This window comes from Ascaphus truei, unplaced genomic scaffold (genome assembly GCF_040206685.1).
Source record: "Ascaphus truei isolate aAscTru1 unplaced genomic scaffold, aAscTru1.hap1 HAP1_SCAFFOLD_325, whole genome shotgun sequence".
NCBI classification, from domain to species: domain Eukaryota; kingdom Metazoa; phylum Chordata; class Amphibia; order Anura; family Ascaphidae; genus Ascaphus; species Ascaphus truei.
This window is the reverse complement of record NW_027456235.1, coordinates 113,329-257,507: the sequence shown is the minus strand read 5'-3', so window position 1 is coordinate 257,507 and position 144,179 is coordinate 113,329. Positions and strand designations below refer to the sequence as shown.

Here is a 144,179-nt window from a genome sequence, read left to right as displayed (position 1 = left end):
CAAGTATAGGGAGGACCTGCGTATATTGAGGACCTGCATATAGGAATGACCTGCGTATAGGGAGTGCCTGCACATAGGGAGGACCTGCATATAGGGAGGACCTGCGTATAGGGCACACCTGCCTTCATTTCAGAAAGACAAATACCAATGGTCATTGTTGACTGCATGGAGCAAAGGTTTTGTCGCTGGCCCCTTCGCTTTTAGGAACCCTCTAACTACCTGCCCAATAGACCAGTAGATGCCACTAGAAGGAGGTACAACCGAATGAGGATGCTAAGGGGATTCAGACTCGACCGATGTAGCCCAATCTGAACAGCCACGTCCCACAACTCGCTTATAGATCCAGCCAACCAGAGCCATGACACCAGACACCCTACGTGCATAGAACCCAAATCCTGACAAAGGGGTCCGACCAATAAGCCGGCACACGTCCTCCATGTTACAGACAGGCCTCCTTTGAAATCTTCTCCTCACACACATTAACCATGGCAGAGTACAGCTATTTTATATTAGGGTCTTTTTTATCATTCATTCCCACTTCCAAACCAGACTTGTTTGCTAGTGGCATGGTTAAATGTATACAACAAAAAACAGACAAAGATGCCCAAAGCTACATCCAATGTGACAAAAATACACAGTGCAAAACCTAAATATTCTCTTGAAAAAGGGTCTTTTAGTTCAATCCTTTGGCCAAAGCATCTTAAGATTACTAGTCAACGTCAAGGCATGACCGATAGCAGGTCCTAACACTCCCTGGGTTAAAATTCTTATTTACAGGCATACCCCGCATTAACGTACGCAATGGGACCGGAGCATGTATGTAAAGCGAAAATGTACTTAAAGTGAAGCACTACCTTTTCCCCACTTATCGATGCATGTACTGTACTGCAATCGTCCTATTCGTGCATAACTGATGTAAATAACGCATGTGTAACAGGCTCTATAGTCTCCCCGCTTGCGCACAGCTTCGGTACAGGTAGGGAGCCGGTATTGCTGTTCAGAACGTGATGACAGGCGCATGCGTGAGCTGCCGTTTGCCTATTGGGCGATATGTACTTACTCGCGAGTGTACTTAAAGTGAGTGTACTTAAAGCGGGGTATGCCTGTACCTGTATAATTACAGGAAAAATGATCAGCATTGGATCTGTTGTAACCTGGCAAAATTAAACTGACCAATATTTTGTACTATTTCGTACTATTTCGTAGATCAAGCTGTGTATGTTCATTCTGTAAATAAATCACAATCTCTGAGGAAATTCCTGAGCTTATCAGTGCAGAGATTCAATGTATTCATACACTTACAGATCTGCTAGGTGAGTCTACCTTACAAGCTGACTCCATAGCACCCTCCACTCTATGTACTTCTATTGATGAAGATTGGCTGGAACTGCTTGAGGAGCCAGCCCTCATGGGTATCACACATACTTCACTTAAACCCAAATCCCTGTTTTATCCTTATCATTCCAAGGGTTCTTATATTGACACCTTTACTACTCTTGTACTTAAAGATTTTGAACAACTCTGTGTTGATTCTCCATTTATTAAGAACAATCTCAGTACAGGTGAAAACAGGGCTTTGGGTGAACTTCAAGCACTGGAGCACATCATTATCAGACAAGCCAACAAGGGAGGAGGAATTGTTCTCCAGGATCGAGATGTTTATATCAATGAAGCTATATGCCTCTTGTCGGACTCTGGTCCTTATAGTGCTCTAGTGTCTGATCCTACATCTTTATTCCAATCTCAACTCTGTTCCTTATTGAAACAGGGTTTAGTTGATAAGATTCTTAACAAGGATGAATTTAAATATCTTTATACTGTATCTCTCATCCACGTATCCCCATTTTCTACCATCTGCCCAAGGTACACAAGAGCCTTGCCAACCCTCCAGGTAGGCCCATCATTTCAGGGGTGGAGTCAATGAAATCTGGGGTGTCCAGATATGTGGACCTCTTTCTACAACCTTATGTGGTCAAATTACGTTCGTATCTTCGATCCACCCTACATGTCATTGATGCCATCTCGTCCATTGTGTGGCACCTACATACAGATGGTCCACCTGTGACGTACAATCTTTGTACACATGTATAGATCACACTAAGGGTCTAAGGGCGGTTGAGCACTTTTTATGTTCGGACAGTTCACTCCTTCCTATTCAATGTACTTTTTTACTCAACATTATTGAATTCATACTCAAAAACAATAATTTTCTTTTTCGAGACACCTTCTACCTCCAAACTTGTGGAACGGCCATGGGTACCAGGTTTGCCCCCAGTTATGCGAACCTCTTTCTGGGGTTCTGGGAGTACCATTACATCTGGTCCAATGCAGTTCTGGGGGCCAGCCTAGTATTCCATGGTCGTTATATCGACGATTTGTTGATTATCTGGGATGGAGATGAAGAGTGTCTCCACATGGCTTTTGATGGATTTAACACCAATGATCTTGGGCTCGTCTTCACACAACTAACACATGAGTCCATTTTAAAGAGGTAGCAGTTAACGGATATTTACATGCTAACAGCAATCACCATCCTAAATGGCTCAGCAATATTCCGCTGAGCCAGTTTAGCAGATTAAGACGTAACTGCTCCTCTGATCTCATCTTTGAAGAACAGTCAGGCAAACTTATCACCCAGTTTGTCGAGAAAGGATATGACTGTGACCAAGTCCAAGAATCATTTAATAAAGTTAGAGCCATGACTAGAATTGAGTTGTTAAATAAATCAAGAGTGAATTGTTCGAACACACGGGCCAGGGAAAATGGGGATACCAAACCATCAATAATTCAGTTAAATTCCTCACTAAATACAGTGGTTATTCTAACAGAATCACTGAAATTCTTAATCGGCATTGGAAAGTGTTGTTGTGTGATCCCCATTTTAGTAAATATCTCACACCTAGGGCACCTGTGGTTTTTGTAAAAGCTCCAATGTTAAAAACCAACTAGCCCCTAGTCGCATGAGAGAGGTTCTCTCTATCATTGACCCCTGTTTGCCCCCCTCTGGTATTTTCAAATGCGGTAGGTCTAGATGCATAACTTGTTGGCATCTTACCACCGGTAATTCCTTTGCCTCCTCCTCCAATGGTTCAATCCACTCTATTAAGAGTAGGATTGACTGTCTTACCACACATGTGGTTTATGCTCTATCCTGTGCCTGTAAGATTCAGTACATAGGATGCACTAAACGCTCCCTTTGCACTAGATTTCTTGAACATCGACAAGCTATTATTAAGGGAGCCCTCACACATAGTGTCCCTCGACACTTTTCTACAGTACACTCTAAGGACCCCTCTAGTCTCACAATTACAGGCCTTGAATCTGTCCCCAGCTCCAAATTAGGTGGAGACAGATTCAAAACATTGTGCATTCGTGAGTCCTACTGGATCTACGGTTTGGGTATGTTGACCCCACTCGGACTCAACGAGTGCATAGACATGAGCATTCTGGTTTAACCATTGTTCTCTCTGCTCTCAGTTTCTCCTTCTGCAATTCATTTTAGTTATCATTCATATTTTTTTGTAATTATTTATTTTCAATGTTGATTATTGTTGTTTCCACTCAGAACGCAGTGCTGCATCCAATTATGATTGGTTTTCTTTATGTAACCATTTGAGCTATATCATTATTTTTGTTTTTAACCATATCAATATAATCTCTGGGGTCTTTTTCCAAATCCTTAAACACTCCACGATTGACCAACCTTATTCAGTCCTCACTTCTCCTTCACTCCCCTCACCTTTTCCCTCAACTCCCCCCCACCTCCCCTTCCCCCTTTCCCTTGCCCCTTGCCCCCCTCCCGTTTCTCTTCCTTTCTCTACTTTTCCTTTCCCTCACCTCTCTCTATCCTCGTTCATTATTTATTATTTATTGGTCTGTGAACTTGTATAATGTTGAATTGTCTGTTTTATACATCAATTTAGTCAACTTAAATTTAATGAACTTATACCCATCCCAGTTCTCTTGATGTTGGTCAGCTGTGGAGTGTTCAGACATCTGTATATATATATGTATGTATGTATGTATGTATGTATGTATATATATATATATATGGAAAAAAGAACAAAAAAGAAACAGGCGCACACCTAGTGCATTACCACAATAAAAATGTATTGGATGAACATAAAATCTAACAAATGGCCACTCACAAGGATACAGCAAATAAAAGCATGTATGAGATAGGCTCTCATGTGCCTTGCAGCTCAGTCACCAGCGTCCGTCCGCAATCAGTGGCGTCGTCACGTGGATCAGCCTCGCGAACCGGAACCGGAAGAGGGGTCTTTCACCTTCAGTGCTCCACCAAATCGGTCCCTCCGGGAAACAGGCACCCCAGATGTATAATAGTACAAGGTAGCAAGCCGGGAGAGCAGCACACGGGAGCCAAGAGTTCTCAGTCAACCTGCATCAGTGTTTGTGGGCAAATGGCGGCCGGACTCTAGCCACGCCCTACGCGTTTCGTCATCAAATGGCGACTTCTTCAGGGGCCCCTGAAGAAGTCGCCATTTGATGACGAAACGCGTAGGGCGTGGCTAGAGTCCGGCCGCCATTTGCCCACAAACACTGATGCAGGTTGACTGAGAACTCTTGGCTCCCGTGTGCTGCTCTCCCGGCTTGCTACCTTGTACTATTATACATCTGGGGTGCCTGTTTCCCGGAGGGACCGATTTGGTGGAGCACTGAAGGTGAAAGACCCCTCTTCCGGTTCCGGTTCGCGAGGCTGATCCACGTGACGACGCCACTGATTGCGGACGGACGCTGGTGACTGAGCTGCAAGGCACATGAGAGCCTATCTCATACATGCTTTTATTTGCTGTATCCTTGTGAGTGGCCATTTGTTAGATTTTATGTTCATCCAATACATTTTTATTGTGGTAATGCACTAGGTGTGCGCCTGTTTCTTTTTTGTTCTTTTTTCCAGATATCACTAGGGACTGGTGATCCCTTTGAAACGGGCTGCAAGAAACCAAGGACATTTCCACTGGAACAGGACTTTATGTATTGAAGGTTTTTTATTATATTTTTATCTTTTGACAATTTTTTCTATATATTTTTTATTAATAAATACATTTTTTATATTTTTTATATTTTTTCCTTTAGGGTTTTTTGTCAGGAGATTGCATTGCCATTTGTTTATTTTAAAAGTTTTATCATAGTGTACTAGCCCTATCTAGCTGCCCCTTCAAGCCTATCCAATTAGCTATTGTCTCTCCCACTAGTAATTTATAATTAATATTTATAATTAACTGGTTATTTAGCGGCGCTACTTCATATTGTTTTTTGTTATATATATATATATATATATATATATATATATATATATATATATATATATATGTATGTATGTATGTATGTATGTATATATATATGTATATATATATATATATATATATATATATATATATATATATATATATATATATATATATATATATTGTATATGTATTTTGTTTGCATAATATCTGTTTAACATCATTATCTGTGTTTATTATGGTCCCTTCTTTGTACTAGTATTGTATAATGTTATTAGGATTGTGGGACTATCTCTGATCACACTTTGACTATTTGCAGCTGTTTGTGCCTTGGATTGCCTACTATTGCTCTATATAATCTGGCCTCCGCTGCTTTGGTCTCTCCTTGAGAAAGTCACTGAGTGTGACGAAATGTGTAGGCGTGTGACGTCAGCACGTGGTGACGCGCGAATCACAGGCAGAGCTTGGCCAGTTAGGAACTTCATGTGTGATTACAGGAAAGCTCTGCAGACTCTCAGTTACCCCCTCCTCTTGCTCCTTGTGGCGCCACCATTGGCGTGAGGTACACTGATTTGCAGTACTTACCAACCTGCTACTGGGGACGTGGGGAGGATCACCTTACCATCAGAGGAGGATGCTGCACTCTACAGTTTGGAGTGTCCTATGATTGGTGCTATTACCATCTCTACATCTGAGGGTTCTGTGGACTGTTCTTCCCTTACACTGACTGCAATATCCACTGGTCCTGGCCACCTGTTTGATATACATCTGCGATGACCCGCTGCTGTTACAGATTGTCTCAAATGATTGATTTTTCTTCCAATGTGAGTATAGGTCCTGGTGACTACTCACAATTTTATTAAAGATTCCTATATTTTACAGTATTATGCTATGGAGTTGGCGCTTCTCTTTCTTTGTTTTTTCACAATTTATTTTAGCTCACATTTTGTTCAATCAAAGGATCTGGGAATTTATGTGTTAAAAGTTCTGGTCTCCCGTGACAATCGGGGGCTTCCACAACAGGTATAATAACTCCAGAGACCAAGTCAAAGTTTGGGGGAGCCTTTTCCATGTTGTCAGTAAAGGGCTTGGCCAGGGTACTGTAATGGGGGAGGGGAGGGACTTCTTATAGTAGTCAACCATCCTCGGCTACCAGAGGATGATCTCTACTTGAAATGGCTATGGCTTGAACTGCGTTCTGCCCACACAGTGTCCTTGGTTGAGGACCTTGGCCATGTTGAGCTGACATTTGGTGGCTTTGCGGGTCAACTTAGCCTCTCTGATCCAGTCTAGTACCACAGTTACATGCCGCAGGTGCTCTTCCACATTCATCTAGACACCTCCAGGTTATCCAAATATGCTCTGGCATACCCCTGCCTCCTTTTCAGCATCTTATTCACATGGCACTGGAAAGTGGCCAGAGCATTCTTCATCCAATATGGCATTAGGTAGAACTTGTATAAGCCATTTGGGGTACCTAGCGCTGACTTTTTCTGCGACTCTGGGATCAGGGGGATCTTCCAGTACCCCTGGCTGAGATCCAAGGTTCATCAGGCACTTTGCCACTATAAGCTCATCTAGGAGCCCATCCATGTGGGGCATGGGGAACAAATCAATTTTGGTCTGCCATTAGTTCACAGAGAATGGGGTGGTTCCATCTTTTGTGGGAACCAGGTCTACCGGCGATACCCAGGGACTCAGGGTGATTACCCCTAGAACCAGAATGTCGTCAGTATCTTTCTCGATACATTGTTGTACCTTGGTAGAAACCCGATATACAGCTTTGCGGAGTGCGTACTGATTGCTGGTTTTGACTGAATGATCAGAGAGGTGGGTCCTGTCCAGCTTGTCCGTAATCAAGTCCTGGTACACCCCTAATATCTCTCTCACTTGTGCCTGTTGGGAAACAGTGAACAGGGTCCCTATCCCCTCCTCATCCACATATACCCCCTCCTGGGCTTCTCCAAATATATCGAGAAGAGCCTGGCTTGCCTGAACTACTGATGCTTAGCTAAACATTGAATAATATGCTGTGAGCATGTTTAGGTGGTAGGTCTGTTACCTAATCTGTTCCTCATCTAGGGCTACCACATAGTTATTGTCGATGACCCACTGGATTATCTAGTTATTGATCTGGTGAGTGGACTTCAGAACCAAGATCTGCTGCCTGGGATGACTCTTGGATATGGGCATTCAGGTCATATCAGCGCTTTTATCTGTTCTGCGATGCCCTGAGGTTATCCTGTGCAAACCACATGAGAGCCTCTAACCGCTCGCTGAGCTACATAACATTCTTAACCACTGAGGTATCACTCGTGGTGGTATCCCCCTCTCAGCCCTCATTGAACAGATTTACCCATACAGGTACAGAAGCTGAAATGGGGAGAAGACAAGGTGCTGTAGACTAGCCTCTGAGTCTCTCCCTTTGCCTTCGATGGACACCCCTAGCATCTGCTTCAGGGTGCCATCGGACCGCTCAAACAGTCCGTTCATCTGGGCATGGCAGGGACAAGTGTGATGTTGCTTAACTCTGCACTTAGCCCAGAGACATTGTAGCTGTTTTGACATGAACTGCGTCCCCTGATCGGTGAGGATCTTCTGTGGTCAGGATGTGCCTCTTCCCTGACTGACTCTGGATCATAAGGTGCCCCACAATATTGCTACCCACTGGAAAGCTTGGGGAAGGGTTCCCCAATCACCGGAAACAGGCTCAACAGTGCATTTGCTCGATGACCATGCCTGCCTAGTCACTGGCAAATGTCACCGGTGTATCAGAAGGTTGCCACCACCTGTGCTACTCCTTGCCAGTAAAATGTCTGGGTCAGGCAGGCTGCTAGCAGAATCTCACGGGCCAAGCACAGAAGTTGGACCAAGTGTGCCTGGTGGATGATAAACTGACAGGCATCTGTGTATCAGGTATCTGTTCCCTATACAGGAGCCCTTACTTTCACAGGAGCCTATCTGCCCCGAGCTCAACTGCAGACTCAGTAGCACAATGCTGCATGCCCACTTAGCTCAGGTCAGATTGCCAGACCTCCATGAAAATGTAGCTCTGCTCCGCTCTCTCATCCCTAGTCATACAGTCAGGAACGGGGAGTGGGATAGTCAGGCTGGGCTCTCCTTGGTTTACCTCTGTGGTCTCCCCCGGCACATCAGGTTGGGGTTACTCTGTTACCCTGAGAGCATCTTTGCTTTTATGGGGTGGGGAAGCAAGAGCCATCTGTTCTGCTCGCGTTTGGCTTCGAGTTACCGGGGCAGCATAAAAAAAGTGTGTGTGCCGAGCACGTGTATTGTAAGTGAATCTTTTGTCACAATTTTGTCACAGAAATTGTATCTGAGATGATGATGTTTTTAATTCAAAATCAAAACACAATTTCAGTGCCAAAACGCATAGAAGTTTGACTTAGAACGTGCATTTTAGCTATTTTTACTACTATATTTATAGTAACGGTGAATTCTTTGTGCTTGCGTTTGTGTGTGTTTGTCAGTCAGTATGTGTGTGTCAGTCAGTGTGTGTGTGGGTGTGTGTGTGCCAGTGTGTGTGTCAGTGTGTGTGTGTGTCAGTCAGTCAGTGTGTTTGTGTGTGTGTGTCAGTCATTGTGTGTGTGTGTGTGTCAGTCAGTGCTTGTGTGTGTCAGTCAGTGTCTTTCCTCCCCCTTCACTGAGGGCCTCTTCTGCCAGCAGTCACGGAATTTTGTTACAACACAAGGGATTTTTCCTATCAAAACTCTGTCGGTGCTAGCAAAGAAGTTTCACTTCCAAACATATGAGCCGTCTTAAGTCATTGGCCAACAACATGTCATTGGGCAAGCCATTTATACCTGAAACGTTCCCTGTAACTGGGGGCTCACAATAATCATAGTTGCCATGTTGTCCAGCAGACTGGCCACGGTTGTACAGCCCAGGGTCTACGGTCAGAAGTGTATAACCTAGATGTCACTCTGGGCCATACCTACAAGGGTGATGGGGTGCTCCGGATTGGCACTCTCCTTACAGTGGGCTGCGCTGGGTACAGGTGTTTTATGGCACATTGGGCCCCCCACATACACGATTGGCATGGGTAGGGGCGAGCCAGAAGAAACTCATCGGCCATGTAGACAGCTCACTTGGCAGTGGCAGGCTTGCAGTCGAGGACCAACCTTAGTACCTTGGGTACACATCTCAGCAGGAAAAGCTCCTTAATGAACAGAGACGAAAGTTCCTGACGAAGCATCTGGCGAAACGCGTAGAGTTTGCAGTGAGGGAACAAGCTCTGAAGGACTGGCAGAATTCGGGCTAAGGTCTCTTCCATTGGGAACTTCCGCCCTCAGCCGTGACGCGACAGTGGAAGTGACGCGACGGCTGTGACATACGCGGAAGAGAATCCTGAACGCTGTGAAGCTGCCTATACCTGCACCAACATACAACGAGCTACGGTTCTCTCCTCCACCTGATTTGTACATGGCGAATGTGAGTGTAATATACTCGTGTTAATTGTCTGATTAATACAATATTGGAATAGTATGCACTATTGTGGCCTTTCTTCTTATCCATACATATCCGTGCCTTGAGGGATTTCCCTGTTACCATTCAAAGGGCTCCAGTCAGAGAGAGAAGAATCTCTGACACGTGATATTTTCTGTGATCAATGTGAGTTCAATTCTATAGATTACATCTATCTGCACAGTGTTTACCATCTGCACTATATATGTTATTCTTTTTTGCATATTTTGCTACACCTGCCTGCGCTCCTCCTCATCTCCAAGAAACAATCTTTATAAAGGAGAGCTGTTGCATGAGCGAATCTCAGTGGCCGGAACAGAGAGGCAGAAGCAAAGACTTAAAAGGGGTCACAGGCAGAGGTCGCGGGCAGGCAGCGATAGTAATGAGATATTGCATAGAGAATAGAGTAAGCTAGTACAGAGGGAGGGCCAGTATAAAGAAGCACGTAGTAGCAGGAAAAGGAAGTATGTAATAGGAATATTGTGACTGGGTTAAAGAGTCACCCAAGTGTCCTAGTGACAATGAAAGTATTAAAATGGTCAGTCCCACATAGGACTAAAGTGATCCAATGCCATGGACATGTTTACTGAGTTATGTGCTCAGCCCCAAAAAGAGGGAAATAATCGTTATATAACACAGCGTGTTCATTAGGACTGGGTAGAGATATTCTCTATAACTATACAGAGCAGCATGTTCTTAATCAGTGTATAAATATTCATCGTACATATAAAGTCTGACGTATTCATTATCAGTGTATAGATACTTACCACAACTATACAGTGCTACCTGTTTATACAGTAATAGTATAAAGTATTATTGGAATAACAATATTTGGGCCAATACCTTTGAATGTCCCAGAATGGTCACAATACCCCATATGGGTTAAATTAATATTAGTATAACAAAACTTTTCCAACAAAGATGATGTCATGTTTTTATTATTAATATCCAATGATGTGTCGGATTTATCAGGGGGTTAATCAAAGTGCAAATCTCATATGAGTTAATCATTGTGATATATGAATGTTTTTATCATAATTATGTTAACAACAAATAATGTCCCTTGTCCCCACTTACATTACAATAACAACTCCGTACAAACGTACGTATGGATTCATCTGTAATTGGCCATGATGGGATTCAGTGAAGAGATCCACGTGGTCCCATACTGTATCTCTACACTGTAATAAAAGAATATAAATACGTGAGCCTTGTGAGCATTTCTACCACTCTCCATATGGGAGCAGAAGACCCGGTCATTACACCGACCATCTAAAGGCTTCCTGTAACATTGTTTAATTTCCTCTACTCTTCCCGGGGGGACATTGTTCCAGCATTGTAGGGAAATCCGCCACACATCAGGATTCAAATGTGAAACGTTTGAACGGTAACCTCTGCTGTCCTGTATCACCGACGTGGAATTGTGGTAAGTTAAGATATTCGGGGAAACAAATTAGTACAAAAATGTTTGTGCTCCAAAAGAAAATTCACTTATGTGCACACTATGTATGTATAAAATTTAACTTTTAATAGGTGTACTTAAAACATATATTACCGTAACACTAAATGTAATTAACCTTAAAAATAAATTAAATGATATGCACACATGCAACAGAGTTAGCCTCACATATATGTAGATAAGATCCAGTATATTGCAAGTGTTGGGCATTTTATTTTCACTAGCATAGCCAAATATATAACAACAGTGTAGTTGGCAGAGCTGGCTCTATTGATACTACTATCACAATCTATGGATATATTGTAGCCGCATCTCTGCCACAGCTTCTTGGCTGTTTACTTACTGTGCTAGTGATTGTAATCGCTGGTCACTCTGACTCACCTTGCCTGGTTGCACTTTGTTCAGCCTCCCAGGTTTCAGTTATAATAATATACTGGAACTTATCTACATATATGTGAGGCTAACTCTGGTGCATGTGTGCATATCATTTAATTTATTTTTAAGGTTTATTACATTTAGTGTTACGGTAATATATGTTTTAAGTACACCTATTAAAAGTTACATTTTATACTTACATAGTGTGCACATAAGTGAATTTTATTTTGGAGCACAAACATTTTTGTACTCCTTTGTTTCCCTGATTCACTTCAATTCACAGTCGCACCTATTGTTTCTGACAATTATCGATATATATGTATTATTCATCTACGTTACAATTAGTATAATTTAGTTGATCACTCCCTATCCCCCCCCCCTTTTTGCAAGTTAAGATATTTCATTTAGTGCTGGAGGTTGTACATACACATGTGGAAAACTTTCCGAAATACATGATCATTTTTGTTACCAAAATGTATTATTCCCAGAGAACAAGCTGGCAGAACTATTCAGGGGTTAAAGTTTCAAAGAAATCCCACATTTTCACCATCAAATCTCTGTTTTTCCAATTACAATATTAGCAATGGATACGCCAAGCATTTTCTCCTCTCCAGAAGAACACCATGTCCTGTCTCTGGATGGGAGTTAGTACCATTAAGTGAGATGCTTGGTGACTCTGTGACTGTGCTGCTTGGTGACTCATTGACCGTGCTGTGATTGAGGTAAATTAACAAGAACACGCTTATTAGGGTTTCAGATTTATTGAATAAGAGGGGAGGTTTACATAACAGAATTGCAGACATTGAGGGGCAGGTATCTAGGACAATGTTATTGTACATCAACCAACGTCAACTTTTTCTGGTGCCCTCCGAGTTCTCTAAACAATATGTGAGATGGAGAAAGGGCAGCAAGACATTCATAGGCGATCTCCATGTTTGTAATGCAGCAGCAGGGTGTATAATGCCATTAATGTCACATATTACTGTGTTGTTCAAAGGACAATACCTTGTTGCATATACAGTAGAGGCAACGCTTATTCTAACAAAAACCAGTGGCAATTCCCCAAAAGATCCAGGTACACCCAGGTACATTCTGAATACATGCCTTAAACTTTCCTTAAACTAGCCCCAGCATTCCTGCATTGATTAATGGCCTATCAGATTAACAGTGGGGGTCCCTGGCAGTCCCATTCAAACTGAATTGGACTGCCAGGGATCCCTGCTGTGTTAATCCTATGGGTCGTTAGTCAATGCAGAAATGCTTTAAACGTGCCTCAAACTAGCCCAGAACATACCCAGCACATACCGTGAATGTAACCCGGCTAGTTTAAAGCAAATGTTAGAATAAGCGTTGCCTCTACTGTAGCATCACATACAGAAGTCTTATTAGAGGGATGAAGATGGCCTCAGCTGGCTTTATCTCTGTCCCCCTGAGTCCATGATGGCACAATCCATTCTCAGTATATTGTATTAAACACCATATAATATGGAGACTCCCAAGATCAGCGCACGTTGTTCTGCGCAGGTTCGGGAAATTATTTTTCAGGCTAAAGATCTGGAAAATATTAAAAGTAAAAAATTTTAATATTAACAAAAGTCTCTATAATACATATTCTGTATCACTACAGATTGGTGTGAAAATTCATCTAGCTATTCTTTATATAGATGTCCAAAATTATCAGCGCACCTCGTTATATGGGAAGAAAAGTGAAAGAAAATAAGAGCACAATAGTGAAGCAAGTTAACAGCATGTAACTTGCATATATAGATGGTAAGATATGCACTTACATTTCAGTGCCTTTTCTCAGGCATATAAAGGTATCTTTTAAGCGTCTTCACCACCACGAAGTCATAAAAGATTTGAAGGGAACTTCTATTTTCAAAGCTCAGCTTTATATACAATTCAGTAATAAACTGACACAGAACAGTGTAAAACCATGGGCACAGACCAGTTCATAGTACTCCACAACCTTCTCCGGTGTCCGCGACAGCTACCGCCAATACAGTCGGCGTTCTATGTCTCTTCCGGTTCCTGGTGCATCAATGAAACTGGTTCTCCCGGCAACCCTATTCTTTATATAGAAGGTAGAAAAACGCTGGGTAGCACATTATTTATATAAAAGATATATTAATATTTCTCTGGGGTTTCAAGCATGTCCTTGGGTTTGTTTATTGTATAGATATGATACATTTAATATGATCATTTTTGATCATACATGTATTTAAAAGGAACAGATATTGTAATGTGTGTGAGATAAAATGTAATTATTTATTTATAAAATATTTTACCAGGAAGTAATACATTGAGAGTTACCTCTCGTTTTCAAGTATGTCCTGGGCAGAGTAAAACAAATAATACATGGTTACAAATACAGTTACATAAATGAACAAGGTATACATTATATACAAGACATTGCGTGCACAGTTAAAGAAAATATATATTATGGGCGTATGAAACAGTTACAGACCAGATTAAAGTGTGAGACAGCCTTATATTTGAAAGAACTTAAGCTGGTGGTGGATATGAGAGTCTCTGGTAGGTTGTTCCAGTTTTGGGGTGCACGGAAGGAGAAGGAGGAACGTCCGGATACTTTGTTGAGCCTTGGGACCATGAATAGTCTTTTGGAGTCTGATCTCAGGTGATAAAATATTAACATGTATAGATCTTTAATATACTTTATGGTAAAATACATTGGAATTTATATTTCACAGCCCATTCTACTTATTAGAACGGCTCAACCCAGATTATCACTGAAGCCAAATGTTTATATTAGTATTAAAGTAAAATGTACAGTAACCACGTATGTTTTGATGGCTACAATATGAAAAATACAAATCACTAATTCAAATGCATCAAAGCCAACAGCATCACTATATTTAATGGGATTAACTAAGGGACTGTATGTTTGGGACACTTTCTTCACCAGTTTTGCAACCTGGAGACTTTGATAAATACCCCCTCACCCCCTACATTGTACCTACCTGTAGTAATATACTTTGTTTGTTTCTATGTGAGATGTAACAATAACAGTATATTATGCACTATACGGATGTATCCTCTTTATACCATCAGGCGATGTGTGATGGGGAGAACCTGGCTACAGTCACAGAGTTCCAGCTTCTAGGATTCCAGAGATGTCACAGCCTGAAGACCATTCTATTCTGCCTGTCCCTTGTGAGTTACTTTGTGACAGTACATTGACATCTCCTGATCACTGCATTAGTGCTATCGGGGCACCAGCTGCACTCTCCCATCTACTTCTTCCTTAGAAGTCTGTCCCCATCTGACATAATACTTACCACAAATATTGTCCCTAACATGCTACATGTCATGGGTGAGGTGGAGGCTCCATATCTGCTACTGATAGCATCTCACGGTTTTACCTCTACAGAACATTAAGTGGGGAAGAGCGCTCTCTTCTTACAGTGACGTCCTATAACAGATATGTGGACATGGGTTTTAGGAAAAAAAATTGTATCAATTTTTTTATTGGGTACACACAGTAAGTACAGTACACATATGGGTGTCATGATCCCATGACCATAAAGCTTTTGGCATACTGAAAGTGTCCGCATATCTTTTTCTTTTTTCTGGGTGAAGGGGAATAACTGGGGATAGATTGGAGGGGGGAAGAGGACATACAGGGGTTTGGTGGAGGGGAGCTGTAGGGGAAGGGGGGGTTGTCTTCCAGCAGACTCGGGTTCATCTTCTTGCCTTCTTGGCTCCCTGGAGGGGGGGAAAATGTGGGGAGGGGGGTGCTTTCCTATCTCCGCGACTCTTTTCGGTTGGGGTTATTTTGTCAGCCAGGGATCCCAGGTATTCAAAAATTGGGGTACTTTTTTTTGGATGAGGGCAGTTAATTTCTCCATCAACATTACTTCATTGATCCTTCTTGTGACCGTAGCTCTAGATGGGGCTTTGGTCTGCTTCCATGCGGCCGAAATGGCACATCTGGCTGCAGTCAAAATTGACGTTATTAATTTAGACATTGGTGGGGGAAGGTCTGAGATTGGTTTGTTTAGCACCAGGGTCAGTGGGTCTAGTGGTAGGGTTAGTCCTGTGACTTGTTTTATAAGAGTCTGGATCTGTGTCCAGAATCTTTGTATCTCCGGACATGACCACCAAATATGGGCCATGTCGCCCTTTTGAGCACATCCACGCCAGCATAGGTCAATTGCGCCGGGGTAGATCTGGCTCAGTCTAATGGGAGTCAGGTACCATTGAAATAGAATTTTGTATATGTTTTCTTTTATGATTGTGCAAATTGAAGTTTTGGATGCTTGCTCCCAGATCTCCTCCCAATCTTCTGGGTCAATTGAGAGGCCTAGTTGTGCAGACCATCGTTGCATGTATCGATGGTCGGGTGGGGTGGAGGGTGACTCTAGTCCTTTGTATATCTGTGAGATCAATCCTTTTTGATAAGTCCTTTTAGTGCATAGGGATTCGAATTTGGTTAATTTGGGGAATTTGGCGGTTGGTGAGAGAGATAATAGGAAATGTCTGACCTGCATATATTTGAAAAGGTGTAAGTCTTGGATGTCTAATTTGTTTCTAATCACCTGAAACGTAGCGATCTCATCTTTTTGCAGCAGATCGGCCACCATCCTAATATTGCGACTCTGAAATTGGTTGAATTGCCTAGGGGAACACCCTGGGGGGAATTTGGGGTTCCCGAAGATGGGGGTGAGCTGTGAGGGGGATGCTAGCAGACCGTACTTCCCCTTGCTTTTAAGCCATGCTTCCCATGTGCATCTCATTGCTCCCAGGGCAAACCTTTGTGGTTTGGCCCCGCTGCCCCCAGACGGCCACATTGCCACCTGGAGAGAGAGGGGACAAGCGTAGTGAGTCTCTATCTCTAACCATGAAGCTAGGGCCGGGTCGCAATTCCAAACTACAGCCTGCTTCAACTGTGCAGCGAGATAGTATTTCGCTAAGTCGGGGACCCCCAGGCCTCCTCTGTCTCTACTCGCGAGCATCACTGATCGGGGAACTCTGGGCTTTTTATCGTTCCAGATAAATTGGAGGATTAGTGACTGCATGTTTTTAAGAGATGTTTGTGGGATCGGAATTGGGAGGGTTTGGAAGTTATATAACAGTCTTGGAAGAACGTTCATTTTTACTGCCGTCATTCTTCCAAACCATGAGATTTGGTATTTTTTCCAGATTTCAAGGTCTTTTTTAATCTGGTTAAATAAGGGAGGGTAGTTGTATTGGTATAAAGTGTTGTAAGAATTAGAGATTTTAACACCTAAGTATTTAATATAGGAGGAACTCCAGCGATATTTAAAATTAGCTTGAATGAGTTTCCAGTCCTGTTGGGGGAGGGTTAAATTGAGGGCCTCAGATTTATCCATATTTATTTTATAGTCAGATATTTGGCCAAATTGTGTCAGGTGCTGCTGGAGGTTTGGGAGGGAGGTATGGGGGGACGTTAGCGTCAATATTACATCATCTGCGAACAGTGAAATTTTGTGATCTCTATCCCCGATTTTAATTCCTTTTATGTTGGGTTCTTCCCTTATTGATGCTGCTAGGGGTTCTATTGATAGGGCAAATAGTAGGGGCGAGAGTGGGCAACCTTGTCTGGTTCTGTTTCTAATCTTTATGGGATCTGAAAATCCACCTGCTAATTTGACATATGCTGTTGGGTTATGATACAGAGCTCTCACTCCTTCCAGGAAAGGACCTGAGAATCCGAACCTCAGCATGGTTTGGTCAAGGAAGGACCACTTGATCCTGTCGAACGCCTTTTCAGCGTCGAGACTAAGGATCATTGCCCTGGACCCAGAGAGATGCACGTGGTCGATTATATCCACTATTTTGCGGGTGTTGTCGGAGGCCTGTCTTCCGGACACGAATCCTACTTGATCTATATGTATCAGCCTAGGGAGAATTGGGTTTAGCCTGTTTGCCAAGATCTTGCTGTAGATTTTGAGATCGGTATTTAACAGAGATATAGGTCGATAACTCCCACACAGGAGTGGGTCTCTACCCTCCTTATGGATGATCGCTAAATTTGCTGCTGTTATGGTGGAGGGTATCGATTCCCCCTGTAGGAATGAGTTATACATTTGGATGAGATGGGGGGACAATATCGGTTGGAACATTTTATAGTAAATGTAAGAAAAACCGTCTGGGCCCGGTGTTTTTGCTAGTTTTAGAGATTTTATAGCTTGGGAAAGTTCTTCTTGTGTTATAGGTTTGTTTAGGGTTTCTAACTCTTGGGGGGAAAGTGTGGGGAGGTTACAGTGGTCTAAATATTGAGTTATTTTGTTTATGTCTGTTGGGTCCTGGTCTAGGGGGTGGAGATTGTACAAGTCAGAGTAAAATTTCGCAAATTCTTGGGTTACTTCTTTCTCTAGATATGTAATTTGACCTTTGTCTGTCTGGATTTTTGCAATCTGAGCTTTTGCTTTGATACCTCGTAGCTTCGAGGCGAGGAGTTTGTCAGCTTTGTTGCCTTTGTCGAAGTATTTTTGCTTTGACCATCTAAGGGCTTTTTCGACTTCCTCTAGCTGTGTGTGTTTCAGGGCTGCTCTAGCTAGAGTTAGTGACTTTAGGGTCTTTTTAGACAACAGGGTTTTGTGCTGGGCTTCGAGCTGAGAGATCGTCTCTGTGAGCTCCTTTTGAAGTTTAAATTTTTGCTTTTTTTTGTACGAGGCCATGGAGATTAAGTCTCCTCTGATAGAGGCTTTGTGGGCCTCCCATAACATAGCCGGGGTTGAGACAGAGCCTTTATTAATTTTAAAGAATTCTATTAGTTTAAGGCGTATTGATTTCTCTGTGTCAGGGCAGTTAAGGAGAGAGTCATTCAGTTTCCATTTATATTGGATATGTTTAACAAAGGGGATTGTTAGGGAAAGATCAATCGGGGCGTGGTCGGACCACGTGATAGGTCCAATATTGGACTGGGAGGAGGCCTGGAAGACGTTACCAGTACCCAGAAAATAATCGATTCTCGAGTAGGACTGATGAGGGGAGGAGTAAAAAGTGTAGTCCCTTTGACCCTGGTGCTGGGCCCTCCAAATATCAATTAGTGAGTAGGTCTGCATGATTTCACGGAATTTTTTGGCTTTTTTGTGGGTTTGAGCGCTACTCGGGGAGGGGGAGGAATTTGGGCTTTTATGTTCTGGACCAGATCTGTCATTTATATGGGATGCGACCATGTTAAAATCGCCTCCAATGACCAAGGAGGAGAGGGATTGCTGGTCTAGGGCTTCTAGTATATTGGATAGAAAGAGTAATTGGTTGTCGTTGGGGGCATATATATTCACAATCGTGATCGGGGATCCAGCTAGGGTGCCTTGGATTGTTAGTGATCGTCCCTCTGGGTCCGAATATGATTTTGTTAGAACAAATGGGACTCCAGTTCTGATGAGGATAGCTACTCCTCTTTTTTTGCTATGGGAGGAGGCATAGTATGCCTGAGGAAATACACTTTTAAATGTGTTTGGGGGCGTCTGTGTGTTGAAATGGGTTTCCTGGATTAGGACTATATCTCCCTTGGAACGTTTAAGATCTGAGAGGACTAATTTCCTTTTTTTCGCAGAGTTAAGGCCTTTGGCGTTAATCGATATTAATTTAATGAAAGCCATTGTTAAGCTGTGGATGTTTCCAGGGCTTTTGACCCTGAGGCTCCTGTTCTTCCCATGTCAGGAGCGTGAGAGCGAGGGGCGGTGCTCACACATAAGTCCCCATTTAGGGGAGTCGCGGAGAGAGGGGGTGCGAAGGGGACAAGGATGGGGGGGGGGGGAAACACATAAGGGGGGGAGAACTGGGTGGGCCTTGGAGAGGCCTAAGAATGGTAGCCTTTGGCACTGGGGTAGTGGTGCGATGTGCCCCTAGGGGAACCTCCGGGCACATGGGCCCAACAGGGAGCATGATGGAGGGTCCTATGTCCTCCTTGTTTAGTATTGGGGAAACCTCCTATGTATAGAAGTGGGGCGGGGGTATTTTCTGTATTTTCAGAAAAGGAGAGGGGCTTATGCTTATCGAGGTCTGTTGTTTAACCCTTATGGTGAGATAGGTTAGGTGGAATTTAGTGAATGCATGGTTCAGCATATTTCTGAGTATGGGGGGTAAGGGGGGGAGGGGGGCGTGGGAAGGGTTAGGGTTTAGAGGGGTTGGGGATGGGTGAGAGGGTGGAGAGGGGAGGGGAGGCGTGTGTTGGGAATTAAGCATACATGAAACATTTTCAGCCATACATTGCAGAGTTTTACAGTCTTTGGGGAAATAGATCTTGCGGTCTTTTCCTTCGCCATGGGGGAGCTACGGAGGTAATATCTTGCGGAATGCAACTGTAGCCATATGCATATGGGGGGGGTGGGGAGGTGGGGGTAGGGGGGGGAAGAATGGGGGGTAGAAGGGTGAATTGGGAGGGGGGAAAGGGTGGGGGGAGATAGATAATAGGAATCATTAGGCTTGGGAGTGCACACCTTGCTTGGTGGGTTAGAGCGGTTGTTCTCTTGCCTTATGAGAATTGGGAGGGGGGGGGAGGGCATTACTTGAGTCTTGGGTTGGGGAGGGGGGGATGGACATGGGGGGGAGGGGGGGAGGGGGGAGAGAGCGGTGGGAGGGAGGGGGAAGAGGAGGGGGGGGAGCTGAGGGGGAGGGGTTGTAAGGGGGGGTGAGGTGGGGGAGGGGGGGGTCAGAATATGGGGGGGGAATATATGGGGGGGGGAGCATTTATTATGGGGGTTTTTGAGTCCTCTTCTAGTTGAGTGGTTCTTTTTGTATTTGAGATCAGTCTGTTGTTTGATGGGAGAGCGCCCTCTTGTGGCCAAGTCTGGTAAGTGTTGCTCGTTTTGTGTTTACAGTACCCGGCTGGTTTGGAGACAGTCAGTGGGTGCGGCTCGATCTCCTCTCAGTCTTTTGGGGCTGCACGATCTCCTCTCAGTCTTTTGGGGCTGCTCTCCTGCCTGCGTCCTCCGGGTAAGTCTCAGCACTCTTGATTCTCCAGCGTCTACATTTTCTCGCAGGATGAGATGAGGGGGTTAGAGCAGTACAAGGGTGGTTGGGGAGGGAAAGGGGGCGTGAGAGGGGAAGGGGAGGGGGGGTTTAGGGAGGTGAGGGGTGGTGGCTATGAGGTGCTGTATTTTCTAAGTATGCGGTATTTGAATGGGGGAGGAGAGGAGATGGGAAAGGGGTGCTGAGGAAGTAAGGGTGATTGTTGCTGCTTAATTTTGCCTTTGTGGCGCCAGGGCTCTGGTAATGGGGAGGTGGGGGGACTGAGGGGACTGAGGGGGGGAGATTAGGTTGGCAGTGGGGAGAGGGTGGGGAGGGGGAGAATGGGTGGCCGTGGGATGGGAGGGGGGTGGGTGGGGAGGGTCGTGTTCAGGGATAGGGGGGTGGCACGGTGAAAGGGGGGGGGGGGTTGGGGTGGGCCGTTTGGGGATTGGTTCTGTAGTGAGCCCCTTCGGCTTATGAGCTGCCTCCCTTTGTTTTTGTTAGGGCCATGTGTTGGTGTTGGAGCTGGTGAGTAACTTATGCTTTATTAGGGGGGGCTTACTTTACCAGGCTTCTGTTGGGTCCTGGGTTATGCACCGTCCTGCCCCTCTGCTTGCCTCGCTCCTCGAATCTCCTTCTCAGGTAAGTGAAAGCGGAGGGGGAGGAGGGGGTGGGGGTTTTTTCTCCTTCTCGGTTCGCTAGGGGGGAAGAGAAAGATGGTAAGCGGGGTCGGGAGGGTTTTAGGAAGCCTCCGGGGTGAGTATTTATTTAGAGTTGGGGGGCTAATGGTCAGGAGGGGGGAAACCTAAGGGGTGGGGGGGGGACCTAGGGCGTGGGGTTAGGAGGGGGGTGGTGAGGGGGGGGGTGAGGGCGATTGCGGGAGGGGAAGGGGGAGGGGAGAGGAAGGGGCAGCGACTGTAGCGTAGGGTTAATAGCTTGTTGAGGGGGGGGAGGAGGGCAAGTGGAGGGGGGCCTTTTCTTGGTATATCGGAGAGATAACGGGGGGGGGGCTAGGAGGCAGGTAGAAGGAGCGTTCGTCTGGCTTGGTGATTTCCTCTCAGCTGGGCTGGGCGAAGGCACGGCTTTTCTTGGGCTGTTGATTCCTTGTCTTTAAGGCCCCGACGGCGTCTTAGATGATTTCTGCAGGGCCAGGCGTTCGGAGGACCTGGAGCCGCGCTGGTGACGTGGTAAATTGGCGTATTCTTCGTCCTCATCGGGTCTTCGTCTCTGGATAGCTGGCAGGTCCAGGATCCTCAGAAAGCCGGGGGCATCGTCAATGTGGGTTATAGAATGGAGCTTACCCCCCGCCAAAACACTTTGTTTAAAGGGGAAGCCCCATCTATAACGCACATTGTGGCTTTGCAGGTGCTGTGTTAGGGGCTTCAGCTCCTGTCGGCGGAAGATCGTTATTCTTGAGAGGTCATTGTAGATTTGAATCTGCTCGCCTTGGAACGGGATTTGGTTCATTCCTCTGCTCTTCGTTATAATTTTCTCCTTCGTCGTATAGGAGTGAAAGCGGGCGATGACATCTCTCCTTCTCTTTGGGTCCTCGCGTCTTGGGCCGAGGGCTCTGTGAGCACAATCTAGCTCCATATCTTCCTTTTTTAATTGAGGGACTAGTTGCAGGAAAAGTTCTTGTAGGTAGGCCGTGAGGGCCTCGGCGGGGACCGACTCTGGGATATTCCGAAACCTTAAGTTCTGACGTCGGTCCCGGTTTTCCTGGTCCTCTAATCCGTCTTTCAGGCGGTTAATTTCCTGGTTGAGACGGTTAATCTCGTCCTCAGCCGAGGACTGTACTGCTTCCACCTCCTCAACCTTGGTTTCCAGGGTCTCTGTTCTGTGGGAGATTTCAGTAATTTCCTGATTTATTTTATTGATTGCTTTATTAACATTTTGGCTGACATCTTTTCGCAACTTTGAAAACATTTGGGACATGTAGTCCTCCAGGAAGTCCTTAGTTATAAGATGACTAGCCGTTATATTCTCCGGGAGGGGTTGCTCGCGGGCGGGAGTGCATGGCACGCTGGGGTCGGCGCCATCTTGGCTGAGCTCCTCCAGGTCTCCCGGGTGCTTCGTTGGGGTGAAGTATGCCGAGACACTCTGCATCGGCCCTTTTTTTTGCTGCTTAGCCATCCTGATTGTTAGTGTGCGTTGCCCACTCGTTTTTTCGGCGCTTCAAGGGGTTTTTATGCTCTTTCTAACACCTTATAGCGGAGGGGAATAGGGAGCTCAGAGTTAGGTGTGCATATGAGGTGACGTCACCACCGGAAGTCGGGTTTTAGGATTTTTAACACCATGGATTGCAGTTATTTTCATATACAGGTATCAGGCTCTGTTTTGGGGATCCATGATAATTGATTGTCACAATTTGATATTGTACCACTTCTGAACTTTTCTTTCCCAAACACTTGGGTTGTAGAGATGGAAACTATAATGGCATACTTTCCTGTGATACTCCTTTCTTATATATATTAATTGTGACATGTTATCTATCAGTTATTCTCACTGTTTCCAGGATTCCCTTCACCTCTGTGACACAGAAATTCTCCTGTCCCAGCCTTTCTCCTCTGACCGTTATGTTCTTATTTTATGGGACAATGATAGCTGAGTTTGTGGTACCACCCAATAAAGATTCATTGGAAGTAACCGTGTGTGCTTAGGTGACTCCATTGTTTAACTTCATCATATACATTTGGGGTAATCCAGTGGTTTGGGGAAATTTGTGTAATTGTATGAGGCAGATTGGTGAGAAGCAAACATTTAAACAGATCAGGTGTCAACATATACATCAGCATAGTACAATATGGGGGTAGGGACACAAAGTAAATTACATTGAATTTCAAATGCAATGAAACAGTAGGTAGTGAGATCCCTGATCCAAGAAGCTTACAATCTAAAAGAAATGGGAGAGTGATGACACAAGGATAAGTGGGGGCACTCAGCGTGGTATTATCCATAAATAACTAAACCAAATCAAGGAAAACATGTCCCCTCAGTCACATTGTTATTTAGTATATGTGAAGTTACGGTATTTGTCTAAACGTTTAATGGGATTTTATTAAATATCAAGTATATTATAAATTATGAAAAACAGCGCACAGCGCAATAGTGAAGTATGTAAAAAGTGTCAAAACATTTATAGGGTAATAAATCTGCGTACATCCAAGAGTTAAAAACAAGCATTCCATGTAACAAGATACGGGTTACCAATCTCTGTAGCAGGATTCGGTAGGATCGTTCACTCCACGTCCCCGGTGTTGCGATCTCTGGCTTCTAGAACCATGGGATGCACTTCAGGTAGGTGGCTACCTCTTTAGAGTGGTCTCGATCTCATTAGGTGTAGGTATGAGATCGAGACCACTCTAAAGAGGGACTTTTTCCTTACTTTTACGGAGACAAAGAGTTATCTAAAGATAATTGTAGTATGATAGATGGTAGAAATAAGTCCTTTCCTTGAACACTCAGATGTCCCTATTATCTAAGGGGTTGGAGTTGTGGTTGGCATACAGAAATGTTGGATGTGTTCAGGGTATATTGATGATGTGTCAGAAGAGATGTACAACATACAATCTCACCATAGTCACTGACTGGCATTAACATTGGTAAGAAACGTTATCTTCCGTCCTAGTGACCGAGGCAAGATTTGTAATGTTGTGTATCTTCCATGTAGTCCATAGCTACATTACACAACCTGAAGTCCAATTCTTTCTTATAGGAAGCAGTGTGTGAGCTAAATAATTTTACAGTACAGCTGTGATGTTACCCGATGAAGGACAATGAGAGGTTGGAAAGCTTGTAACATATCAACTGCCTTAATGGCGCACACACTCAGACCTAGATAACTTTCCATATATGTTGGTTTACTCTTCTTATTAACTAATACTTACTTATTAATACGGTCCAAATTATACACTACAACATACAATAAATATGGGCCTAGCCTTAGTACAGTGTGTGGATACTGTAAGATCTGGCAAATAACCCCAAAACCTACAAACACCTTCTGTACCATATGTGTAAGCCGCCACTATGGTGTTTATTGGGTTACAAATTGGAATACTCAAAGCTAGCACATTGGAATACTGAAAGCTAGCAAAATTAGCTTAATAATAGCAGCTCTGTACCAGGCCCCCAGAGATGATGGAAGGCTCTCAGGTGGAGAATGGGCATGTGTGATGAGAAAATAAGATGGCCCTCAGCCAGACAGGTACTGAGAGGTACAGAGAAACAGCTGGAAGTCGTCAGAGAAGGACAGGAATTTGACTGGAAACAACTATATATTATTGTATCTTATCAGAGCTCTCCTTATTACATATTAGGCACATACATAGCGGACTCTCCCCTCTGTACTTGAATTAGTGCATTGTATTCTGTATAACACATTGCAATAATGTGTCCTTACATTAGTGGGGGACTCCTTGTTTATTTCAGATGCCAACACACACAAGTGGAAAATAACTCTCTATGCACAAACTTTGCTCTAAAACAGCATTGAAACCTCTGTTCTCTGATGTCAAGATGTTTGCCAAATAGTATTCTTGGTTAAAAGCCTTTTTTTAAATAGTGAAGTGTTATAGAATGTGTACTTACCTTAGAAAATGTTACATTATTTGTGGTCTTTTAATGCATGAGATTTCTATCCTACAAAGAGGTTTCCATCAAATGTGACCTTAATCAATATTGTATTTGCTTAATATTTACTAGTTTTAGTAGATTTTTGCCATACACTGTATTTTGTGATATAATATTTATCTTACTTGTTCTAACCAGTCAGTGATCCTAACATTACCCTTATCGTGGTCCTGTTATCATATCTCCTGCATTCCCATTATAATGACTATTATCTGTTACTGGACACACTCCCTATAACTTCTTTCCCTTTGGCATATTGCAGGAAGAGGGAAGGATCAGATCACAATGCGTGTGGAGAACCAGACAAGAGTTACAGAATTCCTCCTCCTGGGATTTAAGGATCTTCAGAGCCTCAGGATTCCCGTCTTCTGTCTGTTTCTCGGGATTTACATTATGACATTAACTGGAAACCTCCTGATCATCGTGTTGGTGTCAACCAGTTACAAACTCCACTCTCCCATGTACTTCTTCCTGAGCCATCTATCTGTAACTGACATCATCATTACTGCAACTATTGTCCCCAACATACTCCATGGTATATTGGAAGGAGGAGCCACCATTTATTTTAATGGCTGCATTACTCAATTTTTTTTCTTTGCTGTCTCATTAACTACAGAGAGCTTCCTTCTTACAGTGATGTCTTATGACCGATATTTGGCCATATGTCACCCTTTGCGTTATACCTGCATTATGGACACCAGGCTCCAGTATCATCTAGTTTTCTGGTCTTGGTTCTTTGGATTCACAATAGCACTATTTATTGCTACCCAGCTAGGTATGTTGCAATTCTGTGGCCCCAATGTCATTGACCACGTATTCTGTGATTTTGATCCACTTCTAGAGTTGTCCTGCATCGACCCCTCCATTTTGAAACTGGAGGATCTTGTTTTCACTGTGCCGATAATCATCTTATCATTTTTCTTCATCATTGCAACTTATGTCTGTATCTTCCTCACCATCCTCAGGATCCCTTCCACCAGTGGGAGACAGAAAGCCTTCTCCACCTGCAGTTCCCACCTGACTGTTGTGTTTTCATTCTATGGAACGTTGATTATCATATATCAGGTCCCATCAAGAGGACACTCGGTCAATTTCAAAAAATTGCTGTCTTTGCTGTATATTGTGGTGACCCCATTTTTTAATCCCATAATATACAGCCTAAGAAGCCAGGAGATTAGGGCAGCCTTCAGGAAACTGGTTAGCATGAAAACTAGATAAACGTAACAAATGAAAATGCCTCATTCACAAATAAATAAATATGTCTACTTCATTTCCTGCCCATGGAGACTGTTTTGGCAGATAGAGTAAACATAAGTAATGAAAGGTTAGACATTGTTTTGGAAAATAAATGTGTACAAGGATATGATACAGGGATATACAGTATATATATATATTTCCGGCTTTATCTTCCTACAGAGAAGATTTGGATTTCCTATCACTATAGGACATTTAACCAGTTTTGTTTCATGGTTCATATTCAGTATTGAATAAGCTTAATCAAGGTTCAGGTATACACACACGTGTTTTATGTTATATTTTAATTTTGTATGCTAAGAAAAGTATAATTTTTACTTTATATTCATATATATATACTTAATATTTACTTGTATATATTTATATATATATATATATATATATATATATATATATATATATATATGTACATAGAGCTTGTTTTATCCAGTTGCATTTAAAAAAAGTTCAGATGGTTATAGTGAGACTTTTTTGCAAGGTTGATATTAGAGTAAGGCACTCAATCCTATAGGTAACTTTAAACAGTAAAGAAATTAAGGAGGATTAATATTCTCTATGGTTCCCCTGGTGTAATTAACCTGTTTGGTGATGTTTTCTCTGTGGCGTTGTAATGCTCTCGATCTTATGCGAGCAGGTGAATCAGGATATCCTTATTTATTAATCAAGCCATTACTTATAATGCACATCACCCTCTCGGTGATTCGTGCAGGGATGGTGTTATTATTCTTTACATGGTTCAGTAAGTCACTCTGCATGAGCGATGCCCTCTCGGCAAAGATTTATCCTGTATGAATGTCGCCTCTCCTCCTGCCGCGCAAGTCTTTGCGTTTTAGCTGCAATTGGATTACTGTGTCTCAGTGCAGTTGCTGTCCCTCGCAGCCTAGTCCGCTGCCGCTTGATCATTGTGTGTAAATGTAGCCTTTCCGGTTGATCACGGGCTACACAGGTCTCTGCCGTATGGAATACAGCAAACTCTGTTTGCGCCGACCACACAGCAGCGTTTCTCCGGGGTGTCTACACCAATAGGGCAGTGGTGCGGTACAGCACGGCAGCTGCTCACCGTGATCGACTTGGCCTCCACTGCTCAGGTTGTGTTACGTAGCAGCAGCTTAACAGCTGATGTCCCAGCGTTGATTGAATCTTGCGCCAATTCGAGAGACGGACATGTAATTGCTATGGGAGCTCACAAGGCCCCGGGTTCTCACCCTACGCATTTCACCTATCATAAGCTTCCTCAGGGGCACCAAATGCCAATATGTCGGATTATTAAGGAGCATTTTTGATCTCCCATGGGTTGGTCCTGGTTTTAGTAGTCAGAATAGCGTTTGAAAAAACAAAGTCCTCCAGCGCGTGGTTCTATTTCTTCATCCCCAGTTTATATGTAGGAGAGAAAAAAGAGGAATCCAACAGGTGAAACGCGTTTGATGTTTTTTGGATACTCTGAGCCACCATATCTCTGGGAGACAGTGCTTTACCCAACCAGCAAAAAGAAATCAGCAGAGTTACCAACACATGTGCAGACCAAGACCAGGAAGAGGAAACCAGGCTGTGCACAAGCCTGAGGGAGCCTCTGCATGTTGTGGGGCTAGCTGATGACTGGAAGCTGGGACAGTGACCGCACAGACATTCGCAGGAGAAGGGATCAGTGTGGAGAGACTGTACCAGAGGATACATGCTGCAAAGCCAAATCACAAAGCTTTTGTGTTTGTCCGTTTGTGAGTGCACCTTTTATCTTTATATTTTACTATGATTAAAACGTTATTATGCCATATTCTTCTCCTCTCTATTTTCAAGTCACCATTAAGAATAACCTGGAGGAGTACATCTAGTGGGAAATAAGCACAGGCATGTGTTTAGTTCTCTAGCCTCAGTTTTTTCTGTCATTTAAAGTGATACCTACTTATATTACACCACTTGTTTGTGGTATGTGTTTTCTCTCTTGTTTCTCTCCTACATACTGCTGCGACACACTTTATTCGAGCAAATACCCAGTATGTACCTGGCAGATACCTGGAATGCGCCGCTCCTCACCTCTGACAAGCCCCGGTGCATTTGCTTTCCCAGCCTGGGTTCATGCCTGGCTGATGGGCGGCTGATCTGTTAAATGATAATGATTAGGATTTAATAGGCTGCAATGCTTCGCGTGTCTACCAGATGGCATAAATTCATGAATTGTAATGCAGTATATATATATATACTGTGCAGTATTGCAGCCAGCGGGAATAAAATACTTCAATCCCTGCCTGGAAAATAACTCAATGCACTAGGGCAGAAAACAGTCACAAACCTCAATACACCCGGGTATACCCGAATTCGTGGGACTAGCCGAGCTCGAATAAAGTGTGTCGCCAGTGTATACACTGGAGATTAAGAAATAGAACCACGAGGCGCATGCGCGATGGCAAGGGAGGTAGACGCTTAGGCTAAGAGCTCCCGTCCCCGCCACGCGAAATACATAAAAACGCATAATTTTAAACACATCCACAAACTTTAAAGTGCCTAATATCGCTAGGGGAATACCCAAGGATGGCCCCACAGTCAACTAAAAAGAAGCAGACCGGCGATTTACGAAAGTACATGAGCCGGGCGGCAACGAAGGGGGCCGAGGCAGAAATGGCGCCGGGTTCCGCCGCGGGCTCTGAATCAGAGCTGGAGGAGGAGGTGGAAGACACAGCGGGCCAACTCCCGGTCAGAAGATGCGACTTCGACCGGTTATATAACAGCATGAAGTTGCTCTTCCGCGCTGAAATCCAAGAGCTAAAAAAAGAGGTTCAGGGCCTTGGTGAACGAACCGGAGCTTTAGAGGACAGTGTGAAAGCCATTACTACCACCGCGAGGAAGGCTGAGAAAAGGGCAAACCATCTCCAGGCCCAGATCACAGAACTGGCCGACAGACAGGAGGACTCCGAAAATAGAGACCGCAGGAGTAACCTCCGCATCAGAGGAATAACAGAGGACATTACAGAAATAAAGGACTTTGTCTCACGCTGGCTGTCTTCCTTATTACCGGAGGTCCCGGCGGCGGAGCTGGCAATGGACCGCTGCCACCGAGCCCTCCGGAGTCGGCCAACAACCAGTGACCAGCCGCGAGATGTAGTAGTGAGGATGCATTATTACAGCACCCGCGAGGCAGCACTGCAAAAGGCGAGAGGCCCCGAGTCCTGTAACTCTGAGGGGATCCCTCTCCAACTATACCAAGATCTATCCCCTATCACCCTGGCCCGTAGACGGAAACTGGTGCCGGTAACCAAACTGCTACGTGATCGGGCGATCAGATACAGATGGACCTTTCCATTCGGACTCCTGGTCCTGAAGAATGGGAAGGCCATCTCCATGAAGGAGCCTGAAGATGCCCCGGAGTTCCTCCGCAAACTGGGAATTGAGGACGGCCCAGCACCGGCCCCCAAGAGAGCTCAGAGCCCTACGACGGAATGGCAACAGGCCTCCAGTTCTAAAAAAAATAATGAACGGGCAGCAGAGGGAGAGGCGGACTGAAACCGGCAGTAATGGCAACTACCCTTAGTTGGCTAAAGTTGAGCCACTGTTCAAATCCCACATAAGGCCACCCTGAGAACGTCGAAAGCTGAAAACCAAGACCTAAGGATGTCGAGACTACTACACCAAAGCTAACAGATATCACAGACACTCGTAAATACTTATCGAACCTGCGAACCCAGAGGCTGAAAATCTCACGAACCCGGAAGCCGGCTGTGACACGCACACCACAGAAGATGGAGGCTCCTCGCCGCGTGGCAAGCCCTACAGCACTCACCGGATGAAGAAGGGTGAGACGCGGGAAGAGCTGACGAGAGACATCCGCTTCCTCCGACGTCCGGCGACAGAATGGCGGCAACCGGAAGGACGTCAGCGGAAATAGCAAGGCGGCCATCTTGGTAGAGGCATTTCATCCCCGGCGCCGGAAACGCAGGCTGAGAGACCCGCGACAGGCAGCATACCATTTCCGGGACAGCCGAAAGTGACTGACACCCTCATGGAAGGGACTCCGGACACGGGAGAATAAAATAAAAGTTTGAAAGAACAGCAGAACCCCTCACCCCCCCCGATACCCCATCCCTCCTACATACCCTAACCCCGCATATTACATCCTCGCACCACGATCCCCCCCCCCTCCCTCCCTTTTTTTTTTTCTTTTTTTTCTTTTTTTCTTTCTATATATATACCCCATATGCAAACTCCAGCCCACTACCTTACCTCCCCCCCCCTCCTAGGAGTCCCTAGTCATCACATTCTCCCCCCCCCTCACCTCTCTCCTTTCCCTCCCCTCCCATACTTACAACTTCCCCCCCCCCCCACACCCCATCTTCCCCACACCATATCCACACATCGCCTATCCCCCCCCCCCGGGACCCCCGAACTATCCCTCCCCATCAACCAACCCCCCCCCCTCCCCCCCATACTCCCACCTTTTTCCCCCCATACCCCCCTCCCCCCCCCACGCCACACCCACGGCACGTCCCCAACCCTCCTCCCCCCCACTCATACTACACCCTTACACACCATACCTCCACTCCACCCCCCCCCCCCTCTCTCCTCCTCCCCCACATTCCCAACCTACGCTCCCTTACCACCTAGCCCCTACCTCCCCCTTACTTACTCCCCCCCATCTCCCACCTCCCCTTCCCTCCATCCTTCCCTCCTCCCTCCGATCCCCAAGCTTTTGGTACGGGGATACAACCACTTGAAAAAACATGGACAATATGATGAATGCATATGAGTTGCTCTCTGTTGTAATAGCTTGGGGCCCTGGGCTTTAAGACCACAGCTGTAGAAAGGAGAATGAACCTGGGCATATCAGCAAGTCATAGGCGCCCCATACTCCATAGGGAGCAACACTCAGACTAGACATAACCATGCAGCATAAACACAAACTTCCCCCACCCCAAACTCCCCCCCCCCACTCCCCCTTCCCCCCGCCCCTTCCCCCCCTTCTTACTCCCTCCCCCATCCACAGCGCATCTACATAATAGGAAAGAGACTGCCAGAAATGCATGCCAAGGCATATACAGGGCGTTCCGACTACACAGATAATATAATACAGCAGGTTTACAATGAAGGGGAAAAGCACAAAATTGGTCTTCAGCGTTGAAGGTAGAAGGGCAGGAGACCTTACACTCTCACTGTCAGGGAAATGGCCCAAGTTATAGTTGTGGAAGTTTAAAGCAAAGTTTATTATGTTCTTTTTTCTGTTCAAAGGCGGGGACGGGCAGCACTACGCCCGCCATCGGCATGGGACTCCAGGCGGGACTCGGGGTGGCACCCCCGGAGAGACCCGCACAAGACCCCGCTGGGCCGGTGCATTTGGGCAGGGAGCGCTCTCTCCCTGAGAGTGGTGCAAGGACCCAGGCCGGACCCCCAGAAGGGGCAACTTTGGTGCCCATTGGGAATCAGCCCCATGGGCTTACCAAACCCTCTACGTGTTGTTGTTTTAATGTTCCTCATGTACTCCCAATATATGTTCCCTACTGTTATCCCCGTTCCCAGGCCAATAACAACCATGACCACACGGCGTGCAGCCGACGTCCCCTGACAACTCGTCAACGGGGGAACGTTTACTGGACCAGCACTACAGCGACTCGCACAAGACGCATCAATGGGTAAGGACCTCACGGTCGTTTCACACAATGTAAAGGGCTTTAATAGTCCACAAAAAAGACGTATGGCCATGACAGACTATAAACGTCTGAACCCTGACGTTATCCTCATACAGGAGACACACTTTTCCCGACGCAACTCCCCTACATACCTAGACAGCAGATACCAGACCTGGGTGGCTGCCTCCGCAAATAAGAAAAAAAGAGGAGTCGCAATCCTGTTGCACAACCGCATTTCACTAGACATAAAAACCATAAAGAAAGACGCAAACGGCCGGTTCATAATAGTGATTGGGACCATCCACGGTCAACCGATCACCATAGCAAACGTTTATGCCCCTAGCGACCGCGCAGTTTCATTTTTCGACAGATTCTTCAAGACCCTACAAACAATAGCACAGGGTGCAATAATATTAGGAGGAGACTTCAACCACACACTTGACCCACACACAGATAGATGCACCCAGGGCGGACAGAAAAATCCACAGGGTAGAGCTGCCTGGATCAGAGGCCTTAGGGCCAATAATCTGATTGATATCTGGCGTGAGCAACACCCAGAGGATAGAGAATACACATTTTACTCCCACCCACACGACAGATACAGCAGAATAGACTACCTCTTTGTGACCAACAGAATGGTTTCGCAGATCTCCCACACGGGCATCCATGATATTTCATGGTCCGATCATGCACCAGTAGAGCTGCGGTGCACCGATTTTACACTGAGCAGGCCGGGAGCGACCTGGAAACTCAATGAGTTCTTACTTAAAATCCCCGAGGTGGAACAATCAATTGGGGGAAAGATCAGGGATTACTTCAACGAGAACACGGGTAGCGTGGCGTCTCAGTCTACCCTATGGGAGGCCCATAAGGCGACATTACGAGGAGAACTCATAGGGATCGCAAGTAGACGGAAGAAAGAAAGGGAAAAAAAGATTCTTACTTTACAATCTGACCTAAAGTCCCTCTCCGCTCTACACAAACAATATAAACAAACACAGTCCCTTAGGGCTTGGCTGGACACCAAAACACAACTCAACTTACTGATGGCCTCCCGAGCTGAAAAGGAGCTGACTTGGTCCAAACGGAAATTTTATGAGCGTGCCAACAAACCAGATACCCCGCTTGCCCGCAAACTCCGAAACACGAGTAGTAATTTTCACATACAGTCAATTCGAACTAACAAAGGTGGCCTAACTTCTGACCCAAAACAAATTGTGGAAGAGTTTAAAACATTCTATGAGTCCTTATACGATGGAGCGAAGGTCTCCCATTGTGAGACCACGCGTAGGCAATTGAAGACATTCCTGAAGGAGGCAAATCTACCCAAATTGAGCAGAAAGGAAAGGGAGGCGCTACAGGTAGATTTTACAGATGAGGAAATCTCAGAGGTAGTCAAATCACTAAAGCCGTCAAAAGCCCCAGGCCCAGACGGCTTTTCTAACCTATATTACAAAAAATTCCGTAAACTGTTAGTCCCTCATCTGACTAAGTTATTTAACTCATTCTTAGAGGGTGCCCCTATACCCGGCCAAATGCTCCAAGCGTCCATCTCAGTGATCCCAAAACCAGGGAAGGACCCAGCTGATTGCAAGAGTTATCGCCCGATTTCATTGATTAATTCCGACACAAAAATTTTCTCCAAACTCTTGGCAAACCGCCTAAACACGGTTATGCCTAAGCTGGTCCACCCAGATCAAGTAGGGTTCATCTGCGGGAGGCAAGTGGCGGATAACACCAGACGGATCATAGACTTAATTGATGTGGCCCAAAAACATAATATACCGTCCATGGCTCTTAGCTTAGACGCCGAAAAAGCCTTTGACCGAATTGATTGGCCCTACCTCACAGAGACGCTTGGGGAGTTTGGGGTGGAGGGGAGAATGTTGGGCGCCATTCTAGCTCTGTATAGAGAACCAAGGGCGAAGATCAGGCACCAGGGCTTCCCCTCGGGGGAATTCCCGATACGGAGTGGCACCAGACAGGGCTGCCCCCTGTCCCCATTACTATTCGCACTATGCATCGAGCCCTTGGCGGCACATATTCGTAATAATCCAGATATAACGGGGATCCAAATTCAAGACCAGTCACATAAAGTGGCCCTGTATGCGGATGACATTATTTTAATGCTGTCAAAGCCCCTTACCTCTCTGCCAAACGTCTTCAGCTTACTAGACTCATTTAACAAGATCTCGGGGTTCAAAATTAATCAAACGAAGTCAGAAGCACTAAATTTAAACCTGCCAAAGGTCACGGCAAAACTCATAGAACTAAATTTTAACTTTAAATGGCAAGCCTCCTCTATTAAATACCTAGGGGTAAATATCACCAAAGATTATAGTGCCCTCTATAAAGCAAATTACCCCAGACTGATAAGGACACTGATGGAGGATCTCAGGCTTTGGTCGGGCTATGCAATCTCATGGATCGGCAGGATCCAAAGCCTTAAAATGAACCTCCTTCCCAGAATCTTGTACCTCTTTCAGACCCTCCCGGTACAGGTGGCCGGGGCCGACATCCTCCGTCTGCAGTCCTCCATGGTGAAGTTTGTCTGGGGTAACAAAAAACCTCGAATAAAAGCTAGTACGTTAATTCGCCCTACCCTACGAGGAGGACTTGGGGTACCTTGTTTGATGGCCTACTTCCAAGCAGCACAATTATCACAAATAGTACAGTGGCACATGCCATCGGAACTACGACGGTGGGTGGAGCTAGAAAGCATATGCTGCCTCCCTGTGGACTTGCGGGACTTAATCTGGCTCCCAAAAAGGGTCCAGAAGTCTATGCGGGTGCCGCTGAAGAGCTCGTTGGCAGTTTGGGGAGCCACCAGATATAAAAGTGCTCTCACCACCCAGCACACATATATGACCCCGTTTGTGGGGAACCCTGATTTCGCTCCGGGCATGTCAGCTGGGAACCTGGGGGCCTGGAAAAAAAAGGGCCTCACAAAGCTCCTACATCTGAAAGGTAGTCCACTATTAAAATCATTTGACCAAATTAAATCTGAAACAGGGATACCAAATTCCGAATTTTTTAGATACCTCCAGATTAGAGCTTTTTACAACAAAATCCCTAACCGCCCTAAGCGTACTAATTTTGAGCAGCTGTGTTCAAGAGGTATGGACACTACGGGACTTACTTCTACGATCTACAGAGGGGTGGTCTGTCCTATACTCACAGACGACACTAAATTAAACTACAGACGCTCATGGGAAGCCGACCTAGGGGAGACCTTAGACGACGAAGACTGGGACTCAATAGTGCTGGCGGCAGCCAAAAGCTCAATCTGCACGACCCTGAAGGAGAACGCATATAAGGTCCTAATGAGGTGGTATCTCACCCCGATACGATTAGCAAAGTTTGTTAAAGATTACCCCCCATTGTGCCCCAAACAATGTGGGGAGCCTGCAGACTTGTTGCACATGCTGTGGGGGTGCACCAAAGTGGCTCCTTTATGGGAGGAAATCAAAAATTGGCTGACGAGAATTCTCGGGTGCCCGGTCCCCTTGGACCCTTGGCTGTTCCTGCTGGGCAGGCGCAGGCGAGGGCTAAGTAGACCGGCACAAAAACTGATTGCACATTTTGCAACAGCCACGAGGTGTGAACTTGCTGCACTGTGGAAACAACCAGAACTACCCACAATTACGAAAATTCGGAACAGAATTTGGTATGTTTGCCGGATGGAGCAATTGACGAGTCTGGTCAATGACACCGGCACAAACTTTCTAAAAACTTGGGCCCCTTGGCTAGACCAATCAGACATCCCAGGGGTGAATGCCACCAATATCCTGCTCTGATAAGATGAAATGCGTTCTCCTGGGGGGAGACAGCACACACAATGACAGACCAGAATACTGGTAGGGCAGCCGTGGACGAACAGCATGACGGTGAAGGGAAAAATCCTGACCAAACAAGACGCGAAGATGGTGGTCGCAGAACACAAGCAGGAGAGGTGCTTCACTTGGCCTCCCCCCCCCCCCCCTACCCCTCCCCCCCCTCCTGGGTTCGTCTTGTCCGTCTAGTTAGTCTGTCGTTTTTATTCTTTTCATTTGCTTTTCCCCCATGATATGTCAGTACATGTACTGTTCGACTTTAAAAAAACAAAATATTGGGCTCGAAACTATCCATGTATGCTTGCGGGTTGTCAGACACTGTATGCACTGTTTCATGTCCCAATAAAAACTTTTTTGTTGAAAAAAAAAAAAGAAATAGAACCACGTGATGGAGGACTTTGTTTTTTCTACACGTCTTTAATAACCTCCTAGAACTCTAGCTGTATTGATTTTATATATATATATATATATATATATATATATATTGTTTTTTTTCACCTATTATTTGCATTTTGTGATTGGTTTGGCACCGCTTTTCTATTTTTCTTATAATAGCGTATTAGTTGCTCAAATAATTCCGGATAGAGATATCTTTAAACAAGAATCTTCAGTAAAACTATGAAGAGCAATACAAAAAGACCTCAAAGAGTGGGTGAGAGATTTGAGAAAATTCAACATGTTTCTGAAAGGGGAAAAGTCTTGCACTCTTCTCAATAAAGGGATAGTTGTTCCCTGGAGGTAAAGGTGAGGGAAATATATACAATCCACACCCCTAAAACCTCATTTGGAATGTCTATCCGAAATAATTTTCTTCAGCAAGACATAGGGCCTCATGCACTAAGCGCCGAAAAAATGCATTCGCCAAGTGTACCCTATCGGCATGATTTTGCCGATTTGCCCTCGCAGTATTCAGTAAGGGCCGAATCCCTGTCGAATCACTGCGAAAGCAAAACGCCGATGAGCCGGTGATAAAAAATCCTGGCTCCCGATAGCCTGGCGATAGGCAGTTTCTGCCGATATGTGTTTGCAGCAGAGAGAGACCCGCCGCTCTCTCTGCGCAAACATCGGCAAAATAAAAACATATCAAAACAACTTTTACTCATAGTGTACATGTGCAGGGGGTCTCCGGAGCTGAACCGCATTGGTTTCAGGTCCGGGGACCCCCTGCTTCCCGAGATACAGGCGTGACCGCGGAATGTAAACAAATCAGAGGGATACCGGCACCCCCTAAAGTGGCCTGTATCTCGGGAAGCAGGGGGTCCCCGGACCTTAAACCAAAGCGGTTCAGCTCCGGAGACCCTCTGCACATCTACACTATGAGTAAAACACACATATAAATAAAAAATCATTCCTTACCTTAGCGGCTATCCGCTATGGTAATTAAGCAGCCTTAATATATTTTTAATAATATTGTGCGGGAGCAGGGGGTCCCCTGAGCTGAACCGCATTGATTTTTGGCTCAGGGACCCCCTGCTTCCCGAGTTACAGGCCCCAGTAAGGGGCATCGGGTGCCAGTGTCGCCGCCATCTTTATAGAGCCCACGTCGCATCTTGGATGCTATAAAGATGGCGGCGACACTGGAACCGATGCCCCAAACTGGGGCCTGTAACTCAGGAAGCAGGGGGTCCCTGAGCCACAAATCAATGCGGTTCAGCTCAGGGGACCCCCTGCTTCCACACAATATTATTAAAAAACATTAATGCTGCTTCATTACCATAGCGGATAGCCGCTAAGGCAATGAAGGGGTTAAGGCATAATACAGTAATGGACACAATTACTATTATCCACAAATGGATAATAGTGCATTTGTCCATTTAAAATACATAAAGAACAATAAATACAATAAATACATATAGCACTCACCCTTGTCCGGCTGCCAAGATGAAGGCCATCCTCATCTTCATCCTGCCCATGCCCCCTCCTCTGCTGCAAAACAGAAACAAGAATAAAAACATCCAATGTAATGTCCCCTAACCCCTTCATCACCATAGCGGTTATTAACCGCTACAGTCATTAAGGTCTCCTGACAGACCTAAAGGGTACCAGCAACTTGTTTCACACAGGTTCTGGAGGCCTGTTGGTGGGTCCCGCCAAGCACCATGGCCCCCAGGTGGTCGCCGCGGGTCACTGTGGGCAACAATTGGGTCCCCACGGTAGGCCCGCGGATGTCTGAGAACCCCGGGTCAGACCCACAGGTGTCTGAGGGGCCTCGGGTTGTTCTCACGGGGGTTTGGGGACTCACAGGTGCTCACTATGGGCGCGGTGCCACTGGTTCTTCCCCGCACACTTTGGGTCCGCGGTGCCCCCACGGATGTGAGGCCACCGGTTCATCCCCGCAGGTGTCACCTGTGGACCACTCAGCCTGATACCCGTGAGATACCTGAGGATACCTCAGGAGGTCTCCAGAGGTCTCACGCAGAACCAATGAACCAAACCTGAATGTAAAATAAATAAACCTGACCTATACATTCAACCCCCCCCCAACACCTACAGTACAATAATGTGCAAAATAACTATTATCCAGATAGGGATAATAGATTATTTGCCCATCATTAAACACATTAACTAGCATATTAAAATAAATAAAGTACTACTGACCTCATCAAGAAGAAGCCCCCGTCACCAGCAAATTCCTTGTCTTTCGTTGCCCACAAAATACATAGCCTACAAATTGCAATTACATTCAGATATCAATTAACCCCTTAAACACCTTATCGGATAATAACCGCAAAGGTAATTAAGGGGTAAAGCCACACTGGCCTGATACCCACCCTTCACCCATTCATTTGTACAGTGGCTTCATAATTCAAATATATATATATATATATATATATATATAGAGAGAGAGAGAGAGAGAGAGAGAGAGAGAGAGAGAGAGAGAGAGAGAGAGAGAGAGAGATACATACACACACGATGAACCAATATACAAATAAATGTAGAAGGGTTATCAAAAACATGCTGTACTACAAATACCACTTCTCCATAAAGACACAGTACAATAAAATCAATTTCCTTAAAAAAAACTATCTCATCTTCCAATCAAAATCCTCAAATGCCAATAAAAGCCTCAAATGCCACTCAAAACATTGCATTTACATTGTATACATGATGCATACAATCTATGCACCATGTACATTCTGCAAATGAATGTTAACAATAACATATTCCAAACAAAATACCAATACATCAAAACAACTATTTAAACCAATCCAGTAACCATAAATCAATTAGCATTCATTAATTAAATCACTAAACAATTTAAATTCCATCCATAACAATTAAACAATTAACTAATTCAATCGTTGAACAGAACAAGTTATCCTCAGACACAATATAAGTACCAAAAATAATACTATATACAAAAGCAAGCCTCACCCTGACCTAAAGTACACCATACAATAGCAACAATTACATCTATCTAATTTTAAAATACATGACACACACATTTATGCATAGCAGCATAGCCAAAAACATTTTAAACACAGCAAAACAAGTATTTAAATCAACATCATTTCTTACCATAATATACGCGGGACGTGGACATACGCGGGACGTGGAAAGAACTGCAAGGAGGCTGACTGACGGAAGAACAGGCTGTGCACAAGTCTGGGCGAACCACCCGATTTTCATCCATATCCCAGCACCACCATCTTATCGACTGGGACAGACTCCACGCGTACACCTAACCATCTGGGAGGAAGTCTGGCAGAGACTGAAACTTCTGCACTCTATGCCATTTTTCAATGGTCGCTTGTGAGTTGGCAATCTATATTTTTAATCAATTTTGTTCAATAAACAGTGTTATACTATGTTTTCTCTGTTCTCTCCCTTTTCCTGAGGGTATATTAAGAAGTATATACTGCACAGAAGAGGGAATCTAGTGGTTAAATGTAAGTGTGTCTACTACATATCTCACCCATAGCACCCTACTGTGATTTAACCCTTCCTGATCGCGGTCCCTTGTTTGTTTTACATTGCATGTGTCCTGGAAATTTGAGTGAAGCACAGCGCCGGAGTATCCCCCCCCCTTTCTCCATTTGTAATACAGCATGTTTTTGATAACCCTTCTACAGTTATTTGTATATTGGTTCATCGTGTGTGTATCTCTCTCTCTCTCTCTCTCTCTCTCTCTCTCTTTCTCTATATATATATATATATATATATATATACAGTGTTCGACAATCATATACATTTACACGCCCGGGGCGAGTGGATTTAACCTCCGAGCGAGTAAATATTGGCCCAAGCAGCACACGTGTTTGTTTTTTTAAATTTTCCCTGCTCGCGCTGGCTGGAAAAAAAAAAAAAAACCTCCCCCTACCTGACAGCTGATTGTCGCGCACTCCCAGGCATTGTGGGCGTGCGGCCAGGCTCTATATGTGCCAACTCCCAACGAGCAGCCATTCTTTTCCCATGGAGGACACAGTAAGTATTATCTGTTCTTTCCCCCACCTCCCTCCCCTCCGCTCCTGCTGCCCGCAGTTATGGAGATGGTAGCGGGGATGCCCCCTCATGTCCCTGCTTCCCCCCCCGCTTCCCCCCGGTCCCGCGTCAGAGAGCGCGGCGGGTGATGGGAATGGGGATGCACCCTCATGTCCCTGCTTCCCCCCCCACTTACCCCCCCGGTCCCGCGTCAGAGAGCACAGCAGGTGATGGGAGCGGGGATGTCCCCTCAGGTCCCCGCGGGGCAGGAGATGGGCGGGTGGGGGGGGGGGAGCGTGGTGGTGCTGGTCGCGGCCTTTCCAAAAAGTGTGTAGAGAGAGAGTGAGTGTGTGTATGTGTGTGCATGGGAGAATATGTGTGTGTGTGTGTGTGTGTATATATGGGAGAGTGTGTGTGTGTTTGTGTGTGTATATATATAGGTGTGTGTGTGTGTGTGTGTATATATGGGTGTGTGTGTGTATATATATATGGGTTTGTGTGTGTGTATATATATGGGTGTGTGTATATATGGGAGTGTGTGTGTGTATATATGGGAGTGTGTGTGTGTAAATATGGGAGAGTGTGTGTGTGTAAATATGGGAGAGTGTGTGTGTGTGTGTGTGTGTGTGTGTGTGTGTGTGTGTGTGTGTGTGTGTGTGTGTGTGTGTGTGTGTGTGTGTGTGTGTGTGTGTGTGTGTGTGTGTGTGTATATGGGAGAGTGTGTGTGTGTGTGTGTGTGTGTCTGTGTATATATGGGAAAGTGTGTGTGTATGGGAGTATGTGTGTGATACCAGAGGTACCCCCTCCAATCAGTCACCCCCCCTGCCCCAATCAGTCACCCCACCTGCCCCAATCAGTCATCCCCCCTGCTCCGGTCAGTCAGTCACCCCTGCCCCGGTCAGTCACCCCTGCCCCGGTCAGTCAGTCACCCCTGCCCCGGTCAGTCAGTCACCCCGTCTCCCCTCTCTGGTCTCCCCCGTCTCCCTTCTATCTGGTCTCCCCCGTCTCGACTCTCTCTGGTCTCCCCTCTCTCTGGTCTCCCCCTTCTATTGTCTCCCCCATCTCCACTCTCTTTCTGGTCTCCCCCCTCTCTGGTCTCCCCCGTCTCCCCACTCTCTCTCTGGTCTCCCCTCCCTCTCTGGTCTCCCCCTCCCTCCCTCTCTGGTCTCCCCCTCCCTCCCTCTCTGGTCTCCCCCTCTCTCCCCCTCTCTGTATCTGGATATCTTATTTACCCTATATATCTTAACTGTCCTATACTACACCAAAGTAACTTATACTGCTTTCTTCCAGATCTGACTCAAGCTTCACATGGAAGACATCAGAATACCCCCTAACCCAGAAGACAGGTAGGGAACACCTCCCCTCCAACTTATAACATTGCGGGAATGAGGTACCTGGACATTGAGGGACTGCGGATCAGGTAAGATCCCAGGTGGGACTGCTGCTTTAGATATTGTGAAGCGGGGACGTCCAGACACTGGTTAAGGGGTTCAGGAAACTAGTCATTCACCTGTGGCTTTTATTTCTAGATCTGACATTTACACACACACGCACACACGCACACACGCACACACGCACGCACGCACGCACACACACACACACACACGGACTAATTGTAGTATAATGTAATAAATACATTTGTCAAAAAGGAATGTTGTTCTGACTAGGAATTTATTAAATGTATTTTATTTATATATTTTATTTTAAAGCGGGGTTGGGAGCGGGACTAGGTGGCGAGTAGATTTTTTGGGTGATTTGTCGAACACTATATATATATGTGTGTGTATATATATATAGTTGCATGATGAAGCTACTGTACAAATGAATGGGTGAAGGGTGGGTATCAGGCCAGTGTGGCTTAACCCCTTAATTACCTTTGCCGTTATTATCCGATAACGTGTTTAAGGGGTTAATTGATATCTGAATGTGATTGCAATGTATTGGCTATGTATTTTGTGGGCAACGAAAAACAAGGATTTTGCTGGCGACGGGGGCTTCTTATTGATGAGGTCAGTAGTACTTTATTTATTTTAATATGCTAGTTAATGTGTTTAATAATGGGCAAATAATCTATTATCCCTATCTGGATAATAGTTATTTTGCACATTATTGTACTGTAGGTGTTGGGGGGGGGGGGGGAGTGTATGTATTGAATGTATAGGTCAGGTTTATTTATTTTACATTCAGGGTTGGTTCATTGGTTCTGCGTGAGACCTCTGGAGACCACCTGAGGTATCCTCGGGTATCTCACGGGTACCAGGCTGCGTGGTCGATGAGTGACACCTGCAGGGTAGAACCGGTGGCCCCACATCTGTGGGGGCACCACGGACCCGTAGTAAGCACCCGTGAGTCCCCAGACCCCCATGAGAACCACCCGAGGCCCCTCAGACACCTGTAGGTCTGACCCGGGGCTCCCAGACATCCGCGGGCCTACCGTGGGGACCCAATTGTGGCCCAAAGTGACCCGCGGAGACCACCTGGGGGCCATGGCGCTTGGCGAGACCCACCAACAGGCCTCCAGAACCTGTATGAAACAAGTTGCTGGTACCCTGTAGGTCTGTCAGGTGACCCGTCAGGCCCACCGGGGACTCGCGTGGGGCTGGGGTATGAACCCTGTATGTAAAAGAATAAATCATGTATTTATGGGGGGGCACAGGGGGTGGGTTATGTATTTAATAAATAGAATGATGTTTATTGTGGGGCAGTGTATTGTTTTTATTGTGGGTACTGGGGGTGGGGGGAGTGGGTATTGGCCCCAAGGGTATGTGGGTAGGCCTCCCTTGTGGGTAGTGGGTGAGGGTGGTTAGGCCTCACGGGGTGAGGGGTTAGTGGGGGAGGGTATGTAGGCCTCCCGAGTGGTGGGTGAGGGTGGGTTAACCCCTTAATGACTGTAGCGGTTAATAACCGCTATGGTGATGAAGGGGTTAGGGGACATTACATTGGATGTTTTTATTCTTGTTTCTGTTTTGCAGCAGCAGAGGGGGCATGGGCAGGATGAAGATGAGGATGGCCTTCATCGTGGCAGCCAGACAACGGTGAGTGCAATATGTATTTATTGTATTTATTGTTCTTTATGTATTTAAAATGGGCACATTCACTATTATCCATTTGTGGAAAATAGTAATTGTGTCCATTACTATACTGTATGTGTTAGGGAGGGGGTTATTTATTTATAAGTATGTATGTGTTTTGACATTAATTGAGGGGGGGGCATAGAATTGGTACTGCAGGGCTGCGGGTAACACCCGAGGGCCCCCGCCGGCCTATAGTATCATTGATGTGCATATATGTGTATGTTAGGGGGGTATAGGGGTTGATTTATTTATATATATATATTTATTTATTTAGTGTGGGGCTGTTGTGTGTGTATTTTTTTATTGTGGGTAGCGGGGGTGGGTGAAGGGGGTATTAGCCCCAACGGTGGTTGCTTAGGGCTTGCGGGTGGGTAGCGGGAGGGCTTAACCCCTTCATGACAGTAGCAATACTAACCGCTATGGTCGTGAAGGGGTTAAGTGCACCCGCAACCCCCCACACAAGCCCTAAACAAGCAACAAGGGCAAAATACCCCCTTCACCCACCCCTGCTACCCACAATAAACCTGGCACGGTGGGTTAACCCCTTCATTGCCTTAGCGGTAAGCCGCTAAGGTAATGAAGTGGGCTTTACATGCATTTTTCCTGCCTCGGATGCATGCCGGGGGGCTCCGGTACTGCTCTAAGTGGGTATTAGCTCCGGAGACCCCCGGCATCAATCCCAGCCAGGAAAAAGGCCAGAATATTTCTAAGTGTCGCCCCTTGCCGATGCTAATATACCACCAACCCGCCAACTTTAAGTTGGCGGGACGGATTGCCGATAAATTCTCTTTTCGGCAGTGCCAATCAGCAGCAAAAAGCTGATCGGGGCTACCTGAATTCAGCCGAGTTCAAAAAGTGCCGATAAGCCACCTGCCGATAATTTTTTATCGGGAAGAAAAATTGCCGATTTTGGCCACTTATCGGCGCTTACTGAATCGCATAGGCTTTTTTGGCAAAAAAATGGCGAAAAAATGCTTTACCGGCGCTTTGTGCATGAGGCCCATACACTGGCGACACACTTTATTCGAGCTCGGCTAGTACCACGAATTCGGGTATACCCGGGTGTATTGAGGTTTGTGACTGTTTTCTGCCCGAGTGCATTGAGGTATTTTCCAGGCAGGGATTGAAGCATTTTATTCCCGCTGGCTGCAATACTGCACAGTATATATATATATACTGCATTACAATTCATGAATTTATGCCATCTGGTAGACACGCGAAGCATTGCAGCCTATTAAATCCTAATCATTATCATTTAACAGATCAGCCGCCCATCAGCCAGGCATGAACCCAGGCTGGGAAGGCAAACGCAACGGGGCTTGTCAGAGGTGAGGAGCGGCGCATTCCAGGTATCTGCCAGGTACATACTGGGTATTTGCTCGAATAAAGTGTGTCGGTGCAGTAGTTCTCACATTTTTCTTTCTTTCTTCTCTTTTTCCTTGCCCACTCCAGGAGTCTCAATTTGAGGCCAACCGCGGGGAAGAAGAAATCAAACATTGAAGCAGCGCACAGCCAAGGCGTTTGGTTCTGGTATTAAACCTGACCACCACGGACTCATCTAACCATTAATACTAAGTTTATTAGTATATCAGCCGTTTATTTGGCGCATGCGTGTGATGATCATTAGGCACAAAGTAACTGACTACTCTCCTGTACCCATAACAGCCGTATCCTGCTATACTCATTACACTGTAGCGATATCGATCTACATTGTTACCATATCTAATTTAGCATAGGTTGAACTTGATGGATGTACGTCTTTCAACCTCATTTACTATGTAACTATCTAGTCCCTTGGGGAGCAAGGACTGCCTTATATTCTTATTTGGTTATACTGCACTATATGTACACTTTCCCGGTAATAATGTATCGTCTTATTCTTGTGTTAGGGCTATGATGATTTTTATGATATATATATAGTAAGATTATTAATATTCTTGTGTTTTAATGCAGCGGCCCTGCCAGCAATTTCCACCCACCCGTCCCTGTTTTACGTATGTTGCTGATGACGTGGTTGTTATCATTTGAAGTTTATTATAAATTAAAAATAATATATATATATATATATATATATATATATATTATTTTTAATTTACTGTCCAGTATTTAATTACTACTGTCTAGTATATATATTAATATAAAAAAATAAAAATTAAATAACAGATAGGAAATATGAGAATAAGGACTGAAGTTCCTTGATGGAGGGGAGATAAGTCTCCCTTTTGTTACCCCTACGGGGTCAGAGTGTGGTGATGGTTGTTGCCTCTGTCGTGAGGCAGTTGGGGGGGGGGTAAGTGTGCTTATTCTTGCCAGACGGGGCTCCGTACTTGGTAAAAACCCCAGTGGGTCTGGCCTGGGAGTGGTGAGTGGGCGGGATAATTTAAACGTGACTTCCATGAGCCCATTCGTGTCAGCGGCCAGGTCACGTGGGCCTGGCTTAGGTGTACGGGTCATCGGTTCAAGGACCTTTGAGTCTTTTGTGTGAGCGCTCAGGCAGGCCTAGCGCGGACCGGTTATTTAATGGTTAAATAAAAAGCTGCGGTCTTAGTACATCCAGACCTTGTCTTGTCGATATTTGTGTGTTATCTATGTGGGGTTCTGGGTACTTGGGGTAGAGGGGAGCACCCTCGCAGCCTCCCAGCTCATGACTATAGCATTTCATCCCCACTGGATGAATACTATATATTCTACACTGAACCTACATAGTCTAGTACCCCACATACCCAACTGTCTTGTACACTGCAGTTAGTGTGTTCAGGGTATCCATACTCCGTACCTTCTCCTCTCGTTCTTTAATCACCCATACTCCTCGAGTGCATATTAACTGGGGTCCTTTCAACACCCTGTCCATAGGGTGTTTACCTTGTTATATATGTTTCTGTAATGCTTGCGCGAGCCCACAAACAAGACCTGACCCCGGCACTGAGGTGGGAAGGATTATGCCACACACCCACAATAGCGGGGGCGAGCCCAGAAGGTGGTTTTGCAGCGTTGCTGTGTCTGGGTATGAAGAAAGGGTTAATCCAATACTTGCCGGGGTCCGTGGGTAGGAGAGGTACACATAGTTGAAGTCCGTAAGCCTATGGTCTGGGGTTGGAGAGGTACTCGTAGTCGTTATCCGTAAGCCAGGGGTCAAGAGCCAGAGAGAATCCAAATGCAAAGCCAGGTCGGTACACGAGAGGTTAACTGCAGAGAACAAGACAAGACTGGGCTGGACAAGAAAGGCACACGCAAAGGCTACACAAGGTTATGCTCAGCAAGGTATCACAGGAAGAGGCAGTCCTTTATAGGAGACAGGAACCAGTAGGAGAGGGGGCGGAACGGAGGCGGAGCCTCCGCAGATGCCAAGGATAGGCTACATAAAGTTATGTTCAGCAAGGTATGACAGGAAGAGGCAGTCCTTTATAGGAGACAGGAACCAGTAGGAGAGGGGGCGGAACGGAGGCGGAGCCTCCGCAGATGCCAAGGATAGGCTGCAGGAGACAAGGGCACATAGCTAAACTTGCCACGCAGCTGGGGCTCGTTGCGTGCAGTCATGCGCGTGCACCGCGCACAGCGGAGGTGCGGGGCGTCCGAGGGGGCGACGCTATGCTCGGTGACCATGCATAAAAGCAGCGGGTGCGCGCGCGCTCTGTAACAGGAGCGGTGATGCGCGCATCAGCGGGGGGGTGGTTCTTCAGCAGCTGCTGCTGCAGTACTATAGGTAAGCGAGGAGGGAGCTCGCCGCAAGGGACGCGTTCCCCGATTCCTCACAGTTTCGAACAGCTTTTTGAGTCCTCTGGATCCCTTCCACTACTGGAAGACAGAAGACCTTTCCCACCTGCAGTTCACCCTTGGCCGTTGTACGCACCTTTTATGGGTCACTAATCGCTCTGTATGTGAAACCACCTGGAGAACGCTCATTCAAAGCAAGTAAGTTCCTACACGTTGGTAAAACGAGACAAAAAAATCCTGACACAATATCACACAGTGAATACCAGTCCTTGCTTGAAAAGAGGGGGTTCCTTTTTTTTTTTTTTATAACTTGAAATTTATTGTTTTTTGTTTGCAGTACATAGTATTACAATAATTTTTTATCTTTTAACATATTACTCACAACATAAAACTCACAGGGGAAGGGGAGGACGAGGCACGGTGTCCATTATATTTCAGTGTCGTTGACCTGATATCCATTAAAATTTGACTCACCTAACCCTATCAGAGCAAGAAGGTGGCATTGCTCACCCCCTGAATATCTGTCTGTGCTAACCACGGTAGCCAGACCTTTTGGAAATTTGGGCCAGTGTCGTTGACCAAACTCGTCAACTTTTCCATCTGGCATACAAACCAAATTCTGTTCCGAATTTTTCAATTGATGGAATTGTGTTCAGGTTCCACAATGCTGCGGTCTCGCACCTCATGGCAGTTGCAAAGTGCATGATCAATTTATTGTCCGCTCTGGACATCCCTTGTATTGGTTTGTTCAGTAGAAATAGCCATGGGTCTTGCTGTATTTCGAGGCCCAATATCCTCTGTAGACAATATCTTATTTGCTCCCATAAAGGTGCTATTTGAGGGCAGGACCACAGCATATGCAACAAGCTTCCCTACTCCCCGCACTGCTTGGGGCACAACAGGGAGTAACCGTGGATACATTTATAGTCCTTTTCTTGCAGATATTAGTTTTTCACTGGCTCCTCATAGCTGCATGGTTCTGTGAATATAAAATACAAACAAATCCATGGCGCAGTATCTTCTGAGTTGGTTGGACTCTCTCTCTCAGCTACTAACTACTTACAGCAAAGCAGCTGGAAAAGGACATTGATTGGTATCTTTCTCACTGGAGTTGGATCACTGATTGTCACGTATTCCTCCAAATTCTTAGGCTGAGTCCATAGAAGGACAGTCAGCGCTGAGCCGTGCGGACGCTCCGCGATGAGCCCCGTAATCCTCAATAAGGATGTCTTGAGAGGGGGCTCCCGCGAGCGTCCGCAGGCGTGCTGAGGCACAGGGATTTTCAGCCGACAGCAGAACCTGTTTCTGAGCGCGCTGTTGGCTGAAAACTTCCAATCGGAGCGAAGCAGCGTCAACGTCATGGCGCCGTGACGTCGACGCTTCTCGGGCTATTGGCCCAGTGACGTCAGTGCCCCGCCTCCCTCGCCTCCCGATCGCACATGCTGGCTCGTCTGCTAGTTCATGCAATCGCTCCTGATTGCGTAGACGAGCCTCAGCATGAGCGCGGAGCAGCGCTGACTGCAAAACTATGGACGCAGCCTTAATTCCCGCACTCCAAGTCACAGTACCCAAAGGATACAAAAAGTGGACATAGTGCAAATACCAAGAAGAACAATTTATTACAAAAACAACAACACACCTCAAGATGTTACACTCACACGTGCTGTCATTAGGTCACTTTGCCCCTACGTGGGACTGACCCTTTAACCCAATAAACACGTCCCTATCACTAGGTCACTTTGCCCCTACCTGGGACTGACCCTTTAACCCATTAAACACGTCCTTATCACTAGGTCACTTTGCCCCTACGTGGGACACTCCCTTTAACCCATTAAACTTGTTGATGGGGCTTATTCAACAATATGTCAATGGGAAATTTTGGCCACATAGGATTAGAATATTTTTGTATAAAATAAGCCCCTATGTAAGACTGATTCTTTAACCTGTTAAACATGTTACTGTCACTATGTCATTTAGTAGGACGGATGCTTTAACACTCAGTCTTCAGCAGGTTATTATCAATGGGTTCTGTATAGGAATGACCCTTTGCACCATGGAACATGCTACTTTAATTAGGTACCTTTGTTCCCATGTTGATTAACCTTTTAACCCATATAATATGGCCATTTAATTATGGTCACTTTGGTTCTTCTGGAGACTGACCCTTTTTCTCATTTAACATGTCACTTTCCCCCTATGTGACTGACCCTTTAACAATAGGTCACTTTACTATTATTTGTGGGTCTGACCCATTATACCAGGGGTCTCAAGCTCAGTCCTCAATGGCCATCAACAGAGCAGCTTTTATGGATATCCCTGCTTCAGCACAGGTGTCTCAGTCGGAGATTGAGCCTCTGATTGGGCCACCTGTGCTGAAGCTGGAACTGATTTAGCGACCTGTGCTGAAGCTGGGACTGATTTAGCCACCTATGCTGAAGCTGGGACCGATTGAGCCACCTGTGCTGACGCAGGGATATCCTGAAAAGCTGACCATGAGGACTGAGTTTGAAACCCCATGCATTACACCATTAAACATTTCATTTTCTGTAGGAACCTTATATCCTATATGGGACCCTATAACCCACTATACATGTCACCGGTTTAAGGTCCCTTTCATACATATTTAGACAGACATTATCTTTCCAAATAATTATTTGTACAGGTGAAATTGCAGATATGTAACTGTCAGCTTCAGAAGTAAAATCGTTGCATTGTGCCTGCTTGCTTTGAATACTCCCTGGAGCTGATACACTGGATTTCCAGGCACGACAAGGCTTAATTAAAGGGCGACTAATTGTATACACAGTAACTAGGCACATTTAGAGAAAAGATACAGCAATGAAGCGACTTGGGAACATCTCCCCAGATAATGCACGGCTGATTTCTCAGTCCTTGCATTACAAGTGTATTAAATGCAATTATTAGTATTTGCAATGTAGAGAGTTGAATACAGAAGAAAAACACACAAAAATCTGGCATATGAAGTGGTTCACAAAGCATGAAATATTATATTTTTCTTCATCTCATTTTTTTGACTCATTGTGGCAAACACCTGACAGTTTAATTAGCAAAGCACAACTAAAGTCTAAATACTCTAAAAGGGATTTTAACTCTCAGCCTGCAATATCCAGGCAACATCTCCCTATCTCCTTAATTAAGGGCACATGCTTCACTTTCTAAAGTTTGGAAAAGTGCCTTAATTGGACTCGATTTCTAATTAAACCAAATTATTTGATGACGTTGAATTTCTTGGGTATCGCCGGTGTAAAGAGACAGAAGTGTATTGTAACTTGTGAATGAGATTGCTTAAAGTTACACATATGTATCTATAACGTTATATATTTGTAAATATATTATACATTCATTGATAGATGCATTAAACAATGAAATATGAGCATCTACTACTAAACAATGTATGGATTGTAAGTGCTGTTCTATGCTATAAAAATAATAATGCATTAAACTGAAGCACAGACTGGCTATTTATTTAAATACATAAAGATTGCGTTTATTTAAGGAGAAAAGGCAGAAAAACATTAAAAATATTATATTATCAATTGTTAGTCCAAATAAAAAATGTATCACTTAATACTGAAGTAATAATTTACTCTGCACAATCACTTAATACTGAAGTAATAATTTACTCTGCAATCACTTAATACTGAAGTAATAATTTACTCTGCACAATCACTTACTACCGAAGTAATCATTTACTTTGCACAGTCACTTAATACTGAAGTAATAATTTACTCTGCAATCACTTAATACTGAAGTAATAATTTACTCTGCACAATCACTTACTACCGAAGTAATCATTTACTCTGCAATCACTTAATACTGAAGTAATAATTTACTCTGCACAATCACTTACTACCGAAGTAATCATTTACTCTGCAATCACTTAATACTGAAGTAATAATTTACTCTGCACAATCACTTACTACCGAAGTAATCATTTACTTTGCACAGTCACTTAATACTGAAGTAATAATTTACTCTGCAATCACTTAATACTGAAGTAATAATTTACTCTGCACAATCACTTAATACTGAAGTAATAATTTACTCTGCACAAACAATCACTTAATACTGAAGTAATAATTTACGCTGCACAGTCACTTAATACTGTACTGAAGTAATCTTTTACTCTGCACAATCACTTACTGTAGTGCCGACAAGTATTCTAAAACAAATCTGGGGCAATCACCAAAAAGACCCAGGAACATGCTGGTTACATGCCTGGTACATGCTGGGTACATGCTGGGTACATGCTGGGTACATGCAGGGTACATGCTGCAACATATCAGTGACATTTCTGCAGACAGACTAATGGCCCATCGGATTAACAGCGGGGGTCCCTGGCAATCCCATTCAAACTTCATGGGACTGCCATGGACCCCTGCTGTGTTAATCCGATGGGCCATTACTCTCTGCAGAAATGTCACTGAAATGTTTGCAGCATGTACCCAGCATGTACCTGGGTATGTGAGGTGTGTGTGTGTCTGTATGTGTTTGGTGGGGGGGGGGATTGATTGAAATGTAGGCCATGTTTTATTTGTTGACATACAAGGTTGGTACCTTTTTAGGTCTGCGGGGACCTATGGAGACCTCCTGAGGGCCCCCGGACACCCACGTGTACCACCTACGGACCCACGGGGACACCTGCAGGGAATAACAGGGGGCCCCACAGATGTGGTGACCCCGTGGACCTGCAGGGACCACCCGAGGGCCACAGATCCCCGTGGGCCCTCAGACACTTGTGGGGATGACCCGGGGACCCCCAGACACCCACGGGCCCATCTGTTGACCTCATTGGGGCCCATGGCACCAAGCAGGGACACCCAGAGACCCCCAGACACCTGTGGGCACCCCCCTCTGGTGCACTGTGGGGCCTGCAGACACCCGTCGGGCCCACTGGGGCCTACCGTAGGCCTGGGGTATGAATCCTGTATGTTAAAAAAATAAAGCATGGTTTTACATTATGGGAGGGCACGGGGGGTGGGTGGTGTATTGATGCTTAGTAAAAAAAAAATTATATACTTTTTATTCCTAGTGTATATGTGCAGGGGGTCTCCCGAGCAGAACCGTGTTTATTTTATGTCCCATGTCACGTGATCGGGATATCTCCATGCATTGGAGATACCGGCACCTCATAAAGGGGCCTGCATCTCGGGAAACAGGGGGGTCCCCGGACCTGAAACCAACGCGGTTCGGCTCCGGAGACCCCCTGCGCATCTACAATTGGAATAAAATGTATATTAAAAAAACATAATTTTCGGGCGAGATTTTCGCTGGCAGAGGCGGCTCTCTCTGAGCAGCTCTCTCTGCAGCAGAAAGGAATCGTCGGGTTAGGCCTTTTTCAGAGGGTCGATCCTATTGCTGGCAACTCGCTCGTTTTGGGAATTTTGCTATGACAGGTAATGAAGGCTTTCTGAAAACCGCGATAGCAACGCTCCAAAAAACGGCAATATTTTTTTATGAACCTTTACTGCATGAGGCCCTTAGAGTTAACAGAAATGAAAGAATAAAACACCCTGTACGCTTAATTTCTCCCCACTTATAACAAGCTGATCTCCGCGTGCTGAATATAAAAACCCGTAAATCTTGTTTCTCCCCATTGCTTTAATAGATGGGGTCTGCTGCGGTGAGTGAGGAATTAAGCTGCTCCATCTGCCTGAACATTAACACGAATACCGCAAGTAAAAAGATAGGTTTATCAAGTGACCTAAAAAATATATTCTACTGCGAAACAGAGAATTCTCGGCCCCCTAACCCACTAAGGTTAACAACACAAGGTTTTAAGCACCAGAACATTTTCCTCTGGACAACATTATTGGGAAGTGAAAACCAGCGAAGTAGGCAACTGCTCTGTGAGGGTGACGTATAACCACATCAAAAGTGAAGGATATATATCTTATATAGGAAATAATAGCAAATCCTGGTGTTTAAATTGGGTAAATGATGATAAAAAGCTTCAAGCAAAGCATAACAATGTAGTTACAGATTTAAACTCACTTGAACCTGTACACGACATTGGAATATACCTGCACTATGAGGGTGCGCGGTTGTCTTTTTATGAATTGACAGAACCAAGCAGACACTTACACACCTTCACTGTCACCATTTGGGACGCCAGGACTGGCCGCATGTTAACTGCCCGTTTCACTGCACCTGTGCACGCTGCCTTCTGTCTGGGGGATGATTACAACTCGATTATGATCAAGAGTTAATATAACAGTGTAGATAATGTGACCCATAGAACAGCTGCAGTGTTTTATCTACATTCTACTGATTTCTTCCAAAGCAATTGATTTATAAAATATTAACTCTTAGATATTGGACATTAACCATTGTGTGAGTTTCCCAGGGGGTTGGATGACGGATGTTATCTCTGAGTGGGGGGGGGGGGGGTCTGCTTTTCCCTAAATCTGATTTGATCAGGTATTCCCATGTATATAAGGGTATGTGCACTAGGCACTTGAGAAAAAAAAGCTCCCTATATGACACACCAAAATCCAAATGAAGATGTATTGTGTGAACGTATTAAAATGTAATATGAAGTAATCTAAAAAGAATTGGCCCTAGAAGATATAACAAATGAATAACTCCATCAAAAATTGATCTAGGTGTTGCAATTAATAGGCCTGTCTGGCCAAGTAAACCTCACAATGGGTAAATGATGTAATTGTATGCATATGATCCACCCAATTGTATTGATAATGGTGTTAAGTACAGTATGTAAATAATTCCTAACACACATCACTTAATGGTGATACTATAATAAGAGCCTCTGGCTTTCAGGCTATAATAAGAGCCTCAGAAGAGCCTCTGATGTTGTAGGTACGTCAACTGTTATATGGTTAATGATTTACTATTGATGAAGATCAACAGAGGTTACGTTGGACCTTGAAATTATGTTGGGTGACCTAGATGCCATATGCCACATGGTAGCCTCATAACGTTCTTTACTGAGTCAACAATTTGATCAGCACAAAAATGGACTTAGTGATAAACAACAAATAGCTGATCTTTAATGTACAGATGAGATTATTTGTAGCAAATCCCTGATGTAACTTACACAGATGCAGCCAGAATCATTATCCCTAGTGATAACACAATTTATCCCGTTATAATGCAGAATATCCTAGAGTTTCCATAGGAATCAATGGCAGTGATTATCATAACCCAGAGATGCTAAACTCCAGGCCTTAAAACCCCCCATCAGGTCTTCAGGATATCCCTGATTCAGCACATGTGGCTCAGTCTTCACAGGCTCTGATCCACCGGTGCCGACGAGTCACTGCTCTGTTTGGGGACATCGAGGAACATCTTGCAGACCTAGAGAAGAAAGTCCTAGAAGAGGTCACCAGACAAGAAGAAGGGATTCTACTCCCACTCTCCGATCTAATCCAGGAGCTGGGAATAGAGCTCAGCACGAGGAAATCCTTCAGATTGAGAAGCTGTGTAACATCACAGAACCATTTACCCTTCTAAAGGAGGGTCCCATTCATACTAATTGTGGAAAAGCATATTACACAGAGACAGATCCTGCTGGTGATGATCATCTGGATGAGACTAGGGTTGCAGTGATATCCAAGTGACATTCTTCCTGTACTAAAGGCCTCGAGAGGTTTCCATATGAGGGAGGCATCAGAGATAATGCTCAATGTCCATACCGCAAGTAATAATATAGATTTATCAAGGACGTAAAAGAAGCCTCTTATTCTGCAAAGGAGAAGTCCCGGCCTCCTAACCCACTGAGGTTTACATCAACACAAGTTATTAGCACCAGAATATGTTCCTCCAGACACCATTATTGGGAAGTGAAAACCAGCGATGTAGGGAGCTGGCCTGTGGGGGTGACGTATAACCGCATCAAAAGAGAAGGAGATATATCTTATATAGGATGTTATGGCGAATCCTAGTGCTTAAATTGCATAAATAATGAGCTTGATGCAGAGCATGACCATGAAAAGGACATTTTTCTTGTTCTTTCTGGGTACCCATCGGCGCTCCCCTGTTTTGGATAACGTACGATTGGTGGAATAGTTCTTTATTTAGGGGGTTGAGCTGCAGCAACATTATTTATTTTGATTGATTTCTATTTTCATCTATATTATGCACTAATATATTTTATCATTTTTTTTTCTTCAAATATCTAAATAATTATACACGGTTGACTGTTTAATATTTGTATCACATCACTTTGTTACAGTTTCCAAGAAATTTGCATGCACTTTAATATGGTGACACATTTGTTTAGCTGATTATTTATTTATTAATTTAAGTGTGACATGAATACATTTATTATTAAATCCTCTAAGGCTTGTATGTGGTAGGTACAATCTTAAATGTACAATAATAATAATCAATTCCACATTTCATATATACTGTACAAGATATAAATAAAAAACAATCTTGAGGGGGCTGCTAACTTCAACAGAAGGCAACCCAGGCGTTCCACAGTAATAATACTGTAATCAATAATATTAATGTCATCATATTATTTCTTGTAGAGTTGTGGGTTGCAGGTTGGGCACTGGAAGAGTGTCCTTGAGATGTGGGTATGTAGAGACGGGCGAATCCACTCAAATCCATTTCCCGACTTTTCGCTGATGTGACCCCCATGGACACACACACACACACACACATATATGTGTGGGTCCATGGGGGTCACATCAGATATATATATACATAATAACACATCAAATATATATAATAACCCACATATATTGTAATATATATATATATATGAAAATTAACCCAGAGAGCAGCTATTGATCTAATAAACAGTACGTCATTTTTCAAAATATTTATCTTTTTTTCCCCCACATGAAATAAGAGACTAACACAATTTCCATTCTTTCTGGTCTGTGAATGAAATTGATGTTACGTGGCTGAGTGCTCTCTCTATATTGCATCGCCATCATGTGTTGCAGTACTACCAGTTGGATGGGCAGGTCCATATTTTGCAGATCATTTTGAAAAACAATGCCCGGAGCTCCTGGTTCTTCAGACTGTATACGATAGGGTTGAACAATGGGGTGACCGCCGTATGCAGCAGTGATATGAGCTTGTTTACAATCCATGGCTGGCCTCCGGCTGGGACAATATATTTAGAAAGCAGTGGTCCATAATACATGCACACAGCCGCCAGGTGGGAGCTGCAGGTGGAAAAGGCTTTTTGACGACCAGTGGTTGAAGAGATTCCGAGAATTGTGAGGAAGATGCAGACATAAGTTATGATGATGAACACAAAGGGGAAAAGACCGATAGGGTAGGTGGACACCATGACTAACAACTCAAGAACAGAAGTGTCTGAGCAGGAATGTTCAATGAGAGGGGCAAGGTCACAGTAGATGTGGTCAATGACTTTGGAGCCGCAGAACTGTAGTAGTGAGAGAGGGAGAACCGATATGAGATTCAGTGTAAAACCTGACAGCCAGGGAAAGATAATGAGCTGGAGACAGCGTCTGTGGTCCATGATGGAGTTGTAACGCAACGGGTTACATATGGCCAAGTATCGATCATAGGACATGACCATGAGGAGGAAGGACTCTGTTATGGTCAAAGTACAGAAGAAGTAAAATTGTGTGATGCAGCCAGCAATAGACATGATTCTCCCCCCAGCCAATATGGCGCACAACAGATTCGGGACTGTGTTTGTTATGGTCAAGACATCACATAGGGACAGGTGGAGAAGGAAGAAGTACATGGGCGAGCTGAGCAAGTGACTTGATGATACCAACAGCATGATCAGCACGTTTCCAACTATCGTCACCAAGTAAATCACAAGAATAGAAAGGAAGAGCAAGATCTGGAGGTTGTTGGGGCTCTGAAATCCAAGAAGCAGGAACTCAGTGATTGAGGACTGGTTCCCATTATTCATTGTATGTTGGTGATGAGAAATGTGGCTCCTTCTCTTTCTTCAGACACAACACAAACAACAGGAACAAAATAGTCCAGGATCACCACATAACAGCTTCCAGGTTGGACTATAAGAAAAGAGGAACGTCAACAGAGACACAATACTGATGGACATCAAAATCCTCAAAACTGCATAACACACTGCATTTCAGTAATGCAATACAATTCCAGTTAATGCGCTGACTCTCATACTAAAGCACACACTGCAGTTCATGTACACCACACAATACCTGCGCTCTAGTTACCCAGTTTCTCCAAATGTGCCCAGTCCTAGATGTACCATCTTCAAAAGGACATTCATTAGATGTGATTCCGCTTTACAGATCACTGGGAACATTTTAGATAATAAGAGCTCTGTGTCCTATTCTGGAGGTCACATCTCCAGAAAGATGCCAGTGTCCAGATCAATGGTAAGATTTGACCTAGTGTCCAGTTCTAGAAGGTACATCAACAGTAAGAATGGGAAGGTGTCCATACCACTTTTAGATCATTGGACAGACCTCATCGAGAGCTCTGTGTCAGTTCATGGAGGTCACATCTCCAGAATGATATCTGAAGTTGCAAGACCGCTTTTTCAGACCTCACCTATGGTTTTAGAGACATCTAACAGGACATTGGCACTGAGAAAATGATGCAAACAAGAGCAGCAAAGATTGTGCAAGGCATACTTTAGGATCTCAACATGTACCCTGGAAGAGTAGGGGGCAGATGTGGATATAATAGACATTTTAATTCACCACTAAGTTTCCAATAAAGCACTGTACAAGGGAGAAACAATTCCAAGCTGAAAAGCTGATGAGATTGTGGGAAATTATATATTTGCTGAATGAGGTGTTGATGCACAGGTCACCCATGTATAAATGTAACACCAGTCTAAGGGACGCATTGGCATCTTAAGAGTGATGCATTTAAAGTGATCATTTTAAGTGAGAATATATAATGTTAGACTATAGTATATATATTTATTGTTCTTCATGCAAGATCTATAACCTCTGCTGATGTGACATGGATCTAATTGCATTGTCTCCCACAGATATGTTTTAACCCACTGATTGATCTGCAACTCAGTGTCAAAAGAAATACCCACCCTGCCTTAATTTTTGATCTTGGTATGTTTGAATATCCAAAGGTGTATTTTTTTTTTTTTTTTTTTTTACGGTGTGCTGCTAATTGTCTAACATGCAGATTTCTGGGCAAGCTACCCGTTTATCTGAACAAGCTCCTCACCCCTACAACACGCAGCACTTATCATCTGAGATCTGACTCCAAAAGACTGTTCATGGTCCCAAGGTTCAACAAAGTATCCGGCCGCTGCTCCTTCTCTTACCGTGCACCCCAAAACTGGAACAATCTACCAGAGACTCTCACAGCCACCACCAGCCTAAGTTCTTTCATAACTAAAACGGTCTCACACTTTAATCTGGTCTGTAATTGCTACATACGCCTATAATATATATTATCTCTAACTGTGCATGCAATGTCTTGTATATAATGTATAACCTGCTCACTTATGTAACTGTAGTTGCAACCATGTATTATTTGTCATCTTAACTCTGTGCCCAGGACATACAGAACAAGTACAGTTACATAAATGAACAGGGTATACATTATATTCAAGACTGCATGCACAGTTAAAGATAATTTATATTATGGGCGTATGAAACAGTTACAGACCAGATTAAAATGTGTGACAGCCTTAGATTTGAAATAACTTAAACTGGTGGTGGATGTGAGTGTCTCTGGTAGGTTGTTCCAGTTTTGGGGTGCACCGTAAGAGAAGGAGGAGCGGCCGGATACTTTTTTGAACATTGGGACCATGAACAGTCTTTTGGCGTCTGATCTCAGGTGATACAGTAGGTGCTGCATGTGGTAGGGGTGAGGAGCTTGTTCAGGTAGCTGGGTATATATATATACAGTGGTTGACAAATCACCAAAAAATCTACTCGCCACACAAAAAAATCTACTCGCCACCTAGTACCAAACGTGTGCTGCTTGGGCCAATATTTACTCGCCCGGGGGTTAAATCCACTCGCCCGGGGCGAGCAAATGTATAGGTTTGTCGAACACTGTATATATATATATATATATATATAACTACAACATCACCATCAAACCAGCAGATAAAGGAGGCACAGTGGTGCTTATGAACACAAATAAATACATAGAAGAAGGCAATAGATAACTCACAGACAACACATACTACATGAAACTCACACATGATCCAACCCAGGAATATACAAAGCAACTCATGAATCTCATTCAAACATTCCCTAACCACCTGCAACCACAATTGAAGCGACTAATACCTGACAACTCAGGAGTTGGGATCTTCTACATGCTTCCCAAAATCCACAAACCAGGAAACCCCGGCAGACCTATTATAACAAGTATGGATACACTCACGGAAAAAATATCAGGCTTAGTGGAGAATATCCTCAAACCTTTAGTCAGAAGCACCAACATCTTCATACAAGATACCACAGATTTCTCAATAATCTTAACAACATCAACCAACTACAGTACCATCCAACACACTGCAAGTTACCATGGATGTAGAATCCCTTTACAGCAACATCCCCCACAAGGATGGTATTGAGGCATGACTGCAATTTCTTGCAACATCTCCCCTGGATCAGAAATACAGCTCTGATGTAATTACCAAACTGATAGAATACATCCTCACACACAACTACTTCAGCTTCAACAAGGAAATGTACCTACAATTAATGGGGATTGCAATGTCTACCAAGATGGCACCGCAATATGCCAATCTTTCATGGCAAATCTTGAACAAAGATTCCTAACTACATGCCCCCACAAACACTACAAATACTACAGATACATTAATGACCTGTTTATAATAAGGACAGAGGGTGAAGGAAACCTAAAACAATTCCACGAGTCCCTGAACTCATTCCACCCATCAATTAAACTCAAAATGGATCATTCGGCAAACCTAGTAAGCTTTCTAGATACAACAGTAACACTGAAAGATGGCAAACTACATATATCTGTATACAAGAAACCAATAGACAGATGCAGTTATCTTCACAACTCTAGCTTCCATCCCACTCATACCAAACAAGGTATTATACACAGCCAGACTATAAGATACCACCGCATATGCTCTGACACTGAAGACAGAAACAGGCATCTCACAACCCTGACCGAATCGTTCAGACAGAAGGGATACAAACCAAAGACGATTGCCAAAACTATTACATCTGCACTAAAAGCCCCACGAGAACACCTGCTACAATAAAAACAGAAAGAACCTACCACACGCATACTAAAAGTGGCCACATACAACCCTACCCTAGAGGGTATATGAAAAATAATCAAAGATCTGCAACCCATGCTGGCAGAGGCTGCGAAATTAAAAGAAATCCTTCCCAAACCTCCCATTCTTGCATTCCGACAACCACCAAACCTCAAACAGAAATTAGTCAGCAGAAAACTTCACAACGAACTTAAAGACACTGATAATGGCACAAAACCGTGCAACAACAAACGCTGCAAACTCTGCAAACATATATGCCAAGATCCCACAGCCAGTCACAACCATGGAACACTCAATGTTAAAGGATCATACAGCTGCACATCCAGGAATATAGTGTATATGATTCAGTGCAACAAATGTGACCAAGATTGCTACATTGTGGAAACCAGCCAAAAACTACAAGGAAGAATGAATATGCACAGACACTCCATACTCCATCATGAAGAAGGAAGATACTGCTCACCTGTGAGACATCATTTCTCACAGCCAGATCATTCCATAAATGATTTAAAAATCAAAATCCTCAATGGAATGTTTAAACGCACCCAAGAACGGAAAACATGTGAACTCAGAATGATAAGACTCTTTGACACCAAAACCAAAGGACTTAATGCGGACATGGGTTTTCTCACACCCTATCAAAATTGTTTGTAATTATCTTGCTTGCCTCTATTTTTATCCACACTTTCTCTCTTCCCCATCCCCACAGCATCCCTCCCCCTCTCCCTCCACACCTTTCCTTGTCACCCTCCCCTGGCTTCAAACACTTTTAACACCCTACCTTATCTACAGTACATATCTGGGTTTTTTTTTTCTCTCTACTCTGTTTTAGCCATAGATTCCTGTGTATATCAGTATTGCTTGACCTGAAGAAGAGTGGAGAACTCTCGAAAGCTTGTCCTATGACATAAATTGTTAGTCCAATAAAAAAGGTATCACCTAATACTGAAGAACTCATTTATTCTGCACTATCGCAACTGGACTAACACAGCTATTTTCGGCTTTATAATATATATATATATATATATATATATATATATATATATATATATATATATATATATATGTATATAGATAGTCACAAAGTAAGAAATAAAGGGGTAAAATACTTTACAATAAAGTGCACAACAGACTGAGATATACGGATAGTATTAAATAAGACGTCATCCCTTGTTCTTCAGCAGCAGAGCAGTATCTAGCAGCACTTAGTACTAGTTGTGTATCTAACAGACTGTAGCGTTTCTGTTACAAGTACAGTACCTTTTATATCTCAATTTCACGACCATGAAACATAGCTGTGTCTGGGATATTCCCCAAAGATCCCTTGATTGAGTAATTAGTACAGAGATGAAAACAAGAAATTATGCTCCTGTGAACTCTCGTGCGGCTGTAACCTGCATAACTCGGCAGGGGAGATTAGCCACACATGCTAACCTAGACAACCCATGTTACATACAACCCATGCTACATACATACAACCCATGCAACATACATACAGGTACAACCCATGTTACATACATACAACCTATGTTACATACACTCAACCCATGTTACATTCAGTTCTGATGGGTGTTTGACAATCTGGGATAGGTTTGAGTAATCTGTCGGAAGACGGGGATAGATACAACGGTTTCCATGGGCTGTGAAACAGTTTCTCTATTCTGGAGTCCCATACATTTTATCAGAGCTAATGGCTTCTCCAGCACATGGACGATAGCTTCACACCATATTGGGAGCCTTGTTCACAAAACCATGCTAGCAGCATTAAAATAAACCACTCGTTTGGTTGAAAACCTTGTTAAATTCTGATTGAGTAAGATACTCATTCTTCATGTATAGCTTTATAAATCCAGAAAAATGCAAATCCCTACCACCCCCTCAGCCAAATAGGGAAAATGTGGCAATTACGGTATATCTCAGTCATAAGGGGGGGGGGAAATCCATCCTGCCCCCAGTAATGGCAAGCATACAGAATTTCTCCCTGGGTCAATATCCTTCCTATGTTTAAGTTATTTGGTATATCCCTGTATATCAGTGCGCTTCAACTCGTTTTTCAACGAGGGGTTAAAGCAGAGACACGGCAGACCTGATCGGGAGCACAGGTTAATGGAAGGGGCCAATGTCATTTCGGGTTCTGGACGGCAGAACACGGCAATACTCTGCAGGTCTCTGGCGTGGAAGAGGTTAATCAGGCCCCCAATGGGCGTTCCTGGCATTGAATTGGTTAAGTTGAAACTCCTTTAACAGCCAGTGCTTCATCCCACCCCCTGATTAGCTTTGTATAATGGTGCCGAGTACAGTACCTCTATAGCCATTTATCAGCACCCTTAGAATAAAAGGTACAGCACTGTATAATAATACAGAGTAACATGTGTATTCATGCTACTGATCAACATGCTGCACTGTATAATGATGCAGAGTATCTCTACACCCTTCCACCCCCCCCTGATAATGAACATGCACTACTCTCTGCCCACAAGAGCTAACACTCCAAAGGTTGTGTTGAGATGTAGAAATGGTAAACCTCTTGTGGCGCTAAGTTAAGGGGTGGCCTGTACGAATGGATAGGATCGTGGACAAAGTCCTCTTCGTGGGAATGAAGACCTCAAGATAGGAGAGACAAAACATATAGAACACTGCGATAGTGCATTAACCAAGGATTATAAGTTGTATATAAACAGAGCAATTTAATAAAACACAATTGCAAAACATAAGACAGCATACATTAGTATCAATGGTAAAACAACTTGGTGCGGCTGCACCTGATGGAATAAAAACTTGCTCCGCCGTGAGAAAAATTGGAATCCTACTCACCAGAGGTGGCTAGGACATGTGCAATGGTTTTTGGTTTCTTTTGGCTGGTAGACACCGCTTGCCGTGGGGTTGACCAAGTCAGCGACTCGAGGAGATCCGTCTTCCGTGCTCGGAGTCAACTGCTACCAGAGTCTCATCGATCGGCTCCTCCGCTGACGTCACTTCCGGTATCTTGCTGCTACGGTGTCTCTGCTACTCCAAAAAACCTCCAACGCATTTAGAAACTCCTAATTGTGGGTTTCTTCATCAGGGAGCAGCAGCTCATAGTAACATGGATCCATATCCATGGGATCTTAATACTGTATGAAAAATGTTTGATATAATGTGTGCCACCTTTAATATTATGCTCCCCTTGCTATGTAAAGATGTGTATGTCTCAAAAAATACAATAAAAAAGATTGAAACAAAAAAAATAGTAACATTACAGATACAGTACCAGGCACCATTTGTTCCCTTTTGGTGTATTATGTGCAGCAACACAATGAATTCTATGGAGACGTTGTGGTATTGCGTTAGAAGTGTAATTTTTAACTGGGTGAGCAGTGACACCTGCTACATCTACAGATATGCATCACCATGATTGAGCCTCACAAGTTTCCCCTACACATTATAGAGTTTAGCAGCAGGACACAGCACATCATGCAGTGTTTGTTCATGGAGGGGTGTGCACTGGACACACGTCTTCCATTTACAGAGATATAACTATTAAGGCCGCACCAGGATAGAAATTGGAGTACTTCTGTATACAAGATTTGCTTGCAAACGTTTTATTTCAGTGAAGCAGGCAGAAAAGATGGCTTCTTGCAGGGACGCAATAGCAATACAGGCAGAAATAACCGCAAGACTTAAGCAACCACCTGCCACCACCACCCAAAAGCTTTACTGAAGGCTGGGACTCCTGGCTTAATGCGAGTGCCTTGTTGCCATCAGGACCAATCACAAACAGGGGGCCAATTGTTGCCGACCTATATTCTGCCACAGAGTTTGAACCTGTAGGAAGGGGGGGGGGGGGGAGTTTGAGTATTTGGGAATAAGCATTTATTTTTTATCTAGACGTTAAGCTTTTATCATATCTTGCAGAAAGCAACATTGTTTTAAGACTCACTAGAATTCTAAACACAGGTGCTGCACTCTTTGAAAAGCACCCCTCTTAACCTGTAAATAATTTGGGAGATTATCAGAAGCCCCACAAACCTATGAAAACTAAAAATGTGCCATTATCTCCCCCAAAAGTGACCTTAAAAGCAGATTACCATTATTTAAAGTCCTTACTGAGTTTTGATTTAAGACCCAACGATATACAAGGTTCTCCCTCCCACGTGAGGACAGAATCTGCAATGTAACTATTGCGCAGTAGGGATTGGCAAAGGGGTTCCCACTACATATTTAGAAAGGTATAAAGAGGTTTAGGAGGGTATTGAGGATGTAAAGGGTTATTTCAGAAGGTATTGAAACGTTAAGGGGGATTACAAGGCTGCCTTTGGTTGGGAAATGGAATAAACTGTTGACATTGATGTCTAAACAAGTGAAAATAAATGAGTAATGGATCGCATCACAGGATATTGTAGGTGTAAAGCCTACCTGGCATGGCTTCTCTTTTCCCCATCCCTCGTGAGCCCATGTAGATCTGCCTGCTCTGGCCTCCCGATGCCCCACAATTTCCAGTGTCTCAGCAGCTGCAGATATTACTGGGGCCTTCCAGTGGTGACCAGCTGGGAGGTAAGCCTACCCAAATATAAAGGAACAGTTGGAAAAATATATAACCCATACACCTCAAAACATTAACCCCCCATCCTTTAAAATGGTAGTTACCCTTTAAACACCCTTTTTGCCCAGTGTACTGCAAGCTTTGGCCCCACCACTGCCCTGTTGGGGAACATTGTTGATGCATCTACAGTAGTTTCTTATTTGGAGATCTAGTCTTCAGACTAGAGAGCCACACATCACAACTACTCACATGTTTTTGCTAAACAAACACGCCTTGTTCATGGGATCTGGTGCCTGGGTTGCTGCAGCAGCTCTCAGATTGCAGGTGATGTAAATCTATGATACAGTATAGGGGTTACAATTGCATTGATATATTCCTGATGACTACATACAGTACAACAGGAAGTCCATTGAGAATTCTCTCCATGGAGGCCTCTGTCCCAGTAAACCTGAAGGCATCAACCATGAACTGAAGGTTGTCTGGTTGGGGCCTCGGGGATCTTAAGGCAGAGGAGGAATCCTCTGGTTTTCCATTCACCAAGCACTTGTGGACAAGAAATAGTCTCATTTACTAGCATTATTGAAATACATATAGGATTAGACAAGGCCCACCAGACCTTACCCATTCAGAGCAATAATCTCATAGCGAGGATTGAAGTTTATGTCGGGAGAATGTGTCCACACAGCTGTCTACATAGATGGTCATAGGTACATGGTTTCCACTCAATAGAGGCTTCGATGTAGAAGACCTCACCAAGCTGGAACACTGCAGAGGTTCTTGGAGAGCTGCAGTCTCCTAGAAAAAGTTGGACAAAAACATTGGAGAATATAATTATTTTTTTTAAGTCAGACACGATCCAATAAACAGCTTTGACCCTACCCACCATTCATCAGCTGCAAGGAGAAAGAAAGCCTCTCTTCCACAGATATCGTGGAGCTGAAGGGAACCCATGTAGGTTTGATCGCCTTACTGCTCACGTTGCTGTGTCTGCAGAGAGAAAGCTCAGGTTTTGGAAGGAATAGGTGTCATGATAGAGGGGGTTTGGCCCGGGATTAAAGGGGTTACACCCCATTTGGCCACCCCCTACTATCACTTGGGAAGCAAGGGGTTAACTGGACTGAGGTCCAGTAATGTGTTTTTACCTTGCTTCCGTATCCAAATGTTTGTTCCCCTGTGTAAATGTAATGTCACATCCTGGTGTTTGCACTCACACATACACTAGGGTTAATGCGGGAGGGAAGGGGGTAATGTTAAAATAGCAATTATAGCCCTTTGTGTAATTTTCCTGCCTTTTCAGGCTCCATTTTGCAGCCTTCCATAAGTCGCCATTGAGACTCCATGCATTCTAATGGCAGAAGTAGCGGTTTTGGACCTGTTTTACAGCGACGACCAGCAGGTGGCGTCCGAGAGGAGTAGCGGCGATTTCCCATTGTAAGTCAATGGGCTCATTGACTAAAATGGAGATTCCTCGACGCCGGCCTCGAGGAACAGGTTGGCAGCCATCCACACCGCAGACCGCAAAAGCGGATACAATGTCTTGAAAAAGAGTTTAATCACTTTGGTCAAGTTCAACGACAATTGGCGTGGGAATCTTGGGTTCTAGGGCACCTGGGAATAAAATTATTTTTGCCCCTAGCCCCTAGGGACCCCCACACACGATCCCCACCGGGTCCGGGAATGAGGGACCCCCGTAAAGGGTCGAGCGGAGAAGGAGGGTTGCACCATTGAATCTAATGGCGGCATGCGCCATGCATTGTCTATGGCGGCGCCGGCCATTGAGTCCAATGGGGAAAAGCCACGTGGCGGAAAAAACGACTAAGTGTAAAATGTTGAAATGTGTAAGTCCATATCTCCGGTTCTGGAATGCCCAGAGGGATGGGATTTGGGTGGCATGTAGCCAAGGTTCCAGCTTTAATGCATACCCGTTCCCAGCCCTCTCAGACCAACCAGACAGAGTGTGGACAAATGTAAAAATTTGTGAACTTTCTCTTAGACTCCAATGGCGGTGGTTTCTCCATTGAAAGTCTATGGCGGGAAACTCCATTGACTACAACGGCGGAGTTGCTCCATTGAAACCCATGGCGGCGGAGCCCATTGTTTTCAATGGGGATTTAGTGAAACGCTGAGATTTCTTTTTAGCGGAGATTTTTATAATAAAATATGAAACGGTTTATGTGGTATTTGTATAACTCCGGTTCCGAAGGTTGTAGCGGGCTGAAACTTGGACCCTATAGTGTAACACTTCCGGCATTAAGGTCTGGAAAGTTTGGACCCGCTAGACCTACCAGAACCGGGTATTTTAATATGTGTAGATATTAAAGTGTATGTGGGATTTTGGATCTGCTCTGAAAATGCAGACCCCATCTGCTATGCTAAATAGGGCAGGAAGGGCATCCTGAGGAAATTAACATAGCCTGGTGGTCAAAAGGTAACTGTCCTGATTGTTTACACTCAGGGCAGGAACAAAGGGACTGAGTATTTTTAAGTGTCGGTTTTCACACTTACAAGGGAAGCCCAAAATCTCCTTCAAAGAGTTTTTTCTAGACAGCTCGGGGCCTTGGTTGTAAGAGAGGGGGTTGAAATGGTATTTAAACCAGAGTCAGCCCTTACTCAAATTTCTTTATGTATGTCTGCATGATCTTCATTTATTGCTGTGATGTCTTCATCTGATCCTGAATTATGGAAGAATTGGCCCATTCTGTATCCTGATGGCTTTTCTGGTCATAACCTTTAAGTAAGTGCTATATTTTGTCTGTTATTTGTATAATCCCGTGTGTTCACCTTTTTCAAGGAATAAATTATATTTTATCATATCTATGTCTCGTTCAGTTCAACCCAGTTATATTTTGGGTGTGTATTATTAATAGCCTGTTTCAAAGCTACCGTCACAATAGGTTAGTCGAAAGGTTTTAACCTCCCAAAGAAGAAGTGCAGCTTGTAGTGACAACAGGATTCATAGTGCAGTTTATCCCCCTGTGCCTCAGGCACAATTAGATTGCAAGTTCTTTGGGGCAAGCAATGGTGCCAAGAAAATTCTATGTACAGTTTAGCACTATAAACAGACAGTGACCAAGCACACCAAAAATAACTGAAGAAATAATGCAAAAAGGTCATTTTAATGACCGAGATAGTAAAAAAAGTCCAACGTTTCTGAGAAGCACCTTCATCAGTTTAGCACTATAAAAATGTATAGGGCGATTTCAGTGGTGAAAATCCATGTACACCGTATCAATTCTTATTGTAGCCGTTTAGCAATTTCTTAATGCTAGAGATTAGTTGCTGAAAAATGGTCCCCTTGGCCAGAGACGGTTAAACCTAGAGGTGGGCAAAGCCAAGTGTGAAATCAGAACCGGACCCGAGCCAAAGACCGAGTGCCCATCTCTAGGCGTTAGCCATATCCATATTGTAGATTTATATTTTAGTTGACCAACGGTTTCATGTCTTAGTTCAGCCCCCGATTTTGCCATAATGCGGTAAAAAGCTAAACCAATAAATATGAATAAAAGTGCACCCCATTTGATCGCATCTGCTGACCCTCACTCCAGACCAGTTGCCATGGTTACTGCTGGGGCCAGTTATATAATAGGCTAGGCAACCCAGCATAAAAATGTAGGTTGAAAGAAAAAAAAAAAGTTGAGTGGTTCAGCACTATGGATGTGTACAAAGTTTGCAAATCTGGCAAGATTAATCTTTTACACAAAACAGCAATTGTTGGGGGTTAGCTAGGTTAGTTGATAAAAACATGCAAAAAAAAAAACAAACAAAGTTATTTAGCAAAAAAACTGGGCCAAAGCATCACAATATCTGAAAAATTGAGGCCGTTTTAGAGCAAATATAGGGTTTGCAAAAATACTTCAGTATAAGGGCGTGCCTATAGTGCAGTCGATGGCGACGGCGAGACGGGTGATGTCAACGTCGCCACCGGCGAAAGTTATATTTCACCGGGCGGCGGCGATGGCGTGTGTTTCCGGCAATTTGATTGGTTCAAGGGCCATCACGTGACACGATAGCCCTTAACCAATCAAATTTTGCCGGCTACAAGTTTTTCGCAATGTCACTCCGTCGCTTTGTCGCCATCGCGCACATTTTAATCACGCAGCGGCGGCAATGCATTTGTTTTCGGGCGATGTCACGCCGCTGCCACTATAAGCGCGGCCTAAACATCAACTACAGTGCAACCTTCACACAATTCCGATAATCACAAGATGAACCATAAATATAAATTAGACACTGGAAAAGGCAGAACTGTTCTAATGCACCAAGAATGAAACCTCAACTTCAACCTCAACTCTTTGGTTAACCAAACAAGACAGATCAGACTCCCCTTCAACAACCCCAACAGCACCCACTAACCTTTCTGATCTGTCTTAGACCTTCCAATAAAAAAATGAATCTAGCCCAACCTAACCAGAACATTCTCCTTGTCAAATAACCTGATTTCCCCCCCCCTCCCACCCCACCTTGAGGCTGCCACCAGGTCACTCACACGCATGGCCCCAAAGAATGCCAATGAAAACCCCAAACTAGGCGGTTCTCAAACTCAGAAAAACAAACCGCTCTTGTCCTGAACACCAAGCCCTCAGAGACCCCCCACATAACTGGAACACGAGCATCCTGCCTTTCTGTCTACAACCTGCCACCATCTTGTGAACCAAAAATTATTTTGTGACCTTCCTAAACCAATGCAACTCAACAAGAATAACAGCCCTGCTAAAGTACTCTCCATACTGGAACCCGAACAACCTTCCCTTTCTTACTTAACATAAAATTTATCAACACATCGCTGGAAGGGGTCCCACTTCCCTCCTCCATCCTTCCACAGAAACCCTTGCACTGTAGCACAAAATCCTTTAGTGGATTAACCATCAGGGTAGCAGATGCTAAAATACCAATGACTGCAGCAACCACCCTATATTATCAGGCCTAAATATTACATACCTGTTAGCCGAGATTACCCCACCCACAATTTCAACTCCACCAGAAGCGGAAAAAGTTCTTGAAATGCAAGGTAACCCAAAAGGCCAGTACCCTCCCATGCTACGAACCACCTCTCTGCACACTAGAGACCCCCAAAGCATCCGCAAGATGCTCAATTTGCTCATTATCTACTTTCTCCCTCAATGCCAAAGTATTCCCGTTGTGATGAACTAGGAACAATTCCAACTCTCTCCGCCTTAATCCCTTTCAAATTCTTAATAAGGTGTTGAGTACATTTCACTGATGAAAGAGCAAAAGCCTGTCAATGGCAGGAGACTCTCCCCATTGGAGGGACCGAGTCACAAATTTAAGACGCCTTAGTAATGACTGGAAAAGTGTTGATGGAGTCTTCTTCTTTCTCCTGAATTCCGGGACCACAAACACAGACGCAGTGTGGTGGCACAGCTGGCATGCATGGAAGCCAAAGTAAGGCACTGACAGGCCACCACCAGCAACATATCATTGTGCATGCCATTCGGTAGCACACAAGTGCCACGCTGACTGACCGGGCACAAATTGCCGCAGACCTCTATGGGCTAATGTTGGCCATTAAGCAGGGGAAGGACGGTATGTGTACTCCAGCCCTTCTCACTACACCTGCGGACTCATCTGACTCACTGGCTACATTAGGGGTGTCTAATTTGCGTCCAACTCTCCCATGACAAGGTGCAGGCATGGCACAACCTATAAAGAGGAGATGAACTGTATGTTCTGTGTATTTGCTTATCTTATAATGTTGTATATGTAGCCTAGTGCCCCTGGCTATGTGTTTCTTGGCCCTAGCATGTCAGTCCTGGTAATTTGTAGGCAGTATTAGGGTTAAATCCCTCTCATATGGGCCAGCATGTGAGTTCATTAGGCCGCTGGTTCATTTGTTGCCATATCCAGGTGCAGGCCTAATGGCAGTTGGGAGCATCATGCATGAGGGGGGGGGAGGTTACATGTAGTATGGTGTTATGCCTGTCCATCATCTGAACCTGCCCAGTCTTAGGGTTACTAACACCTCCAAAGGTATAAAAGATGCTGCTTACTATACCTAAATTTAGTGTGAAGTTCCAGTATGTAGCCTGCTTCCCATTGGGTTGTGTGGTGTTTTGCCTTGCCCCATCAGGGGGTGAGGGAGTTGTGACTAGCCACAGGGGCCTCAAGCCCTTTGGGAGCATAGTCATGGAGAATGACCATGCAAGATACGAGGGAAGTGTTCCATGTCTGCGGTCTGTAAAGTACCTCTCTTGGAAGAGACGGAAGGATCAGGTCTGGCCTGCCTATAAATGTTGAACTGTTCCTTGCCTTCATGTGAATTACTGGAAGGGGTTCCTGTAGGGACTACTCCCTGCCTCTGGCAGATCCCTGCAGGATGGAGGGGCTGTACCAAAGAACACAAAAGCCTGTCATGTTGCTGCTCCCACTACCATCGGCAGAGACTCAGGTCTCCGGGAAGACCATAGGTTAGCTACCCAGCACCACAAGTATCCTATATAGCTACAAATCTCCCTTTGGGGGGGGAGGGGTGAGGGGTTACATATATATTATTATTTACAAAAATTGGGGGTGCGGGGGTTGTACACGGTGACTTATCTGTGTATGAGTAAAATGTTTTTTCACAACTTCTCTCTCTTGGTAATTCTTGTTCTCATATGTAGAATCATTATTGTACCCTGATTCGTAATGTACTCAATATTACATACACTAATAGGCCACACAAACAAAGTAATAGAGAATAATTATCACTGCAAAAGTTCCAATCAACAAATTGAATCATGTTATTCTCTCCCATATTATTAGCACAGTCTGTCCCTAGAGTACTTATCATGTTCTCTGTGCAATCTGAATTCCACAATGACTCCTCTACTGAATGCTTGGAGATTATAAATTGGGTCACGAAGCAGTGAATATTACAGCCCGTCAGTGACAGCTTTTCTGGTCAGTGCTGAAGGAAAGAGTTCTGCCTGCAGCTCAAAAACACTGACAATTATTCACCGATCCCCTCTGTATTTTACCTGCTGACCTCTTTTATTGATATTGTTTTCAATTTAGAGATAATGCCAGCTGCTTAATTATCTTGTCTGAAATACTTTGCCTGTTCCTGATAACCATGGGAATGACCGATATGGGATGACAGGTGTGGAGAAGACCTGGACGCATTGCATTATAAGTGAATTGGATGGGGTGCCACAAGGTTAGTGGAGCAGTGACTGAGATCTTCATCTCTAATCTTAAGGATAAGAGACTTTTCTTTGCTTATCAGATACATTTGTACAAAGGAAAAAAAGGTCACTATTTAATGGTCATGAAATTAAACAAACAGGGTTATTCCCTCCAAAATGACTTATTCTGAAAGTGAGCTCAGTGTGTGGAATGCAACATAGCCAGCCAGAAAACCAGTCAACAGTTTGTAAATAATGTTTAAGTGTAATTGGTTTCCTTAAAGCAAAAAGGTAAACATTGGTAGTACTGTAAATTACCTTTTATTAGACCAATAATGGTTTACAATATACAAGCCCTTGATTGTCCAGGGTTCTTCTTCAGGTTCACAACACTAAGCAAAGAATCCCCAACACACGTCCAATATGAGAAATTATTTGATTCATTTCTATATGTTTTTTCTTCTCCTATGTATTGGTCATTTAATCTGTCAAGGTTTAGAGACAGCTTGATGATAAGTATGCTCCTTTTATTTGTGTTATTATAGCATTGGGAATTTCTACATTTGTTCCTGTTTTTGTATTTTTTTTTATTTATTAACTATTCCATCAGACACTTTCCAGCACCAGAAGAAGGCATCTCATGGCACATTTAGTGAATGAGGTACTGTATACGATTTCCTCTGGTGCTGGGAGGAGTTTTATGGATTAGCACCATTTGGTAAGCAGAGTTCAATAGGTTAGGTCCATTTTTACATTGCCTATTTCAACATAAATATCCATTTAAAGAGCAGCCATTGCATGATGATAGATGTGTTTGCTTGCTGCAAGTTGTGGTAAATATTAGCTGATCAATGTGACAGATACAGGTGTATCTACAAGACCTCTGCTCTACATGATGCTAGATGGAAACTTCATAATCCATGGATACATTATTACTGTTAAAATTTCTGATAACCCAGTAATAACAGATTAGGACACTTTTCTCTATAACTGAGTTACTGACCTCTGTCTCTTTGAAATGATACAGGGAAGATGCCAAATCATTTGAGATTCAACGTTTATCCCCATCAGTCAATGAGTCAGGACAACCAGACGACCGTCAGAGAAGTCCTGCTTTTGGGATTTCCAGATCTTCACGACCTCAAGATATTAGTCTTTTCTCTGTTACTCGTGGTTTACATTGTAACATTTACTGGAAACTTCCTAATCATTGGGATAGTGACAACCAGTCAGCAGCTCCACTCCCCAATGTATTTTTTCCTTGGTCATTTATCTTTATCTGACATATTGGTCATCACGATAATTGTCCCTCAAATGCTGCAGGTTATATTGGAGGAAGGGGCCACCATCCCTCTTACTAGCTGCATAACACAGCTTTTCTTCAATGGCGCTTCAGTAGTTGCTGAATGCTTTCTGCTCACAGTGATGTCTTATGACCGATACTTGGCTATCTGTAACCCGTTGCATTACTCCAGTATTATGGATGCCAGGCTTTGCTATACCTTAGTTACTATGTGTTGGATGTTAGGGTTTATGCTGACATTTATTGTAGCATGGCTGGTGTGTGAATTACAATTATGTGGCCCCAATGTCATTGACCATTTCTTCTGTGAGTTTGATGCTTTGTTAGCACTGTCATGTTCAAATACTTCCATTGTAGAAATAGCAGTGTTTGTGCTAGCCATCCCTATAATTATTTTCCCATTTGTGTTTATCATATTAACATACGTTTATATCTCTCTCACCATTCTCCGGATCCCCTCCACCACTGGGAAACAGAAAGCCTTCTCCACCTGCAGCTCCCACCTAACAGTTGTGTGTGTGTATTATGGGACATTGATTGCAAAATACATGGTTCCATCCAGAGGACATTTACGGAACTTAAACAAGGTCCTTTCTCTGCTGTATATGGTAGTGACGCCATCATTCAATCCCATTATATATAGCCTGAGGAATCAGGAGATCAGCGCAGCTCTGAGGAAATATATCTGGATGGTGATAGGAAGATAATAGGTTCTAATCTAATACAAAAAGAGGATATACTGTACAGTACATCAGTAATGTAGTATTTGGGGTTAAATAGAGAGGCGAGCGCGGCGAGTGCAGAAAAACGAATTTTAGTGTTCTGGCTTTTAAAAACATGAAATTGACACAGTAGCACAGTACTGTACACATTACAATTCATCCATTTTATTGCAAACGAAGAAACAGAATCCATGAAATTCAAACAAAACATCCGCCTGGGGCAATTGGGCGCGTTCATGCTGCGTGGGGAACAGAAGAGAACTCAAAATTGGCGCCGTGATGTGTTCGAATAACGGCCGCTGCATCAGTAGACGGGATTCTCCCTTTGTTACTAACATTCTTCTGAATTTAGGGATTGTACAACTCAAGCTAAATCGATAGAAAATGACACTTGTTTACTCAAATCTTGTTTTCTGTGGGCTTTAATAACCATTTACTGTAGTCACAATAATAATAACTTTATTCCATGTTACACTTTTTTCCCAATGGGACCCAATGACAGGTCAGTGAGCGAAACGCAGCACATAGGGATTATTACAGATACAGTCTCTGCTTTTAAAACCTCACCGACCTGTACAGATGGTTCATCCCGTCTGCCCATAAAGAGGACAAAGTTAAAGAACTGCTGTTCCATTGGCCTTTTTAAAGACTACACTGTATTACAAATGTGACTACAAGATGTTAAACGCCTACTATGCAACTTGTAAGTCTAGTGCTGGAATCACATCTCCCAGCCATGGCTGTCCTGTACCCTTCCTCAGTATGTTTACAAATGTTGCAATCTTTAAGTCATGTGTAGCTTGCAAAAGTCATCAATGTGGTTTTTTTTCTCCCCATATGGAATCACAATTGACCTAATTTTGGAAGATTGCTGTGGGTTGTACTGCAAAGCATGCAGGTGACAAATATTCACATGAGTTTGAAAAACTTACATTTTTCGCGCTGACGCAGATCAAACTTTTTGCCAGCAAAGTTCTTAAATGTTAGTGTGAAATGTAAAAGTTCATTTTAATTGCTATCTTTTTTTTTTTTTTTTTAGCAAAGATCCCTTATCCTCAGACTAATGTCTGCCAGGTCTCCTTGCAGGACAAAACTCCATATCTCTGCAACGATTGGTACTGTACCATGCTTGTAATCGACCCTGAGAGCAACACAGCACTTGCCTCAGATCAGGTGTTCAAACAGATGGTAGAGATTTTGGTTGGGGCAGAGCTGGGATTTTTGAGTCTTGTTGTAATTTCAGTTTGCATTGTTTTGAACTGGAAAAGGATCTCAAAGAAACAATCCCTCCTCACCACTGTACAGCAATAAAGTCTCTGAATTAATTGGTAATCGCATTCTTGTCTGCAGGAAGTGGTGTCCCATGGGGGAACGAATAAGCGGTGCACTGCTGTGGAAAAACCATGGAGGGTGGATCACTCAAAAAATGGTAAAAATATGTATTTGGCTATCAGCAACATGTTAAAAAATAAAGAACAAGCAGAGAGAGCTCTGATGTGTTTTGCGCATGCGTTCGCTTTGTCATTGTAGATGCATCAGGAAGGAATATGAAGAGATGGGCAAAAAAATTGGGCTTTTGCCACTTGGGAAAGTTTTGTGCGCCAAGATTCTCAAAGCTTTAAAAAGCGGATATTCTGGTGAGATGCAACTTTCACAAGTTTATTTTAAATTCTATGCTACAAATACTGTAAATAGGCACAGTCTGAGGAATATTTCACTACTATACTGTAGGTAGAGCTGTAACTTGGTCGTCATATTAAACTCCATCTGCTTTATACACATCCAATACATCAAATTCCTGCTGCTTACATCTCGAACACTGGTAAAACACCCATTTTCTTTAACATACAATCTACCAAAACTTTTAATTCATGCACTTTTAATGTCATGAGGGGACTACTAGAACAAGGCTGCCTTGGCTATACCTCTATGGCAAAATAGAGTTAGAAATGGCGCTCTAAACCCAAAAATATAAGAACTAGGTTCTTAAATAAATTACAATAGAACCTGTAGCTGGTGTATGATCACGTGAATAAGTGTGAATACCTAAAGTGGTAAATATAAATATTTCAGTCCTCTAAATGCACCAGTGCACACGGATTATCACAATGAGTGGTATAAAAAGAAAAAGAAAATGAAACAACCATTGATTGCTGCTCAAGCCTGGTATATGATTTGTTTCCTTAATCCTTCTTAGATGTTACACTTTCAAAACTCGGGGAGTGCCGATAGAATAACTGATATGAAAGCATGGAAGTCACAATATAGTGCAATATGCCAGGAACTCTAAGGCAAGTGATGTGTGTGATGATGGGGTTTATACTCACATATTCCCCAAAGTAATAAAGCACTTCCTAATACAGTAATAAAAAAGCCCTTGTGTGTTGTGGCCTCCTCCTCCTCCCCCGCGATAACAGCGTCTCTCCGAAGGGTTATCGAACTTCTGGGTTGGAGGTTCGGATGTTTATTTCCATGGCAATGGCATCCCTCTCCTTCACTTGGAACTATGCAAAGCGTGCGCCTGTATAGTTCCAAGTGAGAGAGAGAGTGACACTGTCACTGTGGAAAAAAACATCTGGGCCTCCAACCCAGAAGTGCGAGAACCCTTCGGAGAGATGTTGACTATACCTCCCTCCATGTGTCATTACATGCCCATAACATTTAGATTCCAAGCTTCTTGATGCACAGGCCTCATTATCTGGTGTATGTTTTTTTTCCTGCCGTACCCACACACTAATTCACTGCTGAATGTTCTGTAGGTGTCATATTGCTAAATGGTAATAGTGGGAGGTGAAGGTTCCTACTGGCTGCCCAAAACTTCAGGCGGTTCCAGGAGTAAGGATCTCGAGGATTAATTAGTTGTGAAAGCATGACGTAGGACTTGCACTCCCAAACTGTTAAGTGCAATACAGTACTGTAAGAAGGATGCTGAATTAAATAGTCCCTCTGTGTGCTAGGGCAGGGTACCACCAGTACCCCTGGTTACAATGCCGGTAAGGGGAATGAAACAGACAACGACCTAAATAGAATAGATGAGGAAACAAGGGGTTATGGAGGTTGAATAGGGGCAAGTGTGAGTTTGACAAGCAGCGAGACACCCATAGTAAATACAGATAATACTAGAAAACTTATAAAGACTAAACCAAGTGGGCGCAGAAAGGAAGGAGCAGATACGATAATAGTACAGGCTGAAAAAAAACGTAAATGCATGCTTGCTAATGCAAGAAGCCTGACAGATAAAATGGGGGAGCTTGAATTAATAGCTGCAAGGGAGCAATATGATATCATAGGCATTACTGAAACATGGTGGGATGAAACTCATGACTGGGCAGTTAATTTAGAGGGTTATTCCCTTTTTTCTGAAGGATCAAACAAATAGAAGGGGAGGTGGAGTATGTTTATATGTTAAACCGGATCTAAAACCTATTGTAATGGAAGATGTTTATGAAGGGAATGATGAAAATGTAGAGACCTTGTGGATAGAAATTAGCAGTGGAGGTAAAAGTATAACGAAAATGTTTGGAGGGATATGCTATAAACCACAAAATATCTGTGAGATTGAGGAAGCTAAAATACTTTTGCAATTGGAGAAGGCATCAAAACATGGTCATATTTGCATAATGGGGGATTTTAATTATCCAGACATCGACTGGGGCAATGAGATTAGCATTATAACAAAAGGAAACAGGTTTTGGGGGTTCTTAAAGTCAATTATATGACCCATATTATTGAGGAACCAACCAGGAGAGGGGCAGTACTGGATTTGGTAAAATCAAACAATGTAGAAGTAATAACAAATATTCAACTCCTGGAACATTTGGGTAACAGTGATCATAATATGGTCTCATTTGAAATAAATGATCAAATTACAGATTATTTGGGTTCAACGAAGACTTAAACTTTAGAAAGGCAGATTTTAATAAACTAAGGTCTAATCTACAAGTAATACACTGGGATGATGTTTTTGCAGGGAAAAATGAAGAAGATAAATGGGAAGTCTTTAAAATATTGTTAGAAAAGCACACTTATCAGTGTATACCCTTGGGTAATAAGTATAAAAGAAATAAGTCAAAACCAATGTGGCTAAATAAACAGGTAGGGGAGGACATGGAAAAGGAGAGGCAGGCGTTTAGATTCTTGAAGTCAGGGTGGACGGAGACATCGTATCAGAATTATAAGGAATGTAACAAAAATTGCAAAAGGGCAATCAAATTAGCAAAAAATGGATAATGAAAAAAGGATTGCAATAGAAAGTAAGGTCAACCCTAAAATGTTCTTTAAGTACCTTAATAATAAAAAAAATCAGAAAAGAAAATATAGGACCCTTTCAGTGTGACATGGGTAGGCAGATTATTGGAGATAAGGAAAAAGCAGAGGTATTAAACACATTCTTTGCCTCTGCGTTTACCAGGGAAGAATCAATTTCAATAGTAGTGCCGCAGGAGGAAGCCACAACCTCCATATTAACAATTGGTTAACTGAGGAAGAAATTCATAAGCGACTTGAAGAAATTAAAGTAAATAAGGCACCTGGCCCCGATGGCATACATCCAAGAGTTCTCAAGCAGTTAAGTTCAGTAATAGCTAAACCATTATATTTAATATTCAAGGACTCCATTTCCACAGGCTCAGTACCACAAGATTGGCATAAAGCAGATGTTGTGCCTATATTTAAAAAGGGAGCTAGATCACAACTGGGGAATTACATAACTGTAAGCCTGACTTCAATAGTGGGGAAACTACATGAAGGTTTAATACGGGATAATATTCAGGAATACCAAATGGAAAACAAAATTATTAGTAATAGTCAGCATGGATTTATGAAGGATAGATCATGCCAAACTAACCTTATTTGTTTATTTGAGGAGGTAAGTAGGAATTTAGACCAGGGTAATGCAGATGATGTGGTCTACTTAGATTTTGCAAAGGCTTTTGATAAAATTCCACACAAGAGGTTGGTGTACAAAATAAAGCAATTTGGACTCAATAAAATTATATGCACCTGGATTGAAAACTGGTTGAAGGATAAACAGAGGGTTGTCATAAATTCAACTTTTTCAGGTTGGGCTAAGGTCGTGAGTTGTGTACCTCGGGATCAGTACTGGGACCCCTGCTTTTTAACTTGTTTATTAATGACCTTAAGGTTGGCATCGAGAACAAAGTCTCTATATTTGCTTATGATACTAAATTGTGTAAGGTAGTAGAATCAGAGCAGGATGTAATTTTTCTTCAGAAGGACTTGGAGAGACTGGAAACGTGTGCAGGTAAATGGCAGATGAGGTTTAATACAGATAAATGTAAGGTTATGCATTTGGGAAGCAAGAATAAACAGAGGACTTACAAATTAAATTGGGATAAATTGGGGGAATCCTTTATTTTATTGATTCATGCTCGCACCCCTGGCCGCCCGCTCCCCCGCTTGCTCCTGGCCGGTTGAGGCGGAAGGCACCGGGCGCAGGGGTGTGAGGTGGCGGGACAGCATCAGGGGTGTGAGGTGGCAGGGGTTTGAGGCGCATGGGTGTGCGGCGGGCCGGTGGCAGAGGTGTGAGGTGGCAGGGGTGTGAGGCGGAAGAGGTGTGAGGCGGCGGGACGGCATCAAGGGTATGAGGTGGCAGGGGTGTGAGGCACAGGGGTTTGAGGCGGCGGGCCGGTGGCAGGGGTGTGAGGTGGCAGGGTTGTGAGGCAGCAGGGGTGTGAGGCGCAGGGGTGTGAGGCGGCAGGTGTGTGAGGCGGCAGGGGTGTGAGGTGGCAGGTTTGTGAGCCGGCAGGGGTGTGAGGTGCAGGGGTGTGAGGCGGGAGGCGCAGGGGTGTGAGGCGGCGGTCCAGTGGGAGGGGCGGGAGCTGTGAGGCCGGAGGTGCAGGGGGTGTAAGGCGGCAGTTTTTACTGACTTACCTGGGCGGGAGGCGGTGGCTGGTGCACAACGTGTGGTAGACAGTCTTGGAGAGGAGCACGAGGTGTGAGGGTGGTGTGTGTGTGTAAGAGTGGGTTAGAGCGCACCGGCCAATGAGAGACGAGGGGAGGGAGGGACATGGGGGGGGGAGCAAAACATACCGGCACACACTGTGGGAGGGCGGGTGGACCGACGGACCAATCAAATGGTCTACAGACACTCACAACCAAGATTTTCAGTTTTATATATATAGATAAAAACCAATAGTGAAAGCTAGACTGGCTAGTTAATAACCAGACTTACCTAATGCCAAATGCAAGCACAAGGGTCCTTCTGAACCGCAGTCAATGCACTGCAAATGGTATGTTTTAACAGGGAATGTGTGAATAGCCAATAAAAATAAATTAATACTCACACGCGCCTGTGTGAGCACAATCACATCGGATCTCTCCTCGCTGCTTTATTATGGACCGGTGGAAACACCGTTTGTCCACCCAGAAGATTCCTTGGTTTACTTCACTGGTTTCTAGTGCGTCAGCTTAACCCTCTCCTGTCCAGGGATGGGGAAGGGGGCACTGTCTCCAAGTTGCTCGCACTATCACGAGGCCGGACATAACTTGTCCCGAGTAGTGTAATAAATAGAGAAAGTGATAGAGATGAAAAAACTGATACAAACACACAGTTCAAAGAGGAACAATACCTTTGGATCAGAGTACAGACCAGCTGGAGTGAAAGCTGAACTCCCTCACCACCTGAGAGCTGCACAAGGGTTGGGACTGACTCTCATTGGGAGAGGACATTAGGGGTATTGGTGTTATGCACCCTAGGTACTTTGGCGGACACTCACCCTGTGCTGTTATTATTGTATTGTGTTTGTTATATTGTATGGTACAGTTATATCGTTATCCATTTGTTAGTAAACCAATTGTTATATACTGTGCGTGCATCATTTCACTGTAAGTGGTCTTGAAAGGGCTTATCCTGCTGCACAGGGATCCCTCTCAGGTGGAGGTGCTGCACCGAGGAGAACGAGAGCTCACCCCAAGCTCTCAGCAGCGGAAGCTCAGGCCTTCTGTGAGCCACAGGTAACGGCAGCAAACATAGTTCCCTTAGACATGCTGCTGAGATTCATCCCTGGGGTGCTCATTCTAAATGAAGACAGTCAGATCAAAATAGGGAACATGTACCTACATCCCGCCGGAGCATCCACGAGTGGGCTCAGCAACGCCATGCATCTCCCTGCCACATGGTCACCATTAGTCAAGTGCCAGTATCCCTGCCCTTGCCTGACTTGCATGACACCCTAAGACAGATACCAGTGTTCACTAAAGTCTGTATTGTAGACACAAAATGGGATACCAACATCCAGTGGAGTACACTCATAGTTGACTGCTGCTTTGATATACCAATGGACAATACCCCCCAGTTTCATAGCTTCCCAAAGCCCCACACAGCGGGAGTTCACTTATATAACCCAAACTGAGCATTAGAATGGAGGACCCTAGTGCCCCCACCCCCAGTGTGGAAGAGTATCAGGTGCCCACACCTGACCCTCCTCCAGGGAGCCCTAACCAGAGCAAAGCCAGTGGTCTGGATGGAGCCACTGCAGTACCAGCAGTTCAGATAGAGCTCAGTTACTCGTTGGAGTCCTACAGCAGCTGACTGGCCCCGGTACAACTCTATCGCAAGTAGAAAGCCTTCTCTGGGGTTTGGCCCACACCACTGGGAGTAGAGGCATTTCAAGAGTGACGACACCAAGTACTGCCAGAGTGGACGTGCACGGACACTGTTAGAGACAGAAAATCATGGAATGATTATAGAACCAGGCAATTCTTGTGGGGAACATCGCTCACACACCCCCTCGTGGCCAGGATCTGTTGTACACTCTCCACCACAAATCCTCCCAACTTTGAGGACCTAATGGGTCAAATAAAAGAGCAGGAGGCCATCTTGTGGTTTCAGACCCCCAAGTCGTCCCGTGAAACCTCCAAAGGAGAAAGTCATGTGACTCCAGTGAAGGAGTCCTGCAAATAAGAGACCAAAGGGGTGCCGGGCCAGAAGTCAAAGGAAACAGAAAGTGCTGAGGATAACCCTCCTTCAAGGATGCCTGTCTCCGCATCCAGGCTGCCTCGGAGAGCGACCCTTACCTCAAGTGCCATGCGATCCGAAGCCACTGCTGCTACACCTTTGATCAGGAAGGTAATTTTACAAAGGATTGCCCGAAGTCAAGGACCCCCACTCTGGGAGCTATGGCCTTCATGGTTCAAATGACAGAACAGCACTCCACGTCCTCGGAGAGCACCCTAATGTCCAGCCCCAAAGAGGCACCCAACATCAAGATCCAAGAAGAAGTAAAGAAATTTGGTTTAAAGAGGTTTAAAGAGGATACAGAAGGAAGAAGACGAAGAAAAGAAACCTTGATGTGATAGCACTTACACAAGGCCGTGTAAGTGTTTTTGATATTATACACTCCACCATCAGCCCATTTACCTACTTGGGGACTTATATCCCAGAGTTGTATAATCTGTCATTTAGTGTGCCTCTACCTGTGCCCCCCCCTTTTTTTCCCCTTTACCTCAACCAGACGCCTACAGCCGAAAAGGTCCAGCGACTATCATACGAGTCTTAGTGGAAAATATATATGCCTCAGCATTGCTGGACATGGGGTCACAGGTGACCAGCATTTATCGCCCCTTATATGACTTGCACCTCAAACACCTGCCTATGCAGTCGGCGGAGAAGATGAAACTATGGGGCCTCAGCAAGGAAGACTATCCCATTGATGGTGTGGTTCAAGTACGGTTGGACATACCTGTCACGGTAGACCAGGTCTTTCAACACCATTTATATTTAAGGGATCAATCACAGGGCAAAACAAGGTAGTGAAATAAAATGAGATTTATTTTGGATAGACCTCGGAAACACACAAGAATACAAAATACAAAATCTGTGTGTGGGGCTCCAAATGTAGAGAAGCATTGGTCTGTGAGGTGGGCTTGAAACTTGGAGAGAACAAACCACCTTGGTGGGCATCGTTACAGACTGCACCCCTGCCTGGGCAACTGCCCAACCGTGGCGCTCTGTGACTGGGGTCACAAGAGCATCCTCTCCATCTACCTTCACCGGCATCCCCATCTGTGGGTACAGGTGCCTGGGCAAGACCCTATCAATCTGCCCACAAGTACTTGTTACAGAGGACACCAATGCCGACTGCCTGGGACCCCTGGATGTAAGAATACTTTTTTGTTGACTGTTTGGTCCTTCTGCCCGATGGCTGTAGACTGCTGCCCATCTGGAAGCTCCATAGCTGTGTCGCTGGAAGGGGCTGCAGGGATCGCTGACTGGGTCTTTTCCTGGAGCTGCTGCCTGGCTGCTGGCTTCTTGAGTTCAGTGGACAGCATCTCGACGGTCATCCTCTCTGTAGCTGGGGAACATTGCCCCAGACTGGGGTTACTTGATTTGGGGGGCAGAAGGAATTCAAACGGGGGTCACTACCCACTTTGCTGCCTGTGGCCATGCTGGCATACATCTGGTCACCATTCTGGTGGCCATGGGGCATGGCACCCACGTGGCACCATCCTCCGCCATCATGGTGGCTTGCAGGTAGGCATGTCCCCAGTATCAGCTTGGCTGATCTCTTCCTCAGCAACATTTGTGTACAGCTGACACTCTGGTATTAGAGTGGCAGCTCTTGGGAGTGCCTGATTCACTGGCACTACGGCGGGGTTTGGGACTCGCTCCTTTTCCTGTGGCCATGCTGGCACACAGCTGGTTGCCATTTTGGTGGCCATGAGGCATGGCACCTGCGTGGCACCATCCTCTGCCATCATGGTGGCTTGAAGGGAGGCATGATCCCCAGAATCAGCTTGGCTGATCTCTCCCACAGCCACATTGGCGTTCAGCTAACACTCTGTTGGTAAAGTGTCAGCTCTTGGGGCTACCTGGTTCACTGGTGCTCCCATGGGTTCTAGGATCTGCTTCTCTGACTGTGCTCCTACGGACACACCATCTTGCCCTACCGGGGTGGACACAAGGCAGGGCACCGGGGTGGTGCCCTCCTCAGCCTGCAGGGAGGCTGACAGGTAGGTGAGATCCTCAGCACTGGGTTGGCTGATCTCTTCCACACCTTTTTGGGCGCTCAGCTGACACCCTAGCGTTAGAGGGTTATATTCCAGCACTACAGACATTATATATTATTATATAATTATATATATTGTTATATTATATATAGACACTGATATAGGACATAGCTACAGTGTGCTTAAAACCAGCTTTTTAAAATATAATATTGATTCTGGGAATTTGGTAGCGCGTCAGTCTCATAATCTGAAGGTCGTGAGTTCAATCCTCACATGGGGCATTATTTTTAATTTATTTTTTTAATACAAATTAATTTCCTTTTTGTTCACATTTGCATTTATGGTAGTAAATATTTAGATTTTTGTATGACTTTTATATAACCATTGTTAATTATAATATCTGATTAGTGTCTTAAAAATATCTTAACACATTTATTATTCAATACATTTTAAGTTCATTCACATTAACCTTTTTCTATTTCATACCTTCACATTATTATTATTTTGTATTATGTAAAACACATGTATTTCTTTTGTATTTGCATTTATGGTAGTAAATAGTTTGTATTTTGAATGAATATATCAATGTTATTCACATGAGAAACAGAATATTTATATTTCTTGTTCAGACTAGTCTGTAATAAAATATACACAGAATGCACCGAATGCACCGAATGCACCGAATGCACCGAATGCACCGAATGCACCGAATGCACCGAATGCACCGAATGCACCGAATGCACCGAATGCACCGAATGCACCGAATGCACCGAATGCACCGAATGCACCGAATGCACAGATCCAGGTTACGACAGATCCAATGTGATCATTCTTCTTGTAATTATACAGGTAAATAAGAATTTTAACCCAGGTGAGTGTTTGGACCTGCTATGGTCCTGCATTGTGAGTGGCAGCAGGCTTAAGACGCTTTGGCTAAAGGGTTAAACTAAATGACCCTTTTACAAGAGATATATAGCTATTGCACTGTGTATTTTTGTCACATTGGAAGTAGCTTTGGGCATTTTTGTTTTTTGTTGTATTCATTTAGCCACGCCCACTTGCACTCCTTTTGACACGTATATGCATATATATATTATGTGGTAATGGTTGGGGTTTCTCAGAGCTTGTTGGGAATCTGTGTATTTTGTTAACTGTGTGCAGCTATCTCAGCTGCTTATGGGAGGGTAGTGGCCTTTTTTTGTGTTACCTATTTTTATCATTTTAACAAAACAGAACTACAAATATCCCACAATATTTGCCACATTTTCATATATAAATGTTTAAAAAGTTTATGGTAAATTATATATATGATCTATTACAAACCAGAAACAATACAAAAAGGTGATTGTATAATTGAGAATGTGAAACAGAATTCTTAGAATGTTGCATGTTACGTTGCAAAGGTAAGTACTAGTGTTTTGACAATGGTTTGCCTCATGCCAGGTCCCTTTAAATTAGTTCTGTGATCACGGTTCTCCCTGCCGAAATCGGTTGTTCAAGAAACCTCGGATGCCACCTCCCGTGGCACAGTATCCAGACGGTAAAGTCTCAATTTCCTTGTACAGTATAATGATTGGCTCCTTCTTCCTTAGGTTCTTTAATCCAGACCACGTACTCACAATAAGGAGGAATGATGAGAGAATTGGAACTCACCCCTACGAAATGGGCCAACCTCCAATCCCTCCCTTTGTGAGTTATGTGGGTCACCAATGTTGGCCTTGGCTCGCCATTGAAAATAATTGAGATTGTTCTTTTATTCTTTGAATGAATTATGTAATAAATATATGCGTTGGTGGTATAGTGGTGAGCATAGCTGCCTTCCAAGCAGTTGACCTGGGTTCAATTCAAGGAATACCCATTAGCAATACTCAATTATTATTTTATAATCTCCAATGTCCTGATTTTTTTTACACCATTCCAGCAAGATTTGAACATGTAAATCTTACTGCTTGTTTACATTTGAATTCTAAATTAATTTGTTTATCACACCAGGCCAAGATTATTTATCACTCATGCTTTCATAATCACACTTCATTTTAGGTCGTATTGTGAATAATGAAATAGTGAAAGAATAATTTCCTATGTGTAAACTTTCCCAATGTTTTATTAAAATATATTATTGTATTAGAGGAAATCCAATAGGAATATATTTACATGAGATCCAGGTCAATATGTCACAAATTCTCTCGCGAGATGTAAATATACTTCTATTACAATTTAATATATCTAAAATAAATGCGTTTCCTTGGGAGAAATGGACTGAAGAAATTAAGAAAGAAGAAGGTTAACTTCCAGTTTTAGAAAAACAATTAAAAGAAGGAGAAATTGTTTCTCAATAGGAACAGGGTAAATTAAAAAAAGATAGAACATGAATGGTCAGTTATGACAGGTTCAGCTTAGTGGGCAAAGTTTAAAATAATCTGTTACAATGTGTCAGTATTGGGTAATTTTTTTTAATTTATTTATTTTAATTTAGCAAAAAAGTGTTTTATTGAAAAATAGAAGGATATCTATTCTAGAGAAAAATAGAGATTCTTGATAAATCGTCCAGCACAATATTCCTGCACTATATTCCAGCACTACAGATATTATTATATATTGTATATATTATTCTATTATATATAGACATTGATATAGGACATAGTTACAGTGTGCTTAAAACTAACTTTTTACAATGTAATATTGATTCAGGGAATTTGTTCATTTCTTTTTATATGCCTCGTTAGCGCAGTAGGTAGCGCGTCAGTCTCATAATCTGAAGGTCGTGAGTTCGATCCTCACATGGGGCATTTTTTTTTATTTATTTCTTTAATACAAATTAATTTCGTTTTTGTTCACATTTGCATTTATGGTAGTAAATATTTTGTATTTTGTATGAATATTTTTATATGACTTTTATGTTACCATTGTTAATTATAATATCTGATTAGTGTCTTAAAAATATCTTAACACATTTATTATTCAATACATTTTAAGTTCATTCACATTAACCTTTTTCTATTTCAAACCTTCACATTATTATTTTTTTTATTATGTAATACAAATGTATTTCTTTGTTGATCACATTTGCATTTATGGTAGTAAATAGTTTGTATTTTGTATGAATATATCAATGTTATTCACATGAGAAACAGAATATTTATATTTCTTGTTCAGACTAGTCTGTAATAAAATATGCACAGAAAACACAGAAAACACAGAAAACACAGAAAACACAGAAAACACAGAAAACACAGAAAACACAGAAAACACAGAAAACACAGAAAACACAGAAAACACAGAAAACACAGAAAACACAGAAAACACAGAAAACACAGAATACACAGAAAACACAGAAAACACAGAATACACAGAATACACAGAATACACAGAATACACAGAATACACAGAATACACAGAATACACAGAATACACAGAATACACAGAATACACAGAATACACAGAATACACAGAATACACAGAATACACAGAATACACAGAATACACAGAATACACAGAATACACAGAATACACAGATCCAGGTTACGACAGATCCAATGTGACCCTTCTTCCTGTAATTATACAGGTAAATAAGAATTTTAACCTAGGTAAGTATTTGGACCTGCTATGGTCCTGCCTTGTAAGTAGCAGCAGGCTTAAGGATTAAACGAAATGACCCTTTTACAAGATATATATAGCTATTGCACTGTGTATTTTTGTCACATTGGAAGTAGCTTTGGGCATTTTTTTTTTTTTTTTATTAAAATATACACATTTTTAGGAAAAATTGGATCCTGTAATCTTGTCTGCACCCTGGTAAGCACTCTTTTGATGCTTTGGCCAAAGGGTTTAACTAAATAACCAAAAAAATATTTTTATTGATGTATTTAACTTTATACTTATTACCATATATGTTTTGTCAATTGGATGTAGCATTGGGCTCACCTATCTTTTGTCGTGACGTCATGTGGAACCACGTTACGAGACACCGCGTGACTTCATGACGTCACAGCGTCCCATTGTCATTTGCCGCCGTGCAGCCATTTTAGCTGGAGCTGCAGGGGAAAAGATGAATTTGCATGGGAGAAGACAGAGAAGGCCACACCATGCTTTTGAATAAGATCCTGCAATCCTGTCTGCACCTGGGTTAAATACGTCAGATTGCTTGGTAAATCGTCCAGAACAATATTCCTGCACTATATTCCAGCACTACAGATATTATTATATATTGTATATATTATTCTATTATATATAGACATTGATATAGGACATAGTTACAGTGTGCTTAAAACTAGCTTTTTACAATATAGCGGGTTAGTGGTCATGCGGGTTAGTGGTGATTGTATCTGGGTAATTGAACAGAGAAAGATAGAAATTCTTGATAAATAGTCCAGCACTATATTCCTGCACTTTATTTCTACACTACAGACATGCTAGCACTATGCGTTGGTGGTATAGTGGTGAGCATAGCTGCCTTCCAATAAATGCTACTACTATAAATGCAAATGTGAACAAAAAGGAAATTAATTTGTATTAAAAAAATAAATAAAAAATAATGCCCCAATGTATTTTAGATATATTAAATTGTAATAGAAGTATATTTAGATCTAGCGAGAGAATTTGTGACATATTGACCTGGATCTCATGTAAATATGTTTTCTGTGTTTTCTGTGTTTTCTGTGTTTTCTGTGTTTTCTGTGTTTTCTGTGTTTTCTGTGTTTTCTGTGTTTTCTGTGTTTTCTGTGTTTTCTGTGTTTTCTGTGTTTTCTGTGTTTTCTGTGTTTTCTGTGTTTTCTGTGTTTTCTGTGTTTTCTGTGTTTTCTGTGTTTATTTTATTACAGACTAGTCTGAACAAGAAATATAAATATTCTGTTTCTCATGTGATATATTCATACAAAATACAAACTATTTACTACCATAAATGCAAATGTGACCAAAAAAGAAATACATTTGTATTACATAATAAAAAAAATAATAATGTGAAGGTATGAAATAGAAAAAGGTTAATGTGAATGAACTTAAAATGTATTGAATAATAAATGTGTTAAGATATTTTTAAGACACTAATCAGATATTATAATTAACAATAGTAACATAAAAGTCATACAAAAATATTCATACAAAATACAAAATATTTACTACTATAAATGCAAATGTGAACAAAAAGGAAATTAATTTGTATTAAAAAAAAAAATAAAAAATAATGCCCCATGTGAGGATCGCACTCACGACCTTCAGATTATGAGACTGATGCGCTACCTACTGCGCTAACGAGGCATATAAAAAGAAATCAACAAGTTCCCTGAATCAATATCACATTTGAAAAAGCTGGTTTTAAGCACACTGTAACTATGTCCTATATCAATGTCTATATGTAATAGAATAATATATACAATATATAATAATATCTGTAGTGCTGGAATATAGTGCAGGAATATTGTGCTGGACGATTTATCAAGAATCTCTATCTTTCTCTAGAATAGATATCCTTCTATTTTTCAATAAAACACTTTTTTGCTAAATAAAAATAAATAAATTAAACAAAAATTACCCAATACTGACACATTGTAACAGATTATTTTAAACTTTGCCCACCAAGCTGAACCTGTCATAACTGACCATTCATGTTCAATCTTTTTTAATTTACCCTGTTCCTCTTGAGAAACAATTTCTCCTTCTTTTAATTGTTTTTCTAGAACTGGAAGTTAACCTTCTTCTTTCTTAATTTCTTCAGTCCATTTCTCCCAAGGAAACTCATTTATTTTAGATATATTAAATTGTAATAGAAGTATATTTAGATCTCGCGAGAGAATTTGTGACTTATTGACCTGGATCTCATGTAAATATATTCCTATTGGATTTCCTCTAATACAATAATATATTTTAATAAAACATTGGGAAAGTTTACACATAGGAAATTATTCTTTCACTATTTCATTATTCTCAATACGACCTAAAATGAAGTGTGATTATGAAAGCATGAGTTATAAATAATCTTGGCCTGGTGTGATAAACAAATTAATTTAGAATTCAAATGTAAACAAGCAGTAAGATTTACATGTTCAAATCTTGATGGAATGGTGTAAAAAAAATCAGGACATTGGAGATTAGAAAATAATAATTGAGTATTGCTAATGGGTATTCCTTGCACTGTCATAGGAAGTAAAACTCTTTCTTTTCCTAGTATGGGTATTAAAAAATTATTTGTACATACATAATTTTTACATTCCAACCACGTATTTACCCTTAAATCTGAATGATTTAGAACAAATACACATTTTTCTGGCAAACGTTGTCGTATTCCTAGGATGCCATACACCCTTGTACTTTTTTCCCAATAGTAATAGAAATAAAAGACTATTTGTTCTTTTTCCTAACAAGTGAAAACATATTTAGTCCCATTGGTGATTCTTTGCTTTAAAACACAATATTTTTGCATATTTAGAGCCCAGCTGACTACATACACTGAATATATAATCAACAGTGCCACCATGTGGTAGGTATTGTTACCAATATTGTCCTGGAACAGGATTGCATATTTTCTGTATATTTGTCTCTGCTCTCACACTGTCAGCTCTCCCCAGGGAAGTTACATGTTTTTTCCCAGCTCTGAAGAAGCCAGAGCTGTGTATATTGCAACATAGTTGTTACAAGTAATACCCTTTACACAGCTTCTAGTCAGTTGCCCTGGCAACCTCCCAAAGCTCATATTTGAGTATGTTTTAGTCCTCGCCCCCTGCTTTATCTGCATATTGTTATGCCCCTTAGTGTATTCCTGTTTGTCAGGAAAGTGTGCTCCCTCTTTTCAACAAGCAGCCAAAGTGAGTAGACACATCTTCCACTGCTCCCTCAGAAAGGAAATCCTTTTTACTTTCCCCTCAGAGAGGCACTTCCACATAGCAGGACACCTTTCTCTCATCAAGCAATTCTCCTCACAAGGGACATCTGCTATTACAATCCACATACAAGAACTTATATACTCCTGTTATAACTGCTATAACTCCCTCAATAAAGTTGAAGAAAATAGAAGGACTTTGTGTGCTGTAAAAGGGGACGAGTTAAGCTACATGGACTTACTCACATGCCACATATGAGCCTGGGTCCAGAATAGATATCCTTCTATTTTTCAATAAAACACTATTTGCTAAATAAAACTTGCGTTGGCCAGAAATCGAACCCGGGTCAACTGCTTGGAAGGCAGCTATGCTCACCACTATACCACCAACGCATAGTGCTAGCATCTCTGTAGTGTAGAAATAAAGTGCAGGAATATAGTGCTGGACTATTTATCAAGAATTTCTATCTTTCTCTGTTCAATTACCCAGATACAATTACCACAAACCCACAAGAAACAATGTTATAATTCATGTGACATCAGCCCCAGTGGCCTAATGGATAAGGCACTGGCCTCCTAAGCCAGGGATTGTGGGTTCAAGTCCCATCTGGGGTGGCTACATTTTATCCACAAAGCGTAAGTTTTTATTTAAAAACATATTCAGTCCGGTGTTACTTATCATTAATAAATTAGACAACAATTCCAAATATGTTTTCATACAGACCAAGCAATCTGACGTATTTTACCCAGGTGCAGACAGGATTGCAGGATCTTATTCAAAAGCATGGTGTGGCCTTCTCTGTCTTCTCCCATGCAAATTCATCTTTTCCCCTGCAGCTCCAGCTAAAATGGCTGCACGGCGGCAAATGACAATGGGACGCGGTGACGTCATGAAGTCACGCGGTGTCTCGTAATGTGGTTCCACATGACGTCATGACAAAAGATAGGTGAGCCCAATGCTACATCCAATTGACAAAACATATATGGTAATAAGTATAAAGTTAAATACTTCAATAATAATATTTTTTTGGTTATTTAGTTAAACCCTTTGGCCAAAGCGTCAAAAGCCTGCTTACCAGGGTGCAGACAAGATTACAGGATCCTATTTTTCCTAAAAATGTGTATATTTAAATACAAAAAAAAAGAAAAATGCCCAAAGCTACTTCCAATGTGACAAAAATACACACTGCAATAGCTATATATCTCTTGTAAAAGGGTCATTTCGTTTAATCCTTAAGCCTGCTGCCACTTACAAGGCAGGACCTTAGCAGGTCCAAACACTCACATGGGTTAAAATTCGTATTTACCTGTATAATTACAGGAAGAAGGATCACATTGGATCTGTCGTAACCTGGATCTGTGTATTCTGTGTATTCTGTGTATTCTGTGTATTCTGTGTTTTCTGTGTATTCTGTGTATTCTGTGTTTTCTGTGTTTTCTGTGTTTTCTGTGTTTTCTGTGTTTTCTGTGTTTTCTGTGTTTTCTGTGTTTTCTGTGTTTTCTGTGTTTTCTGTGTTTTCTGTGTTTTCTGTGTTTTCTGTGTTTTCTGTGTTTTCTGTGTTTTCTGTGTTTTCTGTGTTTTCTGTGTTTTCTGTGTTTTCTGTGTTTTCTGTGTTTTCTGTGTTTATTTTATTACAGACTAGTCTGAACAAGAAATATAAATATTCTGTTTCTCATGTGAATAACATTGATATATTCATACAAAATACAAACTATTTACTACCATAAATGCAAATGTGACCAAAATAGAAAAAAGGAAGTTCAAAAAAGAAGTGGAAAAAGTGAACACAATCTACTGCTTCTGATTCCTGCAGTTGAACTACGCTGGAAAGGAGGTTATCATCCCACACTGCACATCTCAACACATTACTATTGCTGTGATGCCACCTTTACTTTTTATATTTACTGTAACCTCACTTATTCTCAAATTATGCACTTCCTTCCACCAGCCTCATCATGTCTCTAACTCTATTCATATTTCGCCATCTCTCCTTACTTCACCACTTCTCAGTTCACATGAACTCCTCTCTTACCTGCGTCCTCTGACACCACACAGTTATGCCGCCTGCACTAAAACACACCCCTACAAATCATCCTCTCACATTCTCTTTCTGTCCATGCTTCTCCTCCTTGCTTCTGGGGATATCTCTCCCAATCCTGGTCCCTGCCTTATTTCTACTTGCTCTCGTCCTCGCCTTCCACATGCAACTTCTACTCCTTTGGTGTCAACCCCTCTAACCTCATACCCATCCCCTGCCACCCTCCCTCCTCTCTCCCTTTCTCCTGTGCCCTTTGGAATGCTCGCTCCCTCTCTAACAAGTTCCTCTCTGTGCATGACTTCTTTCTCTCTCACTCCCTGCTTCTCTTTGCTATAACTGAGACCTGGCTCACTCAGTCTGACTCTGCTCTGGAAGCTGCCCTCTCCTATGGTGGCCTTTCCTTCTCCCACACTCCACGCCCTGGTGGCAGGGGTGGAGGCGTGGGGCTCCTGCTCTCCTCTCTCTGCCGTTACAGAACAGTTTCTATTCCCCCCTCTCTTGCTTTTCCCTCCTTCGAGGCTCACACAGTCCAGATCTTCTCTCCTCTCCCGGTCCATGTGGCGGTCATCTATCGCCCACCTTCCTCTACTCATCCCCCTTCTGCCTTTCTCTCTCACTTTGAATCCTGGCTCTCTTTCTTTCTCTCCTCAGACTCCCCTGTTCTTCTCCTTGGGGACTTCAACTGCCACATTGATGACCCCTCTCTCCCTTGGGCTTCCCGCTTTCTTTCTCTAACCTCTTCTTTTGGCCTTTAACAGTGGACTGCAGCCAGCACCCACAAGGATGGCCACTACTTAGACCTGGTTTTCACTAAAAACTTCTCTCTCTCCGACTTCTCCATTTCCCCTTTTCCTCTCTCCGACCATCACCTCATCTCATTTTCTCTCTCTCGCTTCTCTCCATCTCCATCTCGCCCTCGTTTTTGCAGAAACCTGCGCTCTATTAACCTACCAGCTCTTGATTCCACTTTACGCTCCTCCCTCTCCTCTCTCAGTTCTGCTTCAGACCCTGACAACCTGGTCAGGAACTACAACTCTGCCTTATCTTCCTCTCTTGATCTTCATGCCCCACTTTCTCTCTGCCGTCCTCGCCCTTCTAACCCCAGACCCTGGCTAAATTCCCACACACGCATGCTGCGTTCCTCCACTCGTTCCTCTGAACGCCTCTGGAGGAAATCTCATACGCTCGCAGACTTCATTCACTACAAATTTATGCTATCCTGTTTCAACTCTGCCCTCTTTCAGGCTAAACAAACCTACTTTTCATCACTAATCAACACACACAAGTCTAACCCACGCCGTCTCTTTTCTGTCTTTGACTCTCTACTCAGACCACCCTCAGCTGCCTCCTCTTCTTCCTCCATCTCACCTCAGGACTTTGCTGACTTTTTAAAGAAAAAGGTGGAGTCCATACGGCAGAACATCCCATCTGTTGCCTCCTCCCATCCCACAATGCTTCCCAACTCTCCTCCTGTCTTTCTTGACTCTTTTTCTGCTATCTCGGAGGAGGATGTATCACTGCTGATCTCCTCTTCTCCCTCTACCACTTGCCCTCTTGATCCCATTCCCTCCCATCTCCTAAAACCTCTTGCTCCTTCTATAATCCCTATGCTCACACAGATCTTTAACTCTTCCCTCTACTCTGGTACCTTTCCTTCATCCTTCAAGCATGCAACCGTTATACCATTACTCAAAAACAGCAAGCTTGACCCTACCTGTCCTTCTAACTATCGACCTGTCTCCCTCCTGCCTTTTGCCTCCAAACTCCTTGAACGTCTTGTATTCTCTCGATTGCTACACTTTCTCAACACCTATTCTGTACTAGACCCTCTACAATCTGGCTTCCGCACTGCTCACTCTACTGAAACAGCCCTCACTAAAATAACTGACGACCTCCACGCTGCCAAAGACAGAGGTCATTACACTCTGCTCATATTACTCGACCTCTCTGCAGCATTCGACACCGTGGACCACCCTCTTCTCCTTCACATTCTCCATACTCTTGGTATTCGGAACAAAGCTTTATCCTGGATCTCCTCTTACCTCTCCCATCGTACCTTCAGTGTCTCTTTTGCTAACACCTCCTCCTCCTCTATTGATCTCTCTGTGGGGGTACCCCAGGGCTCTGTCCTGGGACCCCTTCTCTTTTCTCTCTACACACTCTCTCTAGGTGACCTAATCACATCTTTTGGGTTTAAATATCACCTCTATGCTGACGACACACAAATTTACCTTTCAACCCCTGACCTTACACCTGCTATACAGACCAAAGTTTCTGAATGCCTCTCTGGAATATCATCCTGGATGGCCATCCGCCGACTGAAACTTAACATGGCAAAAACAGAGCTCCTTATACTACCTCCCAAACCTGGCCCTACTACATCCTTCCACATTGCTATTGGAAATACGATCATTCACCCAGTAGCCAAAGCACGCTGCCTAGGGGTCACACTTGATTCCTCTCTCTCATTCTCCTCTCATATTCAAAATGTTTCTAAAACTTGTCGCTTTTTCCTCCGCAATATCACAAAGATACCCCCTTTCCTCTGTTACTCAACTGCCAAAACTCTGACTCAGGCCCTCATTCTCTCACGTCTCGATTACTGCAACCTCCTGCTGTCCGGCCTTCCTACCTCTCACCTGTCTCCCCTACAATCTATCCTAAACACTGCTGCCAGAATCACTCTACTCTTTCCTAAATCTGTCTCAGCGTCTCCCCTGCTGAAATCCCTCTCCTGGCTTCCGATTAAATCGCGTATCTCACACTCAATTCTACTGCTCACTTTTAAAGCTTTACATTCTTCTGCCCCTCATTACATCTCAGCCCTAATTTCTCGCTATGCACCATCACGACTCTTGCGTTCTTCTCAAGGAAGTCTTCTTACTACCCCCTTTGTATCTAAAGCTCTCTGCCGCCTTAAACCTTTCTCACTTTCTGCCCCACACCTCTGGAATGCCCTTCCCCTCAATACCCGACTAGCCCCCTCGCTATCCACCTTTAAGACCCACCTTAAGACACATCTGCTTAAAGAAGCATATGAGTAGCACTGGATAATCATGGACACATGACACAAAGCTTGGCCCCCTGCAGACGCACTTACTAGTATTCCCTCCTACTGTCTCTGTACGTTCTCCCTACCTACCAATTAGATTGTAAGCTCCTCGGAGCAGGGACTCCTTCCTTAATGTTACTTTTACAGTATGTCTGAAGCACTTATTCCCATGATCTGTTATTTATATTTGTTATTTATATGACATGTATTACTACTGTGAAGCGCTATGTACATTTTATGGCGCTATACAAATAAAGACATACATACATACATACATACATACATACATACATACATACATTTGTATTACATAATAAAAAAAAAAATAATGTGAAGGTATGAAATAGAAAAAGGTTAATGTGAATGAACTTAAAATGTATTGAATAATAAATGTGTTAAGATATTTTTAAGACACTAATCAGATATTATAATTAACAATGGTAACATAAAAGTCATACAAAAATATTCATACAAAATACAAAATATTTACTACTATAAATGCAAATGTGAACAAAAAGGAAATTAATTTGTATTAAAAAAATAAATAAAAAATAATGCCCCATGTGAGGATCGAACTCACGACCTTCAGATTATGAGACTGACGCGCTACCTACTGCGCTAACGAGGCATATAAAAAGAAATCAACAAGTTCCCTGAATCAATATCACATTTGAAAAAGCTGGTTTTAAGCACACTGTAACTATGTCCTATATCAATGTCTATATATAATAGAATAATATATACAATATATAATAATATCTGTAGTGCTGGAATATAGTGCAGGAATATTGTGCTGGACGATTTATCAAGAATCTCTATCTTTCTCTAGAATAGATATCCTTCTATTTTTCAATAAAACACTTTTTTGCTAAATAAAAATAAATAAATTTAAAAAAAATTACCCAATACTGACACATTGTAACAGATTATTTTAAACTTTGCCTACAAAGCTGAACCTGTCATAACTGACCATTCATGTTCAATCTTTTTTAATTTACCCTGTTCCTCTTGAGAAACAATTTCTCCTTCTTTTAATTGTTTTTCTAAAACTGGAAGTTAACCTTCTTCTTTCTTAATTTCTTCAGTCCATTTCTCCCAAGGAAACTCATTTATTTTAGATATATTAAATTGTAATAGAAGTATATTTAGATCTCGCGAGAGAATTTGTGACATATTGACCTGGATCTCATGTAAATATATTCCTATTGGATTTCCTCTAATACAATAATATATTTTAATTAAACATTGGGAAAGTTTACACAAAGGAAATTATTCTTTCACTATTTCATTATTCTCAATACGACCTAAAATGAAGTGTGATTATGAAAGCATGAGTGATAAATAATCTTGGCCTGGTGTGATAAACAAATTAATTTAGAATTCAAATGTAAACAAGCAGTAAGATTTACATGTTCAAATCTTGATGGAATGGTGTAAAAAAAAATCAGGACATTGGAGATTAGAAAATAATAATTGAGTATTGCTAATGGGTATTCCTTGCACTGTCATAGGAAGTAAAACTCTTTCTTTTCCTAGTATGGGTATTAAAGAATTATTTGTACATACATAATTTTTACATTCCAACCACGTATTTACCCTTAAATCTGAATGATTTAGAACAAATACACATTTTTCTGGCAAACGTTGTCGTATTCCTAGGATGCCATACACCCTTGTACTTTTTTCCCAATAGTAATAGAAATAATAGACTTTTTGTTCTTTTTCCTAACAAGTGAAAACATATTTAGTCCCATAGGTGATTCTTTGCTTTAAAACACAATATTTTTGCATATTTAGAGCCCAGCTGACTACATACATTGGATATATAATCAACAGTGCCACCATGTGGTAGGTATTGTTACCAATATTGTCCTGGAACAGGATTGCATATTTTCTGTATATTTGTCTCTGCTCTCACACTGTCAGCTCTCCCCAGGGAAGTTACATGTTTTTTCCCAGCTCTGAAGAAGCCAGAGCTGTGTATATTGCAACATAGTTGTTACAAGTAATACCCTTTACACAGCTTCTAGTCAGTTGCCCTGGCAACCTCCCAAAGCTCATATTTGAGTATGTTTTAGTCCTCGCCCCCTGCTTTATCTGCATATTGTTATGCCCCTTAGTGTGTTCCTGTTTGTCAGGAAAGTGTGCTCCCTCTTTTCAACAAGCAGCCAAAGTGAGTAGACACATCTTCCACTGCTCCCTCAGAAAGGAAATCCATATTTACCTGTATAATTACAGGAAGAAGGATCACATTGGATCTGTCGTAACCTGGATCTGTGTATTCTGTGTATTCTGTGTATTCTGTGTATTCTGTGTTTTCTGTGTTTTCTGTGTTTTCTGTGTTTTCTGTGTTTTCTGTGTTTTCTGTGTTTTCTGTGTTTTCTGTGTTTTCTGTGTTTTCTGTGTTTTCTGTGTTTTCTGTGTTTTCTGTGTTTTCTGTGTATATTTTATTACAGACTAGTCTGAACAAGAAATATAAATATTCTGTTTCTCATGTGAATAACATTGATATATTCATACAAAATACAAACTATTTACTACCATAAATGCAAATGTGACCAAAAAAGAAATACATTTGTATTACATAATAAAAAAAATAATAATGTGAAGGTATGAAATAGAAAAAGGTTAATGTGAATGAACTTAAAATGTATTGAATAATAAATGTGTTAAGATATTTTTAAGACACTAATCAGATATTATAATTAACAATGGTAACATAAAAGTCATACAAAAATATTCATACAAAATACAAAATATTTACTTCTATAAATGCAAATGTGAACAAAAAGGAAATTAATTTGTATTAAAAAAATAAATGAAAAATAATGCCCCATGTGAGGATCGAACTCACGACCTTCAGATAATGAGACTGACGCGCTACCTACTGCGCTAACGAGGCATATAAAAAGACATCAACTAGTTCCCTGAATCAATATCACATTTGAAAAAGCTGGTTTTAAGCACACTGTAACTATGTCCTATATCAATGTCTATATATAATAGAATAATATATACAATATATAATAATATCTGTAGTGCTGGAATATAGTGCAGGAATATTGTGCTGGACGATTTATCAAGAATCTCTATCTTTCTCTAGAATAGATATCCTTCTATTTTTCAATAAAACACTTTTTTGCTAAATAAAAATAAATAAATAAAAAAAAAAATACCCAATACTGACACATTGTAACAGATTATTTTAAACTTTGCCCACCAAGCTGAACCTGTCATAACTGACCATTCATGTTCAATCTTTTTTAATTTACCCTGTTCCTCTTGAGAAACAATTTCTCCTTCTTTTAATTGTTTTTCTAGAACTGGAAGTTAACCTTCTTCTTTCTTAATTTCTTCAGTCCATTTCTCCCAAGGAAACTCATTTATTTTAGATATATTAAATTGTAATAGAAGTATATTTAGATCTCGAGAGAGAATTTGTGACATATTGACCTGGATCTCATGTAAATATATTCCTATTGGATTTCCTCTAATACAATAATATATTTTAATAAAACATTGGGAAAGTTTACACATAGGAAATTATTCTTTCACTATTTCATTATTCTCAATACGACCTAAAATGAAGTGTGATTATGAAAGCATGAGTGATAAATAATCTTGGCCTGGTGTGATAAACAAATTAATTTAGAATTCAAATGTAAACAAGCAATAAGATTTACATGTTCAAATCTTGATGGAATGGTGTAAAAAAAAATCAGGACATTGGAGATTAGAAAATAATAATTGAGTATTGCTAATGGGTATTCCTTGCACTGTCATAGGAAGTAAAACTCTTTCTTTTCCTAGTATGGGTATTAAAGAATTATTTGTACATACATAATTTTTACATTCCAACCACGTATTTACCCTTAAATCTGAATGATTTAGAACAAATACACATTTTTCTGGCAAACGTTGTCGTATTCCTAGGATGCCATACACCCTTGTACTTTTTTCCCAATAGTAATAGAAATAATAGACTTTTGTTCTTTTTCCTAACAAGTGAAAACATATTTAGTCCCATAGGTGATTCTTTGCTTTAAAACACAATATTTTTGCATATTTAGAGCCCAGCTGACTACATACATTGGATATATAATCAACAGTGCCACCATGTGGTAGGTATTGTTACCAATATTGTCCTGGAACAGGATTGCATATTTTCTGTATATTTGTCTCTGCTCTCACACTGTCAGCTCTCCCCAGGGAAGTTACATGTTTTTTCCCAGCTCTGAAGAAGCCAGAGCTGTGTATATTGCAACATAGTTGTTACAAGTAATACCCTTTACACAGCTTCTAGTCAGTTGCCCTGGCAACCTCCCAAAGCTCATATTTGAGTATGTTTTAGTCCTCGCCCCCTGCTTTATCTGCATATTGTTATGCCCCTTAGTGTGTTCCTGTTTGTCAGGAAAGTGTGCTCCCTCTTTTCAACAAGCAGCCAAAGTGAGTAGACACATCTTCCACTGCTCCCTCAGAAAGGAAATCCATATTTACCTGTATAATTACAGGAAGAAGGATCACATTGGATCTGTCGTAACCTGGATCTGTGTATTCTGTGTATTCTGTGTATTCTGTGTATTCTGTGTATTCTGTGTATTCTGTGTATTCTGTGTATTCTGTGTATTCTGTGTTTTCTGTGTTTTCTGTGTTTTCTGTGTTTTCTGTGTTTTCTGTGTTTTCTGTGTTTTCTGTGTTTTCTGTGTTTTCTGTGTTTTCTGTGTTTTCTGTGTTTTCTGTGTTTTCTGTGTTTTCTGTGTTTTCTGTGTTTTCTGTGTTTTCTGTGTTTTCTGTGTTTTCTGTGTTTTCTGTGTTTTCTGTGTTTTCTGTGTTTTCTGTGTTTTCTGTGTTTTCTGTGTTTATTTTATTACAGACTAGTCTGAACAAGAAATATAAATATTCTGTTTCTCATGTGAATAACATTGATATATTCATACAAAATACAAACTATTTACTACCATAAATGCAAATGTGACCAAAAAAGAAATACATTTGTATTACATAATAAAAAAAAAAATAATTTGAAGGTATGAAATAGAAAAAGGTTAATGTGAATGAACTTAAAATTTATTGAATAATAAATGTGTTAAGATATTTTTAAGACACTAATCAGATATTATAATTAACAATGGTAACATAAAAGTCATACAAAAATATTCATACAAAATACAAAATATTTACTTCTATAAATGCAAATGTGAACAAAAAGGAAATTAATTTGTATTAAAAAAATAAATGAAAAATAATGCCCCATGTGAGGATCGAACTCACGACCTTCAGATTATGAGACTGACGCGCTACCTACTGCGCTAACGAGGCATATAAAAAGACATCAACAAGTTCCCTGAATCAATATCACATTTGAAAAAGCTGGTTTTAAGCACACTGTAACTATGTCCTATATCAATGTCTATATATAATAGAATAATATATACAATATATAATAATATCTGTAGTGCTGGAATATAGTGCAGGAATATTGTGCTGGACGATTTATCAAGAATCTCTATCTTTCTCTAGAATAGATATCCTTCTATTTTTCAATAAAACACTTTTTTGCTAAATAAAAATAAATAAATAAAAAAAAAAATACCCAATACTGACACATTGTAACAGATTATTTTAAACTTTGCCCACCAAGCTGAACCTGTCATAACTGACCATTCATGTTCAATCTTTTTTAATTTACCCTGTTCCTCTTGAGAAACAATTTCTCCTTCTTTTAATTGTTTTTCTAGAACTGGAAGTTAACCTTCTTCTTTCTTAATTTCTTCAGTCCATTTCTCCCAAGGAAACTCATTTATTTTAGATATATTAAATTGTAATAGAAGTATATTTAGATCTCGCGAGAGAATTTGTGACATATTGACCTGGATCTCATGTAAATATATTCCTATTGGATTTCCTCTAATACAATAATATATTTTAATAAAACATTGGGAAAGTTTACACATAGGAAATTATTCTTTCACTATTTCATTATTCTCAATACGACCTAAAATGAAGTGTGATTATGAAAGCATGAGTGATAAATAATCTTGGCCTGGTGTGATAAACAAATTAATTTAGAATTCAAATGTAAACAAGCAATAAGATTTACATGTTCAAATCTTGATGGAATGATGTAAAAAAAAATCAGGACATTGGAGATTAGAAAATAATAATTGAGTATTGCTAATGGGTATTCCTTGCACTGTCATAGGAAGTAAAACTCTTTCTTTTCCTAGTATGGGTATTAAAGAATTATTTGTACATACATAATTTTTACATTCCAACCACGTATTTACCCTTAAATCTGAATGATTTAGAACAAATACACATTTTTCTGGCAAACGTTGTCGTATTCCTAGGATGCCATACACCCTTGTACTTTTTTCCCAATAGTAATAGAAATAATAGACTTTTGTTCTTTTTCCTAACAAGTGAAAACATATTTAGTCCCATAGGTGATTCTTTGCTTTAAAACACAATATTTTTGCATATTTAGAGCCCAGCTGACTACATACATTGGATATATAATCAACAGTGCCACCATGTGGTAGGTATTGTTACCAATATTGTCCTGGAACAGGATTGCATATTTTCTGTATATTTGTCTCTGCTCTCACACTGTCAGCTCTCCCCAGGGAAGTTACATGTTTTTTCCCAGCTCTGAAGAAGCCAGAGCTGTGTATATTGCAACATAGTTGTTACAAGTAATACCCTTTACACAGCTTCTAGTCAGTTGCCCTGGCAACCTCCCAAAGCTCATATTTGAGTATGTTTTAGTCCTCGCCCCCTGCTTTATCTGCATATTGTTATGCCCCTTAGTGTGTTCCTGTTTGTCAGGAAAGTGTGCTCCCTCTTTTCAACAAGCAGCCAAAGTGAGTAGACACATCTTCCACTGCTCCCTCAGAAAGGAAATCCTTTTTACTTTCCCCTCAGAGAGGCACTTCCACATAGCAGGACACCTTTCTCTCATCAAGCAATTCTCCTCACAAGGGACATCTGCTATTACAATCCACATACAAGAACTTATATACTCCTGCTATAACTGCTATAACTCCCTCAATAAAGTTGAAGAAAATAGAAGGACTTTGTGTGCTGTAAAAGGGGACGAGTTAAGCTACATGGACTTACTCACATGCCTCATATGAGCCTGGGTCCAGAATAGATATCCTTCTATTTTTCAATAAAACACTATTTGCTAAATAAAACTTGCGTTGGCCGGGAATCGAACCCCGGTCAACTGCTTGGAAGGCAGCTATGCTCACCACTATACCACCAACGCATAGTGCTAGCATGTCTGTAGTGTAGAAATAAAGTGCAGGAATATAGTGCTGGACTATTTATTACAGACCACAAACCCGCAAGATACAATGTTATAATGCATTTGACATCAGCCCCAGTGGCCTAATGGATAAGGCACTGGCCTCCTAAGCCAGGGATTGTGGGTTCAAGTCCCATCTGGGGTGGCTACATTTTATCCACAAAGCGTAAGTTTTTATTTAAAAACATATTCAGTCCGGTGTTACTTATCATTAATAAATTAGACAACAATTCCAAATATGTTTTCATACAGACCAAGCAATCTGACGTATTTTACCCAGGTGCAGACAGGATTGCAGGATCTTATTCAAAAGCATGGTGTGGCCTTCTCTGTCTTCTCCCATGCAAATTCATCTTTTCCCCTGCAGCTCCAGCTAAAATGGCTGCACGGCGGCAAATGACAATGGGACGCGGTGACGTCATGAAGTCACGCGGTGTCTCGTAATGTGGTTCCACATGACGTCATGACAAAAGATAGGTGAGCCCAATGCTACATCCAATTGACAAAACATATATGGTAATAAGTATAAAGTTAAATACTTCAATAATAATATTTTTTTGGTTATTTAGTTAAACCCTTTGGCCAAAGCGTCAAAAGCCTGCTTACCAGGGTGCAGACAAGATTACAGGATCCTATTTTTCCTAAAAATGTGTATATTTAAATACAAAAAAAAAGAAAAATGCCCAAAGCTACTTCCAATGTGACAAAAATACACACTGCAATAGCTATATATCTCTTGTAAAAGGGTCATTTCGTTTAATCCTTAAGCCTGCTGCCACTTACAAGGCAGGACCTTAGCAGGTCCAAACACTCACCTGGGTTAAAATTCGTATTTACCTGTATAATTACAGGAAGAAGGATCACATTGGATCTGTCGTAACCTGGATCTGTGTATTCTGTGTATTCTGTGTATTCTGTGTATTCTGTGTATTCTGTGTTTTCTGTGTTTTCTGTGTTTTCTGTGTTTTCTGTGTTTTCTGTGTTTTCTGTGTTTTCTGTGTTTTCTGTGTTTTCTGTGTTTTCTGTGTTTTCTGTGTTTTCTGTGTTTTCTGTGTTTTCTGTGTTTTCTGTGTTTTCTGTGTTTTCTGTGTTTTCTGTGTTTTCTGTGTTTTCTGTGTTTTCTGTGTTTTCTGTGTTTTCTGTGTTTATTTTATTACAGACTAGTCTGAACAAGAAATATAAATATTCTGTTTCTCATGTGAATAACATTGATATATTCATACAAAATACAAACTATTTACTACCATAAATGCAAATGTGACCAAAATAGAAAAAAGGAAGTTCAAAAAAGAAGTGGAAAAAGTGAACACAATCTACTGCTTCTGATTCCTGCAGTTGAACTACGCTGGAAAGGAGGTTATCATCCCACACTGCACATCTCAACACATTACTATTGCTGTGATGCCACCTTTACTTTTTATATTTACTGTAACCTCACTTATTCTCAAATTATGCACTTCCTTCCACCAGCGTCATCATGTCTCTAACTCTATTCATATTTCGCCATCTCTCCTTACTTCACCACTTCTCAGTTCACATGAACTCCTCTCTTACCTGCGTCCTCTGACACCACACAGTTATGCCGCCTGCACTAAAACACACCCCTACAAATCATCCTCTCACATTCTCTTTCTGTCCATGCTTCTCCTCCTTGCTTCTGGGGATATCTCTCCCAATCCTGGTCCCTGCCTTATTTCTACTTGCTCTCGTCCTCGCCTTCCACATGCAACTTCTACTCCTTTGGTGTCAACCCCTCTAACCTCATACCCATCCCCTGCCACCCTCCCTCCTCTCTCCCTTTCTCCTGTGCCCTTTGGAATGCTCGCTCCCTCTCTAACAAGTTCCTCTCTGTGCATGACTTCTTTCTCTCTCACTCCCTGCTTCTCTTTGCTATAACTGAGACCTGGCTCACTCAGTCTGACTCTGCTCTGGAAGCTGCCCTCTCCTATGGTGGCCTTTCCTTCTCCCACACTCCACGCCCTGGTGGCAGGGGTGGAGGCGTGGGGCTCCTGCTCTCCTCTCTCTGCCGTTACAGAACAGTTTCTATTCCCCCCTCTCTTGCTTTTCCCTCCTTCGAGGCTCACACAGTCCAGATCTTCTCTCCTCTCCCGGTCCATGTGGCGGTCATCTATCGCCCACCTTCCTCTACTCATCCCCCTTCTGCCTTTCTCTCTCACTTTGAATCCTGGCTCTCTTTCTTTCTCTCCTCAGACTCCCCTGTTCTTCTCCTTGGGGACTTCAACTGCCACATTGATGACCCCTCTCTCCCTTGGGCTTCCCGCTTTCTTTCTCTAACCTCTTCTTTTGGCCTTTAACAGTGGACTGCAGCCAGCACCCACAAGGATGGCCACTACTTAGACCTGGTTTTCACTAAAAACTTCTCTCTCTCTGACTTCTCCATTTCCCCTTTTCCTCTCTCCGACCATCACCTCATCTCATTTTCTCTCTCTCGCTTCTCTCCATCTCCATCTCGCCCTCGTTTTTGCAGAAACCTGCGCTCTATTAACCTACTAGCTCTTGATTCCACTTTACGCTCCTCCCTCTCCTCTCTCAGTTCTGCTTCAGACCCTGACAACCTGGTCAGGAACTACAACTCTGCCTTATCTTCCTCTCTTGATCTTCATGCCCCACTTTCTCTCTGCCGTCCTCGCCCTTCTAACCCCAGACCCTGGCTAAACTCCCACACACGCATGCTGCGTTCCTCCACTCGTTCCTCTGAACGCCTCTGGAGGAAATCTCATACGCTCGCAGACTTCATTCACTACAAATTTATGCTATCCTGTTTCAACTCTGCCCTCTTTCAGGCTAAACAAACCTACTTTTCATCACTAATCAACACACACAAGTCTAACCCACGCCGTCTCTTTTCTGTCTTTGACTCTCTACTCAGACCACCCTCAGCTGCCTCCTCTTCTTCCTCCATCTCACCTCAGGACTTTGCTGACTTTTTTAAGAAAAAGGTGGAGTCCATACGGCAGAACATCCCATCTGTTGCCTCCTCCCATCCCACAATGCTTCCCAACTCTCCTCCTGTCTTTCTTGACTCTTTTTCTGCTATCTCGGAGGAGGATGTATCACTGCTGATCTCCTCTTCTCCCTCTACCACTTGCCCTCTTGATCCCATTCCCTCCCATCTCCTAAAACCTCTTGCTCCTTCTATAATCCCTATGCTCACACAGATCTTTAACTCTTCCCTCTACTCTGGTACCTTTCCTTCATCCTTCAAGCATGCAACCGTTATACCATTACTCAAAAACAGCAAGCTTGACCCTACCTGTCCTTCTAACTATCGACCTGTCTCCCTCCTGCCTTTTGCCTCCAAACTCCTTGAACGTCTTGTATTCTCTCGATTGCTACACTTTCTCAACACCTATTCTGTACTAGACCCTCTACAATCTGGCTTCCGCACTGCTCACTCTACTGAAACAGCCCTCACTAAAATAACTGACGACCTCCACGCTGCCAAAGACAGAGGTCATTACACTCTGCTCATATTACTCGACCTCTCTGCAGCATTCGACACCGTGGACCACCCTCTTCTCCTTCACATTCTCCATACTCTTGGTATTCGGAACAAAGCTTTATCCTGGATCTCCTCTTACCTCTCCCATCGTACCTTCAGTGTCTCTTTTGCTAACACCTCCTCCTCCTCTATTGATCTCTCTGTGGGGGTACCCCAGGGCTCTGTCCTGGGACCCCTTCTCTTTTCTCTCTACACACTCTCTCTAGGTGACCTAATCACATCTTTTGGGTTTAAATATCACCTCTATGCTGACGACACACAAATTTACCTTTCAACCCCTGACCTTACACCTGCTATACAGACCAAAGTTTCTGAATGCCTCTCTGGAATATCATCCTGGATGGCCATCCGCCGACTGAAACTTAACATGGCAAAAACAGAGCTCCTTATACTACCTCCCAAACCTGGCCCTACTACATCCTTCCACATTGCTATTGGAAATACGATCATTCACCCAGTAGCCAAAGCACGCTGCCTAGGGGTCACACTTGATTCCTCTCTCTCATTCTCCTCTCATATTCAAAATGTTTCTAAAACTTGTCGCTTTTTCCTCCGCAATATCACAAAGATACCCCCTTTCCTCTGTTACTCAACTGCCAAAACTCTGACTCAGGCCCTCATTCTCTCACGTCTCGATTACTGCAACCTCCTGCTGTCCGGCCTTCCTACCTCTCACCTGTCTCCCCTACAATCTATCCTAAACACTGCTGCCAGAATCACTCTACTCTTTCCTAAATCTGTCTCAGCGTCTCCCCTGCTGAAATCCCTCTCCTGGCTTCCGATTAAATCGCGTATCTCAGCGGTGCGCAATCTGTGGGGCGCGACCCCCAGGGGGGGCGCGAGACTGCCGACGGGGGGCGCGGGGTTTACAGAGGCCCCGCGCGCTTCCCGAAGGCACTTAAATTAAGTGCCGGGGGAGCTGCAGGGCCTCTGTAAACCATACTTACCCGTGGCTCCGGCGGCTTCCTCCCGGCGTCGCCATGGCAACGCGGCGTCAAAATGACGCTGCGAGGTCATGTGACGTCACGTTGCTATGGCAACGTGACGTCATTACGCCGGTGCGAAGGTAAGTTGGGGTTGGGGGGGGCGCGGGAGTGAGGGGACAGCCGTCAGGGGGGCGCAGGGAAAAAAGTTTGCGCCCCCCTGGCGTATCTCACACTCAATTCTACTGCTCACTTTTAAAGCTTTACATTCTTCTGCCCCTCATTACATCTCAGCCCTAATTTCTCGCTATGCACCATCACGACTCTTGCGTTCTTCTCAAGGAAGTCTTCTTACTACCCCCTTTGTATCTAAAGCTCTCTCCCACCTTAAACCTTTCTCACTTTCTGCCCCACACCTCTGGAATGCCCTTCCCCTCAATACCCGACTAGCCCCCTCGCTATCCACCTTTAAGACCCACCTTAAGACACATCTGCTTAAAGAAGCATATGAGTAGCACTGGATAATCATGGACACATGACACAAAGCTTGGCCCCCTGCAGACGCACTTACTAGTATTCCCTCCTACTGTCTCTGTACGTTCTCCCTACCTACCAATTAGATTGTAAGCTCCTCGGAGCAGGGACTCCTTCCTTAATGTTACTTTTACAGTATGTCTGAAGCACTTATTCCCATGATCTGTTATTTATATTTGTTATTTATATGACATGTATTACTACTGTGAAGCGCTATGTACATTTTATGGCGCTATACAAATAAAGACATACATACATACATACATACATACATACATACATACATACATACATTTGTATTACATAATAAAAAAAATAATAATGTGAAGGTATGAAATAGAAAAAGGTTAATGTGAATGAACTTAAAATGTATTGAATAATAAATGTGTTAAGATATTTTTAAGACACTAATCAGATATTATAATTAACAATGGTAACATAAAAGTCATACAAAAATATTCATACAAAATACAAAATATTTATTACTATAAATGCAAATGTGAACAAAAAGGAAATTAATTTGTATTAAAAAAATAAATAAAAAATAATGCCCCATGTGAGGATCGAACTCACGACCTTCAGATTATGAGACTGACGCGCTACCTACTGCGCTAACGAGGCATATAAAAAGAAATCAACAAGTTCCCTGAATCAATATCACATTTGAAAAAGCTGGTTTTAAGCACACTGTAACTATGTCCTATATCAATGTCTATATATAATAGAATAATATATACAATATATAATAATATCTGTAGTGCTGGAATATAGTGCAGGAATATTGTGCTGGACGATTTATCAAGAATCTCTATCTTTCTCTAGAATAGATATCCTTCTATTTTTCAATAAAACACTTTTTTGCTAAATAAAAATAAATAAATTAAAAAAAAATTACCCAATACTGACACATTGTAACAGATTATTTTAAACTTTGCCTACAAAGCTGAACCTGTCATAACTGACCATTCATGTTCAATCTTTTTTAATTTACCCTGTTCCTCTTGAGAAACAATTTCTCCTTCTTTTAATTGTTTTTCTAAAACTGGAAGTTAACCTTCTTCTTTCTTAATTTCTTCAGTCCATTTCTCCCAAGGAAACTCATTTATTTTAGATATATTAAATTGTAATAGAAGTATATTTAGATCTCGCGAGAGAATTTGTGACATATTGACCTGGATCTCATGTAAATATATTCCTATTGGATTTCCTCTAATACAATAATATATTTTAATTAAACATTGGGAAAGTTTACACAAAGGAAATTATTCTTTCACTATTTCATTATTCTCAATACGACCTAAAATGAAGTGTGATTATGAAAGCATGAGTGATAAATAATCTTGGCCTGGTGTGATAAACAAATTAATTTAGAATTCAAATGTAAACAAGCAGTAAGATTTACATGTTCAAATCTTGATGGAATGGTGTAAAAAAAAATCAGGACATTGGAGATTAGAAAATAATAATTGAGTATTGCTAATGGGTATTCCTTGCACTGTCATAGGAAGTAAAACTCTTTCTTTTCCTAGTATGGGTATTAAAGAATTATTTGTACATACATAATTTTTACATTCCAACCACGTATTTACCCTTAAATCTGAATGATTTAGAACAAATACACATTTTTCTGGCAAACGTTGTCGTATTCCTAGGATGCCATACACCCTTGTACTTTTTTCCCAATAGTAATAGAAATAATAGACTTTTTGTTCTTTTTCCTAACAAGTGAAAACATATTTAGTCCCATAGGTGATTCTTTGCTTTAAAACACAATATTTTTGCATATTTAGAGCCCAGCTGACTACATACATTGGATATATAATCAACAGTGCCACCATGTGGTAGGTATTGTTACCAATATTGTCCTGGAACAGGATTGCATATTTTCTGTATATTTGTCTCTGCTCTCACACTGTCAGCTCTCCCCAGGGAAGTTACATGTTTTTTCCCAGCTCTGAAGAAGCCAGAGCTGTGTATATTGCAACATAGTTGTTACAAGTAATACCCTTTACACAGCTTCTAGTCAGTTGCCCTGGCAACCTCCCAAAGCTCATATTTGAGTATGTTTTAGTCCTCGCCCCCTGCTTTATCTGCATATTGTTATGCCCCTTAGTGTGTTCCTGTTTGTCACGAAAGTGTGCTCCCTCTTTTCAACAAGCAGCCAAAGTGAGTAGACACATCTTCCACTGCTCCCTCAGAAAGGAAATCCATATTTACCTGTATAATTACAGGAAGAAGGATCACATTGGATCTGTCGTAACCTGGATCTGTGAATTCTGTGTATTCTGTGTATTCTGTGTATTCTGTGTATTCTGTGTTTTCTGTGTATTCTGTGTATTCTGTGTATTCTGTGTATTCTGTGTTTTCTGTGTTTTCTGTGTTTTCTGTGTTTTCTGTGTTTTCTGTGTTTTCTGTGTTTTCTGTGTTTTCTGTGTTTTCTGTGTTTTCTGTGTTTTCTGTGTTTTCTGTGTTTTCTGTGTTTTCTGTGTATATTTTATTACAGACTAGTCTGAACAAGAAATATAAATATTCTGTTTCTCATGTGAATAACATTGATATATTCATACAAAATACAAACTATTTACTACCATAAATGCAAATGTGACCAAAAAAGAAATACATTTGTATTACATAATAAAAAAAATAATAATGTGAAGGTATGAAATAGAAAAAGGTTAATGTGAATGAACTTAAAATGTATTGAATAATAAATGTGTTAAGATATTTTTAAGACACTAATCAGATATTATAATTAACAATGGTAACATAAAAGTCATACAAAAATATTCATACAAAATACAAAATATTTACTTCTATAAATGCAAATGTGAACAAAAAGGAAATTAATTTGTATTAAAAAAATAAATGAAAAATAATGCCCCATGTGAGGATCGAACTCACGACCTTCAGATAATGAGACTGACGCGCTACCTACTGCGCTAACGAGGCATATAAAAAGACATCAACAAGTTCCCTGAATCAATATCACATTTGAAAAAGCTGGTTTTAAGCACACTGTAACTATGTCCTATATCAATGTCTATATATAATAGAATAATATATACAATATATAATAATATCTGTAGTGCTGGAATATAGTGCAGGAATATTGTGCTGGACGATTTATCAAGAATCTCTATCTTTCTCTAGAATAGATATCCTTCTATTTTTCAATAAAACACTTTTTTGCTAAATAAAAATAAATAAATAAAAAAAAAAATACCCAATACTGACACATTGTAACAGATTATTTTAAACTTTGCCCACCAAGCTGAACCTGTCATAACTGACCATTCATGTTCAATCTTTTTTAATTTACCCTGTTCCTCTTGAGAAACAATTTCTCCTTCTTTTAATTGTTTTTCTAGAACTGGAAGTTAACCTTCTTCTTTCTTAATTTCTTCAGTCCATTTCTCCCAAGGAAACTCATTTATTTTAGATATATTAAATTGTAATAGAAGTATATTTAGATCTCGCGAGAGAATTTGTGACATATTGACCTGGATCTCATGTAAATATATTCCTATTGGATTTCCTCTAATACAATAATATATTTTAATAAAACATTGGGAAAGTTTACACATAGGAAATTATTCTTTCACTATTTCATTATTCTCAATACGACCTAAAATGAAGTGTGATTATGAAAGCATGAGTGATAAATAATCTTGGCCTGGTGTGATAAACAAATTAATTTAGAATTCAAATGTAAACAAGCAATAAGATTTACATGTTCAAATCTTGATGGAATGGTGTAAAAAAAAAATCAGGACATTGGAGATTAGAAAATAATAATTGAGTATTGCTAATGGGTATTCCTTGCACTGTCATAGGAAGTAAAACTCTTTCTTTTCCTAGTATGGGTATTAAAGAATTATTTGTACATACATAATTTTTACATTCCAACCACGTATTTACCCTTAAATCTGAATGATTTAGAACAAATACACATTTTTCTGGCAAACGTTGTCGTATTCCTAGGATGCCATACACCCTTGTACTTTTTTCCCAATAGTAATAGAAATAATAGACTTTTGTTCTTTTTCCTAACAAGTGAAAACATATTTAGTCCCATAGGTGATTCTTTGCTTTAAAACACAATATTTTTGCATATTTAGAGCCCAGCTGACTACATACATTATTTATATAATCAACAGTGCCACCATGTAGTAGGTATTGTTGCCAATATTGTCCTGGAACAGGATTGCATATTTTCTGTATATTTGTCTCTGCTCTCACACTGTCAGCTCTCCCCAGGGAAGTTACATGTTTTTTCCCAGCTCTGAAGAAGCCAGAGCTGTGTATATTGCAACATAGTTGTTACAAGTAATACCCTTTACACAGCTTCTAGTCAGTTGCCCTGGCAACCTCCCAAAGCTCATATTTGAGTATGTTTTAGTCCTCGCCCCCTGCTTTATCTGCATATTGTTATGCCCCTTAGTGTGTTCCTGTTTGTCAGGAAAGTGTGCTCCCTCTTTTCAACAAGCAGCCAAAGTGAGTAGACACATCTTCCACTGCTCCCTCAGAAAGGAAATCCATATTTACCTGTATAATTACAGGAAGAAGGATCACATTGGATCTGTCGTAACCTGGATCTGTGTATTCTGTGTTTTCTGTGTTTTCTGTGTTTTCTGTGTTTTCTGTGTTTTCTGTGTTTTCTGTGTTTTCTGTGTTTTCTGTGTTTTCTGTGTTTTCTGTGTTTTCTGTGTTTTCTGTGTTTTCTGTGTTTTCTGTGTTTTCTGTGTTTTCTGTGTATATTTTATTACAGACTAGTCTGAACAAGAAATATAAATATTCTGTTTCTCATGTGAATAACATTGATATATTCATACAAAATACAAACTATTTACTACCATAAATGCAAATGTGACCAAAAAAGAAATACATTTGTATTACATAATAAAAAAAATAATAATGTGAAGGTATGAAATAGAAAAAGGTTAATGTGAATGAACTTAAAATGTATTGAATAATAAATGTGTTAAGATATTTTTAAGACACTAATCAGATATTATAATTAACAATGGTAACATAAAAGTCATACAAAAATATTCATACAAAATACAAAATATTTACTACTATAAATGCAAATGTGAACAAAAAGGAAATTAATTTGTATTAAAAAAATAAATGAAAAATAATGCCCCATGTGAGGATCGAACTCACGACCTTCAGATTATGAGACTGACGCGCTACCTACTGCGCTAACGAGGCATATAAAAAGACATCAACAAGTTCCCTGAATCAATATCACATTTGAAAAAGCTGGTTTTAAGCACACTGTAACTATGTCCTATATCAATGTCTATATATAATAGAATAATATATACAATATATAATAATATCTGTAGTGCTGGAATATAGTGCAGGAATATTGTGCTGGACGATTTATCAAGAATCTCTATCTTTCTCTAGAATAGATATCCTTCTATTTTTCAATAAAACACTTTTTTGCTAAATAAAAATAAATAAATAAAAAAAAAAAAACCCAATACTGACACATTGTAACAGATTATTTTAAACTTTGCCCACCAAGCTGAACCTGTCATAACTGACCATTCATGTTCAATCTTTTTTAATTTACCCTGTTCCTCTTGAGAAACAATTTCTCCTTCTTTTAATTGTTTTTCTAGAACTGGAAGTTAAACTTCTTCTTTCTTAATTTCTTCAGTCCATTTCTCCCAAGGAAACTCATTTATTTTAGATATATTAAATTGTAATAGAAGTATATTTAGATCTCGCGAGAGAATTTGTGACATATTGACCTGGATCTCATGTAAATATATTCCTATTGGATTTCCTCTAATACAATAATATATTTTAATAAAACATTGGGAAAGTTTACACATAGGAAATTATTCTTTCACTATTTCATTATTCTCAATACGACCTAAAATGAAGTGTGATTATGAAAGCATGAGTGATAAATAATCTTGGCCTGGTGTGATAAACAAATTAATTTAGAATTCAAATGTAAACAAGCAATAAGATTTACATGTTCAAATCTTGATGGAATGGTGTAAAAAAAAAATCAGGACATTGGAGATTAGAAAATAATAATTGAGTATTGCTAATGGGTATTCCTTGCACTGTCATAGGAAGTAAAACTCTTTCTTTTCCTAGTATGGGTATTAAAGAATTATTTGTACATACATAATTTTTACATTCCAACCACGTATTTACCCTTAAATCTGAATGATTTAGAACAAATACACATTTTTCTGGCAAACGTTGTCGTATTCCTAGGATGCCATACACCCTTGTACTTTTTTCCCAATAGTAATAGAAATAATAGACTTTTTGTTCTTTTTCCTAACAAGTGAAAACATATTTAGTCCCATAGGTGATTCTTTGCTTTAAAACACAATATTTTTGCATATTTAGAGCCCAGCTGACTACATACACTGGATATATAATCAACAGTGCCACCATGTGGTAGGTATTGTTACCAATATTGTCCTGGAACAGGATTGCATATTTTCTGTATATTTGTCTCTGCTCTCACACTGTCAGCTCTCCCCAGGGAAGTTACATGTTTTTTCCCAGCTCTGAAGAAGCCAGAGCTGTGTATATTGCAACATAGTTGTTACAAGTAATACCCTTTACACAGCTTCTAGTCAGTTGCCCTGGCAACCTCCCAAAGCTCATATTTGAGTATGTTTTAGTCCTCGCCCCCTGCTTTATCTGCATATTGTTATGCCCCTTAGTGTGTTCCTGTTTGTCAGGAAAGTGTGCTCCCTCTTTTCAACAAGCAGCCAAAGTGAGTAGACACATCTTCCACTGCTCCCTCAGAAAGGAAATCCTTTTTACTTTCCCCTCAGAGAGGCACTTCCACATAGCAGGACACCTTTCTCTCATCAAGCAATTCTCCTCACAAGGGGCATCTGCTATTACAATCCACATACAAGAACTTATATACTCCTGTTATAACTGCTATAACTCCCTCAATAAAGTTGAAGAAAATAGAAGGACTTTGTGTGCTGTAAAAGGGGACGAGTTAAGCTACATGGACTTACTCACATGCCACATATGAGCCTGGGTCCAGAATAGATATCCTTCTATTTTTCAATAAAACACTTATTTGCTAAATAAAACTTGCGTTGGCCGGGAATCAAACCCGGATCAACTGCTTGGAAGGCAGCTATGCTCACCACTATACCACCAACGCATAGTGCTAGCATGTCTGTAGTGTAGAAATAAAGTGCAGGAATATAGTGCTGGACTATTTATTAAGAATTTCTATCTTTCTCTGTTCAATTACCCAGATACAATTACCACAAACCCGCAAGATACAATGTTATAATGCATTTGACATCAGCCCCAGTGGCCTAATGGATAAGGCACTGGCCTCCTAAGCCAGGGATTGTGGGTTCAAGTCCCATCTGGGGTGGCTACATTTTATCCACAAAGCGTAAGTTTTTATTTAAAAACATATTCAGTCCGGTGTTACTTATCATTAATAAATTAGACAACAATTCCAAATATGTTTTCATACAGACCAAGCAATCTGACGTATTTTACCCAGGTGCAGACAGGATTGCAGGATCTTATTCAAAAGCATGGTGTGGCCTTCTCTGTCTTCTCCCATGCAAATTCATCTTTTCCCCTGCAGCTCCAGCTAAAATGGCTGCACGGCGGCAAATGACAATGGGACGCGGTGACGTCATGAAGTCACGCGGTGTCTCGTAATGTGGTTCCACATGACGTCATGACAAAAGATAGGTGAGCCCAATGCTACATCCAATTGACAAAACATATATGGTAATAAGTATAAAGTTAAATACTTCAATAATAATATTTTTTTGGTTATTTAGTTAAACCCTTTGGCCAAAGCGTCAAAAGCCTGCTTACCAGGGTGCAGACAAGATTACAGGATCCTATTTTTCCTAAAAATGTGTATATTTAAATACAAAAAAAAAGAAAAATGCCCAAAGCTACTTCCAATGTGACAAAAATACACACTGCAATAGCTATATATCTCTTGTAAAAGGGTCATTTCGTTTAATCCTTAAGCCTGCTGCCACTTACAAGGCAGGACCTTAGCAGGTCCAAACACTCACCTGGGTTAAAATTCGTATTTACCTGTATAATTACAGGAAGAAGGATCACATTGGATCTGTCGTAACCTGGATCTGTGTATTCTGTGTATTCTGTGTATTCTGTGTATTCTGTGTATTCTGTGTATTCTGTGTATTCTGTGTATTCTGTGTATTCTGTGTATTCTGTGTATTCTGTGTATTCTGTGTATTCTGTGTATTCTGTGTATTCTGTGTTTTCTGTGTATTCTGTGTTTTCTGTGTTTTCTGTGTTTTCTGTGTTTTCTGTGTTTTCTGTGTTTTCTGTGTTTTCTGTGTTTTCTGTGTTTTCTGTGTTTTCTGTGTTTTCTGTGTTTTCTGTGTTTTCTGTGTTTTCTGTGTTTTCTGTGTTTTCTGTGTTTTCTGTGTTTTCTGTGCTTTCTGTGTTTTCTGTGTTTTCTGTGTTTATTTTATTACAGACTAGTCTGAACAAGAAATATAAATATTCTGTTTCTCATGTGAATAACATTGATATATTCATACAAAATACAAACTATTTACTACCATAAATGCAAATGTGACCAAAATAGAAAAAAGGAAGTTCAAAAAAGAAGTGGAAAAAGTGAACACAATCTACTGCTTCTGATTCCTGCAGTTGAACTACGCTGGAAAGGAGGTTATCATCCCACACTGCACATCTCAACACATTACTATTGCTGTGATGCCACCTTTACTTTTTATATTTACTGTAACCTCACTTATTCTCAAATTATGCACTTCCTTCCACCAGCCTCATCATGTCTCTAACTCTATTCATATTTCGCCATCTCTCCTTACTTCACCACTTCTCAGTTCACATGAACTCCTCTCTTACCTGCGTCCTCTGACACCACACAGTTATGCCGCCTGCACTAAAACACACCCCTACAAATCATCCTCTCACATTCTCTTTCTGTCCATGCTTCTCCTCCTTGCTTCTGGGGATATCTCTCCCAATCCTGGTCCCTGCCTTATTTCTACTTGCTCTCGTCCTCGCCTTCCACATGCAACTTCTACTCCTTCTGGTGTCAACCCCTCTAACCTCATACCCATCCCCTGCCACCCTCCCTCCTCTCTCCCTTTCTCCTGTGCCCTTTGGAATGCTCGCTCCCTCTCTAACAAGTTCCTCTCTGTGCATGACTTCTTTCTCTCTCACTCCCTGCTTCTCTTTGCTATAACTGAGACCTGGCTCACTCAGTCTGACTCTGCTCTGGAAGCTGCCCTCTCCTATGGTGGCCTTTCCTTCTCCCACACTCCACGCCCTGGTGGCAGGGGTGGAGGCGTGGGGCTCCTGCTCTCCTCTCTCTGCCGTTACAGAACAGTTTCTATTCCCCCCTCTCTTGCTTTTCCCTCCTTCGAGGCTCACACAGTCCAGATCTTCTCTCCTCTCCCGGTCCATGTGGCAGTCATCTATCGCCCACCTTCCTCTACTCATCCCCCTTCTGCCTTTCTCTCTCACTTTGAATCCTGGCTCTCTTTCTTTCTCTCCTCAGACTCCCCTGTTCTTCTCCTTGGGGACTTCAACTGCCACATTGATGACCCCTCTCTCCCTTGGGCTTCCCGCTTTCTTTCTCTAACCTCTTCTTTTGGCCTTTAACAGTGGACTGCAGCCAGCACCCACAAGGATGGCCACTACTTAGACCTGGTTTTCACTAAAAACTTCTCTCTCTCCGACTTCTCCATTTCCCCTTTTCCTCTCTCCGACCATCACCTCATCTCATTTTCTCTCTCTCGCTTCTCTCCATCTCCATCTCGCCCTCGTTTTTGCAGAAACCTGGGCTCTATTAACCTACCAGCTCTTGATTCCACTTTACGCTCCTCCCTCTCCTCTCTCAGTTCTGCTTCAGACCCTGACAACCTGGTCAGGAACTACAACTCTGCCTTATCTTCCTCTCTTGATCTTCATGCCCCACTTTCTCTCTGCCGTCCTCGCCCTTCTAACCCCAGACCCTGGCTAAACTCCCACACACGCATGCTGCGTTCCTCCACTCGTTCCTCTGAACGCCTCTGGAGGAAATCTCATACGCTCGCAGACTTCATTCACTACAAATTTATGCTATCCTGTTTCAACTCTGCCCTCTTTCAGGCTAAACAAACCTACTTTTCATCACTAATCAACACACACAAGTCTAACCCACGCCGTCTCTTTTCTGTCTTTGACTCTCTACTCAGACCACCCTCAGCTGCCTCCTCTTCTTCCTCCATCTCACCTCAGGACTTTGCTGACTTTTTTAAGAAAAAGGTGGAGTCCATACGGCAGAACATCCCATCTGTTGCCTCCTCCCATCCCACAATGCTTCCCAACTCTCCTCCTGTCTTTCTTGACTCTTTTTCTGCTATCTCGGAGGAGGATGTATCACTGCTGATCTCCTCTTCTCCCTCTACCACTTGCCCTCTTGATCCCATTCCCTCCCATCTCCTAAAACCTCTTGCTCCTTCTATAATCCCTATGCTCACACAGATCTTTAACTCTTCCCTCTACTCTGGTACCTTTCCTTCATCCTTCAAGCATGCAACCGTTATACCATTACTCAAAAACAGCAAGCTTGACCCTACCTGTCCTTCTAACTATCGACCTGTCTCCCTCCTGCCTTTTGCCTCCAAACTCCTTGAACGTCTTGTATTCTCTCGATTGCTACACTTTCTCAACACCTATTCTGTACTAGACCCTCTACAATCTGGCTTCCGCACTGCTCACTCTACTGAAACAGCCCTCACTAAAATAACTGACGACCTCCACGCTGCCAAAGACAGAGGTCATTACACTCTGCTCATATTACTCGACCTCTCTGCAGCATTCGACACCGTGGACCACCCTCTTCTCCTTCACATTCTCCATACTCTTGGTATTCGGAACAAAGCTTTATCCTGGATCTCCTCTTACCTCTCCCATCGTACCTTCAGTGTCTCTTTTGCTAACACCTCCTCCTCCTCTATTGATCTCTCTGTGGGGGTACCCCAGGGCTCTGTCCTGGGACCCCTTCTCTTTTCTCTCTACACACTCTCTCTAGGTGACCTAATCACATCTTTTGGGTTTAAATATCACCTCTATGCTGACGACACACAAATTTACCTTTCAACCCCTGACCTTACACCTGCTATACAGACCAAAGTTTCTGAATGCCTCTCTGGAATATCATCCTGGATGGCCATCCGCCGACTGAAACTTAACATGGCAAAAACAGAGCTCCTTATACTACCTCCCAAACCTGGCCCTACTACATCCTTCCACATTGCTATTGGAAATACGATCATTCACCCAGTAGCCAAAGCACGCTGCCTAGGGGTCACACTTGATTCCTCTCTCTCATTCTCCTCTCATATTCAAAATGTTTCTAAAACTTGTCGCTTTTTCCTCCGCAATATCACAAAGATACCCCCTTTCCTCTGTTACTCAACTGCCAAAACTCTGACTCAGGCCCTCATTCTCTCACGTCTCGATTACTGCAACCTCCTGCTGTCCGGCCTTCCTACCTCTCACCTGTCTCCCCTACAATCTATCCTAAACACTGCTGCCAGAATCACTCTACTCTTTCCTAAATCTGTCTCAGCGTCTCCCCTGCTGAAATCCCTCTCCTGGCTTCCGATTAAATCGCGTATCTCACACTCAATTCTACTGCTCACTTTTAAAGCTTTACATTCTTCTGCCCCTCATTACGTCTCAGCCCTAATTTCTCGCTATGCACCATCACGACTCTTGCGTTCTTCTCAAGGAAGTCTTCTTACTACCCCCTTTGTATCTAAAGCTCTCTCCCGCCTTAAACCTTTCTCACTTTCTGCCCCACACCTCTGGAATGCCCTTCCCCTCAATACCCGACTAGCCCCCTCGCTATCCACCTTTAAGACCCACCTTAAGACACATCTGCTTAAAGAAGCATATGAGTAGCACTGGATAATCATGGACACATGACACAAAGCTTGGCCCCCTGCAGACGCACTTACTAGTATTCCCTCCTACTGTCTCTGTACGTTCTCCCTACCTACCAATTAGATTGTAAGCTCCTCGGAGCAGGGACTCCTTCCTTAATGTTACTTTTACAGTATGTCTGAAGCACTTATTCCCATGATCTGTTATTTATATTTGTTATTTATATGACATGTATTACTACTGTGAAGCGCTATGTACATTTTATGGCGCTATACAAATAAAGACATACATACATACATACATACATACATACATACATACATACATACATACATACATTTGTATTACATAATAAAAAAAATAATAATGTGAAGGTATGAAATAGAAAAAGGTTAATGTGAATGAACTTAAAATGTATTGAATAATAAACGTGTTAAGATATTTTTAAGACACTAATCAGATATTATAATTAACAATGGTAACATAAAAGTCATACAAAAATATTCATACAAAATACAAAATATTTACTTCTATAAATGCAAATGTGAACAAAAAGGAAATTCATTTGTATTAAAAAAATAAATGAAAAATAATGCCCCATGTGAGGATCGAACTCACGACCTTCAGATTATGAGACTGACGCGCTACCTACTGCGCTAACGAGGCATATAAAAAGACATCAACAAGTTCCCTGAATCAATATCACATTTGAAAAAGCTGGTTTTAAGCACACTGTAACTATGTCCTATATCAATGTCTATATATAATAGAATAATATATACAATATATAATAATATCTGTAGTGCTGGAATATAGTGCAGGAATATTGTGCTGGACGATTTATCAAGAATCTCTATCTTTCTCTAGAATAGATATCCTTCTATTTTTCAATAAAACACTTTTTTGCTAAATAAAAATAAATAAATAAAAAAAAAAATACCCAATACTGACACATTGTAACAGATTATTTTAAACTTTGCCCACCAAGCTGAACCTGTCATAACTGACCATTCATGTTCAATCTTTTTTAATTTACCCTGTTCCTCTTGAGAAACAATTTCTCCTTCTTTTAATTGTTTTTCTAGAACTGGAAGTTAACCTTCTTCTTTCTTAATTTCTTCAGTCCATTTCTCCCAAGGAAACTCATTTATTTTAGATATATTAAATTGTAATAGAAGTATATTTAGATCTCGCGAGAGAATTTGTGACATATTGACCTGGATCTCATGTAAATATATTCCTATTGGATTTCCTCTAATACAATAATATATTTTAATAAAACATTGGGAAAGTTTACACATAGGAAATTATTCTTTCACTATTTCATTATTCTCAATACGACCTAAAATGAAGTGTGATTATGAAAGCATGAGTGATAAATAATCTTGGCCTGGTGTGATAAACAAATTAATTTAGAATTCAAATGTAAACAAGCAATAAGATTTACATGTTCAAATCTTGATGGAATGGTGTAAAAAAAATCAGGACATTGGAGATTAGAAAATAATAATTGAGTATTGCTAATGGGTATTCCTTGCACTGTCATAGGAAGTAAAACTCTTTCTTTTCCTAGTATGGGTATTAAAGAATTATTTGTACATACATAATTTTTACATTCCAACCACGTATTTACCCTTAAATCTGAATGATTTAGAACAAATACACATTTTTCTGGCAAACGTTGTCGTATTCCTAGGATGCCATACACCCTTGTACTTTTTTCCCAATAGTAATAGAAATAATAGACTTTTGTTCTTTTTCCTAACAAGTGAAAACATATTTAGTCCCATAGGTGATTCTTTGCTTTAAAACACAATATTTTTGCATATTTAGAGCCCAGCTGACTACATACATTGGATATATAATCAACAGTGTCACCATGTGGTAGGTATTGTTACCAATATTGTCCTGGAACAGGATTGCATCTTTTCTGTATATTTGTCTCTGCTCTCACACTGTCAGCTCTCCCCAGGGAAGTTACATGTTTTTTCCCAGCTCTGAAGAAGCCAGAGCTGTGTATATTGCAACATAGTTGTTACAAGTAATACCCTTTACACAGCTTCTAGTCAGTTGCCCTGGCAACCTCCCAAAGCTCATATTTGAGTATGTTTTAGTCCTCGCCCCCTGCTTTATCTGCATATTGTTATGCCCCTTAGTGTGTTCCTGTTTGTCAGGAAAGTGTGCTCCCTCTTTTCAACAAGCAGCCAAAGTGAGTAGACACATCTTCCACTGCTCCCTCAGAAAGGAAATCCATATTTACCTGTATAATTACAGGAAGAAGGATCACATTGGATCTGTCGTAACCTGGATCTGTGTATTCTGTGTATTCTGTGTATTCTGTGTATTCTGTGTTTTCTGTGTTTTCTGTGTTTTCTGTGTTTTCTGTGTTTTCTGTGTTTTCTGTGTTTTCTGTGTTTTCTGTGTTTTCTGTGTTTTCTGTGTTTTCTGTGTTTTCTGTGTTTTCTGTGTTTTCTGTGTTTTCTGTGTTTTCTGTGTTTTCTGTGTTTTCTGTGTATATTTTATTACAGACTAGTCTGAACAAGAAATATAAATATTCTGTTTCTCATGTGAATAACATTGATATATTCATACAAAATACAAACTATTTACTACCATAAATGCAAATGTGACCAAAAAAGAAATACATTTGTATTACATAATAAAAAAAATAATAATGTGAAGGTATGAAATAGAAAAAGGTTAATGTGAATGAACTTAAAATGTATTGAATAATAAATGTGTTAAGATATTTTTAAGACACTAATCAGATATTATAATTAACAATGGTAACATAAAAGTCATACAAAAATATTCATACAAAATACAAAATATTTACTTCTATAAATGCAAATGTGAACAAAAAGGAAATTAATTTGTATTAAAAAAATAAATGAAAAATAATGCCCCATGTGAGGATCGAACTCACGACCTTCAGATTATGAGACTGACGCGCTACCTACTGCGCTAACGAGGCATATAAAAAGACATCAACAAGTTCCCTGAATCAATATCACATTTGAAAAAGCTGGTTTTAAGCACACTGTAACTATGTCCTATATCAATGTCTATATATAATAGAATAATATATACAATATATAATAATATCTGTAGTGCTGGAATATAGTGCAGGAATATTGTGCTGGACGATTTATCAAGAATCTCTATCTTTCTCTAGAATAGATATCCTTCTATTTTTCAATAAAACACTTTTTTGCTAAATAAAAATAAATAAATAAAAAAAAAATACCCAATACTGACACATTGTAACAGATTATTTTAAACTTTGCCCACCAAGCTGAACCTGTCATAACTGACCATTCATGTTCAATCTTTTTTAATTTACCCTGTTCCTCTTGAGAAACAATTTCTCCTTCTTTTAATTGTTTTTCTAGAACTGGAAGTTAACCTTCTTCTTTCTTAATTTCTTCAGTCCATTTCTCCCAAGGAAACTCATTTATTTTAGATATATTAAATTGTAATAGAAGTATATTTAGATCTCGCGAGAGAATTTGTGACATATTGACCTGGATCTCATGTAAATATATTCCTATTGGATTTCCTCTAATACAATAATATATTTTAATAAAACATTGGGAAAGTTTACACATAGGAAATTATTCTTTCACTATTTCATTATTCTCAATACGACCTAAAATGAAGTGTGATTATGAAAGCATGAGTGATAAATAATCTTGGCCTGGTGTGATAAACAAATTAATTTAGAATTCAAATGTAAACAAGCAATAAGATTTACATGTTCAAATCTTGATTGAATGGTGTAAAAAAAAATCAGGACATTGGAGATTAGAAAATAATAATTGAGTATTGCTAATGGGTATTCCTTGCACTGTCATAGGAAGTAAAACTCTTTCTTTTCCTAGTATGGGTATTAAAGAATTATTTGTACATACATAATTTTTACATTCCAACCACGTATTTACCCTTAAATCTGAATGATTTAGAACAAATACACATTTTTCTGGCAAACGTTGTCGTATTCCTAGGATGCCATACACCCTTGTACTTTTTTCCCAATAGTAATAGAAATAATAGACTTTTGTTCTTTTTCCTAACAAGTGAAAACATATTTAGTCCCATAGGTGATTCTTTGCTTTAAAACACAATATTTTTGCATATTTAGAGCCCAGCTGACTACATACATTGGATATATAATCAACAGTGTCACCATGTGGTAGGTATTGTTACCAATATTGTCCTGGAACAGGATTGCATATTTTCTGTATATTTGTCTCTGCTCTCACACTGTCAGCTCTCCCCAGGGAAGTTACATGTTTTTTCCCAGCTCTGAAGAAGCCAGAGCTGTGTATATTGCAACATAGTTGTTACAAGTAATACCCTTTACACAGCTTCTAGTCAGTTGCCCTGGCAACCTCCCAAAGCTCATATTTGAGTATGTTTTAGTCCTCGCCCCCTGCTTTATCTGCATATTGTTATGCCCCTTAGTGTGTTCCTGTTTGTCAGGAAAGTGTGCTCCCTCTTTTCAACAAGCAGCCAAAGTGAGTAGACACATCTTCCACTGCTCCCTCAGAAAGGAAATCCATATTTACCTGTATAATTACAGGAAGAAGGATCACATTGGATCTGTCGTAACCTGGATCTGTGTATTCTGTGTATTCTGTGTATTCTGTGTATTCTGTGTATTCTGTGTATTCTGTGTATTCTGTGTTTTCTGTGTTTTCTGTGTTTTCTGTGTTTTCTGTGTTTTCTGTGTTTTCTGTGTTTTCTGTGTTTTCTGTGTTTTCTGTGTTTTCTGTGTTTTCTGTGTTTTCTGTGTTTTCTGTGTTTTCTGTGTTTTCTGTGTTTTCTGTGTATATTTTATTACAGACTAGTCTGAACAAGAAATATAAATATTCTGTTTCTCATGTGAATAACATTGATATATTCATACAAAATACAAACTATTTACTACCATAAATGCAAATGTGACCAAAAAAGAAATACATTTGTATTACATAATAAAAAAAATAATAATGTGAAGGTATGAAATAGAAAAAGGTTAATGTGAATGAACTTAAAATGTATTGAATAATAAATGTGTTAAGATATTTTTAAGACACTAATCAGATATTATAATTAACAATGGTAACATAAAAGTCATACAAAAATATTCATACAAAATACAAAATATTTACTTCTATAAATGCAAATGTGAACAAAAAGGAAATTAATTTGTATTAAAAAAATAAATGAAAAATAATGCCCCATGTGAGGATCGAACTCACGCCCTTCAGATAATGAGACTGACGCGCTACCTACTGCGCTAACGAGGCATATAAAAAGACATCAACAAGTTCCCTGAATCAATATCACATTTGAAAAAGCTGGTTTTAAGCACGCTGTAACTATGTCCTATATCAATGTCTATATATAATAGAATAATATATACAATATATAATAATATCTGTAGTGCTGGAATATAGTGCAGGAATATTGTGCTGGACGATTTATCAAGAATCTCTATCTTTCTCTAGAATAGATATCCTTCTATTTTTCAATAAAACACTTTTTTGCTAAATAAAAATAAATAAATTTAAAAAAAAATACCCAATACTGACACATTGTAACAGATTATTTTAAACTTTGCCCACCAAGCTGAACCTGTCATAACTGACCATTCATGTTCAATCTTTTTTAATTTACCCTGTTCCTCTTGAGAAACAATTTCTCCTTCTTTTAATTGTTTTTCTAGAACTGGAAGTTAACCTTCTTCTTTCTTAATTTCTTCAGTCCATTTCTCCCAAGGAAACTCATTTATTTTAGATATATTAAATTGTAATAGAAGTATATTTAGATCTCGCGAGAGAATTTGTGACATATTGACCTGGATCTCATGTAAATATATTCCTATTGGATTTCCTCTAATACAATAATATATTTTAATAAAACATTGGGAAAGTTTACACATAGGAAATTATTCTTTCACTATTTCATTATTCTCAATACGACCTAAAATGAAGTGTGATTATGAAAGCATGAGTGATAAATAATCTTGGCCTGGTGTGATAAACAAATTAATTTAGAATTCAAATGTAAACAAGCAATAAGATTTACATGTTCAAATCTTGATGGAATGGTGTAAAAAAAAAATCAGGACATTGGAGATTAGAAAATAATAATTGAGTATTGCTAATGGGTATTCCTTGCACTGTCATAGGAAGTAAAACTCTTTCTTTTCCTAGTATGGGTATTAAAGAATTATTTGTACATACATAATTTTTACATTCCAACCACGTATTTACCCTTAAATCTGAATGATTTAGAACAAATACACATTTTTCTGGCAAACGTTGTCGTATTCCTAGGATGCCATACACCCTTGTACTTTTTTCCCAATAGTAATAGAAATAATAGACTTTTGTTCTTTTTCCTAACAAGTGAAAACATATTTAGTCCCATAGGTGATTCTTTGCTTTAAAACACAATATTTTTGCATATTTAGAGCCCAGCTGACTACATACATTGGATATATAATCAACAGTGCCACCATGTAGTAGGTATTGTTACCAATATTGTCCTGGAACAGGATTGCATATTTTCTGTATATTTGTCTCTGCTCTCACACTGTCAGCTCTCCCCAGGGAAGTTACATGTTTTTTCCCAGCTCTGAAGAAGCCAGAGCTGTGTATATTGCAACATAGTTGTTACAAGTAATACCCTTTACACAGCTTCTAGTCAGTTGCCCTGGCAACCTCCCAAAGCTCATATTTGAGTATGTTTTAGTCCTCGCCCCCTGCTTTATCTGCATATTGTTATGCCCCTTAGTGTGTTCCTGTTTGTCAGGAAAGTGTGCTCCCTCTTTTCAACAAGCAGCCAAAGTGAGTAAACACATCTTCCACTGCTCCCTCAGAAAGGAAATCCATATTTACCTGTATAATTACAGGAAGAAGGATCACATTGGATCTGTCGTAACCTGGATCTGTGTATTCTGTGTATTCTGTGTATTCTGTGTTTTCTGTGTTTTCTGTGTTTTCTGTGTTTTCTGTGTTTTCTGTGTTTTCTGTGTTTTCTGTGTTTTCTGTGTTTTCTGTGTTTTCTGTGTTTTCTGTGTTTTCTGTGTTTTCTGTGTTTTCTGTGTTTTCTGTGTTTTCTGTGTTTTCTGTGTTTTCTGTGTATATTTTATTACAGACTAGTCTGAACAAGAAATATAAATATTCTGTTTCTCATGTGAATAACATTGATATATTCATACAAAATACAAACTATTTACTACCATAAATGCAAATGTGACCAAAAAAGAAATACATTTGTATTACATAATAAAAAAAATAATAATGTGAAGGTATGAAATAGAAAAAGGTTAATGTGAATGAACTTAAAATGTATTGAATAATAAATGTGTTAAGATATTTTTAAGACACTAATCAGATATTATAATTAACAATGGTAACATAAAAGTCATACAAAAATATTCATACAAAATACAAAATATTTACTACTATAAATGCAAATGTGAACAAAAAGGAAATTAATTTGTATTAAAAAAATAAATGAAAAATAATGCCCCATGTGAGGATCGAACTCACGACCTTCAGATTATGAGACTGACGCGCTACCTACTGCGCTAACGAGGCATATAAAAAGACATCAACAAGTTCCCTGAATCAATATCACATTTGAAAAAGCTGGTTTTAAGCACACTGTAACTATGTCCTATATCAATGTCTATATATAATAGAATAATATATACAATATATAATAATATCTGTAGTGCTGGAATATAGTGCAGGAATATTGTGCTGGACGATTTATCAAGAATCTCTATCTTTCTCTAGAATAGATATCCTTCTATTTTTCAATAAAACACTTTTTTGCTAAATAAAAATAAATAAATAAAAAAAAAAAAACCCAATACTGACACATTGTAACAGATTATTTTAAACTTTGCCCACCAAGCTGAACCTGTCATAACTGACCATTCATGTTCAATCTTTTTTAATTTACCCTGTTCCTCTTGAGAAACAATTTCTCCTTCTTTTAATTGTTTTTCTAGAACTGGAAGTTAAACTTCTTCTTTCTTAATTTCTTCAGTCCATTTCTCCCAAGGAAACTCATTTATTTTAGATATATTAAATTGTAATAGAAGTATATTTAGATCTCGCGAGAGAATTTGTGACATATTGACCTGGATCTCATGTAAATATATTCCTATTGGATTTCCTCTAATACAATAATATATTTTAATAAAACATTGGGAAAGTTTACACATAGGAAATTATTCTTTCACTATTTCATTATTCTCAATACGACCTAAAATGAAGTGTGATTATGAAAGCATGAGTGATAAATAATCTTGGCCTGGTGTGATAAACAAATTAATTTAGAATTCAAATGTAAACAAGCAATAAGATTTACATGTTCAAATCTTGATGGAATGGTGTAAAAAAAAAATCAGGACATTGGAGATTAGAAAATAATAATTGAGTATTGCTAATGGGTATTCCTTGCACTGTCATAGGAAGTAAAACTCTTTCTTTTCCTAGTATGGGTATTAAAGAATTATTTGTACATACATAATTTTTACATTCCAACCACGTATTTACCCTTAAATCTGAATGATTTAGAACAAATACACATTTTTCTGGCAAACGTTGTCGTATTCCTAGGATGCCATACACCCTTGTACTTTTTTCCCAATAGTAATAGAAATAATAGACTTTTTGTTCTTTTTCCTAACAAGTGAAAACATATTTAGTCCCATAGGTGATTCTTTGCTTTAAAACACAATATTTTTGCATATTTAGAGCCCAGCTGACTACATACACTGGATATATAATCAACAGTGCCACCATGTGGTAGGTATTGTTACCAATATTGTCCTGGAACAGGATTGCATATTTTCTGTATATTTGTCTCTGCTCTCACACTGTCAGCTCTCCCCAGGGAAGTTACATGTTTTTTCCCAGCTCTGAAGAAGCCAGAGCTGTGTATATTGCAACATAGTTGTTACAAGTAATACCCTTTACACAGCTTCTAGTCAGTTGCCCTGGCAACCTCCCAAAGCTCATATTTGAGTATGTTTTAGTCCTCGCCCCCTGCTTTATCTGCATATTGTTATGCCCCTTAGTGTGTTCCTGTTTGTCAGGAAAGTGTGCTCCCTCTTTTCAACAAGCAGCCAAAGTGAGTAGACACATCTTCCACTGCTCCCTCAGAAAGGAAATCCTTTTTACTTTCCCCTCAGAGAGGCACTTCCACATAGCAGGACACCTTTCTCTCATCAAGCAATTCTCCTCACAAGGGTCATCTGCTATTACAATCCACATACAAGAACTTATATACTCCTGTTATAACTGCTATAACTCCCTCAATAAAGTTGAAGAAAATAGAAGGACTTTGTGTGCTGTAAAAGGGGACGAGTTAAGCTACATGGACTTACTCACATGCCACATATGAGCCTGGGTCCAGAATAGATATCCTTCTATTTTTCAATAAAACACTTATTTGCTAATTAGATAATGAGACTGACGCGCTACCTACTGCGCTAACGAGGCATATAAAAAGACATCAACAAGTTCCCTGAATCAATATCACATTTGAAAAAGCTGGTTTTAAGCACACTGTAACTATGTCCTATATCAATGTCTATATATAATAGAATAATATATACAATATATAATAATATCTGTAGTGCTGGAATATAGTGCAGGAATATTGTGCTGGACGATTTATCAAGAATCTCTATCTTTCTCTAGAATAGATATCCTTCTATTTTTCAATAAAACACTTTTTTGCTAAATAAAAATAAATAAATAAAAAAAAAAATACCCAATACTGACACATTGTAACAGATTATTTTAAACTTTGCCCACCAAGCTGAACCTGTCATAACTGACCATTCATGTTCAATCTTTTTTAATTTACCCTGTTCCTCTTGAGAAACAATTTCTCCTTCTTTTAATTGTTTTTCTAGAACTGGAAGTTAACCTTCTTCTTTCTTAATTTCTTCAGTCCATTTCTCCCAAGGAAACTCATTTATTTTAGATATATTAAATTGTAATAGAAGTATATTTAGATCTCGCGAGAGAATTTGTGACATATTGACCTGGATCTCATGTAAATATATTCCTATTGGATTTCCTCTAATACAATAATATATTTTAATAAAACATTGGGAAAGTTTACACATAGGAAATTATTCTTTCACTATTTCATTATTCTCAATACGACCTAAAATGAAGTGTGATTATGAAAGCATGAGTGATAAATAATCTTGGCCTGGTGTGATAAACAAATTAATTTAGAATTCAAATGTAAACAAGCAATAAGATTTACATGTTCAAATCTTGATGGAATGGTGTAAAAAAAAATCAGGACATTGGAGATTAGAAAATAATAATTGAGTATTGCTAATGGGTATTCCTTGCACTGTCATAGGAAGTAAAACTCTTTCTTTTCCTAGTATGGGTATTAAAGAATTATTTGTACATACATAATTTTTACATTCCAACCACGTATTTACCCTTAAATCTGAATGATTTAGAACAAATACACATTTTTCTGGCAAACGTTGTCGTATTCCTAGGATGCCATACACCCTTGTACTTTTTTCCCAATAGTAATAGAAATAATAGACTTTTGTTCTTTTTCCTAACAAGTGAAAACATATTTAGTCCCATAGGTGATTCTTTGCTTTAAAACACAATATTTTTGCATATTTAGAGCCCAGCTGACTACATACATTGGATATATAATCAACAGTGCCACCATGTAGTAGGTATTGTTACCAATATTGTCCTGGAACAGGATTGCATATTTTCTGTATATTTGTCTCTGCTCTCACACTGTCAGCTCTCCCCAGGGAAGTTACATGTTTTTCCCAGCTCTGAAGAAGCCAGAGCTGTGTATATTGCAACATAGTTGTTACAAGTAATACCCTTTACACAGCTTCTAGTCAGTTGCCCTGGCAACCTCCCAAAGCTCATATTTGAGTATGTTTTAGTCCTCGCCCCCTGCTTTATCTGCATATTGTTATGCCCCTTAGTGTGTTCCTGTTTGTCAGGAAAGTGTGCTCCCTCTTTTCAACAAGCAGCCAAAGTGAGTAGACACATCTTCCACTGCTCCCTCAGAAAGGAAATCCATATTTACCTGTATAATTACAGGAAGAAGGATCACATTGGATCTGTCGTAACCTGGATCTGTGTATTCTGTGTATTCTGTGTATTCTGTGTTTTCTGTGTTTTCTGTGTTTTCTGTGTTTTCTGTGTTTTCTGTGTTTTCTGTGTTTTCTGTGTTTTCTGTGTTTTCTGTGTTTTCTGTGTTTTCTGTGTTTTCTGTGTTTTCTGTGTTTTCTGTGTTTTCTGTGTATATTTTATTACAGACTAGTCTGAACAAGAAATATAAATATTCTGTTTCTCATGTGAATAACATTGATATATTCATACAAAATACAAACTATTTACTACCATAAATGCAAATGTGACCAAAAAAGAAATACATTTGTATTACATAATAAAAAAAATAATAATGTGAAGGTATGAAATAGAAAAAGGTTAATGTGAATGAACTTAAAATGTATTGAATAATAAATGTGTTAAGATATTTTTAAGACACTAATCAGATATTATAATTAACAATGGTAACATAAAAGTCATACAAAAATATTCATACAAAATACAAAATATTTACTTCTATAAATGCAAATGTGAACAAAAAGGAAATTAATTTGTATTAAAAAAATAAATGAAAAATAATGCCCCATGTGAGGATCGAACTCACGACCTTCAGATTATGAGACTGACGCGCTACCTACTGCGCTAACGAGGCATATAAAAAGACATCAACAAGTTCCCTGAATCAATATCACATTTGAAAAAGCTGGTTTTAAGCACACTGTAACTATGTCCTATATCAATGTCTATATATAATAGAATAATATATACAATATATAATAATATCTGTAGTGCTGGAATATAGTGCAGGAATATTGTGCTGGACGATTTATCAAGAATCTCTATCTTTCTCTAGAATAGATATCCTTCTATTTTTCAATAAAACACTTTTTTGCTAAATAAAAATAAATAAATAAAAAAAAAAATACCCAATACTGACACATTGTAACAGATTATTTTAAACTTTGCCCACCAAGCTGAACCTGTCATAACTGACCATTCATGTTCAATCTTTTTTAATTTACCCTGTTCCTCTTGAGAAACAATTTCTCCTTCTTTTAATTGTTTTTCTAGAACTGGAAGTTAACCTTCTTCTTTCTTAATTTCTTCAGTCCATTTCTCCCAAGGAAACTCATTTATTTTAGATATATTAAATTGTAATAGAAGTATATTTAGATCTCGCGAGAGAATTTGTGACATATTGACCTGGATCTCATGTAAATATATTCCTATTGGATTTCCTCTAATACAATAATATATTTTAATAAAACATTGGGAAAGTTTACACATAGGAAATTATTCTTTCACTATTTCATTATTCTCAATACGACCTAAAATGAAGTGTGATTATGAAAGCATGAGTGATAAATAATCTTGGCCTGGTGTGATAAACAAATTAATTTAGAATTCAAATGTAAACAAGCAATAAGATTTACATGTTCAAATCTTGATGGAATGGTGTAAAAAAAATCAGGACATTGGAGATTAGAAAATAATAATTGAGTATTGCTAATGGGTATTCCTTGCACTGTCATAGGAAGTAAAACTCTTTCTTTTCCTAGTATGGGTATTAAAGAATTATTTGTACATACATAATTTTTACATTCCAACCACGTATTTACCCTTAAATCTGAATGATTTAGAACAAATACACATTTTTCTGGCAAACGTTGTCGTATTCCTAGGATGCCATACACCCTTGTACTTTTTTCCCAATAGTAATAGAAATAATAGACTTTTGTTCTTTTTCCTAACAAGTGAAAACATATTTAGTCCCATAGGTGATTCTTTGCTTTAAAACACAATATTTTTGCATATTTAGAGCCCAGCTGACTACATACATTGGATATATAATCAACAGTGCCACCATGTGGTAGGTATTGTTACCAATATTGTCCTGGAACAGGATTGCATATTTTCTGTATATTTGTCTCTGCTCTCACACTGTCAGCTCTCCCCAGGGAAGTTACATGTTTTTTCCCAGCTCTGAAGAAGCCAGAGCTGTGTATATTGCAACATAGTTGTTACAAGTAATACCCTTTACACAGCTTCTAGTCAGTTGCCCTGGCAACCTCCCAAAGCTCATATTTGAGTATGTTTTAGTCCTCGCCCCCTGCTTTATCTGCATATTGTTATGCCCCTTAGTGTGTTCCTGTTTGTCAGGAAAGTGTGCTCCCTCTTTTCAACAAGCAGCCAAAGTGAGTAGACACATCTTCCACTGCTCCCTCAGAAAGGAAATCCATATTTACCTGTATAATTACAGGAAGAAGGATCACATTGGATCTGTCGTAACCTGGATCTGTGTATTCTGTGTATTCTGTGTATTCTGTGTATTCTGTGTATTCTGTGTATTCTGTGTATTCTGTGTATTCTGTGTTTTCTGTGTATTCTGTGTATTCTGTGTTTTCTGTGTTTTCTGTGTTTTCTGTGTTTTCTGTGTTTTCTGTGTTTTCTGTGTTTTCTGTGTTTTCTGTGTTTTCTGTGTTTTCTGTGTTTTCTGTGTTTTCTGTGTTTTCTGTGTTTTCTGTGTTTTCTGTGTTTTCTGTGTTTTCTGTGTATATTTTATTACAGACTAGTCTGAACAAGAAATATAAATATTCTGTTTCTCATGTGAATAACATTGATATATTCATACAAAATACAAACTATTTACTACCATAAATGCAAATGTGACCAAAAAAGAAATACATTTGTATTACATAATAAAAAAAATAATAATGTGAAGGTATGAAATAGAAAAAGGTTAATGTGAATGAACTTAAAATGTATTGAATAATAAATGTGTTAAGATATTTTTAAGACACTAATCAGATATTATAATTAACAATGGTAACATAAAAGTCATACAAAAATATTCATACAAAATACAAAATATTTACTACTATAAATGCAAATGTGAACAAAAAGGAAATTAATTTGTATTAAAAAAATAAATGAAAAATAATGCCCCATGTGAGGATCGAACTCACGACCTTCAGATTATGAGACTGACGCGCTACCTACTGCGCTAACGAGGCATATAAAAAGACATCAACAAGTTCCCTGAATCAATATCACATTTGAAAAAGCTGGTTTTAAGCACACTGTTGCCCTGGCAACCTCCCAAAGCTCATATTTGAGTATGTTTTAGTCCTCGCCCCCTGCTTTATCTGCATATTGTTATGCCCCTTAGTGTGTTCCTGTTTGTCAGGAAAGTGTGCTCCCTCTTTTCAACAAGCAGCCAAAGTGAGTAGACACATCTTCCACTGCTCCCTCAGAAAGGAAATCCTTTTTACTTTCCCCTCAGAGAGGCACTTCCACATAGCAGGACACCTTTCTCTCATCAAGCAATTCTCCTCACAAGGGACATCTGCTATTACAATCCACATACAAGAACTTATATACTCCTGTTATAACTGCTATAACTCCCTCAATAAAGTTGAAGAAAATAGAAGGACTTTGTGTGCTGTAAAAGGGGATGAGTTAAGCTACATGGACTTACTCACATGCCACATATGAGCCTGGGTCCAGAATAGATATCCTTCTATTTTTCAATAAAACACTATTTGCTAAATAAAACTTGCGTTGGCCGGGAATCGAACCCCGGTCAACTGCTTGGAAGGCAGCTATGCTCACCACTATACCACCAACGCATAGTGCTAGCATGTCTGTAGTGTATAAATAAAGTGCAGGAATATAGTGCTGGACTATTTATTAAGAATTTCTATCTTTCTCTGTTCAATTACCCAGATACAATTACCACAAACCCGCAAGATACAATGTTATAAGGCATTTGACATCAGCCCCAGTGGCCTAATGGATAAGGCACTGGCCTCCTAAGCCAGGGATTGTGGGTTCAAGTCCCATCTGGGGTGGCTACATTTTATCCACAAAGAGTAAGTTTTTATTTAAAAACATATTCAGTCCGGTGTTACTTATCATTAATAAATTAGACAACAATTCCAAATATGTTTTCATACAGACCAAGCAATCTGACGTATTTTACCCAGGTGCAGACAGGATTGCAGGATCTTATTCAAAAGCATGGTGCGGCCTTCTCTGTCTTCTCCCATGCAAATTCATCTTTTCCCCTGCAGCTCCAGCTAAAATGGCTGCACGGCGGCAAATGACAATGGGACGCGGTGACGTCATGAAGTCACGCGGTGTCTCGTAATGTGGTTCCACATGACGTCATGACAAAAGATAGGTGAGCCCAATGCTACATCCAATTGACAAAACATATATGGTAATAAGTATAAAGTTAAATACTTCAATAATAATATTTTTTTGGTTATTTAGTTAAACCCTTTGGCCAAAGCGTCAAAAGCCTACTTACCAGGGTGCAGACAAGATTACAGGATCCTATTTTTCCTAAAAATGTGTATATTTAAATACAAAAAAAAAGAAAAATGCACAAAGCTACTTCCAATGTGACAAAAATACACACTGCAATAGCTATATATATCTTGTAAAAGGGTCATTTCGTTTAATCCTTAAGCCTGCTGCCACTTACAAGGCAGGACGTTAGCAGGTCCAAACACTCACCTGGGTTAAAATTCGTATTTACCTGTATAATTACAGGAAGAAGGATCACATTGGATCTGTCGTAACCTGGATCTGTGTATTCTGTGTATTCTGTGTATTCTGTATATTCTGTGTTTTCTGTGTTTTCTGTGTTTTCTGTGTTTTCTGTGTTTTCTGTGTTTTCTGTGTTTTCTGTGTTTTCTGTGTTTTCTGTGTTTTCTGTGTTTTCTGTGTTTTCTGTGTTTTCTGTGTTTTCTGTGTTTTCTGTGTTTTCTGTGTTTATTTTATTACAGACTAGTCTGAACAAGAAATATAAATATTCTGTTTCTCATGTGAATAACATTGATATATTCATACAAAATACAAACTATTTACTACCATAAATGCAAATGTGACCAAAATAGAAAAAAGGAAGTTCAAAAAAGAAGTGGAAAAAGTGAACACAATCTACTGCTTCTGATTCCTGCAGTTGAACTACGCTGGAAAGGAGGTTATCATCCCACACTGCACATCTCAACACATTACTATTGCTGTGATGCCACCTTTACTTTTTATATTTACTGTAACCTCACTTATTCTCAAATTATGCACTTCCTTCCACCAGCCTCATCATGTCTCTAACTCTATTCATATTTCGCCATCTCTCCTTACTTCACCACTTCTCAGTTCACATGTACTCCTCTCTTACCTGCGTCCTCTGACACCACACAGTTATGCCGCCTGCACTAAAACACACCCCTACAAATCATCCTCTCACATTCTCTTTCTGTCCATGCTTCTCCTCCTTGCTTCTGGGGATATCTCTCCCAATCCTGGTCCCTGCCTTATTTCTACTTGCTCTCGTCCTCGCCTTCCACATGCAACTTCTACTCCTTTGGTGTCAACCCCTCTAACCTCATACCCATCCCCTGCCACCCTCCCTCCTCTCTCCCTTTCTCCTGTGCCCTTTGGAATGCTCGCTCCCTCTCTAACAAGTTCCTCTCTGTGCATGACTTCTTTCTCTCTCACTCCCTGCTTCTCTTTGCTATAACTGAGACCTGGCTCACTCAGTCTGACTCTGCTCTGGAAGCTGCCCTCTCCTATGGTGGCCTTTCCTTCTCCCACACTCCACGCCCTGGTGGCAGGGGTGGAGGCGTGGGGCTCCTGCTCTCCTCTCTCTGCCGTTACAGAACAGTTTCTATTCCCCCCTCTCTTGCTTTTCCCTCCTTCGAGGCTCTCACAGTCCAGATCTTCTCTCCTCTCCCGGTCCATGTGGCGGTCATCTATCGCCCACCTTCCTCTACTCATCCCCCTTCTGCCTTTCTCTCTCACTTTGAATCCTGGCTCTCTTTCTTTCTCTCCTCAGACTCCCCTGTTCTTCTCCTTGGGGACTTCAACTGCCACATTGATGACCCCTCTCTCCCTTGGGCTTCCCGCTTTCTTTCTCTAACCTCTTCTTTTGGCCTTTAACAGTGGACTGCAGCCAGCACCCACAAGGATGGCCACTACTTAGACCTGGTTTTCACTAAAAACTTCTCTCTCTCCGACTTCTCCATTTCCCCTTTTCCTCTCTCCGACCATCACCTCATCTCATTTTCTCTCTCTCGCTTCTCTCCATCTCCATCTCGCCCTCGTTTTTGCAGAAACCTGCGCTCTATTAACCTACCAGCTCTTGATTCCACTTTACGCTCCTCCCTCTCCTCTCTCAGTTCTGCTTCAGACCCTGACAACCTGGTCAGGAACTACAACTCTGCCTTATCTTCCTCTCTTGATCTTCATGCCCCACTTTCTCTCTGCCGTCCTCGCCCTTCTAACCCCAGACCCTGGCTAAACTCCCACACACGCATGCTGCGTTCCTCCACTCGTTCCTCTGAACGCCTCTGGAGGAAATCTCATACGCTCGCAGACTTCATTCACTACAAATTTATGCTATCCTGTTTCAACTCTGCCCTCTTTCAGGCTAAACAAACCTACTTTTCATCACTAATCAACACACACAAGTCTAACCCACGCCGTCTCTTTTCTGTCTTTGACTCTCTACTCAGACCACCCTCAGCTGCCTCCTCTTCTTCCTCCATCTCACCTCAGGACTTTGCTGACTTTTTTAAGAAAAAGGTGGAGTCCATACGGCAGAACATCCCATCTGTTGCCTCCTCCCATCCCACAATGCTTCCCAACTCTCCTCCTGTCTTTCTTGACTCTTTTTCTGCTATCTCGGAGGAGGATGTATCACTGCTGATCTCCTCTTCTCCCTCTACCACTTGCCCTCTTGATCCCATTCCCTCCCATCTCCTAAAACCTCTTGCTCCTTCTATAATCCCTATGCTCACACAGATCTTTAACTCTTCCCTCTACTCTGGTACCTTTCCTTCATCCTTCAAGCATGCAACCGTTATACCATTACTCAAAAACAGCAAGCTTGACCCTACCTGTCCTTCTAACTATCGACCTGTCTCCCTCCTGCCTTTTGCCTCCAAACTCCTTGAACGTCTTGTATTCTCTCGATTGCTACACTTTCTCAACACCTATTCTGTACTAGACCCTCTACAATCTGGCTTCCGCACTGCTCACTCTACTGAAACAGCCCTCACTAAAATAACTGACGACCTCCACGCTGCCAAAGACAGAGGTCATTACACTCTGCTCATATTACTCGACCTCTCTGCAGCATTCGACACCGTGGACCACCCTCTTCTCCTTCACATTCTCCATACTCTTGGTATTCGGAACAAAGCTTTATCCTGGATCTCCTCTTACCTCTCCCATCGTACCTTCAGTGTCTCTTTTGCTAACACCTCCTCCTCCTCTATTGATCTCTCTGTGGGGGTACCCCAGGGCTCTGTCCTGGGACCCCTTCTCTTTTCTCTCTACACACTCTCTCTAGGTGACCTAATCACATCTTTTGGGTTTAAATATCACCTCTATGCTGACGACACACAAATTTACCTTTCAACCCCTGACCTTACACCTGCTATACAGACCAAAGTTTCTGAATGCCTCTCTGGAATATCATCCTGGATGGCCATCCGCCGACTGAAACTTAACATGGCAAAAACAGAGCTCCTTATACTACCTCCCAAACCTGGCCCTACTACATCCTTCCACATTGCTATTGGAAATACGATCATTCACCCAGTAGCCAAAGCACGCTGCCTAGGGGTCACACTTGATTCCTCTCTCTCATTCTCCTCTCATATTCAAAATGTTTCTAAAACTTGTCGCTTTTTCCTCCGCAATATCACAAAGATACCCCCTTTCCTCTGTTACTCAACTGCCAAAACTCTGACTCAGGCCCTCATTCTCTCACGTCTCGATTACTGCAACCTCCTGCTGTCCGGCCTTCCTACCTCTCACCTGTCTCCCCTACAATCTATCCTAAACACTGCTGCCAGAATCACTCTACTCTTTCCTAAATCTGTCTCAGCGTCTCCCCTGCTGAAATCCCTCTCCTGGCTTCCGATTAAATCGCGTATCTCAGCGGTGCGCAATCTGTGGGGCGCGACCCCCAGGGGGGGCGCGAAACTGCCGACGGGGGGCGCGGGGTTTACAGAGGCCCCGCGCGCTTCCCGAAGGCACTTAAATTAAGTGCCGGGGGAGCTGCAGGGCCTCTGTAAACCATACTTACCCGTGGCTCCGGCGGCTTCCTCCCGGCGTCGCCATGGCAACGCGGCATCAAAATGACGCTGCGAGGTCATGTGACGTCACGTTGCTATGGCAACGTGACGTCATTACGCCGGTGCGAAGGTAAGTTGGGGTTGGGGGGGCGCGGGAGTGAGGGGACAGCCGTCAGGGGGGCGCAGGGAAAAAAGTTTGCGCCCCCCTGGCGTATCTCACACTCAATTCTACTGCTCACTTTTAAAGCTTTACATTCTTCTGCCCCTCATTACATCTCAGCCCTAATTTCTCGCTATGCACCATCACGACTCTTGCGTTCTTCTCAAGGAAGTCTTCTTACTACCCCCTTTGTATCTAAAGCTCTCTCCCACCTTAAACCTTTCTCACTTTCTGCCCCACACCTCTGGAATGCCCTTCCCCTCAATACCCGACTAGCCCCCTCGCTATCCACCTTTAAGACCCACCTTAAGACACATCTGCTTAAAGAAGCATATGAGTAGCACTGGATAATCATGGACACATGACACAAAGCTTGGCCCCCTGCAGACGCACTTACTAGTATTCCCTCCTACTGTCTCTGTACGTTCTCCCTACCTACCAATTAGATTGTAAGCTCCTCGGAGCAGGGACTCCTTCCTTAATGTTACTTTTACAGTATGTCTGAAGCACTTATTCCCATGATCTGTTATTTATATTTGTTATTTATATGACATGTATTACTACTGTGAAGCGCTATGTACATTTTATGGCGCTATACAAATAAAGACATACATACATACATACATACATACATACATACATACATACATACATTTGTATTACATAATAAAAAAAATAATAATGTGAAGGTATGAAATAGAAAAAGGTTAATGTGAATGAACTTAAAATGTATTGAATAATAAATGTGTTAAGATATTTTTAAGACACTAATCAGATATTATAATTAACAATGGTAACATAAAAGTCATACAAAAATATTCATACAAAATACAAAATATTTACTACTATAAATGCAAATGTGAACAAAAAGGAAATTAATTTGTATTAAAAAAATAAATAAAAAATAATGCCCCATGTGAGGATCGAACTCACGACCTTCAGATTATGAGACTGACGCGCTACCTACTGCGCTAACGAGGCATATAAAAAGAAATCAACAAGTTCCCTGAATCAATATCACATTTGAAAAAGCTGGTTTTAAGCACACTGTAACTATGTCCTATATCAATGTCTATATATAATAGAATAATATATACAATATATAATAATATCTGTAGTGCTGGAATATAGTGCAGGAATATTGTGCTGGACGATTTATCAAGAATCTCTATCTTTCTCTAGAATAGATATCCTTCTATTTTTCAATAAAACACTTTTTTGCTAAATAAAAATAAATAAATTAAAAAAAAATTACCCAATACTGACACATTGTAACAGATTATTTTAAACTTTGCCTACAAAGCTGAACCTGTCATAACTGACCATTCATGTTCAATCTTTTTTAATTTACCCTGTTCCTCTTGAGAAACAATTTCTCCTTCTTTTAATTGTTTTTCTAAAACTGGAAGTTAACCTTCTTCTTTCTTAATTTCTTCAGTCCATTTCTCCCAAGGAAACTCATTTATTTTAGATATATTAAATTGTAATAGAAGTATATTTAGATCTCGCGAGAGAATTTGTGACATATTGACCTGGATCTCATGTAAATATATTCCTATTGGATTTCCTCTAATACAATAATATATTTTAATTAAACATTGGGAAAGTTTACACAAAGGAAATTATTCTTTCACTATTTCATTATTCTCAATACGACCTAAAATGAAGTGTGATTATGAAAGCATGAGTGATAAATAATCTTGGCCTGGTGTGATAAACAAATTAATTTAGAATTCAAATGTAAACAAGCAATAAGATTTACATGTTCAAATCTTGATGGAATGGTGTAAAAAAAAATCAGGACATTGGAGATTAGAAAATAATAATTGAGTATTGCTAATGGGTATTCCTTGCACTGTCATAGGAAGTAAAACTCTTTCTTTTCCTAGTATGGGTATTAAAGAATTATTTGTACATACATAATTTTTACATTCCAACCACGTATTTACCCTTAAATCTGAATGATTTAGAACAAATACACATTTTTCTGGCAAACGTTGTCGTATTCCTAGGATGCCATACACCCTTGTACTTTTTTCCCAATAGTAATAGAAATAATAGACTTTTTGTTCTTTTTCCTAACAAGTGAAAACATATTTAGTCCCATAGGTGATTCTTTGCTTTAAAACACAATATTTTTGCATATTTAGAGCCCAGCTGACTACATACATTGGATATATAATCAACAGTGCCACCATGTGGTAGGTATTGTTACCAATATTGTCCTGGAACAGGATTGCATATTTTCTGTATATTTGTCTCTGCTCTCACACTGTCAGCTCTCCCCAGGGAAGTTACATGTTTTTTCCCAGCTCTGAAGAAGCCAGAGCTGTGTATATTGCAACATAGTTGTTACAAGTAATACCCTTTACACAGCTTCTAGTCAGTTGCCCTGGCAACCTCCCAAAGCTCATATTTGAGTATGTTTTAGTCCTCGCCCCCTGCTTTATCTGCATATTGTTATGCCCCTTAGTGTGTTCCTGTTTGTCAGGAAAGTGTGCTCCCTCTTTTCAACAAGCAGCCAAAGTGAGTAGACACATCTTCCACTGCTCCCTCAGAAAGGAAATCCATATTTACCTGTATAATTACAGGAAGAAGGATCACATTGGATCTGTCGTAACCTGGATCTGTGTATTCTGTGTTTTCTGTGTATTCTGTGTATTCTGTGTTTTCTGTGTTTTCTGTGTTTTCTGTGTTTTCTGTGTTTTCTGTGTTTTCTGTGTTTTCTGTGTTTTCTGTGTTTTCTGTGTTTTCTGTGTATATTTTATTACAGACTAGTCTGAACAAGAAATATAAATATTCTGTTTCTCATGTGAATAACATTGATATATTCATACAAAATACAAACTATTTACTACCATAAATGCAAATGTGACCAAAAAAGAAATACATTTGTATTACATAATAAAAAAAATAATAATTTGAAGGTATGAAATAGAAAAAGGTTAATGTGAATGAACTTAAAATGTATTGAATAATAAATGTGTTAAGATATTTTTAAGACACTAATCAGATATTATAATTAACAATGGTAACATAAAAGTCATACAAAAATATTCATACAAAATACAAAATATTTACTTCTATAAATGCAAATGTGAACAAAAAGGAAATTAATTTGTATTAAAAAAATAAATGAAAAATAATGCCCCATGTGAGGATCGAACTCACGACCTTCAGATTATGAGACTGACGCGCTACCTACTGCGCTAACGAGGCATATAAAAAGACATCAACAAGTTCCCTGAATCAATATCACATTTGAAAAAGCTGGTTTTAAGCACACTGTAACTATGTCCTATATCAATGTCTATATATAATAGAATAATATATACAATATATAATAATATCTGTAGTGCTGGAATATAGTGCAGGAATATTGTGCTGGACGATTTATCAAGAATCTCTATCTTTCTCTAGAATAGATATCCTTCTATTTTTCAATAAAACACTTTTTTGCTAAATAAAAATAAATAAATAAAAAAAAAATACCCAATACTGACACATTGTAACAGATTATTTTAAACTTTGCCCACCAAGCTGAACCTGTCATAACTGACCATTCATGTTCAATCTTTTTTAATTTACCCTGTTCCTCTTGAGAAACAATTTCTCCTTCTTTTAATTGTTTTTCTAGAACTGGAAGTTAACCTTCTTCTTTCTTAATTTCTTCAGTCCATTTCTCCCAAGGAAACTCATTTATTTTAGATATATTAAATTGTAATAGAAGTATATTTAGATCTCGCGAGAGAATTTGTGACATATTGACCTGGATCTCATGTAAATATATTCCTATTGGATTTCCTCTAATACAATAATATATTTTAATAAAACATTGGGAAAGTTTACACATAGGAAATTATTCTTTCACTATTTCATTATTCTCAATACGACCTAAAATGAAGTGTGATTATGAAAGCATGAGTGATAAATAATCTTGGCCTGGTGTGATAAACAAATTAATTTAGAATTCAAATGTAAACAAGCAATAAGATTTACATGTTCAAATCTTGATGGAATGGTGTAAAAAAAAATCAGGACATTGGAGATTAGAAAATAATAATTGAGTATTGCTAATGGGTATTCCTTGCACTGTCATAGGAAGTAAAACTCTTTCTTTTCCTAGTATGGGTATTAAAGAATTATTTGTACATACATAATTTTTACATTCCAACCACGTATTTACCCTTAAATCTGAATACACATTTTTCAGGCAAACGTTGTCGTATTCCTAGGATGCCATACACCCTTGTACTTTTTTCCCAATAGTAATAGAAATAAAAGACTTTTGTTCTTTTTCCTAACAAGTGAAAACATATTTAGTCCCATAGGTGATTCTTTGCTTTAAAACACAATATTTTTGCATATTTAGAGCCCAGCTGACTACATACATTGGATATATAATCAACAGTGCCACCATGTAGTAGGTATTGTTACCAATATTGTCCTGGAACAGGATTGCATATTTTCTGTATATTTGTCTCTGCTCTCACACTGTCAGCTCTCCCCAGGGAAGTTACATGTTTTTTCCCAGCTCTGAAGAAGCCAGAGCTGTGTATATTGCAACATAGTTGTTACAAGTAATACCCTTTACACAGCTTCTAGTCAGTTGCCCTGGCAACCTCCCATAGCTCATATTTGAGTATGTTTTAGTCCTCGCCCCCTGCTTTATCTGCATATTGTTATGCCCCTTAGTGTGTTCCTGTTTGTCAGGAAAGTGTGCTCCCTCTTTTCAACAAGCAGCCAAAGTGAGTAGACACATCTTCCACTGCTCCCTCAGAA

General features: G+C 41.1%; 3 protein-coding genes, 20 non-coding genes and 1 pseudogene across 23 annotated transcripts; 7 read left to right on the top strand and 17 right to left on the bottom strand.

Moving 5' to 3' along the window:
• Positions 1 to 25,428: 25,428 nt before the first annotated feature.
• Positions 25,429 to 26,361, top strand: LOC142483389 (olfactory receptor 11A1-like). Its single transcript, XM_075583466.1, has one exon. It carries the CDS (start codon positions 25,429 to 25,431, stop codon positions 26,359 to 26,361), a length of 933 nt encoding a protein of 310 aa, XP_075439581.1.
• A 27,957-nt stretch (positions 26,362 to 54,318) lies between these two features.
• LOC142483387 (olfactory receptor 1f45-like) lies at positions 54,319 to 56,941 on the bottom strand. The gene is made up of 2 exons (XM_075583465.1): positions 56,135 to 56,941; positions 54,319 to 54,390 (listed from the first exon to the last, which is right to left on the bottom strand). The coding sequence occupies exons 1-2, from the start codon at positions 56,939 to 56,941 to the stop codon at positions 54,319 to 54,321; spliced, it is 879 nt and encodes a 292-aa protein (XP_075439580.1).
• Positions 56,938 to 69,273, bottom strand: LOC142483386 (zona pellucida sperm-binding protein 3-like; annotated as a pseudogene).
• A 3,706-nt stretch (positions 69,274 to 72,979) lies between these two features.
• On the top strand, positions 72,980 to 74,888 carry LOC142483394 (olfactory receptor 11A1-like). Its single transcript, XM_075583471.1, has one exon. The coding sequence runs from the start codon at positions 72,980 to 72,982 to the stop codon at positions 73,913 to 73,915; it is 936 nt and encodes a 311-aa protein (XP_075439586.1). The 3' UTR covers positions 73,916 to 74,888.
• Positions 74,889 to 86,615: 11,727 nt separating this feature from the next.
• On the top strand, positions 86,616 to 86,688 carry TRNAM-CAU (transfer RNA methionine (anticodon CAU)). The gene has a single exon. It is a non-coding gene; the product is annotated as a tRNA-Met (tRNA).
• Positions 86,689 to 89,082: 2,394 nt separating this feature from the next.
• On the bottom strand, positions 89,083 to 89,155 carry TRNAM-CAU (transfer RNA methionine (anticodon CAU)). Its single transcript has one exon. It is a non-coding gene; the product is annotated as a tRNA-Met (tRNA).
• A 2,100-nt stretch (positions 89,156 to 91,255) lies between these two features.
• On the top strand, positions 91,256 to 91,328 carry TRNAR-CCU (transfer RNA arginine (anticodon CCU)). Its single transcript has one exon. It is a non-coding gene; the product is annotated as a tRNA-Arg (tRNA).
• A 5,031-nt stretch (positions 91,329 to 96,359) lies between these two features.
• Positions 96,360 to 96,432, bottom strand: TRNAM-CAU (transfer RNA methionine (anticodon CAU)). Its single transcript has one exon. It is a non-coding gene; the product is annotated as a tRNA-Met (tRNA).
• Positions 96,433 to 98,633: 2,201 nt separating this feature from the next.
• Positions 98,634 to 98,706, bottom strand: TRNAM-CAU (transfer RNA methionine (anticodon CAU)). Its single transcript has one exon. It is a non-coding gene; the product is annotated as a tRNA-Met (tRNA).
• A 2,344-nt stretch (positions 98,707 to 101,050) lies between these two features.
• On the bottom strand, positions 101,051 to 101,123 carry TRNAM-CAU (transfer RNA methionine (anticodon CAU)). Its single transcript has one exon. It is a non-coding gene; the product is annotated as a tRNA-Met (tRNA).
• A 2,062-nt stretch (positions 101,124 to 103,185) lies between these two features.
• Positions 103,186 to 103,258, top strand: TRNAR-CCU (transfer RNA arginine (anticodon CCU)). The gene has a single exon. It is a non-coding gene; the product is annotated as a tRNA-Arg (tRNA).
• Positions 103,259 to 108,641: 5,383 nt separating this feature from the next.
• Positions 108,642 to 108,714, bottom strand: TRNAM-CAU (transfer RNA methionine (anticodon CAU)). Its single transcript has one exon. It is a non-coding gene; the product is annotated as a tRNA-Met (tRNA).
• Positions 108,715 to 110,969: 2,255 nt separating this feature from the next.
• On the bottom strand, positions 110,970 to 111,042 carry TRNAM-CAU (transfer RNA methionine (anticodon CAU)). Its single transcript has one exon. It is a non-coding gene; the product is annotated as a tRNA-Met (tRNA).
• A 2,192-nt stretch (positions 111,043 to 113,234) lies between these two features.
• TRNAM-CAU (transfer RNA methionine (anticodon CAU)) lies at positions 113,235 to 113,307 on the bottom strand. The gene has a single exon. It is a non-coding gene; the product is annotated as a tRNA-Met (tRNA).
• Positions 113,308 to 115,410: 2,103 nt separating this feature from the next.
• TRNAR-CCU (transfer RNA arginine (anticodon CCU)) lies at positions 115,411 to 115,483 on the top strand. The gene has a single exon. It is a non-coding gene; the product is annotated as a tRNA-Arg (tRNA).
• A 5,125-nt stretch (positions 115,484 to 120,608) lies between these two features.
• TRNAM-CAU (transfer RNA methionine (anticodon CAU)) lies at positions 120,609 to 120,681 on the bottom strand. The gene has a single exon. It is a non-coding gene; the product is annotated as a tRNA-Met (tRNA).
• Positions 120,682 to 122,916: 2,235 nt separating this feature from the next.
• Positions 122,917 to 122,989, bottom strand: TRNAM-CAU (transfer RNA methionine (anticodon CAU)). Its single transcript has one exon. It is a non-coding gene; the product is annotated as a tRNA-Met (tRNA).
• Positions 122,990 to 125,233: 2,244 nt separating this feature from the next.
• On the bottom strand, positions 125,234 to 125,306 carry TRNAM-CAU (transfer RNA methionine (anticodon CAU)). Its single transcript has one exon. It is a non-coding gene; the product is annotated as a tRNA-Met (tRNA).
• A 2,228-nt stretch (positions 125,307 to 127,534) lies between these two features.
• TRNAM-CAU (transfer RNA methionine (anticodon CAU)) lies at positions 127,535 to 127,607 on the bottom strand. Its single transcript has one exon. It is a non-coding gene; the product is annotated as a tRNA-Met (tRNA).
• A 4,116-nt stretch (positions 127,608 to 131,723) lies between these two features.
• TRNAM-CAU (transfer RNA methionine (anticodon CAU)) lies at positions 131,724 to 131,796 on the bottom strand. Its single transcript has one exon. It is a non-coding gene; the product is annotated as a tRNA-Met (tRNA).
• Positions 131,797 to 134,085: 2,289 nt separating this feature from the next.
• TRNAM-CAU (transfer RNA methionine (anticodon CAU)) lies at positions 134,086 to 134,158 on the bottom strand. Its single transcript has one exon. It is a non-coding gene; the product is annotated as a tRNA-Met (tRNA).
• Positions 134,159 to 134,922: 764 nt separating this feature from the next.
• Positions 134,923 to 134,995, top strand: TRNAR-CCU (transfer RNA arginine (anticodon CCU)). Its single transcript has one exon. It is a non-coding gene; the product is annotated as a tRNA-Arg (tRNA).
• Positions 134,996 to 140,305: 5,310 nt separating this feature from the next.
• Positions 140,306 to 140,378, bottom strand: TRNAM-CAU (transfer RNA methionine (anticodon CAU)). Its single transcript has one exon. It is a non-coding gene; the product is annotated as a tRNA-Met (tRNA).
• Positions 140,379 to 142,543: 2,165 nt separating this feature from the next.
• Positions 142,544 to 142,616, bottom strand: TRNAM-CAU (transfer RNA methionine (anticodon CAU)). The gene has a single exon. It is a non-coding gene; the product is annotated as a tRNA-Met (tRNA).
• Positions 142,617 to 144,179: the final 1,563 nt, after the last annotated feature.

Excerpts from the sequence above, each read along its gene's own strand:
- LOC142483387 (XM_075583465.1), bottom strand. The coding sequence starts at position 56,941 with ATGAATAATGGGAACCAGTCCTCAATCACTGAGTTCCTGCTTCTTGGA. Across the intron at positions 54,391-56,134 it reads CCGGAGGCCAGCCATGGATT|GTCTGCAAGATGTTCCTCGA; the intron begins GTAAACAAGCTC and ends TTTCTTCTCTAG.
- LOC142483389 (XM_075583466.1), top strand. The coding sequence starts at position 25,429 with ATGCGTGTGGAGAACCAGACAAGAGTTACAGAATTCCTCCTCCTGGGA.
- LOC142483394 (XM_075583471.1), top strand. The coding sequence starts at position 72,980 with ATGAGTCAGGACAACCAGACGACCGTCAGAGAAGTCCTGCTTTTGGGA.